Source organism: Salmo salar, unplaced genomic scaffold (assembly GCF_905237065.1).
Source record: "Salmo salar unplaced genomic scaffold, Ssal_v3.1, whole genome shotgun sequence".
Taxonomy (NCBI): Eukaryota; Metazoa; Chordata; class Actinopteri; order Salmoniformes; family Salmonidae; genus Salmo; species Salmo salar.
Window position 1 is genome coordinate 533,300 of NW_025547958.1, and position 144,179 is coordinate 677,478.

Below are 144,179 nucleotides of genomic sequence, written 5' to 3' on the forward strand. Positions count from 1 at the left end.
CTAAATGATCCATTCCAGGTTTCCCCTACAGCCCCCAGGGCCTTGAGTATCTTCTAAATGATCCATTCCAGGTTCCCCCTACAGCCCCCAGGGCCTTGAGTATCTTCTAAATGCTCCATTCCAGGTTTTCCCTACAGCCCCCAGGGCCTTGAGTATCTTCTAAATGATCCATTCCAGGTTCACAACACAACTGACTGGCTCAAACACATTAAGAAAGTAAGAAATGCCACATTAACTTTTAACAAGGCAGACCTGTTAATTGAAATGCATTCCAGGTGACTACTTCATGAAGCTAGATTAGAGAATGCCAAAAGTGTGCAAAGCTGTCATCAAGGTAAAGGGTGGCTATTTGAACAATCTCAAATATAACATGTTTCGATTTGTTTAACACTTATTTGTTTACCACATGATTCCATATGTGTTATTTCATACTTTTGATGTCTTCACTATTATTCTACAATGTAGAAAATAGTAAAAATAAAGAAAACCCCTTGAATGAGTACATTTTCTAAAACTTATGAATTGTAGTGTGTGTATATAGGTAAACAGGTAGTGTTCAACCCACCTGCCCAGAATGACGGGTCGCCACTGTTGTCATGTTTATTTCACGATTCACATTTGTGCTCCTATGTGTTTTAGGACATTTGACACAAAGTTAATGTCCATATCAGACTATCCTACCGATCCTTGATTTCAGATATGTCTACAAAATAGCCTCCAACACTCTACTCAGCAAACTGGATGTAGTCTATCACAATGCCATCCGTTTTGTTTTGTTACAATGAACCACAACTAGTTGCCAATGCTATACTTCAATCAAGTGATCTGGATACACTTATTGTGATGGTGGAGTTTGTAGTATTTATATCCACAGTGATTAATTGCACATGACAAGTGTCCAAGAACTCAGAGAATCTGGACATCATTATATCTGAAGCCGAGACGTTTTTGGGCCTCCAAAACTTAATGGCAGAAGTACTGCAAGGACTGTCCCTCCATCACATGATCCTTCTGAGCCTGTGTAGGTACCTGATTAAAACAGAAAAGATGATTTAACATTTCGTTACTGATAGTTTGTATGGATTAATTTTTAAATCCTTATTACCCAGCTGTACAGTAGGTGGCGGAATGCACATATCATTGTTGCGTTGTAGGTCAAAACATTTGTCTCCGTCTGGGCTGGAGAAGAGGGAAGATTCACGCAGGTGAAAAAGATGGCGGAAGCGGATGATGAGTTCTGAATCTAATGGTGGTAGAATCAAGGAGAAGTGGAGTCCAAAAGAAAGGAAAAAGGAGCAAAGTAGAGAAGACAGAGAAGAGAATGTTACTTTGTATCTTGTAGGAGTACGGTTTTAAATGAGGAGCAGCTGAACCAATTACCAACCTGGAGGAATCCATTTGAGGTATTCAAACTGGTGGAGAGAGTTCTGGGTAGAGTGAGGATCACTGGAGGCTGTCTCATTTAAATGTTTTGTGCTTCTGAGGAACAGAAGAAATGTGTGTTGCGTCTCACCAGTTTGATACGTTTGAAGTGTCGTGTTTCTTAGGAAAAGGGAACCTCTCAAGGGGGTAATATCTGGAGTCTAGTGGGAAGTCGATGTTGAAGAGATTAAAAATATTCCTGGAGTGATTGATGCACGTCGGATGAATCGCATGGTGAATGAGGAAAAAGTGAAGAGTTTATCAGTTCTTTTGTTTTTTGATATGGAGTCTCTCCAGTGCAGTTGGGGTATATTAACTACAGAGGCAGAGCATTTATCCCAAGACCAATGCAGTGGGATCACTGTATAGCTTTTGGTCATGTATCAAGTGTTTGCAGAAGGGAGAAGCCGAGATGTCCAAGTTGTGGAAAGGACCATATTATGTGTTATAAAAGTGATGAACATGTGACATGTTGTAATTGTGGAGGGAACCATGAAGCCACGTCTTCCTAACGCCCCACAAGGGGGAAACAGAATGAGGTGGCCAAAGCCAGGGCTGTCCAGAGCATTTCAGCAGCTGGGAAAAGGGTAGAGGGGTTGAATGGTGCATCAGAAGAGCCCATGGAGTTACATGGAATATTTGCACAAGCCGTACCACCCTCTCAGGCCCTAGAGCTGTACCACCCTCTCAGGTCCCAGAGCCGTACCACCCTCTCAGGTCCCAGAGCCGTACCACCCTCTCAGGTCCCAGAGCCATACCACCCTCTCAAGCCCTAGAGCCGGACAACCCTCTCAGGCCCTAGAGCCGTACCACCCTCTCAGGTCCTAGAGCCGGACCACCCTCTCAGGTCCTAGAGCTGTACCACCCTCTCAGGTCCTAGAGCCTGAAAAGGGAGATATGGAAAACTACAAGAAGGAAGAAGTGGGAGTTTGTTTGTTTTGGCAGTGTACTATTTTAATTAGGATGGATTAAGTTAGTTTCACTATTCCGCATGGATTTTACATTTTGGGGTTTCAAACCGTCAATTTGGTGGCATAAGCAGAACTCTGGAAGGGGAAAATGGAGTCCCTAGAGAAAGCAAGTCCAAGATGGATGTCAGGGATGGAGCAGCAGTATTAACATAAGGAGACGTGAACGTGGAAAACGGAGAAGGAAAGGAGGGAAAAGAGGGAGAAGAGGTCTAAGAGAGGGAGGGAAGAAGAGGGGGAGCTGGAGTTGTATAAAAATGGTGGGAAAAAGGGAGATGGTTTGTTAAAGAAGAATGGTAGGAAGTGTAAGCAGAGGGAGCTGAAGACAGGAGGAGAAATGGAAGTGAATGAGGGTGAAGTATCGGTGGTGGTAGGTGTAGTAAAGTTATCAGAGACCGAGGTATGCACCGAGGATCAGGAAAAAGATGAGTCTGTGACAGTAGGAGTGAAGTTTATGGAAAAAGTGGACTCTTGCCTTTTTGCTGATCCATTTGTGGTTTCACGGTGGGTGATAAAAAGAGTTGGGTCATGTGGAGTCGGTGAGGGTAACTAGAAGTGGTCTAGTGATAATTGTTTGTGTTTCTGTTGGGCAGAGGAAGAATGTGCTCAAATTAAAATGAATGGGGGCAAGAAATGTGGATTGTTTCTTTCTCAAGAAAAGGGCACCAATGAAAGGAGTGATAACTGGGGTAGCAGTAAATAGAAAAGTTGACCAGCTGAGGGGAAAGAGGCCCGGTTTATGTGATGCTCGTCGTTTGATGCGACGCAGACAGGGTGGGGAGAGGGGGGAAACAGAAGAGTCATTGTCTGTTATTTTGAGTTTTGAAGTTGAGTCTCTGCCTGACAAGGTGAAGTTAGGATATATAAGTTATCCTGTAGGAGCGTATGTTCTGAATACATTACGATGTTACAGGTGTCCAGCTGATGGGCAGGTGGCAGCAGTGTGTAGGAGGGAGGGTCCAAGGTGTGAGAAATGTGCAGAAGGGCACGAGACAAAGGAATGTGTAGCCTTGGGGAAAGTAGTGGTATGTGTTAATTGTGGGGGTGCCCATGGAGCTGGGGATCAGAAATGTCCCGTGCGAGAAAGGCAGGTTGAGGATTCCAGGGTTGTAGTAGTGCAGAAGTTGTCATATGCAGACGCAGTGAAGAACGTAGAGGAAGATGGGTTAAGGGGTGGTGAGAGTAGTGGAGATATACCAGTACAGAGGGTTAGGACAAAATGTGAAACACGTTTCAGTAAGATTGGATTTATAGCAATGGTTATGAACTGTACAGCAGGGATGGATCTGAAGTCTCAGGAAATAGAGGTTGTGGTGGCAGCTGCAGAGAGGTATTTGGGTGTGTGGGAGACTTGACAATAGAAAGAGTAACAGGGTGTGTTAAGTGGTGATGTCCCATCCTTTCAGGGTGATGGCATGAGGTAGGAAATACATTTAATTAGTGGAGTAGGGGGGTGTTAATTTTATTCTATTTAATTTTGAAATTAGTTAGTATAGTGTTAGATGGTAGGGTATTTATTCAGTACATTTTTTCTCTTTTTCAAGTAAAGTATAAGGGAGTTGTACTCCAGGCTAGTAGGTGGCGGTAAAGCAACAAATTGGATGCCAACCGCTGTTAAACCTCAGAAGAAGAAGATTGTTGGGAACGTCTTTAGACGGAAAAGGAAAGACGTCATTAGACGGAAAAAGAAAAACATCATTATACGGAAGAAGAAGGAAACTGTGTTCGAAACTAAAATCGCTAGTAACAACCAGCATCAAACGTAACATTGCTTGTCAAAATGGATATCATTTCTCGTTATGGTTTGCATTTATGCTGGCTGTGCTTCTGCTGTCTTTCTACAACATCCGAAGGTGGGTTGTTCACACCATCGCTTAGCTAGCTTCAGAAAGCTCAGCTACCGAGCTAGCTAAGTTAGCTAGTAAACACAATGTAAGCCGGCTAGCAAAGATACATCCTGAAGTGATATAACGTTGTTAGCAATACGATGTGAAGTTATATGGTGTTATTCTCAACTTGCTATCATCTTAGATCATCCAGATGCAGGTTTATGTAGCTATCGTTAACTAGTTAAAACCTCTCTAGGCTAGGCGGGACGAATTCGTCCCACCTACGTAACAGCCACTTGCAGCCTGTGGCGCGATTTTCAAAACCTTAAAAATCCTATAACTTCAATTTCTCAAACATATGACTATTTTACAGCCATTTAAAGACAAGACTCTCGTTAATCTAACCACACTGTCCGATTTCAAAAAGGCTTTACAACGAAAGCAAAACATTAGATTATGTCAGCAGAGTACCAAGCCAGAAATAATCAGACACCCAGAAGACAGCTAAATGCAGCACTCACCTTTGATGATCTTCATCAGATGACAACCCTAGGACATTATGTTATACAATACATGCATGTTTTGTTCAATCAAGTTCATATTTATATCAAAAACCAGCTTTTTACATTAGCATGTGACGTTCAGAACTAGCATACCCCCCGCAAACTTCCGGGGAATTCGCTAACATTTTACTAAATTACTCACGATAAACGTTCACAAAAAGCATAACAATTATTTTAAGAATTATAGATACAGACCTCCTCTATGCACTCGATATGTCCGATTTTAAAATAGCTTTTGGTGAAAGCACATTTTGCAATATTCTAAGTACATAGCCCAGGCATCACGGGCTCGCTATTTAGACACCCGGCAAGTTTAGCACTCACCATAATCATATTTACTATTATTAAACTTTAATTACCTTTTGTTGTCTTCGTCAGAATGCACTCCCAGGACGTCTACTTCAATAACAAATGTTGGTTTGGTCCAAAATAATCCATCGTTATATCCGAATAGCGGCGTTTTGTTCGTGCGTTCCAGACACTATCCGAAATAGTAAAGAAGTGTTGCGCGCATCGCGCAATTCGTGACAATAAAATTCTAAATATTCCATTACCGTACTTCGAAGCATGTCAACCGCTGTTTAAAATCAATTTTTACGCCATTTTTCTCGTAGAAAAGCGATAATATTCCGACAGGGAATCTCCTTTTCGGCAAACAGAGGAAAAAATCACAAAGGCAGGGGCGGTCGGGGTCACGCGCATAAGCCCAGAGTCCCTTGATCGGCCACTTGAGAAAGGCGATAATGTGTTTCAGCCTGGGGCTGGAATGACGGCATTCTGTTTTTTCCCGGGCTCTGAGAGCCTATGGAAGACGTGGGAAGTGTCACGTTAGAGCAGAGATCCTTAGTAAAAGATAGAGATGGAAAAGAAGTTCAAGAAATGGTCAGACAGGCCACTTCCTGTAAAGGAATCTCTCAGGTTTTGACCTGCCATTTGAGTTCTGTTATACTCACAGACACCATTCAAACAGTTTTAGAAAATTTAGGGTGTTTTCTATCCATATGTAATAAGTATATGCATATTCTAGTTACTGGGTAGGAGTGGTAACCAGATTAAATCGGGTATGTTTTTTATCCAGCCGTGTCAATACTGCCCCCTAGCCCTATTAACTGGGTCAGCATGTCATTACGTTAACTAGTTAACTAGTAATGTTGACATTATGGTCAACTGTGGCTCCTGAGTGGTGCAGCGGTCTAAGGCACTTCATTGCGTCACTACAGACCCTTGTTCGACTCCAGGCTGTATCACATCTGGCCGTGTTTAGGAGTCCCAGAGGGTGGGGCACAATTGGCCCAGCGTCGTCCGGGTTTTAGCCCGTGTAGGCCGTCATTGTAAATAAGAATTATGTTCTTAACTGACTGGGGTGCAAAAGGAGCAGAATAAATAAATACACTATGGGGATGAGGTAGGTAGATAGATGGGCTGTTTACAGATGGGCTATGTACAGGTGCAGTGATCTGTGAGCTGCTCTGGCAGCTGGTGCTTAAAGCTAGTGAGGGAGATGGGAATCTCCAGCTTCAGAGATTTTTGCAGTTCATTCCAGTCATTGGCAGCAGAGAACTGGAAGGAAAGGCGACCAAAGGAAGAATTGGCTTTGGGGGTGACCAGTGAGATATTCCTGCTGGAGCGCGTGCTACGAGTGGGTGCTGCTATGGTGACCAGCGAGCTGAGATAAGGAGGGGCTTTACCTAGCAAAGACTTATAGATGACCTGGAGCCAGTGGGTTTGGTGACGAGTATGAAGCGAGGGCCAGCCAACGAGAGCATATAGGTCGCAGTGGTGGGTAGTGTATGGAGCTTTGGTGACAAAACGGATGGCACTGTGATAAACGGCATCTAGTTTGTTGAGTAGGGTGTTGGAGGCTATTTTATAGATGACATCGCCGAAGTCGAGGATCGGTAGGATGGTCAGTTTTACGAGGGTATGTTTGGCAGCATGAGTGAAGGATGCTTTGTTGCGAAATAGGAAGCCGATTCTAGATTTAATTTTGGATTGGAGATTCTTAATATGAGTCTGGAAGGAGAGTTTACAGTCTAGCCAGACACCCAGGTTTTTGTAGTTATCCACGTATTCTAAGTCAGAGCTGTCCAGAGTAGTGATGCTGGATTGGCGGGCAGGTGCGGGCAATGATCGGTTGAATAGCATGCATTTTTTTTTTGCGATTTAAGGGTAGTTGGAGGCCACGGAAGGAGAGTTGTATGGCTTTGAAGCTCGTCTGGAGGTTAGTTAACACAGTGTCCAAAGAAGGGCCAGAAGTATACAGAATGGTGTCGTCTGCGTAGAGGTGGATCAGAGAATCACCAGCAGTTAACCTCTATGGGACCGGCGGGACGAATTCGTCCCACCTACGTAACAGCCACTGCCATCCTGTGGCGCGATTTTCAAAATCTTCAAAATCATATTACTTCAATTTCTCAAACATATGACTATTTTACAGCCATTTAAAGATAAGACTCTCGTTAATCTAACCACACTGTCCGATTTCAAAAAGGCTTTACAACGAAAGCAAAACATTAGATTATGTCAGCAGAGTACCAAGCCAGAAATAATCAGACACCCATTTTTCAAGCCAGCATATAATGTCACCAAAACCCAGAAGACAGCTAAATGCAGCACTCACCTTTGATGATCTTCATCAGATGACAACCCTAGGACATTATGTTATACAATACATGCATGTTTTGTTCAATCAAGTTCATATTTATATCAAAAACCAGCTTTTACATTAGCATGTGACGTTCAGAACTAGCATACCCCCCGCAAACTTACGGGGAATTCGCTAACATTTTACTAAATTACTCACGATAAACGTTCACAAAAAGCATAACAATTATTTTAAGAATTATAGATACAGACCTCCTCTATGCACTCGATATGTCCGATTTTAAAATAGCTTTTTGGTGAAAGCACATTTTGCAATATTCTCAGTAGATAGCCCAGGCATCACGGGCTCGCTATTTAGACACCCGGCAAGTTTAGCACTCACCATAATCATATTTACTATTATAAAAATGTCATTACCTTTTGTTGTCTTCGTCAGAATGCACACCCAGGACGTCTACTTCAATAACAAATGTTGGTTTGGTCCAAAATAATCCATCGTTATATCCGAATAGCGGCGTTTTGTTCGTATGCGTTCCAGACACTATCCGAAATAGTAAAGAAGTGTCGCGCTTGGCGCAATTCCTGACAATAAAATTCAAAGTATTCCATTGCCGTACGTGGAAGCATGTCAACCGCTGTTTAAAATCAATTTTTACGTCATTTTTCTCGTGAGAAAGCGCTAAAATTCCGACAGGGAATCTCCTTTTCGGCAAACAGAGGAAAAAAATCCCAAAGGCGGGGGCGGTCGGGGTCACGCGCATAAGCTAGTGTCTCTTGATGGGCCACTTGAGAAAGGCGATAATGTGTTTCAGCCTGGGGCTGGAATGACGACATTCTGTTTTTCCCGGGCTATGAGAGCCTATGGACGACGTGGGAAGTGTCACGTTAGAGCAGAGATCCTTAGTAAATGATAGAGATGGCAAAGAAGTTCCAGAAATGGTCAGACAGGCCACTTCCTGTAAAGGAATCTCTCAGGTTTTGACCTGCCATTTGAGTTCTGTTATACTCACAGACACCATTCAAACAGTTTTAGAAAATTTAGGGTGTTTTCTATCCATATGTAATAAGTATATGCATATTCTAGTTACTGAGTAGGAGTGGTAACCAGATTAAATCGGGTATGTTTTTTATCCAGCCGTGTCAATGCTGCCCCCTAGCCCTAACAGGTTAAGAGCAACATCATTGATGTATACAGAGAAGAGATTTGGCCCAAGAATTGAACCCTGTGGCACCCCCATAGAGACTGCCAGAGGTCCGGACAACAGGCCCTCCGATTTGACACACTGAACTCTATCAGAGAAGTAGTTGGTGAACCAGGCGAGGCAATCATTTGAGAAACCAAGGCTGTCGAGTCTGCAAATAACAATGTGGTGATTGACAGAGTCGAAAGCCTTGGCCAGGTCGATGAATACAGCTGCACAGATATGTCTCTTATCGATGGCGGTTATGATGTCGTTAAGGATCTTGAGCGTGGCTGAGGTGCACCTATGACCGGCTCTGAAACCAAATTGCATAGTGGAGAAGGTACGGTGTGAATCAAAATGGTCGGTAATCTGTTTGTTAACTTGGCTTTCGAAGACCTTAGAGATGCAGGGTAGGATAGATATAGGTCTGTAGCAGTTTGGGTCTTGAGTGTCTCCCCCTTTGAAGAGGGGGATGACCGCAGTAGCTTTCCAATCTTTGGGAATCTCAGACGATACGAAAGAGAGGTTGAACAGGCTAGTAATAGGGGTTGCCACAATTTCAGCAGATGATTTTAGAAAGAGAGGGTCCAGATTGTCTAGCCCGGCTGATTTGTAAGGGTCCAGATTTTGCAGCTCTTTCAGAACATAAGCTATCTGGATTTGGGTGAAGGAGAAATGGTGGGGGCTTTGGCGGCTTGCTGTGGAGGGTGCCGGGCAGTTGATCGGGGTAGGGGTAGCCAGGTGGAAAGCATGGCCAGCCGTAGAGAAATGCTTATTGAAATTCTCAATTATAGTGGATTTATCGGTTGTAACAGTGTTTCCTAGCCTCAGAGCAGTGGGCAGCTGGGAGGAGGTGCTCTTATTCTCCATGGACTTTACAGTGTCCCAGAACTTTTTTGAGTTTGTGCTACAGGATGCAAACTTCTGTTTGAAAAAGCTAGCCTTTGCTTTCCTAACTGCCTGTGTATATTGGCTCCTAACTTCCCTGAAAAGTTGCATATCGCGGGGGCTATTCGATGCTAATGCAGAACGCCACAGGATGTTTTTGTGCTGGTCAAGGGCAGACAGGTCTGGAGTGAACCAAGGGCTATATCTATTCCTGGTTCTACATTTTTTGAATGGGGCATGCTTATTTAAGATGGTGAGGAAGGCACTTTTGAAGAACAACCAGGCATCCTCTACTGTCGGGATGAGGTCAATGTCATTCCAGGATACCCCGGCCAGGTCGATTAGAAAGGCCTGCTCGCAGAAGTGTTTTAGGGAGCATTTGACAGTGATGAGGGGTGGTCGTTTGACCGCAGACCCATTATGGATGCAGGCAATGAGGCAGTGATCGCTGAGATCTTGGTTGAAAACAGCAAAGGTGTATTTGGAGGGCGAGTTAGTTAGGATGATATCTATGAGGGTGCCCGTGTTTACGGATTTGGGATTATATCTGGTAGGTTCATTGAGGGCATCAAGCTTAGATTGTAGGATGGCCGGAGTATCAAGTGTATGAGTCTGTCCTCATTGTACGTCTGGTATTTGATGTCACACCTCAAATGATGAGCTGGTGGACTGAGACCAGATGGGGGCTGTAATAGGTGGTGACATGACAGTGTGTTATCAGAGGACTGAGACCAGATGGGGGGTGTAATAGGTGGTGACATGACAGTGTGTTATCAGAGGACTGAGACCAGATGGGAGGTGAAATAGGTGGTGACATGACAGTGTGTTATCAGAGGACTGAGACCAGATGGGGGGTGTAATAGGTGGTGACATGACAGTGTGTTATCAGAGGCCTGAGACCAGATGGGAGGTGAAATAGGTGGTGACATGACAGTGTGTTATCAGAGGACTGAGACCAGATGGGGGGTGTAATAGGTGGTGACATGACAGTGTGTTATCAGAGGCCTGAGACAAGATGGTGAACTAAATGGAAGTCACAGTGTACATCCCACATAGCAGCCTATTCCCTATAAAGAGCACTACTGTTGACCAGGAGTCTGATCAGCAGCAGTTCACTATGTAGTTGACAGGGTGCGATGTGGGACACAGCCAGTGTTCTCTCATGACCTGTGCTCTCTGCTAACTAACTACACTGAACATATAAATGTGCTAACCTCTGTATCTCTAATAACAAGCTATATACAGGGGGGTACCGAGTAAATACGTGGGGGTACAGGTTAGTCGTAATTTGTACATGTAGGTAGGAATAATGCATAGATATTAAATGGCGAGTAGCAGCAGTGTAAAAACAAAGGGAGGGGGGGTTGTCAATGTAAATAGTCCGGAATCTTGGCCCCAGTGATATACTGGGCGGTACGCACTACCCTCTGTAATGGCTTACGGTCAGATGCCAAGCAGTTAACATACCAGGTGCCGATGCAACCGGTCTGGATGCTCTCGATGGTGCAGCTGTAGAACTATCTTAGGATCTGGGGACCCATGACAAATCTTTTCAGTCTCCTGAGAGGGAAAAGATGTAAATGGGGGCCTGTTCGGCCCGCCTTTCCCTGGGAGAGACACTGCCCGGTCTCTGACCTCCCTATAGGCTGTCTCATCGTTACCACTTGTGTCGTCAGCAAACTTGATGATGGTGTTGGAGTCGTGTTTGGCCACGCAGTCGTGGGTGAACAGGGACTACAGGAGGGGACTACAGGAGGGGACTAAGTACACACCCCTTGGGGGCCCAGTGTTGAGGATCAGCATGGCAGATGTGTTGTTGTCTACCCTTAGGCTACCCCCAGGTGGTATCAGGAAGTCCAGGATCCATTTGCAGAGGGAGGTGTTTAGTCCTAGGGTCCTTAGCTTAGTGATGAGCTTTGTGGGCACTATAGTGTTGAACACTGAGCTGTAGTCAATGAACAGCATTCTCACGTAGGTATTCCTTTTGTCCAGGTGTGAAACGGCAGTGTGGAGTGCAATTGAGATTGCGTCATCTGTGGATCTGTTGGGGCGGTATGCGAATTGGAGTGGGTCTAGGGTTTCCGGGATGATGGCGTTGATTGATGTGAGCCATGACCAGCCTTTCAAAGCACTTCATGGCTACTGACGTGAGTGCTACGGGGCGGTAAACATTTAGGCAGGTTGCTATTGTGGTCTGCTTGAAACATGTAGGTATTACAGACTCTGTCAGGGAGAGGTTGAAAATGTCAGTGAAGACACTTACCAGTTGGTCTGCGCATGCTTTGAGTACATGATCTGGTAATCCGTCTGGCCCCGCGGCTTTGTGAATGTTTAAATATCTTGCTCACATCAGCTACAGAGAGCATAATCACAGTCGTCCAGACAGCTGGTGCTCTCATGCATGCTTCAGTGTTGCTTGCATCAAAGCGAGCAAAAAAAGGCATTTAGCTCGTCTGGTAGGCTCGCGTCACTGGGCAGCTCGCGGCTGGGTCTCCCTTTGTAGTCTGTAATAGTTTGCAAGCCCTGCCACATCCTACGAGCGCCAAAGCCTGTGTAGTAGGATTCAATCTTAGTCCTGTATTGACGCTTTGCCTGTTTGATGGTTCGTTTGAGGGCGTAGCGGGATTTCTTATGTGCGTCCTGCTCCTTGAAATCGGCAGCTCTAGCCTTTAACTCGGTGCGGATGTAGCCTGTAATCCATGGCTTCTGGTTGGGATATGTACGTACGGTCACTATGTGGACGATGTCGTCGATGCACTTCTTGATGAAGCCGGTGACTGAGGTGGTATACTCCTCAATGCCATTGAATCAGTGTCTATACATCTGTTCTTTTGAGTTTTGATGTTGTATCTCTGACCAGTAGTATCAGGGTGTCTTTTCTTTAGATCCAGAATGGCTCTATCTGTATCTGTATCTGGACAATATATTCTCTCATGTTTTTGGTTTTAATCTTGGTCGACTGAGTTATCTGTTCTTTCGACCTTTCAATTTCTCTGAATTTTTAAGTAAGTGTGTGTGTGTGTGTGTGTGTGTATATATTACACCCTATGTGTTTTAATAAAATCAACTATAGGCATTGAGCTCGTCTGATGCTTTAACCTCTCTCGGGTATGTGGGACAAAATCGTCCCGCACTGTTCAACAGCCAGTTAGAAATCAGAGCACCAAATTTAAAACCACAAAATCTCATAATTCAAAGTTCTCAAACATAGGACTATTTTATACCATTTTATAGATACACTTCTCCTGAATCGAACCACGTTGTCCGATTTCCAAAAGTCTTTACAGCGAAAGCAAAACATTAGATTATGTTAGGAGAGTACATAGACAAAAGTAACCACACAGCCATTTTCTAATCAACTAGCATGCATCACAAATACCCAAAACACAGCTAAATGAAGCACTAACCTTTGACAATCTTCATCAGATGACACTCCTAGGACATCATGTTACACAATACATGCATTTTTTTTGTTCTATCAAGTTCATATTTGTATCCAAAAACAGCATTTTACAGTGGCGCGTGAAGTTCAGAAAATATTTAGCCTCAAACTGCCGGTGGATCAGCACTACAATTAACAAAAATACTATTCAAAAACCTTGATAAAATATTAAACTGTCATTCAAAGAATAATAGATTAACATCTACTGAAAGAATGTAACCGCATTGCCAGATTTCAAAATAACTTTACTGGGAAATCACACTTTGCAATAATCTGAGTACTGTGCTCAGAAAAATACACTAGGCGATACAGATAGCCGCCATGTTGGAGTCATCTAAAATATTAAATGGCATTAGAAATATTCACTTACCTTTGATGATCTTCATCAGAAGGCACTTCCAGGTATTCAACAAATGTTGTTTTGTTTGATAAAATCCATAATTTATGTGCAAATAGCGCCTTGTTGTTCGCGCGTTCAGTAAGCTACTCAAAATGTCGTAAGTGCGCTGAAAATGTGACTATGGAAGTTTTTTTTATTTTTTATTTACGTTCGTTCAAACATGTCAAACGTCGTAAAACATCAATCTTTAGGGCCTTTAGAACGTGAAGATTCAGTAATATTTCAACCGGACGGTTCCTGTGTCTTGAAAAACGTTTTGGAACGTGGAGCAACCTCTCACGTGAATGCGCGTCTCCTCCCCGGGGTCACCAGCTTCTCAGCCTTCTCATTCAGTCTCTGTTCATCGTAGACGCTTCAAATAACTTCCTAAAGACTGTTGACATCTAGTGGAAGCCTTAGGAAGTGCAAAATGAACCCTAACTCACCGTGTGTTCGATTGGCAATGACTTGAAAGGACTACAAGCACCAGAATTCTCACTTCCTGCTTAGATTTTTCTCAGGTTTTTGTCTGCAATATGAGTTCTGTTATACTCACAGACACCATTCAAACAGTTTTAGAAACTTTAGAGTGTTTTCTTTCCAAATCGACTTATATATATATATATATATATATATATATATATATATATATATATATATATATATTCCAGTTCCTGGGCCTGAGTAGTAAGCCGTTTAATTTGGGTACGTTTTTCATCTGGCCGTGAAAATACTGCCCCCTACCCTAAAGAGGTTAAGCTTACGATTTAATGCCTCAAGAAGCTTTAGAAGAAAAAAACCTTTACCTGAAGGCTTTACAACGAAAGCAAAACATTAGATTATGTCAGCAGAGTACCCAGCCAGAAATAATCAGACACCCATTTTTCAAGCTAGCATATAATGTCACAAAAACCCAGAAGACAGCTAAATGCAGCACTAACCTTTGATGATCTTCATCAGATGACACACCTAGGACATTATGTTATACAATACATGCATGTTTTGTTCAATCAAGTTCATATTTATATAAAAAAACAGCTTTTTACATTAGCATGTGACGTTCAGAACTAGCATACCCCCCGCAAACTTCCGGGGAATTTACTAACAATTTACTAAATTACTCACGATAAACGTTCACAAAAAGCATAACAATTATTTTAAGAATTATAGATACAGAACTCCTCTATGCACTCGATATGTCCGATTTTAAAATAGCTTTTTGGTGAAAGCACATTTTGCAATATTCTAAGTACATAGCCCAGCCATCACGGGCTAGCTATTTAGACACCCGGCAAGTTTAGCACTCACCAATATCAGGTTTACTATTATAAAAGTTAGATTACCTTTTGTTGTCTTCGTCAGAATGCACTCCCAGGACTGCTACTTCAATAACAAATGTTGGTTTGGTCCAAATAATCCATCGTTATATCCGAATAGCGGCGTTTTGTTCGTGCGTCCCAGACACTATCTGAAATGGTAAATCAGGGTCGTGCGCATGGCGCAATTCGTGACAAAAAAAAATCTAAATATTCCATTACCGTACTTCGAAGCATGTCAACCGCTGTTTAAAATCCATTTTTATGCCATTTTTCTCGTAAAAAAGCGATAATATTCCGACCGGGAATGTCCATTTAGCTAAACAGAGGAAAGTAAACAAAGCTTTCGGTCGACGCGGGCACGAGCCTGAGTCTCACAGTACTGTAACCAGCCACTACCCAAACGCGCTACTTTGTTTCAGCCAGAGCCTGCAAAGCCACGATTCAGCTTTTTACCGCCTTCTGAGAACCTATGGCAGCCGTAGGAAGTGTCACGGGACAGCTAAGATCCTCACTCTTCAATAAACAGAGACAAGAAGAACGACACCTTGTCAGACAGGCCACTTCCTGCATGAAACCTTCTCAGTTTTTTGCCTGCCAAATGAGTTCTGTTATACTCACAGACACCATTCAAACAGTTTTAGAAAATGTAGGGTGTTTTCTATCCATATGTAATAAGTATATGCATATTCTAGTTACTGGGTAGGAGTGGTAACCAGATTAAATCGGGTATGTTTTTTTATCCGGCCGTGTCAATACTGCCCCCTAGCCCTAACAGGTTAAATCAGAACTTCAATAATATTCAAGGCGGACGATTGCATTGTCTTATAAAACGTTTCGGGACGAAAGAGTCCCCACATGCATGCACGTCACAGTAGTATAGGCCATCCGCTTATGACAAACTTTCCAGGCTTCTCATTCGGTCAGTTTTTACCGGAGAAGACTCAAACCACTTTGTAAAGACTGTTGACATCTAGTGGAAGCCTTAGTGGAAGCCTTAGGAAGTGCTACATGAATCCTAACTCACTGTGTGTTTCATAGGAAAGCCTTGAAAGTGATTCCACACCAGAATTCCACTTCCTGTTAGGATTTGTCTCAGGGTTTTGACTGCCATATGAGTTCTGTTATACTTACAGACACCATTCAGAACAGTTTTAGAAACTTCAGAGTGTTTTCTATCCAAATCTAATAATACTATGCATATCCTAGCCTTTGAGTTTGTGTAGGAGGCAGTTTAATATGGGCACATATTTTTTTCACAATTCTCAATACTGCCCCCTAGCCCTAACAGGTTAATGCGTGTTAATATTACTGTTTCTTAACCTCTCGAGGGTATCTGGGACGAAATCGTCCCACCTAGTCAACAGCCAGTGGAATCGAGTGGCGCGATATTCAAATACCTTAGAAATGCTATTACTTCAATTTACTTAAATTTCTCAAACATATTACTATTTTTACACCATTTGAAAGACAAGACTCTCGTTAATCTAACCACACTGTCCGATTTCAAAAAGGCTTTACAACGAAAGCAAAACATTAGATTATGTCAGCAGAGTACCCAGCCAGAAATAATCAGACACCCATTTTTCAAGCTAGCATATAATGTCACAAAAAACAAAACCACAGCTAAATGCAGCACTAACCTTTTGATGATCTTCATCAGATGACACTCCTAGGACATTATGTTATACAATACATGCATGTTTTGTTCAATCAAGTTCATATTTATATCAAAAACCAGCTTTTTACATTAGCATGTGACGTTCAGAACTAGCAAACATACCGAAAACCTCTGGTGAATTTACTAAATTACTCACGATACGATAAACGTTCACAAAAAACATAATTATTTTAAGAATTATAGATACAGAACTCCTTTATGCAATCGCGGTGTCTGATTTTAAAATATCTTTTTGGCAAAAGCACATTTTGCAATATTCTGAGTAGATAGCTCGCCATCACGGGCTAGCTAATTTGACACCCACCAAGTTTGGCGTTCACTAAACTCAGAATTACTATAAGAAAAATTGGATTACCTTTGCTGTTCTTCGTCAGAATGCACTCCCAGAACTTCTACTTCATCCACAAATGTTGTTTTGGTTCAAAATAATCCATAGTTATGTTCTAATATCCTCTGTTTTGTTCTTGCGTTCAAGACACTATCTGAGCGGTGACGCGCGGACGCGTATCGTGACAAAAATATTCCAAATATTCCATTACCGTACTTCGAAGCATGTCAAACGCTGTTTAAAATCAATTTTTATGCGATTTTTCTCGTAAAATAGAGATAATATTCCGACCGGGAGACTTGTTTTCGTTCAAAGAAGAAAATGGACTCTTCACGTGCAAGCGTGCGCCCGTCTCATTGTTCTCAGATCGACCACTATCCAAATGCGCTACTGTTTTTCAGGCAGGGGCTGCAAAGTCATCATTCAATGTTCTGGCGCCTTCTGAGAGCCAATGGGAGCCTTAGAAAGTGTCACGTTACAGCAGAGATCCTCTGTTTTCAATAAAGAGAATAAAGAAGGCCAAGAAATGGTCAGAGAGGGCACTTCCTGTACAGAATCTTCTCAGGTTTTTGCCTGCCATATGAGTTCTGTTATACTCACAGACACCATTCAAACAGTTTTAGAAACATTAGGGTGTTTTCTATCCAAATCAAACAATTATATGCATATTCTAGTTTCTGGGCAGTAGTAATAACCAGATTAAATCGGGTACGTTTTTTATCCGGATGTGAAAATACTGCCCCCTACCCTAGAGAGGTTAATGGGTGTTAATATTACTGTTTCTTAATGGGTGTTAATATTACTGTTTCTTAATGGGTGTTAATATTACTGTTTCTTAATGGTCCACTGTGTTTTAGTTAATATGGTCCCGTGTGGCTCAGTTGGTAGAGCATGGTGTTTGCAACGCCAGGGTTGTGGGTTCGATTCCCACGGGGGACCAGTACGGGGAAAAAAATGTATGAATTGTCGCTCTGGAAAAGAGCTTCTGCTAAATGACTAAAATGTAAATGTAATTTCTGTTTCTCAATGGGTGTTAATATTACTGCTTCTTAACACCCATTAAGAAACAGTAATATTAACACCCATTAAGAAACAGTAATATTAACTAACACATAGTGGACCATTAATATTACTGATATGGCTTTTTCTTTGCAACTCTGCCTTGAGAACAAGGAATGAATTCATTCATATTCATAACAGGAATCTCACCCCTGTGTTAACTTTAATCTTTGCAGGCCCTGGATTTCAGCCAGTCCTCTCTATTGAAGGAACTGATGGTAGTGGGCTGGTCCTGAGGTGTGAGTCCGAAGGCTGGTACCCTGAACCTGAGCTGGAGTGGTTTGACAACAATGGAGCCATCCTCCCTGCTACTGGACCTACAGAGACCGAGACTGACACTGAGGGTTTCTACACTGTGAGACGAAATGTCACCATACAGCAGACTGACAACAACTGGTTCACCTGTAGAGTTCAACAGCAGAACATCACCAGAACGAAGCACATTCGCATTCCTGGTGAGGGATCTGTTTTGAAAAGATTATTGAATTTACAATTGGAAGTTTTTGAAAATGTTTTATGAAATTATTATTTTGTTTGCACCACGCTGCCAATGTTCTTTCATAGATTAGCAATCTGGAGGTCCAAACCAATCAATTGGTATGATAGTATGTAATGGGTTCTACATGGCTTCTGTGTTTCAGATGACGTCTTTCCCAAGCCGTGCCAGTCCTACTGGACAGCTGGGCTTTGTCTGGCAGTGGGAGCTGCAGTGGGAGCTGTAGTGGGAGCTGCAGTAGCCGCGCCAATGGGGTATGTGGTTGGAAATCGACGTACGAAACGTCAATGTGTGACAGGTGAGGTGATCTCTAACCGTTCAGAGATGTTCCAATGCTTTCGTCACAATATTGTGAGCATTAGTTCAATCACTCCACCTTAATTACCTCTATTCTATTACAAACAGATTTGTAAAATCACTCCTCCCCAACTCAATAGCTTTTCAGTGTTGGGACTGTCTACATTTAATTCAGGTGGGCTGTATATGTGTGTTTGCAAGGCTGAGGTCCCGGGTTCTTAATCTCTGTCTGTACTTGTAGGTGAAACCGTAGATCCTGAAAATCTATCAGGTATGTGTGCGATGTGCCCAACATATTGATAGTTCAAATATCAAAATATTTAACATATTGATGTAGAAAGCTGACTGTACATTTTAAGTTTGCGCTAACTGGCCTTTTCTTAATCACCCTCTCATTCTATTATGCAGTGCCATTGAAGGGGAACTCCTCAGGAGAGCTCAATTGAATGAGATGAGGCTCGAGGCAGGAGAGACACTGATGCCAGCAGCCCTCCTGTTTCCGTTCTACCTCGCTCCTTTTCCCTGTCGGACTTGAGATTCGAACCGGTGACCCGTCGAAGCACAGATCTGGGGAAGGGTATCATGAAAAACAAGATTCTCTGGTCTGATGAAACCAAGATTGAGCTCTTTGGCCTGAATGCCAAGCATCACGTCTGGAGGAAACCTGGCACCATCCCTACGGTGAAGCATGGTGGTGGCAGCATCAGCTGTGGGGATGATTTCAGCAACAGGGAGAATAGTCAGGATAGAGGGAAAGATGAACAGAGCAAAGTACAGAGGTCTTTGATTAAAAACCTGCTCCAGAGCGCTCAGGACCTCAGAACAACATGTCGAAGTCAATCTGAAGGCAATATTGTAGTTACTGGGTAGGATTAGTAACCAGATGAAATCGGGTACGTTTTTTTATCCAGCCGTGAAAATACTGCCCCCTAGCCCCAACAGGTTAATTAAGCATTTGAAGTTTGGTTGTTTTGTTGTTGATGCTGTAAGAACTCTGTATACTGAACAGCTGTATCAAACTGTCATGGAACACCCTCAAGGTTTAACATTTACAAAGGAACACGACAGGGTTGTCCAATCTCACCTTTTTTATTTTTGTTAGTTTCTCAAATGTTATGCTCATTAGTTTATCAATGTCAATTTGAAGGCATTACATTCCAGGCCAGAGAGATCAAGATATCCCAACTGGCGGATGACACCTCACTTTTTTTTGGAAAAATGTGTCACAAACTAGATTATCATTGGTTGTTGTGAAGCAGTTCTCCAAAATCTCAGGTTTGGTTTTAAATCTTTCCAAATGTGAGTTGTTTATTCTGTAAGGAGCTGTCAAATCCAGCAGATTGTAACATCTCTGAAAAAGATACTGTAATCTACCTCGGTGTAAACATCACCAAAAATCTTAAGGCTGTGGATGATCTTCATTTGAACCCTGTAATTGAATCTGTCAAAAAAGAAATGATCCTCATAGTTAGGGAGGGATTTAGGTCTTCAAGGAAGGGTGCTTTTATCCAAAGCTGAGGGGCTCTCGTGCATCCTTTTCATCTTTTGACATTCCCAAGTCCACTTCCTGTACCTTTAGACAGGCTATTATACAACTGCATGTGGAAAAACAAGCCACATAAGATAAAAAGCAATGAACAAAAAGCACAACAGGGTTTGTGATGGCCGTCTAAATGTCTTAGAATTCACTCTCTCTCTCTTCAAAAGTCAACTGGGCTAAAAGGCACTTAAAAAATCCTCATAGTTTCTGGAATATTGTACCTCATTTTGTTTTTCAGAAGCTCAGAGGGCTTAATTATAAAAAAATTTACTACAATGTCCCTATATTGTGGGTAAACTTCCTGTGAAATTGGCAGCTTTTCACAAGCAGGCTTTAATGTGCTGGGCTTTGCTGTATAATCACAACTTTCACCCCATAAATGTTTTATATGGAACAATGGGTCGATTATTACATAGAAACAAGATGTTATTTTACCGTAACTGGTTCTCTAAAAACATTGTCCTTGTCAGCCAATTAGTTAGTATTAGAAGGAATCTATTTATGCGGAGAGAATTTATGGAAAGATACAACTTTGAGGTTTCAAGCAAGGAATATGACGCTGTTATTAAAGATATACCTAGTGGGATAAAATCTTTACTTCAGATTAATGAATATTTTGGAATATCTCCTATTGTAAGCGATATCCAGGTGAATGGCATAGGTCTACTAGATACGAAATTCAACAATCGTTTATTAAGGGATATTTTCTACAGGAAGTCTATTCCCTCTGCAATATTTTGTTGGGCTTCATCGTTTGATGTAAACTGGCGCCGTGCTTGGCTCACTCCACACACATTTATGGTGACCAATAAAGTAAAGGAGATCTCCTTTAAGATAATCCATAGATTCTATCCGTGTAATAGCTTGATTTCTAAATACATACCTGATGGTACCAGTGAAGGCAGTTCTTGTGATCTAGAAACTGAATCTATTGAACACTTATTCTGTAATTGTTTATATAGTGAAGTGTTCTGGACTGATGTAAAACTATATCTTGGCCTCAAAATGCAGACAATTATATTATATACAACCATTGAAATTACTAAGTTTGACATGTTATTTTACTGAATGTGAGTGTAATAATCTATATTTTATTAGGAAACAAATTCTTACACAAATCAAAATTTATGAAGAAAAAGCGCCTTAATTTTTGTTAAATCTGATTTGCAAAACTATTTAGAATCGTTAAAACAAAATGTTACAAAAATATATTTGCTACTTGTCTGTATTTGAATTGATATAATGTGGATTTTAAATCATTAAAATTGTATTTTTCTCTCCCTTATTTCTCTGTGGAATCCCTCTGGCTGTTCTGTTTGTGTTTTGCATGTTACTGTTTAATACAATAAAAAAAATGTGAAAAAAATATCTGTTCACAACAGGGGGGAAGATGTGGCGCGTAGTGATGACGTCAGACCGTCTACTTAAGTAGCCAATAGAAAAAGCCTGTCTAAAAAGAAGTTGAACCATTGGTTGCAGAGGGATTTATCCTTGAAAGGTCGAGTATTGCTTTCTAAAGCTGAAGGTATCTCCAGACATACTATTGCAGCCCAGTCCCCCCTGCATGCAGCCCAGTCCCCCCTGCATGCAGCCCAGTCCCCCCTGCATGCAGCCCAGTCCCCCCTGCATGCAGCCCAGTCCCCCCTACATGCAGCCCAGTCCCCTACATCTTGACAACCAAATAGGTAAAGCAGTTGACCAGGTGCTTTTCAACTTCATCTGGAAAAATCACATTATATTAGTAAATCTGTTATGAACTAATTTGAATATTGTGGTCTACATTTTTTAGATTTTCCTACTTTGAATAATAGTTAAGATAAATTTGGCTAAACATTTCTGAAAGAATCCAACTTCAATTTGGAATTTCATACCGCATATCTTCTCCCTCAATTCTGTTACTTTGTAACATTGATAAGATTCCTGCTAAATGATCTGCTTTTCATAGACCAGTATTTGTCACGTTCGTCGTAAGGAAGATGGGACCAAGGCGCAGCGGGAATGTGTATGCTCATATTCTTTATTTAGAAGAAAACCAAAATAAAACTTAATCAAAAAACAACGACGAGAAACAGTCCTGTGAGGCACACAGCTACACATGGAACAACTACCCACAAAAACCCATGGAAAAACACCCCTACTAAATAGGACCTTCAATTAGAGGCAATGAGGAACACCTGCCTCCAATTGAAGGTCAACCCAATAAACTAAACAGAAATAGAAAAACTAGAACGAACATAGAACATTAACCAAAAAACCCCGAAACACATAAAACAAACACCCCCTGCCACGTCCTGACCAAACTACAATAACAAACAACCCCTATTACTGGTCAGGACGTGACAGTATTCTTAGCATAGTCGTTAATATATCAACATGTTTTTCCCCTCATAGGTATTTAATTTGGAACTTAAAGGACATTTGTATAGAAACAAATTCTTTATTTTTTAAGAACTAGTTCAGTAATCACATCAACTTTTTAATGCAGAAGGCAATTATGAGGATTTATCTCGTAACTACATAATTGAGTATCTCGTTACAATATCTCTGTAACACCTAGAGAGTTCTCCATAGTCTCTGATGCTGTAACATCTAAAGAGTTCTCCATATTCTATGATGCTGTAACATCTAGAGAGTTCTCCATAGTCTCTGATGCTGTAACATCTAGAGAGTTCTCCATAGTCTTTGATGCTGTAACATCTAGAGAGTTCTCCATATTCTCTGATGCTGTAACATCTAGAGAGTTCTCCATAGTCTTTGATGCTGTAACATCTAGAGAGTTCTCCATATTCTCTGATGCTGTAACATCTAGAGAGTTCTCCATATTCTATGATGCTGTAACATCTAGAGAGTTCTCCATAGTCTTTGATGCTGTAACATCTAGAGAGTTCTCCATAGTCTTTGATGCTGTAACATCTAGAGAGTTCTCCATAGTCTTTGATGCTGTAACATCTAGAGAGTTCTCCATAGTCTTTGATGCTGTAACATCTAGAGAGTTCTCCATAGTCTTTGATGCTGTAACATCTAGAGAGTTCTCCATAGTCTCTGATGCTGTAACATCTAGAGAGTTCTCCATAGTCTTTGATGCTATTCCATCTGGAACTCTCATGTTATTTAGAGGTGTAGCCAGACCTCACCTTGTTGACCTACCTTCGCTTAATCCAGTTGACTCTCCAATAGGGAAAATGTGTTTCTCCTTGCTCCCGCAGAACAACAGGGATATTGTATCTATTCCTTATGTCACAATTTACTGGAATACATTGGTCACTAATATCTGTTGGGAAAAAGTCTGGTTATTACCACACAAATACCTGCTTGTTAACCAGGTCAAAGAGATCTCTTTCAGAATGATCCGTAAGTATTACCCTGCGAATCATTACCTGAAGAAACTCAAAAAAGACATTAACATTAATTGTACTTTTGTGTTGAGCATCCAGAAACAGTTTTGCATTTATTTTGGCTTTGTCTACATGTAAAACAATTATGGAAAGAAGTTTTATAATTGTTAATATTCTTGATGACTTTTGTTTTTTATGGGAGAATGTGCTGCTCGGTTTCCTTAACCATAATAAAGATAAAGAAAAACAATTTTACCTCATAAATCTAAATGTGCTAATGGCAAAATGTCATATTCATAAATGTAAATTCACTAAGAAACCACTCTTCTGTGTTTTCTAGAAGGAATTGGATCAGTACATTAAGACCATTCAACATTATTCTAATCAGGAAGCTGTTAAAATAATCAATATGTGTGTTTCTTTTAAGGTCTTTGTATAATCTGTAATTTGTTGTACCCCCCTAGCATGTTATCATTGTCTGTTTGTATACTTCTTGTATGTATACAGATTATTCTACATTATGAAAAAAAGCCTGTCTATCATGTTCATTGATTGGGTTAAGGTGAACCGTCACTCCAAAACTAGCGGACCAATGGAGACTCATTGTCTACGCCTCCCTCTAAACCCCGCCCTTCACGGAAAAATAATGCCAAAACTCTCAATCGAAAAGACTGGTAGTGAAAGCAAAGAAACAGACATCGAAAGCAAAGATACGAGTAGCGTAACCAAAAGGTAATACATGCAGGCAAGAGCATAGGCAAAATGTATTCAATAGGATTGGTTGCTGGGAAAGTTTAACTGAAAAAATGTTTGCATTCGTTTTCAAATATATTTTAAAATTATTTGTCATAGCGTTTTGCTCTCGCAGTAAAATTATTTGCTTACAAGTTTTGGGGGTTTTCCTTTTGATGTCTTATTGTTGTTTACAGTTCTATACATTTAGCTTCAATTGTTCGGTTTTTGATTTCAACATCCATCATTTTACCCGTCCTCTAAAATATGTTTACATTCTCAACTTTATTTTTCACGTTGACGATTTATGTTATTTTGAATTCAATACATATGGCATGAAATTGGCCCCTGGTCCCTGGCCTGCCCTTTCTCACGCAGGTACATTCATTATAAGTGATTCAAGGGAATTGTGTTTCATGCCGCAGAGCGCTGGTCACTGGTGTGTTTTCAGTTGTTTGATTTACTCTCGTTGCAAAGACACTTCTGCCTCATTCGTGTGATTTGCTCAAATTAAATGATGACAAAGACTTTACTCAGTAGATCACATAGAATTCTATGGTCACTCCCAGTCAGGTCCACTTTGAGTGGTTGATATCCCATGTTTATATGTGCTGTGAGCAAAAGCCCGGGGGTGAGGTTATGTTAGATTTCACCGTGTATTGGCCATGTTGTGTGGTCTATCTGTGGTCAGAGAGCAATGTTCAAATACGTTTGATAGAGAAGTTCAAATCCTGTTTAAGTGTTCGCCACTCTGCTAGCTCAGTATTGCTCACTCACAGAGCTATGGCTAATTTAGGCTCCACATTACCTCCGTTAGGATTATGCACCTAACAGATTGGAAAATGAACCTAAAACAATATCAAGTGTCCTTTTCTTTTTTTTCTAATAGAATACAATTGTTTAAAAAAATATATATATAAAAATATATTTATATACTTTTCCCCAAAAAGTTATGAGGTCCAAAAGGCATGCATGGTGTGCATGACTATGCTAGCTAGATGTAGCCTTTAGCTCGATGCTTGGTGGCTTTTAAAGGGGAAACACTCGGATTTAGAACGACAGCCACATGGAGCTGGTCAAAGTGGCATTGTTGCATCACTGGCAGGAGAGAACAGTTTGGAACTCAAATCAAATGTATTTATATGGCCCTTCGTATTTACAGTTGATTTGTCAGTTGAGGACAAACCAATCACAGAGACAAACCGATATCTTTCCGACAGATAAGGAACTCACATAAAACGGCTGAATTTAGGAAGAGAAGCTCCGAGTCTGAGTTTATAACAGAGGATGAAATAACGTTAGTTAGGGAGCCGATAAACCGACTGAAGACGTGTTTGAGCCGATCGTTGGCCCAGATCAAAGAGTTCCATCTCGTAGCAACACAGACATGCCGCCTGAAACACCTCAGCTAGAGGGTCTGTGTAGCGGTGACACAATCTGGTGTGAGTGGGGATACCACCAGATAATGGGTAGAGTAGGAGTGTTGTAGAGAGATAATGGGTAGAGTAGGAGTGTTGTAGAGAGATAATGGGGATACTACCAGATAATGGGTAGAGTAGGAGTGTTGTAGAGAGATAATGGGTAGAGTAGGAGTGTTGTAGAGAGATAATGGGGATACTACCAGATAATGGGTAGAGTAGGAGTGTTGTAGAGAGATGGTGGGATACTACCAGGTTATGGGTAGAGTAGGAGTGTTGTAGAGAGATAATGGGGATACTAAAAGGTAATGTGTAGACTCGGAGTGTTGTAGAGAGATAATGGGGATACTACCAGATAATGGGTAGAGTAGGAGTGTTGTAGAGAGATGGTGGGATACTACCAGGTTATGGGTAGAGTAGGAGTGTTGTAGAGAGATAATGGGGATACTACCAGATAATGGGTAGAGTAGGAGTGTTGTAGAGAGATGGTGGGATACTACCAGGTTATGGGTAGAGTAGGAGTGTTGTAGAGAGATAATGGGGATACTACCAGATAATGGGTAGACTAGGAGTGTTGTAGAGAGAGATGGTGGGGATACTGCACAAAATCCCAACGATGGTGATGTATTACATCCAGTCAGAGGTTCCTGTCAGTCTGTCTGGATGGTGATGTATTACATCCAGGTCAGAGGTTCCTGTCAGTCTGTCTGGATGGTGATGTATTACATCCAGGTCAGAGGTTCCTGTCAGTCTGTCTGGATGGTGGCTGTATTACATCCAGGTCAGAGGTTCCTGTCAGTCTGTCTGGATGGTGATGTGTTACATCCAGGTCAGAGGTTCCTGTCAGTCTGTCTGGATGGTGACTAGCTGTGGCCATCTAGTGGAAAGGAATGATAACTACACTGGGCAGCTTGTTGTCAAAGGAGACTAATAATAAAAGCCATTTAGCAGACGCCTTTATCCAAAGCCACCTGGCTCCATGGTAGAGGAAACAGATCATAGAAACAGGATTATAAAAATTTGTCACGAGAATTTTCAATCCCAATGATTATAACTAACAATTATTTAATCTTTGACCATTCCCCGAGGTTTGAAAGACCCTGGGTTTAATAATAATTAGGCAAAGACTCAGCTTCTGCAAAAGGTTGGTTCTTTATTCAGAGAACGGTCTAAAAATCATATAAAACAGCCTTTTATAAATCTCCTACAAGCGCCTCTGTTCCTCCCTGAGTGGAGGAACTGTATCTCCTGTTCTTGGTCTCACAGTACCAAAACATGTCTGTTGTCAGTCCTTCTTTATCACACACAAACACAAAGTTCCCACTGTCTCCCAATATTCTAGTGTCATGTCTAAACACATTGTCTAAGCTTCTGTAACTATTAGGGTGGAATACTTTAGTCATTACTCTTAATGTCATTCAGATTCTCTTATCAGTACTTTAAATATATAAATTCCCTTATCACTCACCTTTAAACATATAAATACCCTTATCACTCACCTTTAAACATATAAATACCCTTATCACTCACCTTTAAATATATACATTCCCTTATCACTCACCTTTAAACATATAAATACCCTTATAAAAAATACAGTCAATTACAGGGTTATTAAGGTGTTTTTACATGTTCCAATGAAACAAGAAGAGCATTCACATGAAAGGCTTGTGAGTGCCAGTCTTTTCCTCATGCACCAGATCAATAGACAAACAACAGTAGCATACCTTAAAGGGGCAATCAGCAGTTGATACATCCATTTTTGCACTTGTAAATGAATATGTAACCATTGATTGTTGAAGAATATAACTTATAAATGCCTCATGATCTTTGTTCAACTGTCACACTCCATGAGAACCCCAAATATAAACTTATTTTACTACAAACATGGTCAATGGAAACAAATACTGTATAGCCTCATAAGATGGTTATAACTATAATGTTGATATCATGGATGGTCAGTCCTGTATAGCCTCATAAGATGGTTCTAACTATAATGTTGATATCATGGATGGTCAGTCCTGTATAGCCTCATAACATGGTAATAACAATAATGTTGATATCATTGATGGTCAGTCCTGTATAGCCTCATAACATGGTTATAACAGTTCAACACCATTAAAATAGAAACATTTCAATAAATGGTTTTATCAGTCTTGTTCACAGGAAACTGAGGGGAGGAGCCTCACAACAATGGCTGGAACGGAAACCATGGAAACCACATGTTTAATGTATTTGATACCATTCCACTGATTCCTCTTCAGCCATTACCACGAGCCCCTCCTCCCTAATTAAGGTGCCACCAGCCTCCTGTGGTCCTGTTGATATACCTGTGATTATCAGGTACTGGACATAAGAGGGTCTGTAACAGATTCTAACAGGAGACCTTAGTCCATCGTTCCATTCAATTCAACACTATCAATTCCTGAGGGGGATTAGAAAGACATTGTTTATGGGGAACACATATATAGAATAACCAGGAAATGGATATAAACCCATAATACAAACATGGGTAGTAAAACTTCAAAAAGTAAAGAACTAACTACTGGAAGTGGATTATAGAGTAGTGACCAACACGTTGATCAGAGGACTCTGTCTCACCAAGATACATATCACTCAGTTATATACTCAGAAACTCAGCTTTGTTAGGAGGGATAGGTCTCTATAGAAAGTTACTGTCTCTCTATAGTAACTCAGCTCTATAGTTATAGTCTCTCTATAGTAACTCAGCTCTATAGTTATAGTCTCTCTATAGTAACTCAGCTCTATAGTTATAGTCTCTCTATAGTAACTCAGCTCTATAGTTATAGTCTCTCTATAGTAACTCAGCTCTATAGTTATAGTCTCTCTATAGTAACTCAGCTCTATAGTTATAGTCTCTCTACAGTAACTCAGCTCTATAGTTATAGTCTCTCTATAGTAACTCAGCTCTATAGTTATAGTCTCTCTATAGTAACTCAGCTCTATAGTTATAGTCTCTCTATAGTAACTCAGCTCTATAGTTATAGTCTCTCTATAGTAACTCAGCTCTATAGTTATAGTCTCTCTATAGTAACTCAGCTCTATAGTTACTGTCTCTCTATAGTAACTCAGCTCTATAGTTATAGTCTCTCTATAGTAACTCAGCTCTATAGTTATAGTCTCTCTATAGTTATAGTCTCTCTATAGTTATAGTCTCCCTATAGTAACTCAGCTCTATAGTTATAGTCTCTCTATAGTAACTCAGCTCTATAGTTATAGTCTCTCTATAGTAACTCAGCTCTATAGTTATAGTCTCTCTATAGTAACTCAGCTCTATAGTTATAGTCTCTCTATAGTAACTCAGCTCTATAGTTATAGTCTCTCTATAGTAACTCAGCTCTATAGTTATAGTCTCTCTATAGTAACTCAGCTCTATAGTTATAGTCTCTCTATAGTAACTCAGCTCTATAGTTATAGTCTCTCTATAGTAACTCAGCTCTATAGTTATAGTCTCTCTATAGTAACTCAGCTCTATAGTTATAGTCTCTCTATAGTAACTCAGCTCTATAGTTATAGTCTCTCTATAGTAACTCAGCTCTATAGTTATAGTCTCTCTATAGTAACCCTATAGCACATAGTTAAATTCTGTAGTAACTCTTCCTCCCCTCTCCAGCTCATCCAGATCATCCTTCTGTGGTCCAGGACCCAGTAAAGGCTTCATCTCCATCTCCTTCTCTGGACCAGACTTCCTCCCTGAAGGTATTGTCTCTCTATAGTTAAATTCTGTAGTATCTCTTCCTCCCCTCTCCAGATCATACAGATCTTCCTTCTGTGGTCCAGCAGCCAGTAAAGGCTTCATCTCAGGAGCAGACTTCCTCCCTGGACCAGGACCAGACTTCCTCCCTGGTAAAGACTCCATCTCCATCCCTTCAATCCTCTCAGACTCTATTAAAGACAGAGAGAGAGACAGATAGAGATAATAAACTGACCAGACAGAGAGAGAGACAGATAGAGATAATAAACTGACCAGACAGAGAGAGAGAGACAGATAGAGATAATAAACTGACCAGACAGAGAGAGAGACAGATAGAGATAATAAACTGACCAGACAGAGAGAGAGACAGATAGAGATAATAAACTGACCAGACAGAGAGAGAGACAGATAGAGATAATAAACTGACCAGACAGAGAGAGAGACAGATAGAGATAATAAACTGACCAGACAGAGAGAGAGACAGATAGAGATAATAAACTGACCAGACAGAGAGAGAGACAGATAGAGATAATAAACTGACCAGACAGAGAGAGAGACAGATAGAGATAATAAACTGACCAGACAGAGAGACAGATAGAGATAATAAACTGACCAGACAGAGAGACAGATAGAGATAATAAACTGACCAGACAGAGAGAGAGACAGATAGAGATAATAAACTGACCAGACAGAGAGAGAGACAGATAGAGATAATAAACTGACCAGACAGAGAGAGAGACAGATAGAGATAATAAACTGACCAGAGAGAGAGAGAGACAGATAGAGATAATAAACTGACCAGACAGAGAGAGACAGATAGAGATAATAAACTGACCAGACAGAGAGAGAGACAGATAGAGATAATAAACTGACCAGACAGAGAGAGAGAGACAGATAGAGATAATAAACTGACCAGACAGAGAGAGAGACAGATAGAGATAATACACTGACCAGACAGAGAGAGAGAGAAGGATAGAGATAATAAACTGACCAGACAGAGAGAGAGACAGATAGAGATAATAAACTGACCAGACAGAGAGAGAGACAGATAGAGATAATAAACTGACCAGACAGAGAGAGAGACAGATAGAGATAATAAACTGACCAGACAGAGAGAGAGACAGATAGAGATAATAAACTGACCAGACAGAGAGAGAGACAGATAGAGATAATAAACTGACCAGACAGAGAGAGACAGATAGAGATAATAAACTGACCAGACAGAGAGAGAGACAGATAGAGATAATAAACTGACCAGACGAGAGAGACAGATAGAGATAATAAACTGACCAGACAGAGAGAGAGACAGATAGAGATAATAAACTGACCAGACAGAGAGAGACAGATAGAGATAATAAACTGACCAGACAGAGAGAGAGACAGATAGAGATAATAAACTGACCAGACAGAGAGAGAGACAGATAGAGATAATAAACTGACCAGACAGAGAGAGAGACAGATAGAGATAATAAACTGACCAGACAGAGAGAGAGACAGATAGAGATAATAAACTGACCAGACAGAGAGAGAGACAGATAGAGATAATAAACTGACCAGACAGAGAGAGAGACAGATAGAGATAATAAACTGACCAGACAGAGAGAGAGACAGATAGAGATAATAAACTGACCAGACAGAGAGAGAGACAGATAGAGATAATAAACTGACCAGACAGAGAGAGAGACAGATAGAGATAATAAACTGACCAGACAGAGAGAGAGACAGATAGAGATAATAAACTGACCAGACAGAGAGAGAGACAGATAGAGATAATAAACTGACCAGACAGAGAGAGAGACAGATAGAGATAATAAACTGACCAGACAGAGAGAGACAGATAGAGATAATAAACTGACCAGACAGAGAGAGAGACAGATAGAGATAATAAACTGACCAGACAGAGAGAGAGACAGATAGAGATAATAAACTGACCAGACAGAGAGAGAGACAGATAGAGATAATAAACTGACCAGACAGAGAGAGAGACAGATAGAGATAATAAACTGACCAGACAGAGAGAGAGAGACAGATAGAGATAATAAACTGACCAGACAGAGAGAGAGACAGATAGAGATAATAAACTGACCAGACAGAGAGAGACAGACTAGAGATAATAAACTGACCAGACAGAGAGAGAGACAGATAGAGATAATAAACTGACCAGACAGAGAGAGAGAGATAGAGATAATAAACTGACCAGACAGAGAGAGAGACAGATAGAGATAATAAACTGACCAGACAGAGAGAGAGACAGATAGAGATAATAAACTGACCAGACAGAGAGAGAGAGACAGATAGAGATAATAAACTGACCAGACAGAGAGAGAGACAGATAGAGATAATAAACTGACCAGACAGAGAGAGACAGATAGAGATAATAAACTGACCAGACAGAGAGAGAGACAGATAGAGATAATAAACTGACCAGACAGAGAGAGAGACAGATAGAGATAATAAACTGACCAGACAGAGAGAGAGACAGATAGAGATAATAAACTGACCAGACAGAGAGAGAGACAGATAGAGATAATAAACTGACCAGACAGAGAGAGAGACAGATAGAGATAATAAACTGACCAGACAGAGAGAGAGACAGATAGAGATAATAAACTGACCAGACAGAGAGAGAGACAGATAGAGATAATAAACTGACCAGACAGAGAGAGAGACAGATAGAGATAATAAACTGACCAGACAGAGAGAGAGACAGATAGAGATAATAAACTGACCAGACAGAGAGAGAGACAGATAGAGATAATAAACTGACCAGACAGAGAGAGAGACAGATAGAGATAATAAACTGACCAGACAGAGAGAGAGACAGATAGAGATAATAAACTGACCAGACAGAGAGAGAGACAGATAGAGATAATAAACTGACCAGACAGAGAGAGAGACAGATAGAGATAATAAACTGACCAGACAGAGAGAGAGACAGATAGAGATAATAAACTGACCAGACAGAGAGAGAGACAGATAGAGATAATAAACTGACCAGACAGAGAGAGACGTAGAGATAATAAACTGACCAGACAGAGAGAGAGACAGATAGAGATAATAAACTGACCAGACAGAGAGAGAGACAGATAGAGATAATAAACTGACCAGACAGAGAGAGAGACAGATAGAGATAATAAACTGACCAGACAGAGAGAGAGACAGATAGAGATAATAAACTGACCAGACAGAGAGAGAGACAGATAGAGATAATAAACTGACCAGACAGAGAGAGAGACAGATAGAGATAATAAACTGACCAGACAGAGAGAGAGACAGATAGAGATAATAAACTGACCAGACAGAGAGAGAGACAGATAGAGATAATAAACTGACCAGACAGAGAGAGAGACAGATAGAGATAATAAACTGACCAGACAGAGAGAGAGAGACAGAGAGAGAGACAGATAGAGATAATAAACTGACCAGACAGAGAGAGAGACAGATAGAGATAATAAACTGACCAGACAGAGAGAGAGACAGATAGAGATAATAAACTGACCAGACAGAGAGAGAGAGACAGATAGAGATAATAAACTGACCAGACAGAGAGAGAGACAGATAGAGATAATAAACTGACCAGACAGAGAGAGAGACAGATAGAGATAATAAACTGACCAGACAGAGAGAGACAGATAGAGATAATAAACTGACCAGACAGAGAGAGAGACAGATAGAGATAATAAACTGACCAGACAGAGAGAGAGACAGATAGAGATAATAAACTGACCAGACAGAGAGAGAGACAGATAGAGATAATAAACTGACCAGACAGAGAGAGAGACAGATAGAGATAATAAACTGACCAGACAGAGAGAGAGACAGATAGAGATAATAAACTGACCAGACAGAGAGAGAGACAGATAGAGATAATAAACTGACCAGACAGAGAGAGAGACAGATAGAGATAATAAACTGACCAGACAGAGAGAGAGACAGATAGAGATAATAAACTGACCAGACAGAGAGAGAGACAGATAGAGATAATAAACTGACCAGACAGAAGAGAGACAGATAGAGATAATAAACTGACCAGACAGAGAGAGAGACAGATAGAGATAATAAACTGACCAGACAGAGAGAGAGACAGATAGAGATAATAAACTGACCAGACAGAGAGAGAGACAGATAGAGATAATAAACTGACCAGACAGAGAGAGAGACAGATAGAGATAATAAACTGACCAGACAGAGAGAGAGACAGATAGAGATAATAAACTGACCAGACAGAGAGAGAGACAGATAGAGATAATAAACTGACCAGACAGAGAGAGACAGAAGAGATAATAAACTGACCAGACAGAGAGAGAGACAGATAGAGATAATAAACTGACCAGACAGAGAGAGAGACAGATAGAGATAATAAACTGACCAGACAGAGAGAGAGACAGATAGAGATAATAAACTGACCAGACAGAGAGAGAGACAGATAGAGATAATAAACTGACCAGACAGAGAGAGAGACAGATAGAGATAATAAACTGACCAGACAGAGAGAGAGACAGATAGAGATAATAAACTGACCAGACAGAGAGAGACAGATAGAGATAATAAACTGACCAGACAGAGAGAGAGACAGATAGAGATAATAAACTGACCAGACAGAGAGAGAGACAGATAGAGATAATAAACTGACCAGACAGAGAGAGAGACAGATAGAGATAATAAACTGACCAGACAGAGAGAGAGACAGATAGAGATAATAAACTGACCAGACAGAGAGAGAGACAGATAGAGATAATAAACTGACCAGACAGAGAGAGAGACAGATAGAGATAATAAACTGACCAGACAGAGAGAGAGACAGATAGAGATAATAAACTGACCAGACAGAGAGAGAGACAGATAGAGATAATAAACTGACCAGACAGAGAGAGAGACAGATAGAGATAATAAACTGACCAGACAGAGAGAGAGACAGATAGAGATAATAAACTGACCAGACAGAGAGAGAGACAGATAGAGATAATAAACTGACCAGACAGAGAGAGAGACAGATAGAGATAATAAACTGACCAGACAGAGAGAGAGACAGATAGAGATAATAAACTGACCAGACAGAGAGAGAGACAGATAGAGATAATAAACTGACCAGACAGAGAGAGAGACAGATAGAGATAATAAACTGACCAGACAGAGAGAGAGACAGATAGAGATAATAAACTGACCAGACAGAGAGAGAGACAGATAGAGATAATAAACTGACCAGACAGAGAGAGAGACAGATAGAGATAATAAACTGACCAGACAGAGAGAGAGACAGATAGAGATAATAAACTGACCAGACAGAGAGAGAGACAGATAGAGATAATAAACTGACCAGACAGAGAGAGAGACAGATAGAGATAATAAACTGACCAGACAGAGAGAGAGACAGATAGAGATAATAAACTGACCAGACAAGAGAGAGAGACAGATAGAGATAATAAACTGACCAGACAGAGAGAGAGACAGATAGAGATAATAAACTGACCAGACAGAGAGAGAGACAGATAGAGATAATAAACTGACCAGACAGAGAGAGAGACAGATAGAGATAATAAACTGACCAGACAGAGAGAGAGACAGATAGAGATAATAAACTGACCAGACAGAGAGAGAGACAGATAGAGATAATAAACTGACCAGACAGAGAGAGAGACAGATAGAGATAATAAACTGACCAGACAGAGAGAGAGACAGATAGAGATAATAAACTGACCAGACAGAGAGAGAGACAGATAGAGATAATAAACTGACCAGACAGAGAGAGAGACAGATAGAGATAATAAACTGACCAGACAGAGAGAGAGACAGATAGAGATAATAAACTGACCAGACAGAGAGAGAGACAGATAGAGATAATAAACTGACCAGACAGAGAGAGAGACAGATAGAGATAATAAACTGACCAGACAGAGAGAGAGACAGATAGAGATAATAAACTGACCAGACAGAGAGAGAGACAGATAGAGATAATAAACTGACCAGACAGAGAGAGAGACAGATAGAGATAATAAACTGACCAGACAGAGAGAGAGACAGATAGAGATAATAAACTGACCAGACAGAGAGAGAGACAGATAGAGATAATAAACTGACCAGACAGAGAGAGAGCAGATAGAGATAATAAACTGACCAGACAGAGAGAGAGACAGATAGAGATAATAAACTGACCAGACAGAGAGAGAGACAGATAGAGATAATAAACTGACCAGACAGAGAGAGAGACAGATAGAGATAATAAACTGACCAGACAGAGAGAGAGACAGATAGAGATAATAAACTGACCAGACAGAGAGAGAGACAGATAGAGATAATAAACTGACCAGACAGAGAGAGAGACAGATAGAGATAATAAACTGACCAGACAGAGAGAGAGACAGATAGAGATAATAAACTGACCAGACAGAGAGAGAGACAGATAGAGATAATAAACTGACCAGACAGAGAGAGAGACAGATAGAGATAATAAACTGACCAGACAGAGAGAGAGACAGATAGAGATAATAAACTGACCAGACAGAGAGAGAGACAGATAGAGATAATAAACTGACCAGACAGAGAGAGAGACAGATAGAGATAATAAACTGACCAGACAGAGAGAGAGACAGATAGAGATAATAAACTGACCAGACAGAGAGAGAGACAGATAGAGATAATAAACTGACCAGACGAGAGAGAGAGACAGATAGAGATAATAAACTGACCAGACAGAGAGAGAGACAGATAGAGATAATAAACTGACCAGACAGAGAGAGAGACAGATAGAGATAATAAACTGACCAGACAGAGAGAGAGACAGATAGAGATAATAAACTGACCAGACAGAGAGAGAGACAGATAGAGATAATAAACTGACCAGACAGAGAGAGAGACAGATAGAGATAATAAACTGACCAGACAGAGAGAGAGACAGATAGAGATAATAAACTGACCAGACAGAGAGAGAGACAGATAGAGATAATAAACTGACCAGACAGAGAGAGAGACAGATAGAGATAATAAACTGACCAGACAGAGAGAGAGACAGATAGAGATAATAAACTGACCAGACAGAGAGAGAGACAGATAGAGATAATAAACTGACCAGACAGAGAGAGAGACAGATAGAGATAATAAACTGACCAGACAGAGAGAGAGACAGATAGAGATAATAAACTGACCAGACAGAGAGAGAGACAGATAGAGATAATAAACTGACCAGACAGAGAGAGAGACAGATAGAGATAATAAACTGACCAGACAGAGAGAGAGACAGATAGAGATAATAAACTGACCAGACAGAGAGAGAGACAGATAGAGATAATAAACTGACCAGACAGAGAGAGAGACAGATAGAGATAATAAACTGACCAGACAGAGAGAGAGACAGATAGAGATAATAAACTGACCAGACAGAGAGAGAGACAGATAGAGATAATAAACTGACCAGACAGAGAGAGAGACAGATAGAGATAATAAACTGACCAGACAGAGAGAGAGACAGATAGAGATAATAAACTGACCAGACAGAGAGAGAGACAGATAGAGATAATAAACTGACCAGACAGAGAGAGAGACAGATAGAGATAATAAACTGACCAGACAGAGAGAGAGACAGATAGAGATAATAAACTGACCAGACAGAGAGAGAGACAGATAGAGATAATAAACTGACCAGACAGAGAGAGAGACAGATAGAGATAATAAACTGACCAGACAGAGAGAGAGACAGATAGAGATAATAAACTGACCAGACAGAGAGAGAGACAGATAGAGATAATAAACTGACCAGACAGAGAGAGAGACAGATAGAGATAATAAACTGACCAGACAGAGAGAGAGACAGATAGAGATAATAAACTGACCAGACAGAGAGAGAGACAGATAGAGATAATAAACTGACCAGACAGAGAGAGAGACAGATAGAGATAATAAACTGACCAGACAGAGAGAGAGACAGATAGAGATAATAAACTGACCAGACAGAGAGAGAGACAGATAGAGATAATAAACTGACCAGACAGAGAGAGAGACAGATAGAGATAATAAACTGACCAGACAGAGAGAGAGACAGATAGAGATAATAAACTGACCAGACAGAGAGAGAGACAGATAGAGATAATAAACTGACCAGACAGAGAGAGAGACAGATAGAGATAATAAACTGACCAGACAGAGAGAGAGACAGATAGAGATAATAAACTGACCAGACAGAGAGAGAGACAGATAGAGATAATAAACTGACCAGACAGAGAGAGAGACAGATAGAGATAATAAACTGACCAGACAGAGAGAGAGACAGATAGAGATAATAAACTGACCAGACAGAGAGAGAGACAGATAGAGATAATAAACTGACCAGACAGAGAGAGAGACAGATAGAGATAATAAACTGACCAGACAGAGAGAGAGACAGATAGAGATAATAAACTGACCAGACAGAGAGAGAGACAGATAGAGATAATAAACTGACCAGACAGAGAGAGAGACAGATAGAGATAATAAACTGACCAGACAGAGAGAGAGACAGATAGAGATAATAAACTGACCAGACAGAGAGAGAGACAGATAGAGATAATAAACTGACCAGACAAGAGAGAGACAGATAGAGATAATAAACTGACCAGACAGAGAGAGAGACAGATAGAGATAATAAACTGACCAGACAGAGAGAGAGACAGATAGAGATAATAAACTGACCAGACAAGAGAGACAGATAGAGATAATAAACTGACCAGACAGAGAGAGAGACAGATAGAGATAATAAACTGACCAGACAGAGAGAGAGACAGATAGAGATAATAAACTGACCAGACAGAGAGAGAGACAGATAGAGATAATAAACTGACCAGACAGAGAGAGAGACAGATAGAGATAATAAACTGACCAGACAGAGAGAGAGACAGATAGAGATAATAAACTGACCAGACAGAGAGAGAGACAGATAGAGATAATAAACTGACCAGACAGAGAGAGAGACAGATAGAGATAATAAACTGACCAGACAGAGAGAGACAAGAGATAATAAACTGACCAGACAGAGAGAGAGACAGATAGAGATAATAAACTGACCAGACAGAGAGAGAGACAGATAGAGATAATAAACTGACCAGACAGAGAGAGAGACAGATAGAGATAATAAACTGACCAGACAGAGAGAGAGACAGATAGAGATAATAAACTGACCAGACAGAGAGAGAGACAGATAGAGATAATAAACTGACCAGACAGAGAGAGAGACAGATAGAGATAATAAACTGACCAGACAGAGAGAGAGACAGATAGAGATAATAAACTGACCAGACAGAGAGAGACGATAGAGATAATAAACTGACCAGACAGAGAGACAGAAGAGATAATAAACTGACCAGACAGAGAGAGAGACAGATAGAGATAATAAACTGACCAGACAGAGAGAGAGACAGATAGAGATAATAAACTGACCAGACAGAGAGAGAGACAGATAGAGATAATAAACTGACCAGACAGAGAGAGAGACAGATAGAGATAATAAACTGACCAGACAGAGAGAGAGACAGATAGAGATAATAAACTGACCAGACAGAGAGAGAGACAGATAGAGATAATAAACTGACCAGACAAGAGAGACAGATAGAGATAATAAACTGACCAGACAGAGAGACTAGAGATAATAAACTGACCAGACAGGAGAGAGACAGATAGAGATAATAAACTGACCAGACAGAGAGAGAGACAGATAGAGATAATAAACTGACCAGACAGAGAGAGAGACAGATAGAGATAATAAACTGACCAGACAGAGAGAGAGACAGATAGAGATAATAAACTGACCAGACAGAGAGAGAGACAGATAGAGATAATAAACTGACCAGACAGAGAGAGAGACAGATAGAGATAATAAACTGACCAGACAGAGAGAGAGACAGATAGAGATAATAAACTGACCAGACAGAGAGAGAGACAGATAGAGATAATAAACTGACCAGACAGAGAGAGAGACAGATAGAGATAATAAACTGACCAGACAGAGAGAGAGACAGATAGAGATAATAAACTGACCAGACAGAGAGAGAGACAGATAGAGATAATAAACTGACCAGACAGAGAGAGAGACAGATAGAGATAATAAACTGACCAGACAGAGAGAGAGACAGATAGAGATAATAAACTGACCAGACAGAGAGAGAGACAGATAGAGATAATAAACTGACCAGACAGAGAGAGAGACAGATAGAGATAATAAACTGACCAGACAGAGAGAGAGACAGATAGAGATAATAAACTGACCAGACAGAGAGAGAGACAGATAGAGATAATAAACTGACCAGACAGAGAGAGAGACAGATAGAGATAATAAACTGACCAGACAGAGAGAGAGACAGATAGAGATAATAAACTGACCAGACAGAGAGAGAGAGACAGATAGAGATAATAAACTGACCAGACAGAGAGAGAGACAGATAGAGATAATAAACTGACCAGACAGAGAGAGAGACAGATAGAGATAATAAACTGACCAGACAGAGAGAGAGACAGATAGAGATAATAAACTGACCAGACAGAGAGAGAGACAGATAGAGATAATAAACTGACCAGACAGAGAGAGAGACAGATAGAGATAATAAACTGACCAGACAGAGAGAGAGAGACAGATAGAGATAATAAACTGACCAGACAGAGAGAGAGACAGATAGAGATAATAAACTGACCAGACAGAGAGAGAGACAGATAGAGATAATAAACTGACCAGACAGAGAGAGAGACAGATAGAGATAATAAACTGACCAGACAGAGAGAGAGACAGATAGAGATAATAAACTGACCAGACAGAGAGAGACAGATAGAGATAATAAACTGACCAGACAGAGAGAGAGACAGATAGAGATAATAAACTGACCAGACAGAGAGAGAGACAGATAGAGATAATAAACTGACCAGACAGAGAGAGAGACAGATAGAGATAATAAACTGACCAGACAGAGAGAGAGACAGATAGAGATAATAAACTGACCAGACAGAGAGAGAGACAGATAGAGATAATAAACTGACCAGACAGAGAGAGAGACAGATAGAGATAATAAACTGACCAGACGAGAGAGAGACAGATAGAGATAATAAACTGACCAGACAGAGAGAGAGACAGATAGAGATAATAAACTGACCAGACAGAGAGAGAGACAGATAGAGATAATAAACTGACCAGACGAGAGAGAGAGACAGATAGAGATAATAAACTGACCAGACGAGAGAGAGAGACAGATAGAGATAATAAACTGACCAGACAGAGAGAGAGACGATAGAGATAATAAACTGACCAGACAGAGAGAGAGACAGATAGAGATAATAAACTGACCAGACAGAGAGAGAGACAGATAGAGATAATAAACTGACCAGACAGAGAGAGAGACAGATAGAGATAATAAACTGACCAGACAGAGAGAGAGACAGATAGAGATAATAAACTGACCAGACAGAGAGAGAGACAGATAGAGATAATAAACTGACCAGACAGAGAGAGAGACAGATAGAGATAATAAACTGACCAGACAGAGAGAGAGACAGATAGAGATAATAAACTGACCAGACAGAGAGAGAGACAGATAGAGATAATAAACTGACCAGACGAGAGAGAGAGACAGATAGAGATAATAAACTGACCAGACAGAGAGAGAGACGAGATAGAGATAATAAACTGACCAGACAGAGAGAGAGACAGATAGAGATAATAAACTGACCAGACAGAGAGAGAGACAGATAGAGATAATAAACTGACCAGACAGAGAGAGAGACAGATAGAGATAATAAACTGACCAGACAGAGAGAGAGACAGATAGAGATAATAAACTGACCAGACAGAGAGAGAGACAGATAGAGATAATAAACTGACCAGACAGAGAGAGAGACAGATAGAGATAATAAACTGACCAGACAGAGAGAGAGACAGATAGAGATAATAAACTGACCAGACAGAGAGAGAGACAGATAGAGATAATAAACTGACCAGACAGAGAGAGAGACAGATAGAGATAATAAACTGACCAGACAGAGAGAGAGACAGATAGAGATAATAAACTGACCAGACAGAGAGAGAGACAGATAGAGATAATAAACTGACCAGACAGAGAGAGAGACAGATAGAGATAATAAACTGACCAGACAGAGAGAGAGACAGATAGAGATAATAAACTGACCAGACAGAGAGAGAGACAGATAGAGATAATAAACTGACCAGACAGAGAGAGAGACAGATAGAGATAATAAACTGACCAGACAGAGAGAGAGACAGATAGAGATAATAAACTGACCAGACAGAGAGAGAGACAGATAGAGATAATAAACTGACCAGACAGAGAGAGAGACAGATAGAGATAATAAACTGACCAGACAGAGAGAGAGACAGATAGAGATAATAAACTGACCAGACAGAGAGAGAGACAGATAGAGATAATAAACTGACCAGACAGAGAGAGAGACAGATAGAGATAATAAACTGACCAGACAGAGAGAGAGACAGATAGAGATAATAAACTGACCAGACAGAGAGAGAGAGACAGATAGAGATAATAAACTGACCAGACAGAGAGAGAGACAGATAGAGATAATAAACTGACCAGACAGAGAGAGAGAGACAGATAGAGATAATAAACTGACCAGACAGAGAGAGAGACAGATAGAGATAATAAACTGACCAGAGAGAGAGAGAGACAGATAGAGATAATAAACTGACCAGACAGAGAGAGACAGATAGAGATAATAAACTGACCAGACAGAGAGAGAGACAGATAGAGATAATAAACTGACCAGACAGAGAGAGAGACAGATAGAGATAATAAACTGACCAGACAGAGAGAGAGACGTAGAGATAATAAACTGACCAGACAGAGAGAGAGACAGATAGAGATAATAAACTGACCAGACAGAGAGAGAGACAGATAGAGATAATAAACTGACCAGACAGAGAGAGAGACAGATAGAGATAATAAACTGACCAGACAGAGAGAGACAGATAGAGATAATAAACTGACCAGACAGAGAGAGAGACAGATAGAGATAATAAACTGACCAGACAGAGAGAGAGAGACAGATAGAGATAATAAACTGACCAGACAGAGAGAGAGACAGATAGAGATAATAAACTGACCAGACAGAGAGAGAGACAGATAGAGATAATAAACTGACCAGACAGAGAGAGAGACAGAGATAATAAACTGACCAGACAGAGAGAGAGACAGATAGAGATAATAAACTGACCAGACAGAGAGAGAGACAGATAGAGATAATAAACTGACCAGACAGAGAGAGAGACAGATAGAGATAATAAACTGACCAGACAGAGAGAGAGACAGATAGAGATAATAAACTGACCAGACAGAGAGAGACAGATAGAGATAATAAACTGACCAGACAGAGAGACAGATAGAGATAATAAACTGACCAGACAGAGAGAGACAGATAGAGATAATAAACTGACCAGACAGAGAGAGAGACAGATAGAGATAATAAACTGACCAGACAGAGAGAGAGACAGATAGAGATAATAAACTGACCAGACAGAGAGAGAGACAGAGAGACAGAGATAATAAACTGACCAGACAGAGAGACAGATAGAGATAATAAACTGACCAGACAGAGAGAGAGACAGATAGAGATAATAAACTGACCAGACAGAGAGAGAGACAGATAGAGATAATAAACTGACCAGACAGAGAGAGAGACAGATAGAGATAATAAACTGACCAGACAGAGAGAGAGACAGATAGAGATAATAAACTGACCAGACAGAGAGAGAGACAGATAGAGATAATAAACTGACCAGACAGAGAGAGAGACAGATAGAGATAATAAACTGACCAGACAGAGAGAGAGACAGATAGAGATAATAAACTGACCAGACAGAGAGAGAGACAGATAGAGATAATAAACTGACCAGACAGAGAGAGAGACAGATAGAGATAATAAACTGACCAGACAGAGAGAGAGACAGATAGAGATAATAAACTGACCAGACAGAGAGAGAGACAGATAGAGATAATAAACTGACCAGACAGAGAGAGACAGATAGAGATAATAAACTGACCAGACAGAGAGAGATAGAGATAATAAACTGACCAGACAGAGAGAGAGAGACAGATAGAGATAATAAACTGACCAGACAGAGACAGATAGAGATAATAAACTGACCAGAGAGAGAGAGACAGATAGAGATAATAAACTGACCAGAGAGAGAGAGACAGATAGAGATAATAAACTGACCAGACAGAGAGAGACAGATAGAGATAATAAACTGACCAGACAGAGAGAGAGACAGATAGAGATAATAAACTGACCAGACAGAGAGAGAGACAGATAGAGATAATAAACTGACCAGACAGAGAGAGAGACAGATAGAGATAATAAACTGACCAGACAGAGAGAGAGACAGATAGAGATAATAAACTGACCAGACAGAGAGAGAGACAGATAGAGATAATAAACTGACCAGACAGAGAGAGAGACAGATAGAGATAATAAACTGACCAGACAGAGAGAGAGACAGATAGAGATAATAAACTGACCAGACAGAGAGAGAGAGACAGATAGAGATAATAAACTGACCAGACAGAGAGAGAGACAGATAGAGATAATAAACTGACCAGAGAGAGAGAGAGACAGATAGAGATAATAAACTGACCAGACAGAGAGACAGAGATAATAAACTGACCAGACAGAGAGAGAGACAGATAGAGATAATAAACTGACCAGACAGAGAGAGAGACAGATAGAGATAATAAACTGACCAGACAGAGAGAGAGACAGAGATAATAAACTGACCAGACAGAGAGAGAGACAGATAGAGATAATAAACTGACCAGACAGAGAGAGAGACAGATAGAGATAATAAACTGACCAGACAGAGAGAGAGACAGATAGAGATAATAAACTGACCAGACAGAGAGACAGATAGAGATAATAAACTGACCAGACAGAGAGAGAGACAGATAGAGATAATAAACTGACCAGACAGAGAGAGAGAGACAGATAGAGATAATAAACTGACCAGACAGAGAGAGAGAGACAGATAGAGATAATAAACTGACCAGACAGAGAGAGAGACAGATAGAGATAATAAACTGACCAGACAGAGAGAGAGACAGAGATAATAAACTGACCAGACAGAGAGAGAGACAGATAGAGATAATAAACTGACCAGACAGAGAGAGAGACAGATAGAGATAATAAACTGACCAGACAGAGAGAGAGACAGATAGAGATAATAAACTGACCAGACAGAGAGAGAGACAGATAGAGATAATAAACTGACCAGACAGAGAGAGATAGAGATAATAAACTGACCAGACAGAGACAGATAGAGATAATAAACTGACCAGACAGAGAGAGACAGATAGAGATAATAAACTGACCAGACAGAGAGAGAGACAGATAGAGATAATAAACTGACCAGACAGAGAGAGAGACAGATAGAGATAATAAACTGACCAGACAGAGAGAGAGACAGATAGAGATAATAAACTGACCAGACAGAGAGAGAGACAGATAGAGATAATAAACTGACCAGACAGAGAGAGAGAGACAGATAGAGATAATAAACTGACCAGACAGAGAGAGAGACAGATAGAGATAATAAACTGACCAGAGAGAGAGAGAGACAGATAGAGATAATAAACTGACCAGACAGAGAGAGAGAGACAGATAGAGATAATAAACTGACCAGACAGAGAGAGAGAGACAGATAGAGATAATAAACTGACCAGACAGAGAGAGAGACAGATAGAGATAATAAACTGACCAGACAGAGAGAGACAGATAGAGATAATAAACTGACCAGACAGAGAGAGAGAGACAGATAGAGATAATAAACTGACCAGACAGAGAGAGAGACAGATAGAGATAATAAACTGACCAGACAGAGAGAGAGAGACAGATAGAGATAATAAACTGACCAGACAGAGAGAGAGACAGATAGAGATAATAAACTGACCAGAGAGAGAGAGAGACAGATAGAGATAATAAACTGACCAGACAGAGAGAGACAGATAGAGATAATAAACTGACCAGACAGAGAGAGAGACAGATAGAGATAATAAACTGACCAGACAGAGAGAGATAGAGATAATAAACTGACCAGACAGAGAGAGATAGAGATAATAAACTGACCAGACAGAGAGAGAGAGACAGATAGAGATAATAAACTGACCAGACAGAGAGAGAGACAGATAGAGATAATAAACTGACCAGACAGAGAGAGAGAAAGATAGAGATAATAAACTGACCAGTAATTCTAGGAAACATTAGAATCATAAAGACTGATTACTTTGGGAAGGAGTCTGTGTTTTCTGTTGACCACCTGGAGAGGTGGAGAGGGATTGGATGGTCTCTTTAGCTTTCCCTGAGGACAAGAACAGATAGTCAGAACACACATGTTGGTGAGCAAACCTTAACAACATGACAATGCACACACAGACACACGAACACACACACACACACACACAACACACACACACACACACACACACACACACACACACACACACACACACACACACACACACACACACACACACACACACACACACACACACACACACACACACACACACACTACTTACTCAGCTCTTCTTTGAGTTCATCTGTAAAAATTAAATAAAGATAGTGAGATAGTGATAATTAAATAATCATTGAATCATGAGATGTATACACTACATGACCAAAAGTATGTGGACACCTGCTATTATCTAATGTTAGGTAGAAACACTACATGACCAAAAGTATGTGGACACCTGCTATTATCTAACATTAGGTAAATACACTACATGACCAAAAGTATGTGGACACCTGCTATTATCTAACATTAGGTAGATACACTACATGACCAAAAGTATGTGGACACCTACTCATTGAACATTTAATTCCAAAATCATGGGCATTAATATGGAGTTGGTCCCCCTTTGCTGCTATAACAGCCTCCACTATTCTGGGAAGGCTTTCCACTAGATGATGGAACATTGCTGTGGGGACTTGCTTCCATTCAGCCACAAGAGCATTAGTGAGGTCTCCCTCTTTCTCTTCTCTCGGAGGACCTGAGCCCTAGGACCATGCCTCAGGACAATCTGGCCTGATGACTCCTTGCTCTCCCCAGTCCACCTGGTTGTGCTGCTGCTCCAGTTTCAACTGTTCTGCCTGCGGCTATGGAACCCTGATCTGTTCACCGGACATGCTCCCGGTCCCAGACCTGCTGGTTTCAACTCTCTAGAGACAGCAGGAGCGGTAGAGATACTCTGAATGATCAGCTATGAAAAGCCAACTGACATTTACTCCTGAGGTGCTGACCTGTTGCACCCTCGACAACCACTGTGATTATTATTATCTGACCCTGCTGGTCATCTATGAACATTTGAACATCTTGGCCATGTTCTGTTATAATCTCCACCCGGCACAGCCAGAAGAGGACTGGCCACCCCTCAGAGCCTGGTTCCTCTCTACCCAGTACAACCAGTAGAGGACTGGTCACCCCTCAGAGCCTGGTTCCTCTGGTCTACCCAGTACAACCAGTAGAGGACTGGTCACCCCTCAGAGCCTGGTTCCTCTGGTCTACCCAGTACAGCCAGTAGAGGACTGGTCACCCCTCAGAGCCTGGTTCCTCTGGTCTACCCAGTACAGCCAGTAGAGGACTGGTCACCCCTCAGAGCCTGGTTCCTCTGGTCTACCCAGTACAGCCAGTAGAGTACTGGTCACCCCTCAGAGCCTGGTTCCTCTCTACCCACTACAGCAAGTAGAGGACTTGCCACCTCTCAGAGCCTGGTTCGTCTCTACCCAGTACAGCCAGTAGAGGACTGGTCACCTCTCAGAGCCTGGTTCCTCTCTACCCAGTACAGCCAGTAGAGGACTGGTCACCCCTCAGAGCCTGGTTCGTCTCTACCCAGTACAGCCAGTAGAGGACTGGTCACCCCTCAGAGCCTGGTTTCTCTCTAGGCTTCTTCCTAGGTTCCTGCCTTTCTAGGGAGTTTTTCCTAGCCACCGTGCTTCTACACCTGCACTGCTTGCTGTTTGGGGTTTTAGGCTGGGTTTCTGTACAGCACTTGGCGGTCCCATTCTGGGAGATTCTGTGGCCTACCACTAAACGGCTGAGACATTTTTGCTTGTAGATGTTTCCACTCCACAATAACAGCACTTATACTTGACCGGGGCAGCTCTAGCAGGGCAGAAACTTGATGAACTGACTTGTTGGAAAGGTGGCATCCTATGATGGTGCCACGTTGAAAGTCACCGAGCTCTTCAGTAAGGCCATTCTACTGACAATGTTTGTCTATGGAGATTGCATGGCTGTGTGCTTGATTTTATACACCTGTCAGCAACGGGTGGTGCTGAAATAGAATCCACTAATTTAAAGAGTTGTCCACATACTTTAGTATATATAGTGCAGTTAATCAGTGTAATATATAGTGTAGTTAACCAGTGTAATATACAGTGTAAATATAATGTGTATATATAGTGTAATATATAGTGTAATATATAGTGTAGTTAACCAGTGTAATATATGGTGTAGTTAATCAGTGTAATATATAGTGTAGTTAACCAGTGTAATATATAGTGTAATATATAGTGTAGTTAATAAGTGTAATATATAGTGTAGTTAATAAGTGTAATATATAGTGTAGTTAATCAGTGTAATATATAGTGTAGTCAATCAGTATAATATATAGTGTAGTTAATCAGTGTAGTTAACTAGTGTAATATATAGTGTAGTTAATCAGTGTAATATATAATGTAATATATAGTGTAGTTATTCAGTGTAATATATAGTGTAGTTAATCAGTATAATATATAGTGTAATATATAGTGTAATATATAGTGTAGTTAATCAGTGTAATATATAGTATAGTTAATCAGTGTAATATATAGTGTAGTTAACCAGTGTAATATATAGTGTAGTTAATCAGTGTAATATATAGTGTAGTTAATCAGTGTAATATATAGTGTGGTTAATCAGTATAATATATAGTGTAGTTAATCAGTATAATATATAGTGTAATATATAGTGTAGTTAATCAGTGTAATATATAGTGTAGTTAACCAGTGTAATATATAGTGTAGTTAATCAGTGTAATATATAGTGTAGTTAATCAGTGTAATATATAGTGTAGTTAATCAGAGTAATATATAGTGTAGTTAACCAGTGTAATATATAGTGTAGTTAATCAGTATAATATATAGTGTAGTTAATCAGTGTAATATACTGCTCCAAAAAATAAAGGGAACACTTAAACAACACAATGTAACTCCAAGTCAATCACACTGTGAAATCAAACTGTCCACTTAGGAAGCAACACTGATTGACAATACATTTCACATGCTGTTGTGCAAATGGAATAGACATCAGGTGGAAATTATAGGCAATTAGCAAGACACCCCCAATAAAGGAGTGGTTCTGCAGGTGGGGACCACAGACCACTTCTCAGTTCCTATGCTTCCTGGCTGATGTTTTGGTCACTTTTGAATGCTGGCGGTGCTTTCAATCTAGTGGTAGCATGAGACGGAGTCTACAACCCACACAAGTGGCTCAGGTAGTGCAGCTCATCCAGGATGGCACATCAATGCGAGCTGTGGCAAGAAGGTTTGCTGTGTCTGTCAGCGTAGTGTCCAGAGCATGGAGGCGCTACCAGGAGACAGGCCAGTACATCAGGAGACGTGGAGGAGGCCGTAGGAGGGCAACAACCCAGCAGGAGGACTGCTACCCCCGCCTTTGTGCAAGGAGGAGCAGGAGGAGCACTGCCAGAGCCCTGCAAAATGACCTCCAGCATGCCACAAATGTGCATGTGTCTGCTCAAACGGTCAGAAACAGACTCCATGAGGCTGGTATGAGGGCCCGACGTCCACAGGTGGGGGTTGTGCTTACAGCCCAACACCGTGCAGGACGTTTGGCATTTGCCAGAGAACACTAAGATTGGCAAATTCGCCACTGGCGCCCTGTGCTCTTCACAGATGAAAGCAGGTTCACACTGAGCACATGTGACAGACGTGACAGAGTCTGGAGACGCCGTGGAGAACGTTCTGCTGCCTGCAACATCCTCCAGCATGACCGGTTTGGCGGTGGGTCAGTCATGGTGTGGGGTGGCATTTCTTTGGGGGGCCGCACAGCCCTCCATGTGCTCGCCAGAGGTAGCCTGACTGCCATTAGGTACCAAGATGAGATCCTCAGACCCCTTGTGAGACCATATGCTGGTGCGGTTGGCCCTGGGTTCCTCCTAATGCAAGACAATGCTAGACCTCATGTGGCTGGAGTGTGTCAGCAGTTCCTGCAAGAGGAAGGCATTGATGCTATGGACTGGCCTGCCCGTTCCCCAGACCTGAATCCAATTGAGCACATCTGGGACATCATGTCTCGCTCCATCCACCAACGCCACGTTGCACCACAGACTGTCCAGGAGTTGGCGGATGCTTTAGTCCAGGTCTAGGAGGAGATCCCTCAGGAGACCATCTGCCACCTCATCAGGAGCATGCCCAGGCATTGTAGGGAGGTCATACAGGCACGTGGAGGCCACACACACTACTGAGCCTCATTTTTACTTGTTTTAAGGACATTACATCAAAGTTGGATCAGCCTGTAGTGTGGTTTTCCACTTTAATTTTGAGTGTGACTGCAAATCCAGACCTCCATGAGTTGATAAATTGGATTTCCATTGATTATTTTTGTGTGATTTTGTTGCCAGCACATTCAACTATGTAAAGAAAAAGTATTTAATAAGATTATTTCATTCATTCAGATCTAGGGTGTGTTATTTTAGTGTATCCTTTATTTTTTTGAGCAGTGTATATAGTGTAGTTAATCAGTGTAATATATAGTGTAATATCTAGTGTAGTTAACCAGTGTAGTATATAGTGTAGTTAATCAGTGTAATATATAGTGTAGTTAATCAGTGTAATATATAGTGTAGGTAATCAGTGTAATATATAGTGTAGTTAATCAGTGTAATATATAGTGTAGTTAACCAGTGTAATATATAGTGTAGTTAATCAGTGTAATATATAGTGTAGTTAACCAGTGTAATATATAGTGTAGTTAACCAGTGTAATATATAGTGTAGTTAACCAGTGTAATATATAGTGTAGTTAACCAGTGTAATATATAGTGTAGTTAACCAGTGTAATATATAGTGTAATATATAGTGTAGTTAATCAGTGTAATATATAGTGTAGTTAATCAGTGTAATATATAGTGTAGTTAACCAGTATAACATATAGTGTAATATATAGTGTAGTTAATCAGTGTAATATATAGTGTAGTTAATCAGTATAATATATAGTGTAATATATAGTGTAATATAGAGTGTAGTTAATCAGTGTAATATATAGTGTAATATATAGTGTAGTTAATATAGAGTGTAGTTAACCAGTGTAATATATAGTGTAGTTAACCAGTGTAATATATAGTGTAGTTAATCAGTGTAATATATAGTGTAGTTAACCAGTGTAATATATAGTGTAGTTAACCAGTGTAATATATAGTGTAGTTAACCAGTGTAATATATAGTGTAATATATAGTGTAGTTAATCAGTGTAATATATAGTGTAGTTAATCAGTGTAATATATAGTGTAGTTAACCAGTATAACATATAGTGTAATATATAGTGTAGTTAATCAGTGTAATATATAGTGTAGTTAATCAGTGTAATATATAGTGTAGGTAATCAGTGTAATATATAGTGTAGTTAATCAGTGTAATATATAGTGTAGTTAACCAGTGTAATATATAGTGTAGTTAACCAGTGTAATATATAGTGTAGTTAACCAGTGTAATATATAGTGTAGTTAACCAGTGTAATATATAGTGTAGTTAACCAGTGTAATATATAGTGTAGTTAACCAGTGTAATATATAGTGTAGTTAACCAGTGTAATATATAGTGTAGTTAACCAGTGTAATATATAGTGTAATATATAGTGTAGTTAATCAGTGTAATATATAGTGTAGTTAACCAGTATAACATATAGTGTAATATATAGTGTAGTTAATCAGTGTAATATATAGTGTAGTTAATCAGTATAATATATAGTGTAATATATAGTGTAATATAGAGTGTAGTTAATCAGTGTAATATATAGTGTAATATATAGTGTAGTTAATATAGAGTGTAGTTAACCAGTGTAATATATAGTGTAGTTAACCAGTGTAATATATAGTGTAGTTAATCAGTGTAATATATAGTGTAGTTAACCAGTGTAATATATAGTGTAGTTAACCAGTGTAATATATAGTGTAATATATAGTGTAGTTAATCAGTGTAATATATAGTGTAGTTAATCAGTGTAATATATAGTGTAGTTAACCAGTATAACATATAGTGTAATATATAGTGTAGTTAATCAGTATAATATATAGTGTAATATATAGTGTAATATAGAGTGTAGTTAATCAGTGTAATATATAGTGTAATATATAGTGTAATATAGAGTGTAGTTAACCAGTGTAATATATTGTGTACTTAACCAGTGTAATATATAGTGTAGTTAATCAGTGTAATATATAGTGTACTTAACCAGTGTAATATATAGTGTAGTTAATCAGTGTAATATATAGTGTAGTTAACCAGTGTAATATATAGTGTAGTTAACCAGTGTAATATATAATGTAGTTAATCAGTATAATAATAGTGTAATATATAGTGTAGTTAATCAGTGTAATATATAGTGTAATATATAGTGTAGTTAATCAGTATAATATATAGTGTAATATATAGTGTATATATTTTTTAAGGAAAGTGTCTTCACATAAATCAATGAAATACATGCAGTTGTGCAACTCACCCCTCTCTCTTGTGACGACCTCTGTAGACAGAGAAGATAAAACATGATGTACTATGGGTACTAGAACATGAAGACAGATACACACACAGAGACAGACAGATACACAGACAGACAGACACACACACAGACAGACAGACACACAGACAGATACACAGACAGACAGACACACACACAGACAGACAGACACACAGACAGACACACAGACAGACAGACACACAGACAGACAGACACACAGACAGACACACACAGACAGACACACACAGACAGACACACACACACAGACAGACACACAGACACACAGACACACAGACACACACACACAGACACACAGACACACAGACACACACACAGACAGACAGACAGACAGACAGACAGACAGACAGACAGACAGACAGACAGACAGACAGACAGACAGACACACAGACAGACACACAGATACAGACAGACAGACAGACAGACAGACAGACAGACAGACAGACAGACAGACAGACAGACAGACAGACAGACAGACAGACAGACAGACAGACAGACAGACACTACTTACTCAGCTCTCCTTGTAGTTCATCTGGTGTAAAAATTAAATAAAGATAGTGAGATGGTGATAATTAAATAATCATTGAATCATGAGATTTATACACTACATGACCAAAAGTATGTGGACACCTGCTATTATCTAACATGAGGTAGAAACACTACATGACCAAAAGTATGTGGACACCTACTCATTGAACACCTCATTCCAAAATCATGGGCATTAATATGGAGTTGGTCTCCCTTTGCTGCTATAACAGCCTCCACTATTCTGGGAAGGCTTTCCACTAGAGGATGGAACATTGCTGTGGGGACTTGCTTCCATTCTGCCACAAGAGCATTAGTGAGGTCTCCCTCTCTCTCTTTTCTCAGAGGACCTGAGCCCTAGGACCATGCCTCAGGACTATCTGGCCTGATGACTCCTTGATGTCCCCAGTCCACCTGGTTGTGCTGCTGCTCCAGTTTCAACTGTTCTGCCTGCGGCTATGGAACCCAGACCTGTTCACTGGACGTGCTACCTGTCCCAGACCTGCTGTTTTCAACTCTCTAGAGACAGCAGGAGCAGTAGAGATACTCCGAATGATCGGCTATGAAAAGCTAACTGACATTTACTCCTGAGGTGCTGACCTGTTGCACCCTCGACAACCACTGTGATTATTATTATTTGACCCTGCTGGTCAGCTATGAACATTTGAACATCTTGGCCATGTTCTGTTTAAATCTCCACCCGGCACAGCCAGAGGAGAACTGGTCACCCCTCAGAGCCTGGTTCCTGTGTCCTACCCAGTACAGCCAGAAGAGGACTGGCCACCCCTCAGAGCCTGGTTCCTCTGGTCTACCCAGTACAGCCAGTAGAGGACTGGTCACCCCTCAGAGCCTGGTTCCTCTCTACCCGGCACAGCCAGAAGAGGACTGGCCACCCCTCATTTTTTTACCCCCTTTTTTCTTCCCAATTGTTAGTAGTTACTGTCTTGTCTCATGAGAGGCGAAGGTTGAGAATCACAACCCTGCTTCTTCCTTCTTAACACAGCCAACCCGGAAGCCAGCCGCACCAATGTGTCAGAGGAAACACTGTACACCTGGTCAGGAGTCGCTAGTGCACAATGGGACAAGCTGGCCAAACCCTCCCTAACGACACTGGGCCAATTGTGCACCGATGGGCCTCCCGGTCACGGCCGGCTGCGACAGAGCCTGGACTCGAACCCAGAATCTCTGGTGGCACAGCTAGCACCACTGCACCACTGCTGGAGGTTCTGGCCTTTCTAGGCAGTTTTTCCTAGCCACCGTGCTTCTACACCTGCATTGCTTGCTGTTTGGGGTTTTAGGCTGGGTTTCTGTACAGCACTTTGTGACATCGGCTGACGTAAAAAAGGGCTTTATAAATACATTTGATTGATTGATGTTGGGTGATCTTGCCTGGCTCGCAGTCGGAGTTCCAATTCATCCCAAAGGTGTCGATGGGGTTGAGGTCAGGGCTTTGTGCAGGCCAGTCAAGTTCTTGAATATCGATCTCAACAAACCATTTCTGTATGGACCTCGCTTTGTGCAGGGGGACATTGTCATACTAAAACAGCGAAGGGCCTTCCCCAAACTGTTATCACAAAGTTGGAAGCACAGAATCGTCTAGAATATCATTGTATCCTGTATCCTGTATCCTGTAAGATTTCCCTTCACTGGAACTAAGGGGCCTGAACCATGAAAAACAGCCCCAGACCATTATTCCTCCTCCACCAAACTATACAGTTGTCACTATGCATTGGGGCAGGTCGTGTTCTCCTGGCATTTGCCAAACCCAGATTCATCTGTCAGACTGCCAGATGGTGAAGCGTGATTCATCACTCCTGAGAACGTATTTCCACTAGTCCAGAGTAAAATGGCGGCGAGCTTTACACCACTCCAGCCGACGCTTGGCATTGAGCATGGTGATCTTAGGCTTGTGTGCGGCTGCTCGGCCATGGAAACCCATTTCGTGAAGCTCCAAACAAACAGCCATTGTGCTGATGTTGCATCCAGAGGCAGTTTGGAACTCAGTAGTAAGTGTTGCAACCGAGGACAGACAATTTTTACGCGCTTCAACACTTGGCGGTCCCATTCTGTGAGATTCTGTGGCCTACCACTAAACAGCTGACACATTTTTGCTCCTAGATGTTTCCACTCAACAATAACAGCACTCACACTTGACCGGGGCAGCTCTAGCAGGGCAGAAACCTGATGAACTGACTTGTTGGAAAGGTGGCATCCTAAGACAGTGCCATGTTGAAAGTCACTAAACTCTTTAGTACGGGCCATTCTACTGACAATGTTTGTCTATGGAGATTGCATGGCTGTGTGCTTGATTTTATACAGTGGCTGAAATAGCCAAATCCACTAATTTAAAGAGCTGTCCACATACTTCTGTATATATAGTGTAGTTAATCAGTGTAATATATAGTGTAGTTAATCAGTGTATATATAGTGTAATATATAGTGTAGTTAACCAGTGTATTATAAAGTGTAGTTAATCAGTATAATATATAGTGTAGTTAATCAGTGTAATATATAGTGTAGTTAATCAGTATAATATATATTGTAGTTAATCAGTGCAATATATAGTGTAGTTAATAAGTATAATATATAGTGTTGTTAATCAGTATCATATATATTGTAGTTAATCAGTGTTATATATAGTGTAATATATAGTGTAATATATAGTGTTGTTAATCAGTGTTATATATAGAGTTGTTAATCAGTGTTATATATAGTGTAATATATAGTGTAATATATAGTGTAGTTAATCAGTATAATATATAGTGTAGTTAATCAGTGTAATATATAGTGTAGTTAATTAGTTTAATATATAGTGTAATATATAGTGTAGTTAATCAGTGTAATATATAGTGTAGTTAACCAGTGTAATATATAGTGTAGTTAATAAGTGTAATATATAGTGTAGTTAATCAGTTTAAAATATAGTGTAAAATATTGTGTAGTTAATCAGTGTAATATATAGTGTAGTTAATCAGTTTAAAATATAGTGTAAAATATTGTGTAGTTAATCAGTGTAATATATAGTGTAATATATAGTGTAGTTAATCAGTGTAATATATAGTGTAGTTAATTAGTTTAATATATAGTGTAATATATAGTGTAGTTAATAAGTGTAATATATAGTGTAGTTAATCAGTGTAATATATAGTGTATTTAATCAGTATAATATATATTGTAGTTAATCAGTGTTATATATAGTGTAATAAATAGTGTAATATATAGTGTTGTTAATCAGTATAATATATAGTGTAGTTAATCAGTGTTATATATAGTGTAATATATAGTGTTATATATAGTGTAATATATAGTGTAGTTAATCAGTGTTATATATAGTGTAATATATAGTGTAATATATAGTGTTGTTAATCAGTATAATATATAGTGTAGTTAATCAGTGTAATATATAGTGTAGTTAATAAGTATAATATATAGTGTAATTAATCAGTGTAATATATAGTGTAGTTATCAGTATAATATATAGTGTAGTTAGTGTATTAAATCAGTGTAATATATAGTGTAGTTAATCAGTGTAATAATTAGTGTAATATATAGTGGTGTTAATCAGTATAATATATAGTGTAGTTAATCAGTGTAATATATAGTGTAGTTATCAGTATAATATATAGTGTAATATATAGTGTAGTTAACCAGTGTAATATATAGTGTAGTTAACCAGTGTAATATATAGTGTAATATATAGTGTAGTTAATCAGTATAATATATAGTGTAGTTAATCAGTGTAACATATAGTGTAGTTAATCAGTGTAATATATAATGTAGTTAATCAGTGTAAAATATATTGTAGTTAATCAGTGTAATATATAATGTAGTTAATCAGTGTAATATATAGTGTATTTAATCAGTATGGTTCCTCTCTACCCAGTACAGCCAGTAAAGGACTGGTCAACCCTCAGAGCCTTGTTCCTCTCTACCCAGTACAGACAGTAGAGGACTGGTCACCCCTCAGAGCCTGGTTCCTCTCTACCCAGTACAGCCAGTAGAGGACTGGTCACCCCTCAGAGCCTGGTTCCTCTCTACCCAGTGCAGCCAGTAGAGGACTGGTCACCCCTCAGAGCCTGGTTCCTCTCTACCCAGTAGATATGTAACCAGAGGTAGAGAGGTTCTTACCCAGGTGATAGACTAGATAAGGTTTATATTCCAGTGATATGTAACCAGAGGTAGAGAGGTTCTTACCCAGGTGATAGACTAGATAAGGTTTATATTCCAGTGATATGTAACCAGAGGTAGAGAGGTTCTTACCCAGGTGATAGACTAGATAAGGTTTATATTCCAATGATATGTAACCAGAGGTAGAGAGGTTCTTACCCAGGTGATAGACTAGATAAGGTTTATATTCCAGTGATATGTAACCAGAGGTAGAGAGGTTCTTACCCAGGTGATAGACTAGATCAGGTTTATATTCCAGTGATATGTAACCAGAGGTAGAGAGGTTCTTACCCAGGTGATAGACTAGATAAGGTTTATATTCCAGTGATATGTAACCAGAGGTAGAGAGGTTCTTACCCAGGTGATAGACTAGATAAGGTTTATATTCCAGTGATATGTAACCAGAGGTAGAGAGGTTCTTACCCAGGTGATAGACTAGATAAGGTTTATATTCCAGTGATATGTAACCAGAGGTAGAGAGGTTCTTACCCAGGTGATAGACTAGATAAGGTTTATATTCCAGTGATATGTAACCAGAGGTAGAGAGGTTCTTACCCAGGTGATAGACTAGATAAGGTTTATATTCCAGTGATATGTAACCAGAGGTAGAGAGGTTCTTACCCAGGTGATAGACTAGATCAGGTTTATATTCCAGTGATATGTAACCAGAGGTAGAGAGGTTCTTACCCAGGTGATAGACTAGATCAGGTTTATATTCCAGTGATATGTAACCAGAGGTAGAGAGGTTCTTACCCAGGTGATAGACTAGATCAGGTTTATATTCCAGTGATATGTAACCAGAGGTAGAGAGGTTCTTACCCAGGTGATAGACTAGATAAGGTTTATATTCCAGTGATATGTAACCAGAGGTAGAGAGGTTCTTACTCAGGTCTTTGACAACGTCAGGTTCCAGATCCAGTAGAATCTTGTAAAATGTAGATTTCACTCTTGTTGTGTCTTCTGCTTCTTCTAGGGCCTCGTACAACAGTCTCATCTGGTCCTGGCTGGTCCCGGCAGCACTGATCCGACAGTTCATCTCATCAGGGATCAAGTCCTTCTGGTGCAGCTCAGATGCTATGGATTTCCCCCCGGAAACCTTCTGAATGAGGTGATCCTTGTGTCTGGTCACAAACCGGGCATCAACTAGACAGGTTAGATGTAGAGTTATATACTGTAGAACAAGAGGACATTACTAGACAGGTTAGATGTAGAGTTATATACTGTAGAACAAGAGGACATTACTAGACAGGTTAGATGTAGAGTTATATACTGTAGAACAAGAGGACATTACTAGTCAGGTTAGATGTAGAGTTATATACTGTAGAACAAGAGGACATTACTAGTCAGGTTAGATGTAGAGTTATATACTGTAGAACAAGAGGACATTACTAGTCAGGTTAGATGTAGAGTTATATACTGTAGAACAAGAGGACATTACTAGTCAGGTTAGATGTAGAGTTATATACTGTAGAACAAGAGGACATTACTAGTCAGGTTAGATGTAGAGTTATATACTGTAGAACAAGAGGACATTACTAGTCAGGTTAGATGTAGAGTTATATACTGTAGAACAAGAGGACATTACTAGTCAGGTTAGATGTAGAGTTATATACTGTAGAACAAGAGGACATTACTAGTCAGGTTAGATGTAGAGTTATATACTGTAGAACAAGAGGACATTACTAGTCAGGTTAGATGTAGAGTTATATACTGTAGAACAAGAGGACATTACTAGTCAGGTTAGATGTAGAGTTATATACTGTAGAACAAGAGGACATTACTAGTCAGGTTAGATGTAGAGTTATATACTGTAGAACAAGAGGACATTACTAGTCAGGTTAGATGTAGAGTTATATACTGTAGAACAAGAGGACATTACTAGTCAGGTTAGATGTAGAGTTATATACTGTAGAACAAGAGGACATTACTAGTCAGGTTAGATGTAGAGTTATATACTGTAGAACAAGAGGACATTACTAGTCAGGTTAGATGTAGAGTTATATACTGTAGAACAAGACAAAACCATGAGGTCTGTGATTAACAGTTGACCCATCAGTATTATAGTAATAAACCATGAGGTCTGTGATTAACAGTTGACCCATCAGTATTATAGTAATAAACCATGAGGTCTGTGATTAACAGTTGACCCATCAGTATTATAGTAATAAACCATGAGGTCTGTGATTAACAGTTGACCCATCAGTATTATAGTAATAAACCATGAGGTCTGTGATTAACAGTTGACCCATCAGTATTATAGTAATAAACCATGAGGTCTGTGATTAACAGTTGACCCATCAGTATTATAGTAATAAACCATGAGGTCTGTGATTAACAGTTGACCCATCAGTATTATAGTAATAAACCATGAGGTCTGTGATTAACAGTTGACCCATCAGTATTATAGTAATAAACCATGAGGTCTGTGATTAACAGTTGACCCATCAGTATTATAGTAATAAACCATGAGGTCTGTGATTAACAGTTGACCCATCAGTATTATAGTAATAAACCATGAGGTCTGTGATTAACAGTTGATCCATCAGTATTATAGTAATAAACCATGAGGTCTGTGATTAACAGTTGACCCATCAGTATTATAGTAATAAACCATGAGGTCTGTGATTAACAGTTGACCCATCAGTATTATAGTAATAAACCATGAGGTCTGTGATTAACAGTTGACCCATCAGTATTATAGTAATAATCATAATCTCTTTATGTGAAACTCTAACAAGACAACAGCCCACTTACTTTGTTCTTCCCATCCTTTACTTTGCTCCTCCTCTGTAGACAAAAGAAAACAAATGTGTAAAAGCACAATAGTAAAAAGTACAATAATAATTAATAATCATTAAAAGCCTGGATGTCTGTTCCACGCGGTAATCTAATTAGCATAATGCTAAACTAAACTCTGACTTTAGTGTCTGGGGGTCTAAAAAGGTATTTCACCCGTTTTGCTCTACAAGCTTCACACTGGTACCTATATATAGTTATATCCTGATCTAATACAGGACTGAAGGTAACCTGGTATAAATGAATAGAGTCTAATGGACAGAATATGGGTCATTCCTAGTTATATCCTGATCTAATACAGGACTGGTCTGAAGGTAACCTGGTATAAATTAATAGAGTCTAATGGACAGGATATGGATCATTCCTAGTTATATCCTGATCGAATACAGGACTGGTCTGAAGGTAACCTGGTATAAATGAATAGAGTCTAATGGACAGGATATGGGTCATTCCTAGTTATATTCTGATCTTTCTAATATAGTGCATTCAGAATGTGACTTTTTCCACATTTTTGTTATGTTACAGCCTAATTCTAAAATTGATTAAATCATTTCTTGTCAATTTACACACACTAACCCACATTGACAAGCAACAACAGGTATTTAGAGATTTTCGCAAATTTATTAAAAAAATTAAACTGAAATCTCACACACATCTCTGACTGAGGGACTCTTAATGATGAGACATCAAGGACCAGTCAGAGATCAGGTTAAACTCACCTTCAGTATGTTTAATATCTCTGACTGAGGGACTCTTAATGATGAGACATCAAGGACCAGTCAGAGATCAAGGTTAAACTCACCTTCAGTATGTTTAATATCTCTCAAAATGCATATAATTTATAACATCACAGACACAGTCAAACATACACACAGATCCTGCATCTCTACCCTTGGAAAGTACAATCAAACAGTCACAATATGCAAACATACAAATAGATATATATTATATGACTGGACACATGCAAAATGTAACAGCAGGTGGGTAAAAAACAATTCTAAAATGTTAGTGTAACATATGGTAAGAGCATCCGTTTCATTTGGGACGGTCTGTTTTTGAAATAAGGAACAATTCTCATCTCCATTGTGAGCCGTATTTACAGTTATCCAATCACCTCAGCCCAAATCTGACTGAATAAGTGTTCATTGTCAGATGTATGGGGACAAATGACCTGTATCCAAGTGAATTGCTGGATAATTCTCACTGCATAACCATCACCATGAAAAAGAAGAATCCCACGGTTTGTTCAAGTCTTAATGTGAACAATGGGTCTGGTCACCTCTCTTGGCTGCTGTCATCTTTGATGTAGAGATTCTCAGAACATTTGACAGTTGGTAGTTTGTTAAATTTGACCTGTGGCGGGATATGTTGTAATTCATGACCGAGAACGTTTGTTCACACACATAATGTGGACCCGAATAAAACAAGAATCCTTTGGGCGTGCTTTTTAAATGTTTGGAAACGTTATTTCATTCAGTGAGCCATAGAACTGGCCTATTGTTGCTGTGTTGTACTCCTCCTTCAAAGCACTATCACCTTGGAAGTCGATTAGCTGGTGGTGCTTCCTCCCTGTGGAAAGACAGGGGCGCGATACAAGCTACTACTCAGTCTCAATCTCACTGTGGAAAGACAGGGGCGCGATACAAGCTACTACTCAGTCTCAATCTCACTGTGGAAAGACAGGGGCGCGATACAAGCTACTACTCAGTCTCAATCTCACTGTGGAAAGACAGGGGCGCGATACAAGCTACTACTCAGTCTCAATCTCACTGTGGAAAGACAGGGGCGCGATACAAGCTACTACTCAGTCTCAATCTCACTGTGGAAAGACAGGGGCGCGATACAAGCTACTACTCAGTCTCAATCTCACTGTGGAAAGACAGGGGCGCGATACAAGCTACTACTCAGTCTCAATCTCACTGTGGAAAGACAGGGGCACGATACAAGCTACTACTCAGTCTCAATCTCACTGTGGAAAGACAGGGGCGCGATACAAGCTACTACTCAGTCTCAATCTCACTGTGGAAAGACAGGGGCGCGATACAAGCTACTACTCAGTCTCAATCTCACTGTGGAAAGACAGGGGCGCGATACAAGCTACTACTCAGTCTCAATCTCACTGTGGAAAGACAGGGGCGCGATACAAGCTACTACTCAGTCTCAATCTCACTGTGGAAAGACAGGGGCACGATACAAGCTACTACTCAGTCTCAATCTCACTGTGGAAAGACAGGGGCACGATACAAGCTACTACTCAGTCTCAATCTCACTGTGGAAAGACAGGGGCGCGATACAAGCTACTACTCAGTCTCAATCTCACTGTGGAAAGACAGGGGCGCGATACAAGCTACTACTCAGTCTCAATCTCACTGTGGAAAGACAGGGGCGCGATACAAGCTACTACTCAGTCTCAATCTCACTGTGGAAAGACAGGGGCGCGATACAAGCTACTACTCAGTCTCAATCTCACTGTGGAAAGACAGGGGCGCGATACAAGCTACTACTCAGTCTCAATCTCACTGTGGAAAGACAGGGGCGCGATACAAGCTACTACTCAGTCTCAATCTCACTGTGGAAAGACAGGGGCGCGATACAAGCTACTACTCAGTCTCAATCTCACTGTGGAAAGACAGGGGCGCGATACAAGCTACTACTCAGTCTCAATCTCACTGTGGAAAGACAGGGGCACGATACAAGCTACTACTCAGTCTCAATCTCACTGTGGAAAGACAGGGGCGCGATACAAGCTACTACTCAGTCTCAATCTCACTGTGGAAAGACAGGGGCGCGATACAAGCTACTACTCAGTCTCAATCTCACTGTGGAAAGACAGGGGCGCGATACAAGCTACTACTCAGTCTCAATCTCACTGTGGAAAGACAGGGGCGCGATACAAGCTACTACTCAGTCTCAATCTCACTGTGGAAAGACAGGGGCGCGATACAAGCTACTACTCAGTCTCAATCTCACTGTGGAAAGACAGGGGCGCGATACAAGCTACTACTCAGTCTCAATCTCACTGTGGAAAGACAGGGGCGCGATACAAGCTACTACTCAGTCTCAATCTCACTGTGGAAAGACAGGGGCGCGATACAAGCTACTACTCAGTCTCAATCTCACTGTGGAAAGACAGGGGCGCGATACAAGCTACTACTCAGTCTCAATCTCACTGTGGAAAGACAGGGGCGCGATACAAGCTACTACTCAGTCTCAATCTCACTGTGGAAAGACAGGGGCGCGATACAAGCTACTACTCAGTCTCAATCTCACTGTGGAAAGACAGGGGCGCGATACAAGCTACTACTCAGTCTCAATCTCACTGTGGAAAGACAGGGGCGCGATACAAGCTACTACTCAGTCTCAATCTCACTGTGGAAAGACAGGGCGCGATACAAGCTACTACTCAGTCTCAATCTCACTGTGGAAAGACAGGGGCACGATACAAGCTACTACTCAGTCTCAATCTCACTGTGGAAAGACAGGGGCACGATACAAGCTACTACTCAGTCTCAATCTCACTGTGGAAAGACAGGGGCGCGATACAAGCTACTACTCAGTCTCAATCTCACTGTGGAAAGACAGGGGCGCGATACAAGCTACTACTCAGTCTCAATCTCACTGTGGAAAGACAGGGGCGCGATACAAGCTACTACTCAGTCTCAATCTCACTGTGGAAAGACAGGGGCGCGATACAAGCTACTACTCAGTCTCAATCTCACTGTGGAAAGACAGGGCGCGATACAAGCTACTACTCAGTCTCAATCTCACTGTGGAAAGACAGGGGCGCGATACAAGCTACTACTCAGTCTCAATCTCACTGTGGAAAGACAGGGGCGCGATACAAGCTACTACTCAGTCTCAATCTCACTGTGGAAAGACAGGGGCGCGATACAAGCTACTACTCAGTCTCAATCTCACTGTGGAAAGACAGGGGCGCGATACAAGCTACTACTCAGTCTCAATCTCACTGTGGAAAGACAGGGGCACGATACAAGCTACTACTCAGTCTCAATCTCACTGTGGAAAGACAGGGGCACGATACAAGCTACTACTCAGTCTCAATCTCACTGTGGAAAGACAGGGGCGCGATACAAGCTACTACTCAGTCTCAATCTCACTGTGGAAAGACAGGGGCACGATACAAGCTACTACTCAGTCTCAATCTCACTGTGGAAAGACAGGGGCGCGATACAAGCTACTACTCAGTCTCAATCTCACTGTGGAAAGACAGGGGCGCGATACAAGCTACTACTCAGTCTCAATCTCACTGTGGAAAGACAGGGGCGCGATACAAGCTACTACTCAGTCTCAATCTCACTGTGGAAAGACAGGGGCACGATACAAGCTACTACTCAGTCTCAATCTCACTGTGGAAAGACAGGGGCGCGATACAAGCTACTACTTGAAGTCTGAGAAGTAGCAGGATAACTCAGCATGCAGGTCGATCAAACTGCTCACTGCAATGTGGGCGTGTTCAGTGCAGCCAGTGTTGGAAAATGAAAATAAGCAAGAGACCGGCTGCTCACTTGTCTAGAGAACAACATAAGTTTGGCCTTGAATGAACGTTGGAATACAGTTGATGCACAAAAACACAATTTCCCTGCCGTTTCACATTCAGATCGTTCAGATTTCGCCAGTCTGTGTCTTTCAACTCGGAGAAGTCGTCAGCTTTTCCAACCGTATCAAGGAACATAATCTCCCTTCTAATTTCCCAGGCTGAGCCAGGGCACATTTGAATGGTACAACAAGTCCTGGTGCTCTGCTTCCGTGTCATTGAACAGCTGAATGAACTGACGATGGTTAACTATAAAGTTTTACAACCACTTTCCAGCTTTAACACACTTTTACACAGGGCTTCCTGATGGATAACACAGTGTAGAAATATCAATTCCTCAGAGTCAGGGCGTTCTCCTTGTACTTTGTCTTTTTAATGTTATTTCCGGTTAGATTTGGTGATCCATCTGTTGTGATGTTTGCTCAACGGTAGATTCATTTTTCCAAGCAGACAGACACCCTGTTTGCTTGAAAAATGACGATTGAGATTATATTCCTTAAAAACACTTTTGCCTTATGTCCAATATTAGTACATATTCTTCTTTAAACACAGAGTTTAAGAGTTTCTTACATTTTAAGTTTTTTTTAAAGTTTCAGAGTCCACTGTTCACATTTTCGCAGCACTAATTTTTCACGTCAAAAGTCATTCAGCAATGAAGTGGCTATGATGACTGAGCGCATTCTGAATCTGACTGAAATATAAAATATAATAAATAATAATCATAAATAAAATATTTAAATATAAAATAATGGCTCGCGGGCTGGATTGAATGACATTTAACTTTGCCCCCCTATGCCTACCTGCTGCTGCTGCTCTGACTGTTTCTCTGTTTCTAAATAAATTACATTTAACAGAAATTATTAATTAATTATTTTTCTAAAACTTGTAGGATTTTATTACATTTTAAAAACTTTTCCAGGCCTGGAAAATACCATAAAAAAATTCCAGAACCGTGAAGATAAAGCTGAGAGTGAATACAGTAAACAAATATAGTAGTAATATAGTATAGTAATATAGTATAGTATAGTAGTATAGTAATATAGTATAGTATAGCATAGTAGTATAGTAATATAGTATAGTATAGTACTATGGTATAGTATAGTAATATAGTATAGTAATATAGTATGGTAATATAGTAATATAGTATAGTAGTATAGTTGTCACATCCTAACCAGTAAAAGGGGTTGTTTGTTATTGTAGTTTGGTCAGGGCGTGGCAGGGGGTGTTTGTTAAGTGGTTTTCATTTTTTTGGGTTAATGTTCTATGTTAGTGTATTTCTATGTTCGTTCTAGTTAGTCTATTTCTATACTTAGTTTATTGGTTTGACCTTCAATTGGAGGCAGCTGTTTCTCGTTGCTTCTAATTGAAGGTCCTATTTATTAGGGGGTGTTTTGTCTGTGGGATTTGTGGGTAGTTGTTCCATGTGTAGCTGTGTGCCTCACAAGACTGTTTTGTCGTCGTTGTTTTTTGTTTAAGTGTTTTGGTTTCATTTCTTTAATAAATAAGAAAATGAGCATACACATTCCCGCTGCATTTTGGTCCACTCCTTACGACGGACGTGACAATAGTGGTATAGTAATGTAGCATAGTAATGTAGCATAGTAGTATAGTAATATATACTGCTCAAAAAAATAAAGGGAACACTAAAATAACACATCCTAGATCTGAATGAATGAAATAATCTTATTAAATACTTTTATCTTTAGATAGTTGAATGTGCTGACAACAAAATCACACAAAAATAATCAATGGAAATCCAATTTATCAACCCATGGAGGTCTGGATTTGGAGTCACACTCAAAATTAAAGTGGAAAACCACACTACAGGCTGATCCAACTTTGATGTAATGTCCTTAAAACAAGTAAAAATGAGGCTCAGTAGTGTGTGTGGCCTCCACGTGCCTGTATGACCTCCCTACAATGCCTGGTCATGCTCCTGATGAGGTGGCGGATGGTCTCCTGAGGATCTCCTCCCAGACCTGGACTAAAGCATCCGCCAACTCCTGGACAGTCTGTGGTGCAACGTGGCATTGGTGGATGGAGCGAGACATGATGTCCCAGATGTGCTCAATTCGATTCAGGTCTGGGGAACGGGCGGGCCAGTCCATAGCATCAATGCCTTCCTCTTGCAGGAACTGCTGACACACTCCAGCCACATGAGGTCTAGCATTGTCTTGCATTAGAAGGAACCCAGGGCCAACCGCACCAGCATATGGTCTCACAAGGGGTCTGAGGATCTCATCTCGGTACCTAATGGCAGCTACCTCTGGCGAGAACATGATCTCGCCAGAGCTGTGCGGCCCCCCAAAGAAATGCCACCCCACACCATGACTGACCCACCGCCAAACCGGTCATGCTGGAGGATGTTGCAGGCAGCAGAACGTTCTCCCGGCGTCTCCAGACTGTCACGTCTGTCACATGTGCTCAGTGTGAACCTGCTTTCATCTGTGAAGAACACAGGGCGTCAGTGGCGAATTTGCCAATCTTGGTGTTCTCTGGCAAATGCCAAACGTTCTGCACGGTGTTGGGCTGTAAGCACAACCCCCACCTGTGGACGTCGGGCCCTCATACCACCCTCATGGAGTCTGTTTCTGACCGTTTGAGCAGACACATGCACATTTGTGGCCTGCTGGAGGTCATTTTGCAGGGCTCTGGCAGTGCTCCTCCTGCTCCTCCTTGCACAAAGGCGGGGGTAGCAGTCCTCCTGCTGGGTTGTTGCCCTCCTACGGCCTCCTCCACGTCTCCTGATGTACTGGCCTGTCTCCTGGTAGCGCCTCCATGCTCTGAACACTACGCTGACATACACAGCAAACCTTCTTGCCACAGCTCGCATTGATGTGCCATCCTGGATGAGCTGCACTACCTGAGCCACTTGTGTGGGTTGTAGACTCCGTCTCATGCTACCACTAGAGTGAAAGCACCACCAGCATTCAAAAGTGACCAAAACATCAGCCAGGAAGCATAGAAACTGAGAAGTGGTCTGTGGTCCCCACCTGCAGAACCACTCCTTTATTGGGGGTGTCTTGCTAATTGCCTATAATTTCCACCTGTTGTCTATTCCATTTGCACAACAGCATGTGAAATTTATTGTCAATCAGTGTTGCTTCCTAACTGGACAGTTTGATTTCACAGAAGTGTGATTGACTTGGAGTTACATTGTGTTGTTTAAGTGTTCCCTTTATTTTTTTAAGCAGTATAGTATAGTAATATAGTAAAGTAGTATATACCTTCAGTATGTTTTCTCCACATGTAGACACCAAAGACACCAGCTGAAGCTGCAAGAAGTCCAACAGCTGCTAGTAGTAGACCAACAATCAACCCTAATTGTAATTTAGGAAACACATCATCTGAAACAGAGAAGCCATGTCAAACCATTACAACACCACAACATATATACTGTACAGGAAGTAAAGCAGAATTTATAAATACAGTACAACTGAACAGACCAATAAGGTCATCCCTTAGGAAACACCTAATCTGAAACAGAGAAGCCATGTCAAACTGGTCACCCGTCAGAGCCTGGTTCCTCTGGTCTACCCAGTACAGCCAGTAGAGGACTGGTCACCCCTCAGAGCCTGGTTCCTCTCTACCCAGTACAGCCAGTAGAGGACTGGTCATCCCTCAGAGCCTGGTTCCTCTGGTCTACCCAGTAAAGCCAGTAGAGGACCAGTCACCCCTCAGAGCCTGGTTCCTCTGGTCTACCCAGTACAGCCAGTAGAGGACTGGTCACCCCTCAGAGCCTGGTTTATCTCTACCCAGTACAGCCAGTAGAGGACTCTTAATGATGAGACATCAAGTACCAGTCAGACATCAAGGTTAAACTCACCTTCATTATGTTTGCTCAACATGTAGACACCAACTAAAGCTGCAATAACTCCAACAGCTGCTGCTATTAGTAGACCAACAATCAACCCTACTTGTGATTTAGGAAACACGTCATCTGAAACAGAGAAGCCATGTCAAACCATTACAACAACACTGCATATATACTGTACAGGAAGTAAAGCATCATTTATAAATACAGTACTACTGAAAACAGACCAATAAGGTCATCCCTTAGGAAACACGTCATCTGAAACAGAGAAGTCATGTCAAACCATTACAACAACACTACATATATACTGTACAGGAAGGAAAGCATCCTCTGGTCTACCCAGTACAGCCAGTAGAGGACTGGTCACCCCTTAGAGCCTGGTTCCTCTCTACCCAGTACAGCCAGTAGAGGACTGGTCACCCCTCAGAGCCTGGTTCCTATAGTCTACCAGGTACAGCCAGTAGAGGACTGGTCACCCCTCAGAGCCTGGTTATTCTGGTATACCCAGTACAGCCAGTAGAGGACTGGTCACCCCTCAGAGCCTGGTTCCTCTGGTCTACCAGGTACAGCCAGTAGAGGACTGGTCACCCCTCAGAGCCTGGTTATTCTGGTCTACCCAGTACAGCCAGTAGAGGACTGGTCACCCCTCAGAGCCTGGTTCCTCTGGTCTACCAGGTACAGCCAGTAGAGGACTGGTCACCCCTCAGAGCCTGGTTCCTCTGGTCTACCAGGTACAGCCAGTAGAGGACTTGACACCCCTCAGAGCCTGGTTCCTCTGGTCTACCCAGTACAGTCAGTAGAGGACTGGTCACCCCTCAGAGCCTGGTTCCTCTGGTCTACCCAGTACAGCCAGTAGAGGACTCTTAATGATGAGACATCAAGGACCATTCAGACATCAAGGTTAAACTCACCTTCGGTATGTTTAATATCTCTGACTGAGTGTAACGCCCTGGCCATAGAGAGGGTTTTTTTGTTCTTTATTTTGGTTAGGCCAGGGTGTTACATTGGGTGGGCGTTCTATGTTCCTTTTTCTATGTTTTTGTATTTCTTTGTTTTGGGCCGTGTGTGGCTCCCAATCAGGCACAGCTGAAGCTCGTTGTTGCTGATTGGGAGTTACACATAAGGAGCATGTTTTTCCTTTCGGTTTTGTGGGTAATTGTTTCTGTCATTGTGTTTCACCTGACAGGACTGTTTGGCTGTCAGTTTATTGTTTTGTAGTTGTATAGTGTTCCGTTTGAATTAAATATGATGAACACTAACTCTGCTGCATTTTGGTTCACTCTCTCTTCAGACAGCCGTTACACTGAGGGACTCTTAATGATGAGACATCAAGGACCAGTCAGAGATCAAGGTTAAACTCACCTTCAGTATATTTTATCCACATGTAGAAACTAATAGCTGAAGCTGCAAGAAATGCAACATCTGCTGCTATTAGACCAACAATCAACCCTACGTGTGATTTAGGAAACACGTCATCTGAAACAGAGAAGCCATGTCAAACCATTACAACACCTACATATATACTGTACAGGAAGTAAAGCATCATTTATAAATACAGTACTACTGAAAACAGACCAATCAGGTCATCCCTTAGGAAACCGTCCTCCACTAACTAGTCTAACTAACTAGTCTAACTAACAAGAGGTCTCAGGTATTTGGGTTAACCAATGAAGACCTCACCTGGGACATGAATCTCTGTCTCCTTCAGGTGGTTGATCTCCTTCTGGTGAACTCTACAGGTGAACCTGTTGGTGTCAGTCTGGTCCACGGTGACATGTCGTCTCACAGAGTAGAGGCACTCTGAGTCCCTGTGTCTCTCTGGAGGTCCATCAGCAGGGAGGATGGTTCCAGAACTGTCCAGCCACTCCATCTCAGGTTCAGGAAACCAGCCTCCAGACTCACACTTCAGGACCACCCCCCAGTCTTTAGTTCCATCAATAGATATCACTGGCTGAGATACAGCACCTACACAGATACCAGATAAAACAGATCACTGGCTGAGATACAGCACCTACACAGATACAAGATAAACCAGATCACTGGCTGAGATACAGCACCTACACAGATACAAGATAAAACAAATCACTGGCTGAGATACAGCACCTACACAGATACAAGATAAAACAGATCACTGGCTGAGAAAGTATTTTCCCCCTTTCTAATTTTCTCTACTTTTGCATATTTTTGATACTGAATGTTATCAGATTTTCAACCAAAACCTGATATTAGATCAGAGGAACCTGATATTAGATCAGAGGGAACCTGATATTAGATCAGAGGGAACCTGATATTAGATCAGAGGAACCTGATATTAGATCAGAGGGAACCTGATATTAGATCAGAGGAACCTGATATTAGATCAGAGGAACCTGATATTAGATCAGAGGAACCTGATATTAGATCAGAGGGAACCTGATATTAGATCAGAGGAACCTGATATTAGATCAGAGGAACCTGATATTAGATCAGAGGGAACCTGATATTAGATCAGAGGAACCTGATATTAGATCAGAGGAACCTGATATTAGATCAGAGGAACCTGATATTAGATCAGAGGAACCTGATATTAGATCAGGGGAACCTGATATTAGATAAAGGGAACCTGATATTAGATCAGAGGGAACCTGATATTAGATCAGAGGAACCTGATATTAGATCAGGGGAACCTGATATTAGATAAAGGGAACCTGATATTAGATCAGAGGAACCTGATATTAGATCAGAGGAACCTGATATTAGATCAGAGGAACCTGATATTAGATCAAGGGAACCTGATATTAGATCAGAGGAACCTGATATTAGATCAGAGGGAACCTGATATTAGATCAGAGGAACCTGATATTAGATCAGGGGAACCTGATATTAGATCAGAGGAACCTGATATTAGATCAGAGGGAACCTGATATTAGATAAAGGGAACCTGATATTAGATCAGAGGGAACCTGATATTAGATAAAGGGAACCTGATATTAGATCAGAGGGAACCTGATATTAGATCAGAGGAACCTGATATTAGATCAGAGGAACCTGATATTAGATCAGAGGAACCTGATATTAGATCAGAGGAACCTGATATTAGATCAGAGGAAACCTGATATTAGATCAGAGGAATCTGATATTAGATCAGAGGAACCTGATATTAGATCAGAGGAACCTGATATTAGATCAAGGGAACCTGATATTAGATCAGAGGAACCTGATATTAGATCAGAGGGAACCTGATATTAGATCAGAGGAACCTGATATTAGATCAGAGGAACCTGATATTAGATAAAGGGAACCTGATATTAGATCAGAGGGACCTGAGTTTACAACAAACAAAAAAACTATACTTATCTTATTTAATTAAAACAGTTATTCAACACCCAATTCCCCTGTGTGAAAAAGTAATTTCCACCTTACACTCAATAACTGGTTTTGCCACCTTTACCTGCAATGAGCAAATGCTTCCTGTAGTTGTTGATCAGTCTCTCACATCGCTGTGGAGGAGTTTTGGCCCACTATTGCATGCAGAACTACTAACTCAGCGACATTTGTGGGTTTCCAAGCATGAACTGTTCGTTTCAAGTCCTGCCTCTACATCTCAATTGGGATTAGGTCTGGACTTTGACTAGGCCATTCAATTCCAGCAGCATGGTAGAGTGTCTAGTGTTGGTTACCAATCTAACAGCAGCATGGTAGAGTGTCTAGTGTTGGTTACCAATCTAACAGCAGCATGGTAGAGTGTCTAGTGTTGGTTACCAATCTAACAGCAGCATGGTAGAGTGTCTAGTGTTGGTTACCAATCTAACAGCAGCATGGTAGAGTGTCTAGTGTTGGTTACCAATCTAACAGCAGCATGGTAGAGTGTCTAGTGTTGGTTACCAATCTAACAGCAGCATGGTAGAGTGTCTAGTGTTGGTTACCAATCTAACAGCAGCATGGTAGAGTGTCTAGTGTTGGTTACCAATCTAACAGCAGCATGGTAGAGTGTCTAGTGTTGGTTACCAATCTAACAGCAGCATGGTAGAGTGGCAGTTATACAGTTATACAGTGGTGTTAAAATCCCAACCCTCCCCTGATACATCCCTCTGAGTCCACCCCTCTCTTTATCCATGTCTTGTTTAGTCTGATGTCTCTGAGTCCACCCCTCTCTTTATTCATGTCTTGTTTAGTCTGATGTCTCTGAGTCCACCTCTCTCTTTATCCATGTAAAACCCAGTTGGGATGAAATGGAAAGCGAGCCAGGCCTAATCGACCCAACATCAGTGCCTGACCTCGTGGTTGGATTGGAAGCAAGTCCCCACAACAATGTTCCATCATCTAGTGGAAAGCCTTCCCAGAAGAGTGGAGGCTGTTATAGCAGCAAAGGGGACCAACTCCATATTAATGACCCTGATTTTGGAATGAGATTTTCAATGAGCAGGTGTCCACATACTTTTGGTCATGTAGTGTTTCTACCTAATGTTAGATAATAGCAGGTGTCCACATACTTTTGGTCATGTAGTGTATAAATCTCATGATTCAATGATTATTATTATGAGTAAGTAGTGTGTCTGTGTGTGTGTCTGTGTCTGTGTGTGCATTGTCATGTTTTTAAGGTTTGCTCAATATCTGAGGCAGGGTTGATGAGCAGGTAGTGATGATGCTGGTTTTGATAAGTGACTATCTGAGGCAGGGTTGATGAGCAGGTAGTGATGATGCTGGTTTTGATAAGTGACTATCTGAGGCAGGGTTGATGAGCAGGTAGTGATGATGCTGGTTTTGATAAGTGACTATCTGAGGCAGGGTTGATGAGCAGGTAGTGATGATGCTGGTTTTGATAAGTGAATATCTGAGGCAGGGTTGATGAGCAGGTAGTGGTGATGCTGGTTTTGATAAGTGACTATCTGAGGCAGGGTTGATGAGCAGGTAGTGATGATGCTGGTTTTGATAAGTGACTATCTGAGGCAGGGTTGCTTTCTTGATCTTGACCATTAGTTAGATTTTCTCTGCATTTAGGACCAATTTGATCTGAAAGAGGTGATGATGACAACAAACACTTCCTGCTATTTGAGAAATGCCTAGTCAACAACATTCAACACTTCCTGCTATTTGAGACATACCTAATCAACAACATTAAACACTTCCTGCTATTTGAGAAATACCTAGTCAACATTAAACACTTCCTGCTATTTGAGACATACCTAGTCAACAACATTAAACAATTCCTGCTATTTGAGAAATACCTAGTCAAAAACATTAAACACTTCCTGGTCTAGTGTGGGATCAGGGTTATAGATGATGTCCCATCTTCATATAGATGGACATTTGCATCAGAAATGTTTTCACACAAGTTATTACAATAACGGCCCAAGAACAGAACCCTGCAGCACTCCAGTATTAACAGAAAGATGGTCAGAAGTCATGAACAGAACCCTGCAGCACTCCAGTATTAACAGAAAGATGGTCAGAAGTCATGAACAGAACCCTGCAGCACTCCAGTATTAACAGAAAGATGGTCAGAAGTCATGAACAGAACCCTGCAGCACTCCAGTATTAACAGAAAGATGGTCAGAAGTCATGAACAGAACCCTGCAGCACTCCTGTATTAACAGAAAGATGGTCAGAAGTCATGCCATCAACCTGAATATTGTGATCTAACACTGAGATAATCATTAAACCAGCAACAGCTTTACTTGAAAGACATCAATAATTCACTGTGTCAAAAGCCTTGGACAAATCAATTAACAAAGCAGCACAACGCTGTTGACTATACAATACATTCTCTATAGCATGTATCCCTATCAGTACATAGTAACTACTGTGAGTCAATAGTAGGTAGTAGGAATATTAGGACACTACAACAGGTAGTAGGAATATTGGGACACAGGCAGTGTGACAGTGTGGGAGGTTTGGATGTGTGAGGAGTGTGTTGTAAAGGCTGTGTGCTGAGCAGCTGAATACATGAACTATAACAGAGGAAGGAATGATGAGGGAGGAAGACATGTTGATATTTTCGCAGCCAATCATTTAGCCAGATTTACCAATACAACCTCTGATCACATCTCCAGTATTCATGACTCACCAACAAAGAGTTGAACGGTGGTGTTCTTCACCTGGCTGGTCAGTGTTGGAATGAAGCACCTGTAGCTTCCAGCATCAGAGAGAGTAACTCTGGTCAGCTTTAAGGAGACGTTGCCGTTCTTCAGTTCTTCATTAAACACTGATGTCCTATTCCTGTAGGATGGAGACTGGTCCACATTGGAGTCTCGACCATCACTGTAACGATGGACGACTTCTGATTTCAGGTTCAATCTTGTCCACCTCACTACCATGTTCTCAGCATTGACATTGGGTTTCAGGGAACATGGTAGAATGATGTCATCACCAGCTAAGGCAACGACTGGGTCAGCCGGTCCAACAACCTGAACCTCAGACGACCCTGGAGAAAAACAGATGACACACAGTTAAAGATACCTGGTAACTTCCTGTTGTTTGATGGATTCTGGCCCACATGACCCCACTCATTCCTATGTGAAGCCTCAATAGTGCATTGAAGCCAAATTAACTCGGTTAAAATGGCGTCTCATGTGGGAGCTTTATGTAGACAGTTTGAGATACTCCCACTGTAGCTCAGTTGGTAGAGCATGGCGCTTGCAATGCCAGGGTTGTGGGTTGGATTCCCATGGGGGGCCAGTATGTAAAAATGTAATAAAAATGTATGCACTCTACTGTAAATCGCTCTGGATAAGAGTGTCTGCTAAATGACTAAAATGTAAATGTTATACTCCAGGAAGTGACGTTACAGGCTAGCTCAGTGCTGCCCCCTCTCATTAAGTAAGTCAAGTTGGAGGCCACCTGGGGTACTGCAGGCTGCCATTAGAAACTATACACTGAGTTAACAAAGCATTATGAACACCTGCTCTTTCCATGACAGACTGACCAGGTGAATCCAGGTTCTCATTTAAGTTCTCATTTACAACTGCGACCTGGCCAAGATAAAGCAAAGCAGTGCGACAAAAACAACACAGAGTTACACATTGAATAAACAAGCGTACAGTCAATAACACAATCGGAAAAAAGAAAGTCTATATACAGTGTGTGCAAACGGCGTGAGGAGGTAAGGCAATAAATAGGCCAAAGAAATGAAATTAAATTTGTCCCGCTCCCATACAGTCCTCAATGCGCTACACTTCAATTCACAGCAAGTCAAACAGTGATGCATTGTCCCACACACCCCTCATCCCAGACAGTACATTGTCCCACACACCCTCACCCCAGACAGTACATTGTCCCACACCCCTCACCACAGACAGTACATTGCCCCCCACCCCCACACACACAAGCCAGCCAGTGTTAACAAACTATAATCTTCCTGTATTCTGTTTCAATCTAAATGCATTCTGCCTAGTGGAGCTGTTGAGTTTGGACTATTCAGACTATTTAAATCTCATTAGAAATTATGTGGTGTTTTGATGTAATGTTATACTAAGATATTATATTTGATAATGTTATGCTAAGCTATTATATTTGATAATGTTATGCTAAGCTATTATATTTGATAATGTTATGCTAAGCTATTATATTTGATAATGTTATGCTAAGCTATTATATTTGATAATGCTATGCTAAGCTATTATATTTGATAATGCTATGCTAAGCTATTATATTTGATAATGTTATGCTAAGCTATTATATTTGATAAAGTTATACTAAGCTATTATATTTAATAATGTTATGCTAAGTTATTATATTTCATAATTTTATGCTAAGCTATTGTATTTGATGTTATATTAAGCTATTATATTTGATAATGTTATACTAAGCTATTATATTTGATAATGTTAAGCTAAGCTATTATATTTGATAATGTTATGCTAAGCTATTATATTTGTTAATGTTATGCTAAGCTATTATATTTGATAATGTTATACTAAGCTATTATATTTGATAATGTTGTACTAAGCTATTATATTTGATAATGTTAAGCTAAGCTATTATATTTGATAATGTTATGCTAAGCTATTATATTTGATAATGTTGTACTAAGCTATTATATTTGATAATGTTAAGCTAAGCTATTATATTTGATAATGTTATGCTAAGCTAATATATTTGTTAATGTTATGCTAAGCTATTATATTTGATAATGTTATGCTAAGCTAATATATTTGATAATGTTGTCCTAAGCTATTAAATTTGATAATGTTGTACTAAGCTATTATATTTGATAATGTTATGCTAAGCTATTATATTTGATAATGTTGTACTAAGCTATTATATTTGATAATGTTATGCTAAGCTATTATATTTGATAATGTTGTACTAAGCTATTATATTTGATAATGTTATGCTAAGCTATTATATTTGATAAAGTTATACTAAGCTATTATATTTAATAATGTTATGCTAAGTTATTATATTTCATAATTTTATGCTAAGCTATTGTATTTGATGTTATATTAAGCTATTATATTTGATAATGTTATACTAAGCTATTATATTTGATAATGTTAAGCTAAGCTATTATATTTGATAATGTTATGCTAAGCTATTATATTTGTTAATGTTATGCTAAGCTATTATATTTGATAATGTTATACTAAGCTATTATATTTGATAATGTTGCACTAAGCTATTATATTTGATAATGTTAAGCTAAGCTATTATATTTGATAATGTTATGCTAAGCTATTATATTTGATAATGTTGTACTAAGCTATTATATTTGATAATGTTAAGCTAAGCTATTATATTTGATAATGTTATGCTAAGCTAATATATTTGTTAATGTTATGCTAAGCTATTATATTTGATAATGTTATGCTAAGCTATTATATTTGATAATGTTGTCCTAAGCTATTAAATTTGATAATGTTGTACTAAGCTATTATATTTGATAATGTTATGCTAAGCTATTATATTTGATAATGTTGTACTAAGCTATTATATTTGATACTGTTATGCTAAGCTATTATGTTTGATAATGCTATGCTAAGCTATTAAATTTGATAATGCTATGCTAAGCTATTATATTTGATAATGTTATGCTAAGCTATTATATATGATAAAGTTATGCTAAGCTATTATATTTGATAATGTTATACTAAGCTATTATATTTGATAATGTTGTACTAAGCTATTATATTTGATAATGTTATGCTAAGCTATTATATTTGATAGTGTTATGCATTTGAGACCCGTCATTCAGAGCAGTTTGTTAACAATAAATAAAACGGTCTCTTTTTATCTCCAAAATGCGTTTAAAAAAAATACAAAGAGTAGGGGTTGGTAATATTCTCTAGTTGCGCTGTGAAAAATGTAATTATATATAGATTTTTATATACATTTTCAAAAATAAATAAAAACCTGTTTTCGCTTTGTCATTATGGGGTATTGTGTACAGATTGATGAGAATATGTTTATTTTTTAAATACATTTTCGAATAAGGCTGTAACGTAACAAAATGTGGAACAAGTCAAGGGGTCTGAAAACACTGGATCATTAACTACAGAAATTAATGTAGCAACTGCAGATTGCCACTTTAATGGACAGCAGGTTCTTTATCAATAGTCAACTGCATCCATTACCAAGGTGCTGTGGTACAACACTTCATAATACACCTGTTGTATCAGCTGGAACAACACTTCATAATACACCTGTTGTATCAGCTGGAACAACACTTCATAATACACCTGTTGTATCAGCTGGAACAACACTTCATAATACACCTGTTGTATCAGCTGGAACAACACTTCATAATACACCTGTTGTATCAGCTGGAACAACACTTCATAATACACCTGTTGTATCAGCTGGAACAACACTTCATATAACACCTGTTGTATCAGCTGGAACAACAGTTCATAATACACCTGCTACTCTCTGTTATTATCTATGCACAGTCACTTTAAAAACTCTAACTCCATGTACATACTACCTCAATTACTTCGACTAACTGGTGCCCCCGCACATTGACGCTCTACCGGTACCCCTTGTATATAGTCTCCACATTGACTCTGTACTGGTACCCCCTGTAGATAGTCTCCACATTGACTCTGTACTGGTACACCCTGTAGATAGTCTCCACATTGACTCTGTAACGGTACCCCTTGTATATAGCCTCCACGTTGACTTTGTACTGGTACCCCCTGTATATAGTCTCCACATTGACTCTTTACTGGTACCAACCTGTATATAGCCTCCACATTGACTCTTTACTGGTACCAACCTGTATATAGCCTCCACATTCACTCTGTACCGGTACCCCCTGAATATAGTCTCCACATTGACTCTGTACCGGTACCCCCTGTATATTACCTATTTGTGAGATGATGGGATGCTATGTAATAATGATAAAGTGAGAAGTGGTGCCGGGAGAACAAACTATCCCTCAACGTGATCAAGACAAAGGAGATGATTGTGGACTACAGGAAAAGAGGACCGAGCATGGCCCCATTCTCATCGAAGAGGCTGTAGTGGAGCAGGTTGAGAGCTTCAAGTTCCTTGGTGTCCACATCACTAACAAACTAACATGGTCCAAGCACACCAATACAGTCGTGAAGAAGGGCACGACAAAACCTATTCCCCCTCAGGTGACTGAAAAGATTTGGCATGGGTTCTCAATCCTCAAAAGATTCTACAGCTGCACCACCGAGAGCATCCTGACTGGTTGCATCACTGTCTGGTACGGCAACTGCTCGGCCTCTGACCTCAAGGCTCTACAGAGGGTAGTGCGTACGGCCCAGTACATTACTGGGGCCAAGCTTCCTGCCATCCAGGACCTCTGTACCAGGCGGTTTCAGAGGAAGGCCCTAAAATTGTCAAAGACTCCAGCCACCCCAGTCATAGAGTGTTCTCTCTGCTACCGCACGGCAAGCGGTACCGGAATGCCAAGTGTAGGTCCAAGAGGCTTCTAAACAGCTTCTACCCCCAAGACATAAGACCCCTGAACTTCTAATCAAATGGCTACCGAGACTATTTGCATTGCCCCCCCACCCCTCTTCTACGCTGCTGCTACTCTCTGTTATTATCTATGCACAGCCACTTTAATAACTCTACCTACATGTACATACTACCTCAATTACCTCGACTAACTGGTGCCCCCGCACATTGACTCTGTACCGGTACCCCCTGTCATGACGTTGCCCTCTTTGGACACAGCGAGCACCATCTCTCTCTGTCTCCTACACCCAGGCTGCTGTGGTCAGAGAGGTCATAAATTCCTGGAGGAGATTATATCCTCATGGCCACAGTATAGAGAGAGTGAGTTTTCATAGAGAGAACAAAGGAATTTCTTCCAGAACTGGAGGTCCGAACAATATTTATGTTCTGGAGAATGTATAAAAGATCGGTGAAGAATCGCAAGTACATCTCTTAAAAGAAGTAGGGGAAATCCAAACGCGGATCACGTTAAGATATCCAGCCAATCGCAATTGACTGGATATCGATGTCTCATTCGATTTAACTAACAAGTGAAATTGCCAGATTTACCTTTTCAAGTGGATCTTTTAAATAATTTACATTTAAGTCATTTAGCAGACGCTCTTATCCAGAGCGACTTACAAATTGGTGCATTCACCTTATGATATCCAGTGGAACAACCACTTTACAATAGTGCATCTAAATCTTTTAGGGGGGGGGGGGGTTAGGAGGATTACTTTATCCTATCCTAGGTATTCCTTAAAGAGGTGGGGTTTCAGGTGTCTCCGGAAGGTGGTGATTGACTCCGCTGTCCTGGCGTCGTGAGGGAGCTTGTTCCACCATTGGGGTGCCAGAGAAGCGAACAGTTTTGACTGGGCTGAGCGGGAACTGTGCTTCCTCAGAGGTAGGGAGGCGAGCAGGCCAGAGGTGGATGAACGCAGTGCCCTTGTTTGGGTGTAGGGCCTGATCAGAGCCTGAAGGTACGGAGGTGCCGTTCCCCTTCACAGCTCCGTAGGCAAGCACCATGGTCTTGTAGCGGATGCGAGCTTCAACTGGAAGCCAGTGGAGAGAGCGGAGGAGCGGGGTGGCGTGAGAGAACTTGGGAAGGTTGAACACCAGACGGGCTGCGGCGTTCTGGATGAGTTGTAGGGGTTTAATGGCACAGGCAGGGAGCCCAGCCAACAGCGAGTTGCAGTAATCCAGACGGGAGATGACAAGTGCCTGGATTAGGACCTGCGCCGCTTCCTGTGTGAGGCAGGGTCGTACTCTGCGAATGTTGTAGAGCATGAACCTACAGGATTGGGTCACCGCCTTGATGTTAGTGGAGAACGACAGGGTGTTGTCCAGGGTCACGCCAAGGTTCTTGGCACTCTGGGAGGAGGACACAATGGAGTTGTCAACCGTGATGGCGAGATCATGGAAAGGGCAGTCCTTCCCGGGAGGAAGAGCAGCTCTGTCTTGCCGAGGTTCAGCTTGAGGTGGTGATCCGTCATCCACACTGATATGTCTGCCAGACATGCAGAGATGTGATTCGCCACCTGGTTATCAGAAGGGGGAAAGGAGAAGATGAATTGTGTGTCGTCTGCATAGCAATGATAGGAGAGGCCATGTGAGGATATGACAGAGCCAAGTGACTTGGTGTATAGCGAGAATAGGAGAGGGCCTAGAACAGAGCCCTGGGGGACACCAGTGGTGAGAGCACGTGGTGCGGAGACAGATTCTCGCCACGCCACCTGGTAGGAGCGCCCTGTCAGGTAGGACGCAATCCAACTGTGGGCCGCGCCGGAGATGCCCAACTCGGAGAGGGTGGAGAGGAGGATCTGATGGTTCACAGTATCAAAGGCAGCCGATAGGTCTAGAAGGATGAGAGCAGAGGAGAGAGAGTTAGCTTTAGCAGTGCGGAGCGCCTCCGTGACACAGAGAAGAGCAGTCTCAGTTGAATGCCCAGTCTTGAAACCTGACTGATTTTAATCAAGAAGGTCATTCTGAGAGAGATAGCAAGAGAGCTGGCCAAGGACGGCACGTTCAAGAGTTTTGGAGAGAAAAGAAAGAAGGGATACTGGTCTGTAGTTGTTGACATCGGAGGGATCGAGTGTAGGTTTTTTCAGAAGGGGTGCAACTCTCGCTCTCTTAAAGACGGAAGGGACGTAGCCAGTGGTCAAGGATGAGTTGATGAGCGAGTTGAGGTAAGGGAGAAGGTCTCCGGATATGGTCTGGAGAAGAGAGGAGGGGATAGGGTCAAGCGGGCAGGTTGTTGGGCGGCCGGCCGTCACAAGACGCGAGATTTCATCTGGAGAGAGAGGGGAGAAAGAGGTCAAAGCACAGGGTAGGGCAGTATGAGCAGGACCTGCGGTGTCGTTTGACTTAGTAAACGAGGATCGGATGTCGTCGACCTTCTTTTCAAAGTGGTTTACGAAGTCATCCGCCGAGAGGGAGGGGGGGGGGAGGGGGAGGAGGATTCAGGAGGGAGGAGAAGGTGGCAAAGAGCTTCCTAGGGTTAGAGGCAGATGCTTGGAGTTTAGAGTGGTAGAAAGTGGCTTTAGCAGCAGAGACAGAAGAGGAAAATGTAGAGAGGAGGGAGTGAAAGGATGCCAGGTCCGCATGGAGGCGAGTTTTCCTCCATTTCCGCTCGGCTGCCTGGAGCCCTGTTCTGTGAGCTCGCAATGAGTCATCGAGCCACGGAGCAGGAGGGGAGGACCGAGCCGGCCTGGAGTATAGGGGACATAGAGAGTCAAAGGATGCAGAGAGGGAGGAGAGGAGGGTTGAGGAGGCAGAATCAGGAGATAGGTTGGAGAAGGTTTGAGCACAGGGAAGAGATGATAGGATGGAAGAGGAGAGAGTAGCAGGGGAGAGAGAGCGAAGGTTGGGACGGCGCAATACCATCCGAGTAGGGGCAGAGTGAGAAGTGTTGGATGAGAGCGAGAGGGAAAAGGATACAAGGTAGTGGTCGGAGACTTGGAGGGGAGTTGCAATGAGATTAGTGGAAGAACAGCATCTAGTAAAGATGAGGTCAAGCGTATTGCCTGCCTTGTGAGTAGGGGGGGAGGTGAGAGGGTGAGGTCAAAAGAGGAGAGGAGTGGAAAGAAGGAGGCAGAGAGGAATGAGTCAAAGGTAGACGTGGGGAGGTTAATGTCACCCAGAACTGTGAGAGGTTAGCCATCCTCAGGAAAGGAACTTATCAAGGCGTCAAGCTCATTGATGAACTCTCCAAGGGAACCTGGAGGGCGATAAATGATAAGGATGTTAAGCTTGAAAGGGCTAGTAACTGTGACAGCATGGAATTCAAAGGAGGCGATAGACAGATGGGTCAGGGGAGAAAGAGAGAATGTCCACTTGGGAGAGATGAGGATCCCAGTGCCACCACCCCGCTGGCCAGAAGCTCTCGGGGTGTGCGAGAACACGTGGGCAGACGAGGAGAGAGCAGTAGGAGTAGCAGTGTTATCTGTGGTAATCCATGTTTCCGTCAGCGCCAGGAAGTCGAGGGACTGGAGGGTAGCATAGGCTGAGATGAACTCTGCCTTGTTGGCCGCAGACCGGCAGTTCCAGAGGCTGCCGGAGACCTGGAACTCCACGTGGGTCGTGCGTGCTGGGACCACCAGGTTAGAGTGGCAGCGGCCACGCGGTGTGAAGCGTTTGTATGGCCTGTGCAGAGGGGAGAGAACAGGGATAGACAGACACATAGTTGACAGGCTACAGAAGAGGCTACGCTAATGCAAAGGAGATTGGAATGACAAGTGGACTACACGTCTCGAATGTTCAGAAAGTTAAGCTTACGTTGCAAAAATCTTATTGACTAAAATGATTAAAATGATACAGTACTGTTGGCTGGTGAAGTAGGCTAGCTAGCAGTGGCTGCGTTGTTGACTTTGTTTGAAAGTGTCGCTGGCTAGGTAACCTCGATAGTTTCAGTGCTACACCTTATCATAATACAAAGGCAACTATGTAGCTAGCTAACATAACACTAATCAAGACGTTCCTTTATAATGTATTTCGTTTCTACAATGCTGCTCGTCGGTAGTAGTTAGCTAGGTTTGGAAATGGCGTCGCGGGGGACGAAAATAGCTGGCCAGCTAACCTCGATAATTACTCTAAACTACACAATTATCAAACTATGACAAAGACAACTTATTGACTAAAATGACTAAAATGATACAGTACTGCTGGCTGGTAAAGTAGGATAGCTAGCAGTGGCTGCGTTGTTGACTTTGTTTGAAAGTGTAGCTGGCTAGGTAACCTCGATAGTTTCAGTGCTACACCTTAATATCCAAATACAATGAGACAAGATGAACTCTTTCCACATTAATTTAGATGAAGCAAAGCTCTCAGGTTAATTTAAAGTTTAATTCCCAGATAGCCTATACAGGTTTGATTTATCATAAATAGATTAATCAGTAAAATCTGCTTTTGCACAATCAATCAGTCCCACCTCCAGCGGGAATCCCACATTCCTCATCTCCTTGTTACTATATCTACTGTTTGTTATGCATTTCTGTGAATTGGTTAGTAATAAATGATTTTAAGACAATTGATGTATGGATGACTCATAGTGAAGGCTGAGTTCGTGCAGATAACCAACAATTTACGACGTTTGGAATGAGACTAACGTAAATAATAATTCATTAATTCGAAGACTAATTGATCAGATATTAAAATATCTGAAAGTTATAATTTTCCTAATATAAACTTTGTAATCTGAATATTTTCCTTGGTGCCCTGACTTCCTAGTTAATTACAGTTACATGATTAATTAGTTTAATCGCGTAATAATAATTACAGAGTGTCACGGTTTTCGTTGTGTTGAGGAAAGGAGGACCAAAATGCAGCGGGATTGTGGACACTCATGTTTATTACTGATAAAACATGTAAGGTATCCACTTGAAACGAAACAAAACAATAAACAATGCTCTCAACGGTAACAGTGTGGCAGGCTCAAACGAATGGTGCACACAACAATCTCCCACAAAACACAAATACAAACACACCCTCATATATGGGATTCTCAATCAAAGGCAAATAGACAACACCTGCCTTCAATTGAGAGTCCCAACCCCAATGAACCCAAACATAGAAACAGACACACTAGACTAAACATAGAATACATGAAAATCAAACAGTGCCCAAAAACCCCAAATCAACTGCCTTAACACAAACACAACACCCCTAACCACTTAAAACAAATACACTCTGCCACGTCCTGACCAAACTACAATACCAATTAACCCTTATACTGGCCAGGACATGACACAGAGAGTTATTTGATAAATAAGTCTTCAGTTTTAATGATGCCAAAGACACGACACAGTGCAGCCAGTAGAGGACTGGTCACCCCTCAGAGCCTGGTTCCTCTCTTCCCAGTACAGCCAGTAGAGGACTGGTCACCCCTCAGAGCCTGGTTCCTCTCTTCCCAGTACAGCCAGTAGAGGACTGGTCACCCCTCAGAGCCTGGTTCCTCTCTACCCAGTACAGCCAGTGGAGGTTTAATATCTCTGACTGAGGGACTCTTAATGATGAGACATCAAGGACCAGTCAGAGATCAAGGTTAAACTCACCTTTAATATGTTTTATCAACATGTAGACAAAAGCTGCAAGAACATCATTTATAAATACTACTGACAACAGACCAATAAGGTCATCCCCTAAGAAACCGTCCTCCACAAACAAGTCTAACTAACAAGGTGTCTCAGGTATTTGGGTTAACCAATGAAGACCTCACCTGGGACATGAATCTCTGTCTCCTTCATGTGGTTGATCTCCTGCTGTTGAACTCTACAGGTGAACCTGTTGGTGTCAGTCTGGTTCACGGTGACATGTCGTCTCACAGTGTAGAGGCCCTCTGAGTCCCTGTGTCTCTCTGGAGGTCCATCAGCAGGGAGGATGGTTCCAGAACTGTCCAGCCACTCCATCTCAGGTTCAGGAAACCAGCCTCCAGACTCACACCTCAGGACCACCCCCAGTCTTTGGTTCCATCAATAGATATCACTGGCTGGGATACAGCACCTACAGATACAAGATAAAACAGATCACTGGCTGAGATACAGCACCTACACAGATACAAGATAAAACAGATCACTGGCTGATACACATCACCAAAAAAACGAACATGGTCCAAACATACCAAGACAGTCATGAAGAGGGCAAGACAAAACCTATAACCCCTCAGGAAACTAAAAAGATTTGCCATGGGTCCTCAGATCCTGAAAAGGTTTTACAGCTGCACCATCAAGAGCATCCTGACTGGTTGCATCACTGCCTGGTATGGCAACTGCTCGGCATCTGACCGCAAGGCACTACAGAGGGTAGTGCGTACGACCAAGTACGTTACTGGGGCCAAGCTTCCTGCCATCCAGGACCTCTTTACCAGGTGGTGTCAGAGGAAGGCACTAAAAATGGTCAAAGACCCCAGCCACCCCAGTCATAGACTGTTCTCTCTGCTACCACACGGTAAGCTGTACCAGAGCACCAAGGTCCAAGAGGCTTCTAATCAGCTTCTACCCCCCCAAGCCATAAGACTCCTAAACATTTAATCAAATGGCTACCCAGAATATTTGCATTGTGTGCCCCCCACCCCCCCTCTTTTACACCGCTGCTACTCTCTGTTATTATCTATGCACAGTCACTACCTCAATTACCTCGACTAACTGGTGCCCCCGCACATTGACTCGGTATCGGTACCCCCTGTATATACTGTCCACATTGACTCTGTACCGGTACCCCCTGTATATAGCTTCCACATTGACTCTGTACCGGTACCCCCTGTATATAGTCTCCACATTGACTCGGTATCGGTACCCCCCTGTAGGGCTGGGCAATAAGGCCAAAATCACATATCCCAATAACAATACATATCACGATACAGCACATGTTATGTAAATTCAATGAATAAATAGTTTATATAAAACAAAACCTATTTCTTATTACATTTGGAATTATACTCCTTTGTGCAAATTTTCAATTAACATATTTGAAGTAACAAAAAATGTAATATTAATGTATAAAATCTAAAAAGGTAAATAGAAAACGCTTCAACTATAGTTGCAAACAAAATAAATATAGGCCTAAAAAAACTAATATAAATACATAGACAGAACCCTGCAGCACTCCAGTATTAACAGAAAGATGGTCAGAAGTCATGAACAGAACCCTGCAGCACTCCAGTATTAACAGAAAGATGGTCAGAAGTCATGAACAGAACCCTGCAGCACTCCAGTATTAACAGAAAGATGGTCAGAAGTCATGAACAGAACCCTGCAGCACTCCAGTATTAACAGAAAGATGGTCAGAAGTCATGAACAGAACCCTGCAGCACTCCAGTATTAACAGAAAGACGGTCAGAAGTCATGAACAGAACCCTGCAGCACTCCAGTATTAACAGAAAGATGGTCAGAAGTCATGAACAGAACCCTGCAGCACTCCAGTATTAACAGAAAGATGGTCAGAAGTCATGAACAGAACCCTGCAGCACTCCAGTATTAACAGAAAGATGGTCAGAAGTCATGAACAGAACCCTGCAGCACTCCAGTATTAACAGAAAGATGGTCAGAAGTCATGAACAGAACCCTGCAGCACTCCAGTATTAACAGAAAGATGGTCAGAAGTCATGAACAGAACCCTGCAGCACTCCAGTATTAACAGAAAGATGGTCAGAAGTCATGAACAGAACCCTGCAGCACTCCAGTATTAACAGAAAGATGGTCAGAAGTCATGAACAGAACCCTGCAGCACTCCAGTATTAACAGAAAGATGGTCAGAAGTCATGCCATCAACCTGAATACATTGTGATGTAACACTGAGATAATCATTAAACCAGCAACAGCTTTACTTGAATGACATCAATAATTCAATGTGTCAAATGCCACTACAGTAGGTAGTAGGAATATTGGGACACAAGCCAGTGTGACAGTGTGGGAGGTTAGGATGTGTGAGGAGTGTGTTGTAAAGGCTGTGTGCTGAGCAGCTGAATACATGATCTATAACAGAGGAAGGACTGATGAGGAAGGAAGACCAGCTGAATACATGATCTATAACAGAGGAAGGACTGATGAGGAAGGAAGACCAGCTGAATACATGATCTATAACAGAGGAAGGACTGATGAGAGAGGAAGACCAGCTGAATACATGATCTATAACAGAGGAAGGAAGACCAGCTGAATACATGATCTATAACAGAGGAAGGAAGACCAGCTGAATACATGACCTATAGCAGAGGAAGGAAGACCAGCTGAATACATGATCTATAACAGAGGAAGGAATGATGAGGGAGGAAGACATGTTGATATTTTAGAGGTGAATCCAGGTTCTCATTTACAACTGCGACCTGGCCAAGATAAAGCAAAGCAGTGCAACAAAAACAACACAGAGTTACACATTGAATAAACAAGCGTACAGTCAATAACACAATCGGAAAAAAGAAAGTCTATATACAGTGTGTGCAAATGGCGTGAGGAGGTAAGGCAATAAATAGGCCAAAGAAATGAAATTAATTTTGTCCCGCTCCCATACAGCCCTCAATGCGCTACACTTCAATTCACAGCAAGTCAAACATTGATGCATTGTCCCACACACCCCTCATCCCAGACAGTACATTGTCCCACACACCCCTCATCCCAGACAGTACATTGCCCCAGACCCCTCATCCCTGACAGTATAATGTCCCACACCCCTCACCACAGACAGTACATTGCCCCCCACCCCCACACACACAAGCCAGCCAGTGTTAACAAACTATAATCTTCCTGTATTCTGTTTCAATCTAAGTGCATTCTGCCTAGTGGAGCTGTTGAGTTTGGACTATTCAGACTATTTAAATCTCATTAGAAATTATGTGGTGTTTTGATGTAATGTTATGCTAAGCTATTATATTTGATAATGTTATGCTAAGCTATTATATTTGATAATGTTATGCTAAGCTATTATATTTGATAATGTTATGCTAAGCTATTATATTTGATAATGTTATGCTAAGCTATTATATTTGATAATGTTATGCTAAGCTATTATATTTGATAATGTTATGCTAAGCTATTATATTTGATAATGTTATGCTAAGCTATTATATTTGATAATGCTATGCTAAGCTATTATATTTGATAATGCTATGCTAAGGTATTATATTTGATAATGCTATGCTAAGCTATTATATTTGATAACGTTATGCTAAGCTATTATATTTGATAATGTTATGCTAAGCTATTATATTTGATAATGTTATGCTAAGCTATTATATTTGATAATGTTATGCTAAGCTATTATATTTGATAATGCTATGCTAAGCTATTATATTTGATAATGTTATGCTAAGCTATTATATTTGATAATGTTGTACGAAGCTATTATATTTGTTAATGTTATGCTAAGCTATTATATTTGATAATGTTATGCATTTGAGACCCGTCATTCAGAGCAGTTTGTTAACAATAAATAAAACGGTCTCTTTTATCTCCAAAATGCGTTTAAAAAATTACAAAGATTAGGGGTTGGTAATATTCTCTAGTTGCGCCGTGAAAAAGGTAATTATATATATATTTTTATATACATTTGCAAAAATAAATAAAAACCTGTTTTCGCTTTGTCATTATGGGGTATTGTGTACAGATTGATGAGAATATGTTTATTTTTTAAATACATTTTCAAATAAGGCTGTAACGTAACAAAATGTGGAACAAGTCAAGGGGTCTGAAAACACTGGATCATTAACTACAGAAATTAATGTAGCAACTGCAGATTGCCACTTTAATGGACAGCAGGTTCTTTATCAATAGTCAACTGCATCCATTACCAAGGTGCTGTGGTACAACACTTCATAATACACCTGTTGTATCAGCTGGAACAACACTTCATAATACACCTGTTGTATCAGCTGGAACAACACTTCATATAACACCTGTTGTATCAGCTGGAACAACACTTCATAATACACCTGTTGTATCAGCTGGAACAACACTTCATATAACACCTGTTGTATCAGCTGGAACAACACTTCATATAACACCTGTTGTATCAGCTGGTACACCACTTCATATAACACCTGTTGTATCAGCTGGAACAACACTTCATAATACACCTGTTGTATCAGCTGGAACAACACTTCATATAACACCTGTTGTATCAGCTGGAACAACACTTCATAATACACCTGTTGTATCAGCTGGAACAACACTTCATAATACACCTGTTGTATCAGCTGGAACAACACTTCATAATACACCTGTTGTATCAGCTGGAACAACACTTCATAATACACCTGTTGTATCAGCTGGAACAACACTTCATATAACACCTGTTGTATCAGCTGGAACAACACTTCATATAACACCTGTTGTATCAGCTGGAACAACACTTCATAATACACCTGTTGTATCAGCTGGAACAACACTTCATAATACACCTGTTGTATCAGCTGGAACAACACTTCATAATACACCTGTTGTATCAGCTGGAACAACACTTCATAATACACCTGTTGTATCAGCTGGAACAACACTTCATATAACACCTGTTGTATCAGCTGGAACAACACTTCATATAACACCTGTTGTATCAGCTGGAACAACACTTCATAATACACCTGCTACTCTCTGTTATTATCTATGCACAGTCACTTTACTAACTCTACCTACATGTACATACTACCTCAATTACCTCGACTATCTGGTGCCCCGCACATTGACTCTGTACCGGTACCCCCTGTATATAGCTTCCACATTGATTCTGTACCGGTACCCCCTGTATATAGCCTCCACATAGACTCTGTACCTGTACCCCCTGTATATAGCCTCCACATTGACTCTGTACCCCCTGTATATAGCCTCCACATTGATTCTGTACCCCCTGTATATAGCCTCCACATTGATTCTGTACCCACTGTATATAGCCTCCACGTTGACACTGTACCGGTACCCCCTGTATATAGCCTCCACATTGACTCTGTACCGGTACCCCCTGTATATAGCCTATTCGTGAGATGATGGGATGCTATGTAATAATGATTTTAATGTGAGAGAATTGTATTTCTGTTTAAAGTTTCACTAAGTCATTGGCACGCCCCCAGGGGCACAGACAGGACCTGGCGTCATGAGAAAGCCCTTTTTGATGTTCCGAATGAAACCCCCACCTGGGTTTTCCCACTTCAGCCTACCTCGATAACGCGAGGGCCAAGGATTGAGACCAGACCAGCCTACCTCGATAACGAGAGGGCCAAGGTTTGAGACCAGACCAGCCTACCTCGATAACGAGAGGGCCAAGGTTTGAGATTAGACCGAGCTTACCTCGATAACGAGAGGGCCAAGGTTGGAGACCAGACCAGCTTACCTCGATAACGAGAGGGCCAAGGTTTGAGACCAGACCAGCTTACCTCGATAACAAGAGGGCCAAGGTTGGAGACCAGACCAGCTTACCTCGATAACGAGAGGGCCAAGGTTTGAGACCAGACCAGCTTACCTCGATAACGAGAGGGCCAATGTTTGAGACCAGACCAGCTTACCTCGATAACGAGAGGGCCAAAGTTGCAGACCAGACCAGCCTACCTCGATAACGAGAGGGCCAAGGTTGGAGACCAGACCAGCTTACCTCGATAACGAGAGGGCCAAGGTTGGAGACCAGACCAGCTTACTTCGATAACGAGAGGGCCAAGGTTTGAGACCAGACCAGCTTACCTTGATAACGAGAGGGCCAAGGATGGAGACCATACCAGCTTACCTCGATAATGAGAGGGCCATGGTTGCAGACCAGACCAGCTTACCTCGATAACGAGAGGGCCAAGGTTTGAGACCAGACCAGCTTACCTCAATTACGAGATGGCTAAAGGTTGCAGACCAGACCAGCTTACCTCGATAACGAGAGGGCCAAGGTTTGAGACCAGACCAACTTACCTCAATTACGAGACGGCTAAAGGTTGCAGACCAGCCTACCTCGATAACGAGAGGGCCAAGGTTGCAGACCAGACCAGCTTACCTCGATAACGAGAGGGCCAAGGTTGGAGACCAGACCAGCTTACCTCGATAACGAGAGGGCCAAGGTTTGAGACCAGACCGAGCTTACCTCAATTACGAGATGGCTAAAGGTTGCATACCAGCTTACCAAGAGAGGGCAAAGGTTTGAGTAGAGACCATGAACCTGAGTATAAGCTAAGGTTTGAGTAGATGGCTGAATCTTTTAACCATATCACGTGGTTAAACTCTTAGATTATCGATACCGACAGAATAAGAACAAGTCTTTGATATTAAATACTAGTCTGCAGCTAAAAGTTTTAATGATGCCAAAGACACGACACATTACAGCCAGTAGAGGACTGGTCACGCCTCAGAGCCTGGTTCCTCTGGTCTACCCAGTACAGCCAGTAGAGGACTGGTCACCCCTCAGAGCCTGGTTCCTCTCTACCCAGTACAGCCAGTAGAGGACTGGCCACCCCTCAGAGCCTGGTTCCTCTCTACCCAGTACAGCCAGTAGAGGACTGGTCACCCCTCAGAGCCTGGTTCCTCTCTACCCAGTACAGCCAGTAGAGGACTGGCCAGCCCTCAGAGCCTGGTTACTCTGGTCTACCCAGTACAGCCAGTAGAGGACTGGTCACCCCTCAGAGCCTGGTTCCTCTGGTCTACCCAGTACAGCCAGGAGAGGACTGGTCACCCCTCAGAGCCTGGTTCCTCTCTACCCAGTACAGCCAGTAGAGGACTGGTCACCCCTCAGAGCCTGGTTCCTCTCTACCCAGTACAGCCAGTAGAGGACTGGCCAGCCCTCAGAGCCTGGTTTCTCTGGTCTACCCAGTACAGCCAGTAGAGGACTGGTCACCCCTCATAGCCTGGTTCCTCTCTACCCAGTACAGCCAGTAGAGGACTGGTCACCCCTCAGAGCCTGGTTCCTCTCTACCCAGTACAGCCAGTAGAGGACTGGCCACCCCTCAGAGCCTGGTTCCTCTGGTCTACCCAGTACAGCCAGTAGAGGACTGGTCACCCCTCAGAGCCTGGTTCCTCTCCACCCAGTGCAGCCAGTAGAGGACTGGTCACCCCTCAGAGCCTGGTTCCTCTCTACCCAGTACAGCCAGTAGAGGACTGGTCACCCCTCAGAGCCTGGTTCCTCTGGTTTACTCAGCACAGCTAGTAGAGGACTGGTCACCCCTCAGAGCCTGGTTCCTCTTGTCTACCCAGTACAGCCAGTAGAGGACTGGTCACCCCTCAGAGCCTGGTTCCTCTGGTCTACCCAGTACAGCCAGTAGAGGACTGGTCACCCCTCAGAGCCTGGTTACTCTCTACCCAGTACAGCCAGTAGAGGACTGGTCACCCCTCAGAGCCTGGATCCTCTGGTCTAACCAGTGCAGCCAGTAGAGGACTGGTCACCCCTCAGAGCCTGGTTCCACTCTACCCAGTACAGCCAGTAGAGGACTGGTCACACCTCAGAGCCTGGTTCCTCTCTACCCAGTGCAGCCAGTAGAGGACTGGTCACCCCTCAGAGCCTGGTTCCTCTGGTTTACCCAGTACAGCCAGTAGATGACTGGTCACCCCTCAGAGCCTGGTTCCTCTGGTCTACCCAGTACAGCCAGTAGAGGACTGGTCACCCCTCAGAGCCTGGTTCCTCTCTTCCCAGTACAGCCAGTAGAGGACTGGTCACCCCTCAGAGCCTGGATCCTCTGGTCTAACCAGTACAGCCAGTAGAGGGCTGGTCACCCCTCAGAATCTGATTCCTCTCTACCCAGTACAGCCAGTAGAGGACTGGTCACCCCTCAGAGCCTGGTTCCACTCTACCCAGTACAGCCAGTAGAGGACTGGTCACCCCTCAGAGCCTTGTTCCTCTCTACCCAGTGCAGCCAGTAGAGGACTGGTCACCCCTCAGAGCCTGGTTCCTCTGGTTTACCCAGTATAGCCAGTAGAGGACTGGTCACCCCTCAGAGCCTGGTTCCTCTGGTCTACCCAGTACACCCAGTAGAGGACTGGTCACCCCTCAGAGCCTGGATCCTCTGGTCTAACCGGAACAGCCAGTAGAGGACTGGTCACCCCTCAGAGCCTGGTTCCTCTCTACCCAGTACAGCCAGTAGAGGACTGGTCACCCCTCAGAGCCTGGTTCCTCTGGTTTACCCAGTACAGCCAGTAGAGGACTGGTCACCCCTCAGAGCCTGTTTCCTCTCCACCCAGTACAGCCAGTAGAGGACTGGTCACCCCTCAGAGCCTGGTTCCTCTCTACCCAGTACAGCCAGTAGAGGACTGGTCACCCCTCAGAGCCTGGTTCCTCTCTACCCAGTGCAGCCAGTAGAGGACTGGTCACCCCTCAGAGCCTGGTTCCTCTCTACCCAGTACAGCCAGAAGAGGACTGGTCACCCCTCAGAGCCTGGTTTCTCTGGTTTACCCAGTACAGCCAGTAGAGGACTGGTCACCCCCAGAGCCTGGTTCCTCTGGTCTAGCCAGTACAGTCTGTAGAGGACTGTTCACCACTCAGAGCCTGGTTCCTCTGGTCTACCCAGTACAGCCAGTAGAGGACTGGTCACCCCTCAGAGCCTGGTTCCTCTGGTCTACCCAGTACAGCCAGTAGAGGACTGGTCACCCCTCAGAGCATGGTTCCTCTCTACCCAGTACAGCCAGTAGAGGACTGGTCACCCCTCAGAGCCTGGTTCCTCTCTACCCAGTACAGCCAGTAGAGGACTGGTCACCCCTCAGAGCCTGGTTCCTCTCTTCCCAGTACAGCCAGTAGAGGACTGGTCACCCCTCAGAGCCTGGATCCTCTGGTCTAACCAGTACAGCCAGTAGAGTGCTGGTCACCCCTCAGAGCCTGATTCCTCTCTACCCAGTACAGCCAGTAGAGGACTGGTCACCTCTCAGAGCCTGGTTCCACTCTACCCAGTACAGCCAGTAGAGGACTGGTCACCCCTCAGAGCCTTGTTCCTCTCTACCCAGTGCAGCCAGTAGAGGACTGGTCACCCCTCAGAACCTGGTTCCTCTGGTTTACCCAGTATAGCCAGTAGAGGACTGGTCACCCCTCAGAGCCTGGTTCCTCTCTACCCAGTACAGCCAGTAGAGGACTGGTCACATCTCAGAGCCTGGTTCCTCTCTACCCAGTGCAGCCAGTAGAGGACTGGTCACCCCTCAGAGCCTGGTTCCTCTGGTCTACCCAGTACACCCAGTAGAGGACTGGTCACCCCTCAGAGCCTGGATCCTCTGGTCTAACCGGAACAGCCAGTAGAGGACTGGTCACCCCTCAGAGCCTGGTTCCTCTCTACCCAGTACAGCCAGTAGAGGACTGGTCACCCCTCAGAGCCTGGTTCCTCTGGTTTACCCAGTACAGCCAGTAGAGGACTGGTCACCCCTCAGAGCCTGTTTCCTCTCCACCCAGTACAGCCAGTAGAGGACTGGTCACCCCTCAGAGCCTGGTTCCTCTCTACCCAGTACAGCCAGTAGAGGACTGGTCACCCCTCAGAGCCTGGTTCCTCTCTACCCAGTGCAGCCAGTAGAGGACTGGTCACCCCTCAGAGCCTGGTTCCTCTCTACCCAGTACAGCCAGAAGAGGACTGGTCACCCCTCAGAGCCTGGTTTCTCTGGTTTACCCAGTACAGCCAGTAGAGGACTGGTCACCCCCAGAGCCTGGTTCCTCTGGTCTAGCCAGTACAGTCTGTAGAGGACTGTTCACCACTCAGAGCCTGGTTCCTCTGGTCTACCCAGTACAGCCAGTAGAGGACTGGTCACCCCTCAGAGCCTGGTTCCTCTGGTCTACCCAGTACAGCCAGTAGAGGACTGGTCACCCCTCAGAGCCTGGTTCCTCTCTACCCAGTACAGCCAGTAGAGGACTGGTCACCCCTCAGAGCCTGGTTCCTCTCTACCCAGTACAGCCAGTAGAGGACTGGTCACCCCTCAGAGCCTGGTTCCTCTCTACCCAGTACAGCCAGTACAACCACACTACTTACCAAAGCTGTCTTCATCATATATACCAGCTGTGGATGATAAGAAAAAAACAGTCATTTAGAAGACATGTTGTCTGTGCTCAATAATGTTTGTACCATGTTTTGTGTTGCTACCATGTTGTTGTTATTTTGTATTGCTACCATGCTGTGTTAGCATGTGTTGCTACCATGCTATGTTGTTGTCGTAGGTATCTCTGTATGTAGTGTTGTGTTGTCTCTCTTGTCGTGATGTGTGTTTTGTCCTATATTTTTAAATTTATATTTATTTTAAACACAAGGCCTGCCGGACGACACATTTCACAGTATAACATGATGCTCTGGTCTGGTGTAAACTCGCAACTTTTAAAGGTGAAACACTGTTGAAGTGTAATACATCATTCACAGAATGTAGTTTGATACTCCTGGTATTGGATATGGCTGAAAAAAAAACTTGCTTAATAGCGATTTTCATAAATTAACTTTATTACAAACATATATGCACAATCGTTTGTCTCTACATTAACTAACATATTCTTCTCAATTGTAAATATTTTTCTTGACTCGTTATGACGTTATAACTACTTAAATTAGCTTCCTCTGTAATGTTTTGTCTGCTATCTTTGCTGAAGAAAATCACCAGGAACGGGTGGCTCGCGTCAAAATGTGTCATTTGAACCACTGGATATGATTGGGCATATAAAAACCTTGGGACCAAAATGCATAATGAGTGCTCTAACTCCCCCTTGTGGTGGTCTGGAGCAATGAAGCGGTGATGCTGGGTACCTCTAACTCCCCCTTGTGGTGGTCTGGAGCAATGAAGCTGTGATGCTGGGTACCTCTAACTCCCCCTTGTGGTGGTCTGGAGCAATGACATGGTGATGCTGGGTACCTCTAAGTCCCGTGGTGTAAACTCGCAACTTTTATAGGAGGAACCACTGCATATAACCTTCCTTTATTCTGACTAGATCAGATGGTATTATACTATATAACCTTCCTGTTTTCTGACTAGATCGGATGGTGGTAAACTATATAACCTTCCTGTATTCTGACTAGATCAGATGGTGGTAAACTATATAACCTTCCTGTATTCTGACTAGATCAGATGGTGGTAAACTATATAACCTTCCTGTATTCAGAGCAGTTTTCAGAGCAGTTTGTTAACAATAAATAAAGCTTGGAGAGCTCTTTGGTCTTGGCCATGGTGGAGAGTTTGGAATCTGATTGATTGATTGCCTCTGTGGACAGGTATCTTTTATACAGGTAACAAACTGAGATGAGGAGCACTCCCATTAAGAGTGTGCTCCTAATCTCAGCTCGTTACCTGTATAAAAGACACCTGGGAGCCAGAAATCTTTCTGATTGAGAGTGGGTCAAATACTTATTTCCCTCATTTTATAACATTTTTGACATGCGTTTTTCAGGATTTTTGTTGTTGTTATTCTGTCTCTCACTGTTCAAATAAACCTGAAAATGAAAATGATAGACTGATCATTTCTTTGTCAGTGGGCAAACGTACAAAATCAGCAGGGTATCAAATACTTTTTTCCCTCACTGTAGGCCATGGTGGCGAAGTAATTACAATATAGCAATTAAACACTGGAATGGTAGATGTGCAGATGATGATGTGCAAGTAGAGATAATGGGGTTCAAAGGAGCCAGATAAATAAATAAATACAGATGGGGATGTGGTAGTTCGATGGGCTGTTTACAGATGGGCTATGTACAGGTGCAGTGATCTGTGAATGCTGGTGCTTATAGTTAGTGAGTGAGGTAAGAGTCTCCAGCTTCAGAGATCTTTGCAGTTCGTTCCAGTCATTGGCAGCAGAGAAATAGAAGGAAAGGCGGCCAAAGGAGGAATTGGCTTTTGGTGTGACCAGAGAGATAAACCTGCTGGAGCACGTGCTATGAGTGGGTGCTGCTATGGTGACCAGTGAGCTGAGATAAGGCGGTGCTTTACCTATCAGAGACTTGTAGATGACCTGGAGCCAGTGGGTTTGGCGACGAGTATGAAGCGAGGCCAGCCAACAAGAGCGTACAGGTCGCAGTGGTGGGTAGTATATCGGGCTTTGGTGACAAAACGGATGGCACTGTGATAGACTGCATCCAATTTGTTGAGTAGGGTGTTGGAGGCTATTTTATAAATTACATCGCCAAAGTCGAGGATCGGTAGGATGGTCAGTTTTACGAGGGTATGTTTGGCAGCATGAGTGAAGGTTGCTTTGTTGCGAAATAGGAAGCTGATTCTAGATTTAATTTTGAATTGGAGATGCTTAATGTGAGTCTGGAAGTTTAGTCTAACCAGACACCTAGGTATTTGTAGTTGTCAACATATTCTAAGTCAGAACCGTCCAGAGTAGTGATGCTGGACGGGCGGGCAGGTGCGAGCAGTGGTCGGTTGAAGAGCATGCATTTAGTTTTACTTGCATTTAAGAGCAGTTGGAGGCCACGGAAGGAGAAATGTATGGCATCGAAGCTCATCTGGAGGTTAGTTAACAGTGTCCAAAGAAGGGCCAGAAGTATACAGAATGGTGTTGTCTGTGTAGAGGTGGATCAGAGGATCACCAGCAGCAAGAGCGACATCATTGATGTAAACACAGAAAAGAGTCGGCCCTAGAATTGAACCCTGTGGCACCCCCTTAGAGACTACCAGAGGTCCGGACAACAGGCCCTCCGATTTGACATACTGAACTCTATCAGAGAAGTAGTTGGTGAACCAGGCGAGGCAGTCATTTGAGAAACCAAGGCTGTTGAGTCTGCTGATAAGAATGTGGTGATTGACAGAGTCGAAAGCCTTGGCCAGGTCAATGAATACGGCTGCACATTAATGTCTCTTATCGATGGCGGTTATGATGTCGTGTAGGACCTTGAGCGTGGCTGAGGTGCACCCATGACCAGCTCTGAAACCAGATTGCATAGCAGAGAAGGTGCGGTGGGATTCTAATGACCGCGGCAGCTTTCAATCTATGGGAATCTCAGACGATACGAAAGAGAGGTTGAACAGGCTAGTAATAGGGGTTGCAACAATTTCGGCAGATAATTTTAGAAAAGACGGGTCCAGATTGTCTAGATTGTCTGTGTTACGATCGTTGTTGGAAGGATGGTAGGACCAAGGAACACCGAAAAAAACTAAAACAAACGAAACGTAGCGTTTAGTAGGGCTAAACAGCACAGTACCAAAAACAAGATCCCACAAACAGGTGGGAAAAGGCTGCCTAAATATGATCCCCAATCAGAGACAATGATAGACAGCTGCCTCTGATTGGGAACCATACCAGGCCAACATAGAAATACAAAAACTAGAGTACCCACCCTAGTCACACCATGACCTAACCAAAATAGAGAATAAAAAGGCTCTAAGGTCAGGGCGTGTCATGTCGTTTGTCGGAATGAGACCAAAGCGTGTGTATCGTTCCACATTTTATTTTAACTGTGAAACTATACAAGAAATACAAATAAACTACTAAACAAAACAGCAAACCGTGATGAAGAGGTGCAACATACACTAACTCAAAATAATCTCCCACAAACCCAGGTGGGAAAAACAACTACTTAAATATGATCCCCAACATTAACCAGAACCACACAACATAGAAAATTTAAACTAGACAAAACCTCCTTATTGAAATTCTCAATTATAGTGGATTTATAGGTGGTAACAGTGTTTCCTAGCCTCAGTTCAGTGGGCAGCTGGGAGGAGATGCTCCTATTCTCCATGGACTTTACAGTCCCAGAACTTTTTTGAGTTTGTGCTACAGGATGCAAATTTCTGATTGAAAAAGCTAGCCTTAGCTTAACTTTTAAAGAATAGCCAGGCATCATCTACTGATGGGATGAGGTCAATGTCAAACCAGGATACCCCGGCCAGGTCGATTAGAAATGCCTGCTCGCAGACGTGTTTTAGGGAGCGTTTGACAGTGATGAGGGGTGGTCGTTTGACCGCAGACCCATTACGGATGCAGGCAATGAGGCAGTGATCGCTGAGATCTTGATTGAAAACAGCAGAGGTGTATTTGGAGGGCGAGTTAGTTAAGATGATTTCTATGAAATCATCAACATCTTGATCACATCTTTACTAATGCTGCAGAAATTAGCTTTAAAACAGTTTCCAGATCACAGGATGTAGTGATCACAACATAGTAGCCATATATAGGAAAACCAAAGTTCCAAAGGCTGGGCATAATATAGTGTTTAAGAGGTCATACAATAAGTATTAGTAGTGATTCATATGTTGACAATGTAAATAATATTTGCTGGACTGTGGTGTGTAATGAGGAGCAACCAGACGCTGCACTTGACATATTTATGAAATTACTTACTCCAGTTACTAATAAGCATGCACCCATTAACCTGTTATGGCTAGGGGGCAGTATTTTCACGGCTGGATAAAAAACGTACCCGATTTAATCTGGTTACTACTCCTGCCCAGTAACTAGAATATGCATATAATTATTGACTTTGGATAGAAAACACTCCAAAGTTTCTAAAACTGTTTGAATGGTGTCTGTGAGTATAACAGAACTCAAATGGCAGGTCAAAACCTGAGAGATTCCTTTACAGGAAGTGGCCTGTCTGACCATTTCTTGAACTTCTTTGCCATCTCTATCTTTTACAAAGGATCTCTGCTCTAACGTGACACTTCCTACGTCTTCCATGGGCGCTCAGAGCCCGGGAAAAACCTGAATGTCGTCATCCCAGCCCCAGGCTGAAACACATTATCGCCTTTCTCAAGTGGCCGATCAAGGGACTGTGGGCTTAGGCGCATGCCCGCCCCCCGTCTTTGTGATTTTTCCTCTGTTTGCCGAAAAGGAGATTTCCGGTCGGAATATTATCGCTTTTTTACGAGATAAATTGCATAAAAATGGATTTTAAACAGCGGTTGACATGCTTCGAAGTACGGTAATGGAATATTTAGATTTTTTTTTTGTCACGAATTGCGCCATGCGCATGACCCTGATTTACCATTTCGGATAGTGTCTGGGACGCACGAACAAAACGCCGCTATTCGGATATAACGATGGATTATTTTGGACCAAACCAACATTTGTTATTGAAGTAGCAGTCCTGGGAGTGCATTCTGATGAAGACAACAAAAGGTAATCAAACTTTTATAATAGTAAATCTGATTTTGGTGAGTGCTAAACTTGCCGGGTGTCTAAATAGCTAGCCTGTGATGGCTGGGCTATGTACTTAGAATATTGCAAAATGTGCTTTCACCAAAAAGCTATTTTAAAATCGGACATATCGAGTGCATAGAGGAGTTCTGTATCTATAATTCTTAAAATAATTGTTATGCTTTTTGTGAACGTTTATCGTGAATAATTTAGTAAATTGTTAGCAAATTCCCCGGAAGTTTGCGGGGGTATGCTAGTTCTGAACGTCACATGCTAATGTAAAAAGCTGTTTTTTGATATAAATATGAACTTGATTGAACAAAACATGCATGTATTGTATAACATAATGTCCTAGGTGTGTCATCTGATGAAGATCATCAAAGGTTAGTGCTGCATTTAGCTGTCTTCTGGGTTTTTGTGACATTATATGCTAGCTTGAAAAATGGGTGTCTGATTATTTCTGGCTTGGTACTCTGCTGACATAATCTAGTGTTTTGCTTTCGCTGTAAAGCCTTTTTGAAATCGGACAGTGTGGTTAGATAAAGGAGAGTCTTGTCTTTAAAATGCTGTGAAATAGTCATATGTTTGAAAAATTGAAGTTTTTGTATTTTTGAGGAATTTGTAATTCGCGCCACGCCTATCATTGGATATTGGAGCAGGTGTTCCGCTAGCGGATCGTCTAGATGTAAGAGGTTAAACTAACTGCACTGTCCAATTTAAAGTAGCTATTACAGCGACAGCATGCCATGTGATTGTTTGAGGACGGCGCCACACATCAAAATATTTTTCCACCGGCACAGGTTTCATAAATTCACAAATAGCGATTAAATATTCATTTACTTTTTGAAATTCTTCCTCTGGTTTGTCATCCAAAGGGTCCCAGCTATAACATGTAGTGTCATTATGTTAGATAAAATCCTTCTTTATATCCCAAAAAGTCTGTTTAGTTGGTGCCATCAATTTGAGTAATCCACTCGTTCAACAGGCAGAGAAAGGAATCCAAAAATCTACCCCTAAACTTTGTTTCAACAAGTCAAAATACATTTCTATTTACTCCTCAGATACCCTAAAATGTAATCAAACTATAATATTTCTTACGGAAAGAAGTATGTTCAATAGGAAACTTTAGCAGGTGCGTTCTGTCTTCATGGCGCGCGCACACCAGAATTTCCAAGACTGTGTCCCTGTACTAAAACTGATATTTGTTCTTTGTTTCTGAAGTTACAAGCCTGAAACCTGGAACACAGACTGCTGACACCCTTTGGAAGCAATAGGAATTGCATCCAGGGAGCTAATATTCAGAATGACCTCATACTTCCCAATCTAAGAGGATGGTCTCTCAAAATGAAACAATTCCGGTTGGTTTTTCATTGTATTTTCTCCTACCATATCTATTGTGTTATATTCTCCTACATTATTTTAACATTTCTACAAACTTCAAAGTGTTTTCAATGGTACCAATTATATTCATATCCTGGCTTCAGGGCCTCAGCAACAGGCAGTTTACTTTGGGCACGTCATTCAGGCAGAAATTGAGAAAAAAGGGTCCCAGCCCTAAGAAATTCATTGGCAAGATAAGCAAACTTAGTTATGACATGCCAGCAACAAATGCTGACACTACACATGCAATTATCTGACCAAATTATGAAAGAACAAGAATTGTACTTTTGAATTCTGTAAAGTCAGTGTGAAATGATTGTTGTCTATCAACAATGACAAGCCACCGGGGTCTGGATGGAAAATTACTGCGGATAATAGTGGACAATATTGCCAATCCTATTTGCCATGTCTTCAATTTAAGCCTACTAGAAAGTGTGTGCCCTCAGGCCTGGCGGTAAGCTAAAGTCATTCCGCTACCCAAGAATAGTAAAGCCCCCTTTACTGGCTCAAATAGCTGACCAATAAGCCTGATACCAACCCTTAGTAAACTTCTGGAAAAAATGGTGATTGACCAAATACAATGCTATTTCACAAATTGACAGCGGACTATCAGCACGCTAATAAGGAAGGAATCACTCAACAAGTACAGCGCTTACAAAAAAGACTGATGAGGGAAATGACTGATGATTGGCTGAGAGAGCGAAATAAAGAGAAATGTTACTATTATAGAACAGGTGATGAATATAGATAAATGTTACTATTATAGAACAGGTGATGAATATAGATAAATGTTACTATTATAGAACAGGTGATGAATATAGAGAAATGTTACTATTATAGAACAGGTGATGAATATAGAGAAATGTTACTATTATAGAACAGGTGATGAATATAGAGAAATGTTACTATTATAGAACAGGTGATGAATATAGATAAATGTTACTATTATAGAACAGGTGATGAATATAGATAAATGTTACTATTATAGAACAGGTGATGAATATAGATAAATGTTACTATTATAGAACAGGTGATGAATATAGAGAAATGTTACTATTATAGAACAGGTGATGAATATAGAGAAAAGTTACTATTATAGAACAGGTGATGAATATAGATAAATGTTACTATTATAGAACAGGTGATGAATATAGAGAAAAGTTACTATTATAGAACAGGTGATGAATATAGATAAATGTTACTATTATAGAACAGGTGATGAATATAGATAAATGATACTATTATAGAACAGGTGATGAATATAGAGAAATGTTACTATTATAGAACAGGTGATGAATATAGATAAATGTTACTATTATAGAACAGGTGATGAATATAGAGAAAAGTTACTATTATAGAACAGGTGATGAATATAGATAAATGATACTATTATAGAACAGGTGATGAATATAGATAAATGTTATTATTATAGAACAGGTGATGAATATAGATAAATGTTACTATTATAGAACAGGTGATGAATATAGAGAAATGTTACTTTTATAGAACAGGTGATGAATATAGATAAATGTACTCACCTCCACCTTGTCCGAGGCTACAGTATACCAGTGTACTCAACAACACTGAAACACACAGAGAGAACGATCACTATGGTACATGATGTAAACACTGAAACACACAGAGAGAACTATCACTATGGTACATGATGTAAACACTGAAACACACAGAGAGAACTATCACTATGGTACATGATGTAAACACTGAAACACACAGAGAGAACTATCACTATGGTACATGATGTAAACACTGAAACACACAGAGAGAACTGTCACTATGGTACATGATGTAAACACTGAAACACACAGAGAGAACTATCACTATGGTACATGATGTAAACACTGAAACACACAGAGAGAACTATCACTATGGTACATGATGTAAACACTGAAACACACAGAGAGAACTATCACTATGGTACATGATGTAAACACTGAGCTGAATCACAGATATTAATTTGTATATTTATGCATTTCTGTGCCAATATAATTAAGATAATGCATTCAGTTGAAGAGAGATCTGTTTTTAATTGGGCTGCGTCTCAATACACCACATCTCCTATGTCGGACTTCCTCATCTACGAGTCTCAAGGGATTCATCTGAAGTCAGTACCGCAACTTCTATCTGTACCGACTGAACCGTTTGGGCTACAAACTAATATGACCCCACTATGGAAAGAGGAGACTCTCAGATACAAACTAATATGACCCCACTATGGAAAGAGGAGACTCTCAGATACAAACTAATATGACCCCACTATGGAAAGGGGAGACTCAGCTACAAACTAATATGACCCCACTATGGAAAGAGGAGACTCTCAGATACAAACTAATATGACCCCACTATGGAAAGAGGAGACTCTCAGATACAAACTAATATGACCCCACTATGGAAAGAGGAGACTCTCAGATACAAACTAATATGACCCCACTATGGAAAGGGGAGACTCTCAGATACAAACTAATATGACCCCACTATGGAAAGAGGAGACTCTCAGATACAAACTAATATGACCCCACTATGGAAAGAGGAGACTCTCAGATACAAACTAATATGACCCCACTATGGAAAGGGGAGACTCTCAGCTACAAACTAATATGACCCCACTATGGAAAGAGGAGACTCTACGACCCACAAGTCTCATGGGACTCGTCTGAGGGTAACCCATGGTAACCCATATAAATAAAGTGAAAATACAAATATATTTCCTTATCTTTCTTATATCTCGTAGATATAGGACAGACTCTCCAAAACCTTATTCCTTATGAAAACATTTTTGACTGTATTTTTTTTGCCATTTCTGAATGTGTTATTCAATGCACAGGTGTAGTAGTAGTAGTACAGGCCAAATTAAATATTTTATCAAATCATATTTAATTAAAAAAATATATACAGACAGGGGTCCTGAAATTCAAAATGATCCATGCTAGACCATCTAAAACAATTCTACATGTTAGCTTACTAGAACCACACTTTTTACAGGATATATTAAACCATACAGATATTAAACTATATAGATACTAAACGATATAGATATTTAACCATATAGATATTAAACTGTATATTAAACTATACAGATATTAAACTATATAGATATTAAACTATGTAGATTTTAACCTATGTAGATTTTAAACTATATAGATATTAACATATATCTAGACATTAAACCATTTAGATAATATTCAACTCACAGAGTAGAGGACAGGTGCGTTCCATCTCAACGTGTCGATCACTAACTGTATCTAAACTCTAGTGACTTGTAGCCTGTCCATCCCCCACCCACCTCTCCTCTCTACCCATCTATACTTCCTCTTGAGAAGGACTGAGAGGTGTGAAAGATGTGTGTGTGAGAGAGAGAGAGAGAGAGAGACAGAACAGAGACAGAGAGAGAGAGAGAGAGAGAGAAACGTAATGTCTTTATTATTTTGGAACTTCTGTGAGTGTAATGTTTACTGTTCATTTTTATTGTTTATTTCACTTTTGTATATTATCTACCTCACTTGCTTTGGCAATGTTAACATATGTTTCCCATGCCAATAAAGCCCATTGAATTGATAGATAGATACAGAGAGACAGGGGAGAGAGAGGAAAGAGAGAGTGAGGGAGGTAGATACATACAGAAGGAGAGAGAGAGATATAGAGGGAGATACATACAGAGAGAGAGACAGAGACAAAGAGCGCGACAGAGAGAGAGAGAGAGAGAGAGAGAGAGAGAGATGGAGACAGAGAGACACAGCTGCATGTGAGCTCACACATTTTTCAGCATGTTTTTACAAAAAGATAGATTTAGAGTTAGATAAACCTGGATTTTTCCACAAGGACATATACAGGATGCTACCCTCCACAACATAACCTTCACTCCAAATCAAAACTCCAAACCTACAACCTGATTTTGGACAAAACTACCTGGAAGGATTCAAAGATTCTTATTTCCAAGATTTACAGCAAATGGTCTGGCAAACAAACAACAGAAACCTGAAGCACCATCCAACCAGGAACTGAATGAGTCATGTTCAGTCTGTAGTCCAACCTGGAACTGAGTGAGTAATGTTTAGTCTGAAGCTACTATTATTAAAGCCAAGAAGAAAATACATTACAATAATATATTTTACTTTATAAGGACTGAATGCTAAGTTAAGGCTACCAAGCTTGCCACAGTGGTTCTTCCTGTAAAAGTTGTGTCGAACTGCAGCCAAAATAGTCATATGTTTGAGAAATTGAAGTTATAGCACTGTGGCAAGCTTGGTAGCCTTAACTGAGTGAGTAATGTTCAGTCTGTAGTCCAACCTGGAACTGAATGAGTCATGTTCAGTCTGTAGTCCAACCTGGAACTGAGTGAGTCATGATTAGTCTGAAGTCCAACATGAAACTGAGTGAGTCATGTTTAGTCTGTAGTCCAACCTGGAACTGAGTGAGTCATGTTTAGTCTGTAGTCCAACCTGGAACTGAGTGAGTCATGTTCAGTCTGTAGTCCAACCTGGAACTGAGTGAGTCATGTTCAGTCTGTAGTCCAACCTGGAACTGAGTGAGTCATGTTCAGTCTGTAGTCCAATCTGGAACTGAGTGAGTCATGTTCAGTCTGTAGTCCAACCAGGAACTGAGTGAGTCATGTTCAGTCTGTAGTCCAACCAGGAACTGAGTGAGTCATGTTCAGTCTGTAGTCCAACCAGGAACTGAATGAGTCATGTTCAGTCTGTAGTCCAACCTGGAACTGAATGAGTCATGTTTAGTCTGTAGTCCAACCTGGAACTGAATGAGTCATGTTCAGTCTGTAGTCCAACCTGGAACTGAATGAGTCATGTTTAGTCTGTAGTCCAACCTGGAACTGAGTGAGTCATGTTTAGTCTGTAGTCCAACCTGGAACTGAGTGAGTCATGTTTAGTCTGTAGTCCAACCTGGAACTGAGTGAGTCATGTTCAGTCTGTAGTCCAACCTGGAACTGAGTGAGTCATGTTTAGTCTGTAGTCCAACCTGGAACTGAGTGAGTTATGTTCAGTCTGTAGTCCAATCTGAAACTGAGTGAGTCATGTTCAGTCTGAAGTCCAACCTGGAACTGAGTGAGTCATGTTTAGTCTGTAGTCCAACCTGGAACTGAGTGAGTTATGTTCAGTCTGTAGTCCAACCTGGAACTGAGTGAGTCATGTTCAGTCTGTAGTCCAACCTGGAACTGAGTGAGTCATGTTCAGTCTGTAGTCCAACCTGGAACTGAGTGAGTCATGTTCAGTCTGTAGTCCAACCTGGAACTGAGTGAGTCATGTTTAGTCTGTAGTCCAACCTGGAACTGAGTGAGTCATGTTCAGTCTGTAGTCCAACCTGGAACTGAGTGAGTCATGTTCAGTCTGTAGTCCAACCTGGAACTGAGTGAGTCATGTTTAGTCTGAAGTCCAATCTGAAACTGAGTGAGTCATGTTCAGTCTGTAGTCCAACCTGGAACTGAGTGAGTCATGTTTAGTCTGAAGTCCAACCTTGAACTGAGTGAGTCATGTTCAGTCTGAAGTCCAACCTGCAACTGAGTGAGTCATGTTCAGTCTGTAGTCCAACCTGGAACTGAGTGAGTCATGTTCAGTCTGTAGTCCAACCTGGAACTGAATGAGTCATGTTCAGTCTGTAGTCCAACCTGGAACTGAGTGAGTCATGTTCAGTCTGTAGTCCAACCTGGAACTGAGTGAGTCATGTTCAGTCTGTAGTCCAACCTGGAACTGAGTGAGTCATGTTCAGTCTGTAGTCCAATCTGGAACTGAGTGAGTCATGTTCAGTCTGAAGTCCAACCTGGAACTGAGTGAGTCATGTTTAGTCTGAAGTCCAATCTGAAACTGAGTGAGTCATGTTCAGTCTGTAGTCCAACCTGGAACTGAGTGAGTCATGTTTAGTCTGAAGTCCAACCTGGAACTGAGTGAGTCATGTTCAGTCTGTAGTCCAACCTGGAACTGAGTGAGTCATGTTCAGTCTGTAGTCCAACCTGGAACTGAGTGAGTCATGTTCAGTCTGTAGTCCAATCTGGAACTGAGTGAGTCATGTTCAGTCTGTAGTCCAACCAGGAACTGAGTGAGTCATGTTCAGTCTGTAGTCCAACCAGGAACTGAGTGAGTCATGTTCAGTCTGTAGTCCAACCAGGAACTGAATGAGTCATGTTCAGTCTGTAGTCCAACCTGGAACTGAATGAGTCATGTTTAGTCTGTAGTCCAACCTGGAACTGAATGAGTCATGTTCAGTCTGTAGTCCAACCTGGAACTGAATGAGTCATGTTTAGTCTGTAGTCCAACCTGGAACTGAGTGAGTCATGTTCAGTCTGTAGTCCAACCTGGAACTGAGTGAGTCATGTTCAGTCTGTAGTCCAACCTGGAACTGAGTGAGTCATGTTTAGTCTGTAGTCCAACCTGGAACTGAGTGAGTCATGTTTAGTCTGTAGTCCAACCTGGAACTGAGTGAGTCATGTTTAGTCTGTAGTCCAACCTGGAACTGAGTGAGTCATGTTCAGTCTGTAGTCCAACCTGGAACTGAGTGAGTCATGTTTAGTCTGTAGTCCAACCTGGAACTGAGTGAGTTATGTTCAGTCTGTAGTCCAACCTGGAACTGAGTGAGTCATGTTCAGTCTGTAGTCCAACCTGGAACTGAGTGAGTCATGTTCAGTCTGTAGTCCAACCTGGAACTGAGTGAGTCATGTTCAGTCTGAAGTCCAACCTGGAACTGAGTGAGTCATGATTAGTCTGTAGTCCAACCTGGAACTGAGTGAGTCATGTTTAGTCTGTAGTCCAACCTGGAACTGAGTGAGTCATGTTCAGTCTGTAGTCCAACCTGGAACTGAGTGAGTCATGTTCAGTCTGTAGTCCAACCTGGAACTAAGTGAGTCATGTTTAGTCTGTAGTCCAACCTGGAACTGAGTGAGTCATGTTCAGTCTGTAGTCCAACCTGGAACTGAGTGAGTCATGTTCAGTCTGTAGTCCAATCTGGAACTGAGTGAGTCATGTTCAGTCTGAAGTCCAACCTGGAACTGAGTGAGTCATGTTCAGTCTGTAGTCCAACCTGGAACTGAGTGAGTCATGTTCAGTCTGTAGTCCAACCTGGAACTGAATGAGTCATGTTTAGTCTGTAGTCCAACCTGGAACTGAGTGAGTCATGTTTAGTCTGTAGTCCAACCTGGAACTGAGTGAGTCATGTTCAGTCTGTAGTCCAATCTGGAACTGAGTGAGTTATGTTCAGTCTGTAGTCCAATCTGGAACTGAGTGAGTCATGTTCAGTCTGTAGTCCAACCTGGAACTGAGGATGTGGCCCGTTGTCCAGCCCTTTGTCCACTGATCTCCAATCTCCTTAAGAGGAGATTGGCCGATAACTTCTAAGAGCTGAAGAATCTTTTTCTTCAGAAGGGGAACCACCATAGCAGTTTTTAGTGCAGTGGGGAAAGTTCCCGTGAACAGGGAGTGATTAACAATAGCTTGCACTTCTTCAGATATGCATTTAAAAACTGTTTTGAAGAAGGTGGTGGGGATAGGATGGAGAAGGCAGGTGGAAGGTCAAGTTGTGATATTCATTTCTTGAGTCTGTGTCAACCAGGGAAAATAAATCCAGAGTGTCTTTGTGTGGTAGGCTAGTACACATATCATCAAACTTCTCATCAGGTCTTGACTGATACCCAGTCTAATGTTGAATCTAATACCTGAAATATGCTGTAAACTCATCACATTTAGATGAAGGAAAGTCCACACAGGTTTGCGGAGGTGGGATTTATCAGGCCATCAATGGTGGAGAAGAGCACTCTCTAATTATTCTGATTAATATCGATCAAGTTAGTAAAATGAGCCCATCTGGCATTTCTAATGGCCTTGTTATATATGATGCTCTCTCAGAATATCATAATGGACCTGCAACTTTGACTTCATTCAATTCCGCTCCGTCTTTCTGCAGTTTCTCTTTAATTTATTCGTTTCCTCAGTCATCCAAGGGGCTCACCGTTTGGATGTGTCCTTTTTCAACTTTACTGAACCTATGGCATCAATGGTTGCCCTTCATTTACTATTAAAGTTATCAACTAAATCACCACAAGAGGAAGGCAGAATAGGTGGTGGAGTATTGTTCATTAACTCAATAAAATCTGTAGCAACTTCAGAGGTAAGATATCATTTCTTAAAAATGCGTTCAGTATTACCCTGTGCTATGGACCAGAAGGTAGTAAACATCCCCAGTGGTGATCAGATAAAGCAACATCAACAATAGAGGATATGTCAATAGAAAGCCCCTTGGTAATAACCAGGTCCAGAGTATGGCTGTGGTTATGGGTTGGCCCAGTAGAAAGCCCCTTGGTAATAACCAGGTCCAGAGTATGGCTGTGGTTATCGGTGGGCCCAGTAGAAAGCCCCTTGGTAATAACCAGGTCCAGAGTATGGCTGTGGTTATGGGTGGGCCCAGTAGAAAGCCCCTTGGTAATAACCAGGTCCAGAGTATGGCTGTGGTTATGGGTTGGCCCAGTAGAAAGCCCCTTGGTAATAACCAGGTCCAGAGTATGGCTGTGGTTATCGGTGGGCCCAGTAGAAAGCCCCTTGGTAATAACCAGGTCCAGAGTATGGCTGTGGTTATGGGTGGGCCCAGTAGAAAGCCCCTTGGTAATAACCAGGACCAGAGTATGGCTGTGGTTATGGGTGGGCCCAGTAGAAAACCCCTTGGTAATAACCAGGTCCAGAGTATGGCTGTGGTTATGGGTGGGCCCAGTAGAAAGCCCCTTGGTAATAACCAGGTCCAGAGTATGGCTGTGGTTATGAGTGGGCCCAGTAGAAAGCCCCTTGGTAATAACCAGGTCCAGAGTATGGCTGTGGTTATGGGTGGGCCCAGTAGAAAGCCCCTTGGTAATAACCAGGTCCAGAGTATGGCTGTGGTTATGGGTGGGCCCAGTAGAAAACCCCTTGGTAATAACCAGGTCCAGAGTATGGCTGTGGTTATGGGTGGGCCCAGTAGAAAGCCCCTTGGTAATAACCAGGTCCAGAGCATGGCTGTGGTTATGGGTGGGCCCAGTAGAAAACCCCTTGGTAATAACCAGGTCCAGAGTATGGCTGTGGTTATGGGTGGGCCCAGTAGAAAGCCCCTTGGTAATAACCAGGTCCAGAGTATGGCTGTGGTTATGGGTGGGCCCAGAAGAAAGCCCCTTGGTAATAACCAGGTCCAGAGTATGGTTGTGGTTATGGGTGGGCCCAGTAGAAAGCCCCTTGGTAATAACCAGGTCCAGAGTATGGCTGTGGTTCTGGTTGGGCCCAGCAACATGTTGGATAATGTCCATAAATCTAAAATGATTCAGAATTTCAATGGCCTTGGAGTCATTCTCAGTCTCTTTGTCAACATGAATAGCTGACATTTAAACAGTATAACATGATGCTCTGGTCTGGTGGCTGATATTTAAACAGTATAACATGATGCTCTGGTCTGGTGGCTGACATTTAAACAGTATAACATGATGCTCTGGTCTGGTGGCTGACATTTAAACAGTATAACATGATGCTCTGGTCTGGTGGCTGACATTTAAACAGTATAACATGATGCTCTGGTCTGGTGGCTGACATTTAAACAGTATAACATGATGCTCTGGTCTGGTGGCTGACATTTAAACAGTATAACATGATGCTCTGGTCTGGTGGCTGACATTTAAACAGTATAACATGATGCTCTGGTCTGGTGGCTGACATTTAAACAGTATAACATGATGCTCTGGTCTGGTGGCTGACATTTAAACAGTATAACATGATGCTCAAAATACCCAAAGTCACCAAGCCAAATGTCCTTACAACTGAAAGCATTAGTAAAAATAGAGGCTGTCTCCACCCCGCACATACACACACACACACACACACACACACACACACACACACACACACACACACACACACACACACACACACACACACACACACACACACACACACACACACACACAGACACACACACACACACACACACACACACACACAGAACTAAACAGACCCAGACATGCAGACATGTAGACAGCAACACAGACGAACAAAAGATCCTCTCTTCAGCAGCGGTGATGTCAGTCCATCTCTTTACTTCTCCTTTCTCTTCTCTTCTCTCTCCATCCTTCCCTTTTCGTGACCAACACACTTATCTTTAGACTCTGCAGCCTTGACCTCCATCAACAGCATCGGCAACAGAGAGGTGTGAAGTTTCCACAACAGAGTTAGAGTCAGTATATCATGTACTTATCTTTAGACTCTGCAGCCTTGACCTCCATCAACAGCATCAGCAACAGAGAGATGTGAAGTTTCCACAACAGAGTTAGAGTCAGTATATCATGTACTTCTCTTTAGACGCTGCAGCCTTGACCTCCATCAACAGAGTTAGAGTCAGTATATCATGAGAACAAACAGACACCACTGACTGGAACCAGCTGACAGTATCAGTTGTAAAGGTTTCATTACTACTAACAGAAGGAAAGTTGTAGTGTTATGTCCATGATGAATGATGTAAAGGCTTCATTACTACTAACAGAAGGAAAGTTGTAGTGTTATGTCCATGATGAATGATGTAAAGGCTTCATTACTACTAACAGAAGGAAAGTTGTAGTGTCCATGATGAATGATGTAAAGGCTTCATTACTACTAACAGAAGGAACGTTGTACTGTTATGTCCATGATGAATGATGTAAAGGCTTCATTACTACTAACAGAAGGAAAGTTGTATTGTTATGTCCATGATGAATGATGTAAAGGCTTCATTACTACTAACAGAAGGAAAGTTGTAGTGTCCATGAATGTTCCTGAGTGGCCTAGTTACAGTTTTGACTGAAATCGGCTTGAAAATCTATGACAAAACTTGACAATGGCTGACTAGCAATGATCAACAACCAACTTGACAGACATTGAAGATTTTTTTAAAGACCAATATATAAATATTGTACCATCCAGGTTTGCAAAGCTCTTAGAGACTTATCCAGAAATACTTACAGCTCTTAGAGACAGAAATACTCACAGCTCTTAGAGACTTACCCAGAAATACTTACAGCTCTTAGAGACTTACCCAGAAATACTTACAGCTCTCAGAGACTTACCCAGAAATACTCACAGCTCTTAGAGACTTAACCAGAAATACTCACAGCTCTTAGAGACAGAAATTCTTACAGCTCTTAGAGACTTACCCAGAAATACTTACAGCTCTTAGAGACTTACCCAGAAATACTTACAGCTCTCAGAGACTTACCCAGAAATACTCACAGCTCTTAGAGACAGAAATTCTTACAGCTCTTAGAGACTTACCCAGAAATACTTACAGCTCTTAGAGACAGAAATACTTACAGCTCTTAGAGACAGAAATACTTACAGCTCTTAGAGACAGAAATACTTACAGCTCTTAGAGACAGAAATACTTACAGCTCTTAGAGACAGAAATACTTACAGCTCTTAGAGACAGAAATACTCACAGCTCTTAGAGACTTACCCAGAAATACTTACAGCTCTCAGAGACTTACCCAGAAATACTCACAGCTCTTAGAGACTTAACCAGAAATACTCACAGCTCTTAGAGAAGCAGAAATACTTACAGCTCTTAGAGACTTACCCAGAAATACTTACAGCTCTTAGAGACTTACCCAGAAATACTCACAGCTCTTAGAGAAACAGAAATACTTACAGCTCTTAGAGACTTACCCAGAAATACTTACAGCTCTTAGAGACAGAAATACTTACAGATCTTAGAGCCTTACCCAGAAATACTTACAGCTCTTAGAGACAGAAATTCTTACAGCTCTTAGAGACTTACCCAGAAATACTTACAGCTCTTAGAGACAGAAATACTTACAGCTCTTAGAGACAGAAATACTCACAGCTCTTAGAGCCTTACCCAGAAATACTTACAGCTCTTAGAGACAGAAATACTTACAGCTCTTAGAGACAGAAATACTTACAGCTCTTAGAGCCAGAAATACTTACAGCTCTTAGAGCCAGAAATACTTACAGCTGTAATCACTATTCGCTGCCAAATGTGATTCTAACATCAAATTTTATTTGTCACATGCGCCGAATTCAACAGGTGGAGACCTTACCATGAAATGCTTACTTACAAGCCCTTAACCAACAATGCAGTTTAAAAAAGACGAATAAGAATAAGAAATAAAAATAAGCAGTAAAATAACAATAGCGAGACTATATACAGGGGGTACAGAGTTAATGTACTGAATCAGGGGTGTGAATTCAATATTTATGTATTTCATTTTCAAGAAATTTACATTTCTAAAAACATGTTTTCACTATGTCATTGTGGGGTATTGTGATGTCATTATGGGTTATTGTGATGTCATTGTGAGGTATTGTGATGTCATTGAGGGGTATTGTGATGTCATTGTGGGGTATTGTGATGTCATTGTGGGGTATTGTGATGTCATTGTGGGGTATTGTGTGTAGGTGGGTGAGAAATAACATCTACTTAATGCATTCTGAATTCAGGCTGGAACACAACAAAATGTGGAATAAGTCAAGGGGTAAAAACTTTCTGAAAGGCACTGTATTTAATTACAAATAAAAATGTATGTTTTAAGTGAGAAGTAGGCATTGGTCTTTAGCCAAAAAAGAAAGAAAATTCACATGAGCATCACAATGCCTTCTACACCCATGCTCTACCAAGGTTTTCCAGCACACAGATTTCACCTACTACGGTAGCTATGTTGGTCTATTGTAATTCAAACAATGTGTTGGCAGGTTGCTTAGGATTCAAACCTTCTCTGTTGGTGCTAATACCCACCAGACATTTCTAAACCCAGAGGCACAATATCGCCAGACTTCGGGGAATGCTTATGAAACAGACCAATGAGACCAGGCCGGGGTTTGGGGTTAGAGACGTCACAAAGAGAAGTGAAACATTCTTCCTTAGTTGTTCATTTTCTAGAAATGTAACCTCTCTAGGGTATGTGGGACGAAATCGTCCCACCTACTCAACAGCCAGTGGAATCCCGTGGCGCGATTTTCAAATACCTTAGAAATGCTATTACTTCAATTTATCAAACATATGACTATTTTACACCATTTTAAAGACAAGACTCTCGTTAATCTAACCACACTGTCCGATTTCAAAAAGGCTTTACAACGAAAGCAAAACATTAGATTATGTCAGCAGAGTACCCAGCCAGAAATAATCAGACACCCATTTTTCAAGCTAGCATATAATGTCACAAAAAACCAGAAGACAGCTAAATGCAGCACTAACCTTTGATGATCTTCATCAGATGACACACCTAGGACATTATGTTATACAATACATGCATGTTTTGTTCAATCAAGTTCATATTTAAATCAAAAACCAGCTTTTTACATTAGCATGTGACGTTCAGAACTAGCATACCCCGCAAACTTCCGGGAATTTACTAACAATTTACTAAATTACTCACGATAAACATTCACAAAAAGCATAACAATTATTTTAAGAATTATAGATACAGAACTCCTCTATGCACTCAATATGTCCGATTTTAAAATAGCTTTTTGGTGAAAGCACATTTTGCAATATTCTAAGTACATAGCCCAGCCATCACGGGCTAGCTATTTAGACACCCAGCAAGTTTAGCCTTCACCAAAATCAGATTTACTGTAACAAAAATGTTATTACCTTTGGTGTTCTTCGTCAGAATGCACTCCCAGGACTGCTACTTCAATAACAAATGTTGGTTTGGTCCAAAATAATCCATTGTTATATCCAAATAGCGGCGTTTTGTTCATGCGTTCCAGACACTATCCGAAATGGTAAATCATGTTTACGAGCATGGCGCAATTCGTGACAAAAAAATTCTAAATATTCCATTACCGTACTTCGAAGCATGTCAACCGCTGTTTAAAATCCATTTTTATGCCATTTTTCTCGTAAAAAAAGCGATAATATTCCGACCGGGAATCTGCGTTTCGGTAAATAGAGGAAAAAAAAAGAAAGACGGGGGCAGCCAGGGCACGCGCCTAAGCCCACCGTCCCCTGATCGGCCACTTGAAAAAGGCGATAATGTGTTTCAGCCTGGGGCTGGAATGACGACATTCAGCTTTTTCCCGGGCTCTGAGAGCCTATGGGAGCCGTGGGAAGTGTCACGTTACCGCAGAGATCCTTTGTTTTGGAAAGAGATGTCAAAGAAAGCCAATAAATGGTCAGACAGGCCACTTCCTGTAAAGGAATCTCTCAGGTTTTTGCCTGCCATATGAGTTCTGTTATACTCACAGACACCATTCAAACAGTTTTAGAAACTTTAGGGTGTTTTCTATCCATATATAATAAGTATATGCATATTCTAGTTACTGGGTAGGAGTAGTAACCAGATTAAATTGGGTACGTTTTTTATCCGGCGGTGTAAATACTGCCCCCTAGTCCTAAGAGGTTAACCTCTATGTGACCGGCGGGACGAATTCGTCCCACCTACGTAACATCCACTGCCAGCCTGTGGCGCGATTTTCAAAATCTTCAAAATCCTATTACTTCAATTTCTCAAACATATGACTATTTTACAGCCATTTAAAGATAAGACTCTCGTTAATCTAACCACACTGTCCGATTTCAAAAAGGCTTTACAACGAAAGCAAAACATTAGATTATGTCAGCAGAGTACCAAGCCAGAAATAATCAGACACCCATTTTTCAAGCCAGCATATAATGTCACCAAAACCCAGAAGACAGCTAAATGCAGCACTCACCTTTGATGATCTTCATCAGATGACAACCCTAGGACATTATGTTATACAATACATGCATGTTTTGTTCAATCAAGTTCATATTTATATCAAAAACCAGCTTTTTACATTAGCATGTGACGTTCAGAACTAGCATACCCCCGCAAACTTACGGGGAATTCGCTAACATTTTACTAAATTACTCACGATAAACGTTCACAAAAAGCATAACAATTATTTTAAGAATTATAGATACAGACCTCCTCTATGCACTCGATATGTCCGATTTTAAAATAGCTTTTTGGTGAAAGCACATTTTGCAATATTCTAAGTATATAGCCCAGGCATCACGGGCTCGCTATTTAGACACCCGGCAAGTTTAGCACTCACCATAATCATATTTACTATTATAAAAATGTCATTACCTTTTGTTGTCTTCGTCAGAATGCACACCCAGGACGTCTACTTCAATAACAAATGTTGGTTTGGTCCAAAATAATCCATCGTTATATCCGAATAGCGGCGTTTTGTTCGTGCGTTCCAGACACTATCCGAAATAGTAAAGAAGTGTCGGCGCTTGGCGCAATTCCTGACAATAAAATTCAAAGTATTCAATTGCCGTACGTCGAAGCATGTCAACCGCTGTTTAAAATCAATTTTTACGTCATTTTTCTCGTAGAAAGCGGTAAAATTCCGACAGGGAATCTCCTTTTCGGCAAACAGAGGAAAAAAATCCCAAAGGCGGGGGCGGTCGGGGTCACGCGCATAAGCTAGTGTCTCTTGATGGGCCACTTGAGAAAGGCGATAATGTGTTTCAGCCTGGGGCTGGAATGACGACATTCTCTTTTTCCCGGGCTATGAGAGCCTATGGAAGACGTGGGAAGTGTCACGTTAGAGCAGAGATCCTTAGTAAATGATAGAGATGGCAAAGAAGTTCCAGAAATGGTCAGACAGGCCACTTCCTGTAAAGGAATCTCTCAGGTTTTGACCTGCCATTTGAGTTCTGTTATACTCACAGACACCATTCAAACAGTTTTAGAAAATTTAGGGTGTTTTCTATCCATATGTAATAAGTATATGCATATTCTAGTTACTGAGTAGGAGTGGTAACCAGATTAAATCGGGTATGTTTTTTATCCAGCCGTGTCAATGCTGCCCCCTAGCCCTAACAGGTTAAACTACTCAGTCTGCACCCCAGAATGTATAAGATTCTGGTTAAATGACACAGACGGAGGCCCAGCCTACAATAGTCAACCAAGTTTATTCACGAGAGCTCTGAATATCATACAATGTACACAGCCTTTTATACCTAACATTTGGTCATGCCATATGTCATACCCCTTACAAATGCCCCCTCCTCTTCTTTAATTTCTTACATCTAGACGTTCCGCTAGCAGAACACTGCTCCAATATCCAATGATAGGGCATGGCGCGAAATACAAACTCCTCGAAAATCCGAAAACTTCAATTTTTCAAACATATGACTATTTTACACCATTTTAACTTCTATAGGGTGTACCAAGCGTCCCACCCTGGTACACCCTATCAACAGCAGGTGAAATATCAAGAGCGCCAAATTTGAAAACAATTAAATGTCATAATTCAAATTTCTCAAACATACAACTATCTTACACCCTCTGAAAGATAAACATCTCCTTAATCTAACCACGTTGTCCGATTTCAAAAAGGCTTTACGGCGAAAGCATAAAGTTAGATTATGTTAGGACAGTACATTGAAAATAGCTGTGTGTAATGTTTTGTCAATGCAAAGACAGGTGTCACCAAAAGCAGAAAACCAGCTAAAATTATGCACTAACCTTTGAAAATCTTCATCAGATGACACTCCTAGGACATTATGTTAGACAATACATGCATTTTTTGTTCTATCAAGTTCATATTTATATCCAAAACAGCATTTTACAATGGCGTTGATGTTGAGGAAATATTTTCCCTCCAATACCGCCAATCAATCAGCACAACAAATTAAATAATTACTATTCGTAACCATTGGTAAAATATTATATTGTCATTCAAAGAATTATAGATTAACATCTCATGAACGCAACTACATTGCCAGATTTAAAAATAACTTTACTGGGAAATCACACTTTGCAATAAACGAGGTCCTGTCCTCAGAAAAATAGGCTTGGCGATACAGACTAGGCGCCATCTTGGAGCCATCTAAAATCAAAAATACTACGTAAATATTCCCTTACCTTTGATTATCTTCATCAGAAGGCACTTCCAGGAATCCCAGGTCCATAACAAATGTAGTTTGTTCGAAAAAGCTAATAATTTATGTCCAAAAAGCTCCGTGTTGTTAGCGCGTCCTGTAGGCTACTCAAAAACATGAACGTCGCCCGCCGGACTTGTCTTCATCAAAGAGGGAAAACAAATTTTTTACGTTCGTTCAAACATGTCAAACGCTGTATAGCATAAACCATTAGGGCCTTTTTCAATCAGAACTTCAATAATATTCAAGGTGGACGATTGCATTCTCTTTTAAAAGGTATTGGAACGAGAGTACCCAAACATGCACTCACGCGCCAGAGTAGTATTGGCCATCCGCTTATGACCAACGTTCCAAGTCTCTTGTTCGGTCAGTTTTCACAGTAGAAGACTCAAACCACTTTGTAAAGACTGGTGACATCTAGTGGATGGCGTAGGAAGTGCTCAATGATTAATAAGTCCCAGTGTGTTTCAATGGCATAGGCTTAAAAGTAATTCAACACATCAGATATCCACATCCTGTCAGAATTTGTCTCAGGGTTTTGACTGCCATATGAGTTCTGTTATACTTACAGACACCATTCAAACAGTTTAAGAAAATTCAGAATGTTTTCTATCCAAATGTGTTAATAATATGCATATCCTAGCATCTGAGTTGTTGTAGGAGGCAGTTAAAAATGGGCACATATTTTTTTCAAAATTCTCAATACTGCCCCCTATCCCCAACAGGTTAAAGACAAGACTCTCCTTTATCTAACCACACTGTCCGATTTCAAAAAGGCTTTACAACGAAAGCAAAACATTAGATTATGTCAGGAGAGTACCCAGCCAGAAATAATCAGACACCCATTTTTCAAGCTAGCATATAATGTAAAAAAAAAAAAAAACACAGCTAAATGCAGCGCTAACCTTTGATGATCTTCATCAGATGACACTCCTAGGACATTATGTTATACAATACATGCATGTTTTGTTCAATCAAGTTCATATTTATATCAAAACCCAGCTTTTTACATTAGCATGTGACGTTCAGAACTAACATTCCCACCGAACACTTCCGGTGAATTTACTAAATTACTCACGATAAACGTTCACAAAAAACATTACAATTATTTTAAGAATTATAGATACAGAACTCCTTTATGCAATCGCGGTGTCCGAGTTTAAAATAGCTTTTCGGTGAAAGCACATTTTGCAATATTCTGAGTAGATAGCCCAGCCATCACAGGCTAGCTATTTTGACACTCACCAAGTTTGGTACTCACCAAACTCAGATTTACTATAAGAAAAATTGGATTACGTTTGCTGTTCTTCGTCAGAATGCACTCCCAGGACTTCTACTTCAACACCCAAATGTTGGTTTGGTTCCAAATAATCCATAGTTATATCCAAATAGCGGCGTTTTGTTCGTGCGTTCAAGACACTATCCGAAGGGTAACGAAGGGTGCGCGTATCGTGACAAAAAATGTCACAATATTCCATTACCGTACTTCGAAGCATGTCAAACGATGTTTTAAAACAATTTTTATGCGATTTTTCTCGTAAAATAGCGATAATATTCCGACCGGGAGTCGTTGTTTTCGTTCAAAGACTGAACATGTAAAATGGACTCTTCACGTGCACACGTGCGCCCGTCTCATTGTTCTCAGATCGACCACTATCCAAATGCGCTACTGTTTTTCAGCCATGGACTGCAAAGTCATCATTCAACGTTCTGGCGCCTTCTGAGAGCCTATGGGAGCCTTAGAAAGTGTCACGTTACAGCAGCGATCCTCTGTTTTCAATAAAGAGGCTAAAGAAGGCCAAGAAATGGTCAGAGAGGGCACTTCCTGTTTGGAATCTTCTCAGGTTTTGTCCTGCCATATGAGTTCTTTTATACTCACAGACACCATTCAAACAGTTTTAGAAACTTTAGGGTGTTTTCTATCCAAATCAAACAATTATATGCATATTGTAGTTTCTGGGCAGGAGTAATAAACAGATTAATTCGGGTACGTTTTTTATCTGGCCGTGAAAATACTGCCCCCTATCCATAAAAGGTTAACACGGTCAATGCTAATTTACAAGTCTTCTCCATCACATACATTGCTTATCATATCCTGCCCCATGTTACATACAGTGCCTTGCGAAAGTATTCGGCCCCCTTGAACTTTTCGACCTTTTGCCACATTTTAGGCTTCAAACATAAAGATATAAAACTGTAATTTTTGGTGAAGAATCAACAACAAGTGGGACACAATCATGAAGTGGAACGAAATTTATTGGATATTTCAAACTTCTTTAACAAATAAAAAACTGAAAAATTGGGCGTGCAAAATTATTCAGCCCCCTTAAGTTAATACTTTGTAGCGCCACCTTTTGCTGCGATTACAGCTGTAAGTCGCTTGGGGTATGTCTCTATCAGTTTTGCACATCGAGAGACTGAAATTTTTGCCCATTCCTCCTTGCAAAACAGCTCGAGCTCAGTGAGGTTGGATGGAGAGCGTTTGTGAACAGCAGTTTTCAGTTCTTTCCACAGATTCTCGATTGGATTCAGGTCTGGACTTTGACTTGGCCATTCTAACACCTGGATATGTTTATTTGTGAACCATTCCATTGTATATTTTGCTTTATGTTTTGGATCATTGTCTTGTTGGAAGACAAATCTCCGTCCCAGTCTCAGGTCTTTTGCAGACTCCATCAGGTTTTCTTCCAGAATGGTCTTGTATTTGGCTCCATCCATCTTCCCATCAATTTTAACCATCTTCCCTGCCCCTGCTGAAGAAAAAGCAGGCCCAAACCATGATGCTGCCACCACCATGTTTGACAGTGGGGATGGTGTGTTCAGGGTGATGAGCTGTGTTGCTTTTACGCCAAACATAACGTTTTGCATTGTTGCCAAAAAGTTCGATTTTGGTTTCATCTGACCAGAGCACCTTCTTCCACATGTTTGGTGTGTCTCCCAGGTGGCTAGTGGCAAACTTTAAACGACACTTTTTATGGATATCTTTAAGAAATGGCTTTCTTCTTGCCACTCTTCCATAAAGGCCAGATTTGTGCAGTATACGACTGATTGTTGTCCTATGGACAGAGTCTACCACCTCAGTGGTAGATCTCTGCAGTTCATCCAGAGTGATCATGGGCCTCTTGGCTGCATCTCTGATCAGTCTTCTCCTTGTATGAGCTGAAAGTTTAGAGGGATGGCCGGGTCTTCGTAGATTTGCAGTGGTCTGATACTCCTTCCATTTCAATATTATCGCTTGCACAGTGCTCCTTGGGATGTTTAAAGCTTGGGAAATCTTTTTGTATCCAAATCCGGCTTTAAACTTCTCCACAACAGTATCTCGGACCTGCCTGGTGTGTTCCTTGTTCTTCATGATGCTCTCTGCCCTTTAAACGGACCTCTGAGACTATCACAGAGCAGGTGCATTTATACGGAGACTTGATTACACACAGGTGGATTCTATTTATCATCATTAGTCATTTAGGTCAACATTGGATCATTCAGAGATCCTCACTGAACTTCTGGAGAGAGTTTGCTGCACTGAAAGTAAAGGGGCTGAATAATTTTGCACGGCCAATTTTTACGTTTTTTATTTGTTAAAAAAGTTTGAAATATCCAATAAATTTCGTTCCACTTCATAATTGTGTCCCACTTGTTGTTGATTCTTCACAAAAAAATTACAGTTTTATATCTTTATGTTTGAAGCCTGAAATGTGGCAAAAGGTCTAAAAGTTCAAGGGGGCCGAATACTTTCGCAAGGCACTGTAATCTACTGCAAGCCTAAAGGTTTCTCCCCTCCCTGGGTGGGGAGACCTTCTTCCTGTTATCAGTTTCACAGTGATCACAAGTTGTCTGCTGTCTGTTAACAGTTCCCCATTTTCCTTGAATGTCTTGCTTACATTGCTAAATCCTTAAGCTTAAACTTTTCCTATACACACACACACACACACACACATTAGTACCTCCATCTTACAATCACTCGGTTATACATTTTCAGGGTGAAATCATTTAGTCAAACCTGTAATCATATAATTTTCATTATAAGAATGTGGTGATCGATGGTATCAAAAGCAGCGCTAAGGTCTAGGAGCACAAGGACAGATGCAGAGCCTCTGTCTAATGCCATTGAAAGGTAATTTACCACCTTCACAATTGCAGTCTCAGTGCTATGATGGGGTCTAAAACCAGACGGAAGCATTTCGTATACATTGTTTGTCTTCAGGAAGGCAGTGAGTTGCTGCGCAACAGCTTTTTTCCAAATTTTTGGAGAGGAATGGAATACCTGGGATAGGATAGGATAAAGTAATCCTTCTAACCCCCCCCCCCCCTTAAAATATTTAGATGCACTATTGTAAAGTGGTTGTTCCACTGGATATTATAAGGTGAATGCACCAATTTGTAAGTCGCTCTGGATAAGAGCGTCTGCTAAATGACTTAAATGTAAATGTAAATTCGATATAGGCCGATAGTTTTTTATATTTTCTGGGTCAAGGTTTGGCTTTTTCAAGAGAGGCTTTATTACTGCCACTTTTAGTTAGTTTGGTACGCATCCGGTGGATAGAGAGCGGTTTATTATGTTCAACATAGGAGGGCCAAGCACAGGAAGCAGCTCTTTCAGTAGTTTAGTTGGAATAGTGTCCAGTATGCAGCTTGAAGGTTTAGAGGCCATGATTATTTTCATCATTGTGTCAAGAGATATAGTACCAAAACACTTGAGTGTCTCCCTTGATCCTAGGTCCTGGCAGAGTTATGCAGACTCAGGACAACTGAGCTTTGGAGGAATACGCTGTCACGCCCTGACCTGAGAGAGGATGTTTTTCTCTGTTTGGTTAGGTCAGGGTGTGATGTGGGGTGGGCATTCTATGTGTTATATTTCTATGTTGTCTTTTTCTTTGACTGGCCTAGTATGGTTTCCAATCAGAGGCAGCTGTCTATCGTTGTCTCTGATTGGGAACCATACTTAGGCAGCCCTTTTCTGCCTCGGAACTGTTTCGTTGTCTGTTTATTTTGTTTTGAAATAAAGAAGAAAGATGAGCACTATATCCGCTGCGTCTGTCCCTTACCTTCCCTTGCTTATGACAACCTCACTAGTCCTCTACTGGCTGTACTGGGTAGACCAGAGGAACCAGGCTCTGAGGGGTGACCAGTCCTCTACTGGCTGTACTGGGTAGACCAGAGGAACCAGGCTCTGAGGGGTCACCAGTCCTCTACTGGCTGTACTGGGTAGAGAGGAACCAGGCTCTGAGGGGTGACCAGTCCTCTACTGGCTGTACTGGGTAGACCAGAGGAACCAGGCTCTGAGGGGTGACCAAACCTCTACTGGCTGTACTGGGTAGAGAGGAACCAGGCTCTGAGGGGTGACCAGTCCTCTACTGGCTGTACTGGGTAGACCAGAGGAACCAGGCTCTGAGGGGTGACCAGACCTCTACTGGCTGTACTGGGTAGAGAGGAACCAGGCTCTGAGGGGTGACCAGTCCTCTACTGGCTGTACTGGGTAGAGAGGAACCAGGCTCTGAGGGGTGACCAGTCCTCTACTGGCTGTACTGGGTAGACCAGAGGAACCAGGCTCTGAGGGGTGACCAGACCTCTACTGGCTGTACTGGGTAGAGAGGAACCAGGCTCTGAGGGGTGAACAGTCCTCTACTGGCTGTACTGGGTAGAGAGGAACCAGGCTCTGAGGGGTGACCAGTCCTCTACTGTCTGTACTGGGTAGACCAGAGGAACCAGGCTCTGAGGGGTGACCAGTCCTCTACTGGCTGTACTGGGTAGAGAGGAACCAGGCTATGAGGGGTGGCCAGTCCTCTTCTGGCTGTGCCGGGTGGAGATTATAACAGAACATGGCCAAGATGTTCAAATGTTCATAGATGACCAGCATGGTCAAATAATAATAATCACAGTGGTTGTCGAGGGTGCAACAGGTCAGCACCTCAGGAGTAAATGTCAGTTGGCTTTTCATAGCCGATGATTCAGAGTATCTCTACCGCTCCTGCTGTCTCTAGAGAGTTGAAAACAGCAGGTCTGGGACAGGTAGCACATCCGGTGAACAGGTCAGGGATCCATAACCGCAGGCAGAACAGTTGAAACTGGAGCAGCAGCACAACCAGGTGGACTGTTGACAGCAAGGAGTCATCAGGCCAGGTAGTCCTGAGGCATGGTCCTAGGGCTCAGGTCCTCTGAGAGAAGAGAGAGAGGGAGACCTCACTAATGCTCTTGTGGCTGAATGGAAGCAAGTCCCCACAGCAATGTTCCATCATCTAGTGGAAAGCCTTCCCAGAATAGTGGAGGCTGTTATAGCAGCAAAGGGGACCAACTCCATATTAATGTCCATGATTTTGGAATGTTCAATGAGCAGGTGTCCACATACTTTTGGTCATGTAGTGTTTCTACCTAACATTAGATAATAGCAGGTGTCCACATACTTTTGGTCATGTAGTGTTTCTACCTAACATTAGATAATAGCAGGTGTCCACATACTTTTGGTCATGTAGTGTTTCTACCTAATGTTAGATAATAGCAGGTGTCCACATACTTTTGGTCATGTAGTGTTTCTACCTAATGTTAGATAATAGCAGGTGTCCACATACTTTTGGTCATGTAGTGTTTCTACCTAATGTTAGATAATAGCAGGTGTCCACATACTTTTGGTCATGTAGTGTTTCTACCTAATGTTAGATAATAGCAGGTGTCCACATACTTTTGGTCATGTAGTGTATAAATCTCATGATTCAATGATTATTTAATTCTCACTATCTTTATTTAATTTTTACAGATGAACTCAAAGAAGAGCTGAGTAAGTAGTGTGTGTGTGTGTGTGTGTGTGTGTGTGTGTGTGTGTGTGTGTGTGTGTGTGTGTGTGTGTGTGTGTGTGTGTGTGTGTGTGTGTGTGTGTGTGTGTGTGTGTGTGTGTCTGTGTCTGCATTGTCATGTTTTTAAGGTTTTCTCACCAACATGTGGGTTCTGACTATCTGTTCTTGTCCTCAGGGAAAGCTAAAGAGATTATCCAATCCCTCTCCACCTCTCCAGGTGGTCAACAGAAAACACAGACTCCTTCCCAAAGTAATCAGTCTTTATGATTCTAATGTTTCCTAGAATTACTGGTCAGTTTATTATCTCTATCTGTCTCTCTCTCTGTCTGGTCAGTTTATTATCTCTATCTGTCTCTCTCTCTGTCTGGTCAGTTTATTATCTCTATCTGTCTCTGTCTCTCTGTCTGGTCAGTTTATTATCTCTATCTGTCTCTCTCTCTGTCTGGTTAGTTTATTATCTCTATCTGTCTCTCTCTCTCTGTCTGGTCAGTTTATTATCTCTATCTGTCTCTCTCTCTGTCTGGTCAGTTTATTATCTCTGTCTCTCTCTCTGTCTGGTCAGTTTATTATCTATATCTGTCTCTCTCTCTGTCTGGTCAGTTTATTATCTCTATCTGTCTCTCTCTCTCTGTCTGGTCAGTTTATTATCTCTATCTGTCTCTCTCTGTCTGGTCAGTTTATTATCTCTATCTGTCTCTCTCTCTGTCTGGTCAGTTTATTATCTCTATCTCTCTCTGTCTGGTCAGTTTATTATCTCTATCTGTCTCTCTCTCTGTCTGGTCAGTTTATTATCTCTATCTGTCTCTCTCTCTGTCTGGTCAGTTTATTATCTCTATCTGTCTCTCTCTCTGTCTGGTCAGTTTATTATCTCTATCTGTCTCTCTCTCTGTCTGGTCAGTTTATTATCTCTATCTGTCTCTCTCTCTGTCTGGTCAGTTTATTATCTCTATCTGTCTCTCTCTCTGTCTGGTCAGTTTATTATCTCTATCTGTCTCTCTCTCTGTCTGGTCAGTTTATTATCTCTATCTGTCTCTCTCTCTGTCTGGTCAGTTTATTATCTCTATCTGTCTCTCTCTGTCTGGTCAGTTTATTATCTCTATCTGTCTCTCTCTCTGTCTGGTCAGTTTATTATCTCTATCTGTCTCTCTCTCTGTCTGGTCAGTTTATTATCTCTATCTGTCTCTCTCTCTGTCTGGTCAGTTTATTATCTCTATCTGTCTCTCTCTCTGTCTGGTCAGTTTATTATCTCTATCTGTCTCTCTCTCTGTCTGGTCAGTTTATTATCTCTATCTGTCTCTCTCTCTGTCTGGTCAGTTTATTATCTCTATCTGTCTCTCTCTCTGTCTGGTCAGTTTATTATCTCTCTCTCTCTGTCTGGTCAGTTTATTATCTCTATCTGTCTCTCTCTCTCTGTCTGGTCAGTTTATTATCTCTATCTGTCTCTCTCTCTGTCTGGTCAGTTTATTCTGATGTTGTTCCTTCATCCTCTCTGTCTTTAATAGAGTCTGAGGGGATTGAAGGGATGGAGATGGAGTCTATACCAGGGAGGAAGTCTGGTCCTGGTCCAGGGAGGAAGTCTGCTCCTGGTCCAGGGAGGAAGTCTGCTCCTGAGATGAAGCCTTTACTGGCTGCTGGACCACAGAAGGATGATCTGGATGATCTGGAGAGGGGAGGAAGAGTTACTACAGAATTTAACTATGTGCTATAGGGTTACTATAGAGAGATTATAACTATAGAGCTGAGTTACTATAGAGAGACTATGACTATAGAGCTGAGTTACTATAGAGAGACTATAACTATAGAGAGACTATAACTATAGAGCTGAGTTACTATAGAGAGACTATAACTATAGAGCTGAGTTACTATAGAGAGACTATAACTATAGAGCTGAGTTACTATAGAGAGACTATAACTATAGAGCTGAGTTACTATAGAGAGACTATAACTATAGAGAGACTATAACTATAGAGCTGAGTTACTATAGAGAGACTATAACTATAGAGCTGAGTTACTATAGAGAGACTATAACTATAGAGCTGAGTTACTATAGAGAGACTATAACTATAGAGCTGAGTTACTATAGAGAGACTATAACTATAGAGCTGAGTTACTATAGAGAGACAGTAACTATAGAGCTGAGTTACTATAGAGAGACAGTAACTATAGAGCTGAGTTACTATAGAGAGACTATAACTATAGAGCTGAGTTACTATAGAGAGACTATAACTATAGAGCTGAGTTACTATAGAGAGACAGTAACTATAGAGCTGAGTTACTATAGAGAGACTATAACTATAGAGCTGAGTTACTATAGAGAGACTATAACTATAGAGCTGAGTTACTATAGAGAGACTATAACTATAGAGCTGAGTTACTATAGAGAGACTATAACTATAGAGCTGAGTTACTATAGAGAGACAGTAACTTTCTATAGAGACCTATCCCTCTTAACAAAGCTGAGTTTCTGAGTATATAACTGAGTGATATGAATCTTGGTGAGACAGAGTCCTCTGATCAACGTGTTGGTCACTACTCTATAATCCACTTCCAGTAGTTAGTTCTTTACTTTTTGAAGTTTTACTACCCATGTTTGTATTATGGGTTTATATCCATTTCCTGGTTATTCTATATATGTGTTCCCCATAAACAATGTCTTTCTAATCCCCCTCAGGTATTGATAGTGTTGAATTGAATGGAACGATGGACTAAGGTCTCCTGTTAGAATCTGTTACAGACCCTCTTATGTCCAGTACCTGATAATCACAGGTATATCAACAGGACCACAGGAGGCTGGTGGTACCTTAATTAGGGAGTAGGGGCTCGTGGTAATGGCTGAAGAGGAATCAGTGGAATGGTATCAAATACATCAAACATGTGGTTTCCATGGTTTCCATGTTTGATGCCGTTCCATTGGCTCCGTTCCAGACGTTATAATGAGGCTCCTCCCCTCAGCAGCCTCCTGTGAACAAGACTGATAAAACCATTTGTTGAAATGTTTATATTTCTGTTTTAGCTTCAACCTGTCAGCTTCTATTGTAGCTTCAACCTGTCAGCTTCTATTGTAGCTTCAACCTGTCAGCTTCTATTGTAGCTTCAACCTGTCAGCTTCTATTGTAGCTTCAACCTGTCAGCTTCTATTGTAGCTTCAACCTGTCAGCTTCTATTGTAGCTTCAACCTGTCAGCTTCTATTGTAGCTTCAACCTGTCAGCTTCTATTGTAGCTTCAACCTGTCAGCTTCTATTGTAGCTTCAACCTGTCAGCTTCTATTGTAGCTTCAACCTGTCAGCTTCTATTGTAGCTTCAACCTGTCAGCTTCTATTGTGGCTTCAACCTGTCAGCTTCTATTGTAGCTTCGACCTGTCAGCTTCTATTGTAGCTTCAACCTGTCAGCTTCTATTGTAGCTTCAACCTGTCAGCTTCTATTGTGGCTTCAACCTGTCAGCTTCTATTGTAGCTTCAACCTGTCAGCTTCTATTGTAGCTTCAACCTGTCAGCTTCTATTGTAGCTTCAACCTGTCAGCTTCTATTGTAGCTTCAACCTGTCAGCTTCTATTGTAGCTTCAACCTGTCAGCTTCTATTGTAGCTTCAACCTGTCAGCTTCTATTGTAGCTTCAACCTGTCAGCTTCTATTGTAGCTTCAACCTGTCAGCTTCTATTGTAGCTTCAACCTGTCAGCTTCTATTGTGGCTTCAACCTGTCAGCTTCTATTGTGGCTTCAACCTGTCAGCTTCTATTGTGGCTTCAACCTGTCAGCTTCTATTGTAGCTTCATGTCAATGTGCCAGTTTTTTATTTGACTTTGTGAAGTGTTTATTTTTGCTCTACTTTTTTAATATTCGCCTTGAGAATATACAGAGGGGTCAGAAATTATTGACATCCTTGCTAAAGATTAGCAATAATGACTATATTAAGTAAATCAAATACTGACCTATTGCTCAACATAAATTATAGTATATTATTATAAACTAATTATATTATTTTAAACTAATACAATTGCTGAGACAAATATATATATTTTTTAAGTTAGGGGTCAAAATGATTGACAGCCCAAAATCTCCAGGAGTTTGATGATGTCATTACTATGACTATAGAACCAAATACTGACCTCCTGACTACTTTAATTACTAGAATCTATAGGGGGTCAATAATTTAGACCTTTAGAATCTATAGGGGGTCAATAATTTAGACCTTTAGAATCTATAGGGGGTCAATAATTTATACCTTTAGAATCTATAGGGGGGTCAATAATTTAGACCTTTAGAATCTATAGGGGGTCAATAATTTAGACCTTTAGAATCTATAGGGGGTCAATAATTTAGACCTTTAGAATCTATAGGGGGTCAATAATTTATACCTTTAGAATCTATAGGGGGGTCAATAATTTAGACCTTTAGAATCTATAGGGGGTCAATAATTTAGACCTTTAGAATCTATAGGGGGGTCAATAATTTATACCTTTAGAATCTATAGGGGGGTCAATAATTTAGACCTTTAGAATCTATAGGGGGGTCAATAATTTATACCTTTAGAATCTATAGGGGGTCAATAATTTATACCTTTAGAATCTATAGGGGGGTCAATAATTTAGACCTTTAGAATCTATAGGGGGTCAATAATTTATACCTTTAGAATCTATAGGGGGTCAATAATTTAGACCTTTAGAATCTATAGGGGGTCAATAATTTATACCTTTAGAATCTATAGGGGGTCAATAATTTAGACCTTTAGAATCTATAGGGGGGTCAATAATTTAGACCTTTAGAATCTATAGGGGGGTCAATAATTTAGACCTTTAGAATCTATAGGGGGGTCAATAAATTAGACCTTTAGAATCTATAGGGGGTCAATAATTTAGACCTTTAGGATCTATAGGGGGGTCAATAATTTAGACCTTTAGAATCTATAGGGGGGTCAATAATTTATACCTTTAGAATCTATAGGGGGGTCAATAATTTAGAAAATAAATATTACTTGTTAAACAAAATATTTTAAATCAGATCAACCGTATTAACATAAAATAATATAATTGACACATGTTGTTGAGCAGATGATAGAGCTCAGTATTTAAATTATTTATTTATACAGTCATTATTATCTTTATCAGGGGTGTCAATAATTCCAGACCCACTGTATTTTATATATTGATGTATTTTATTCAGTCATTATTATCTTTATCAAGGGTGTCAATAATTCCAGACCCACTGTATGTTATATATTGATCATGTATATGCAGTTGAATGGTATTTTCCATGTATTGATGATTTCTTGTTTTAATAAACTAGGACATCATTGTGTGAGAACGTGACTCCAGTGTAATATTTTAACATTATTGAATGTCAGTAGGTAGTGGTACCTTACTGTTTCCTTGGTGACCTGTGGTAGAGACAGGTATGGAGACAGGTCATCAGTCTGTTATATAGAGCTATGGAGACAGGTCATCAGTCTGTTATATAGAGCTATGGAGACAGGTCATCAGTCTGTTATATAGAGCTATGGAGACAGGTCATCAGTCTGTTATATAGAGCTATGGAGACAGGTCATCAGTCTGTTATATAGAGCTATGGAGACAGGTCATCAGTCTGTTATATAGAGCTATGGAGACAGGTCATCAGTCTGTTATATAGAGCTATGGAGACAGGTCATCAGTCTGTTATATAGAGCTATGGAGACAGGTCATCAGTCTGTTATATAGAGCTATGGAGACAGGTCATCAGCCTGTTATATAGAGCTATGGAGACAGGTCATCAGTCTGTTATATAGAGCTATGGAGACAGGTCATCAGTCTGTTATATAGAGCTATGGAGACAGGTCATCAGTCTGTTATATAGAGCTATGGAGACAGGTCATCAGTCTGTTATATAGAGCTATGGAGACAGGTCATCAGTCTGTTATATAGAGCTATGGAGACAGGTCATCAGTCTGTTATATAGAGCTATGGAGACAGGTCATCAGTCTGTTATATAGAGCTATGGAGACAGGTCATCAGCCTGTTATATAGAGCTATGGAGACAGGTCATCAGTCTGTTATATAGAGCTATGGAGACAGGTCATCAGCCTGTTATATAGAGCTATGGAGACAGGTCATCAGCCTGTTATATGGAGCTATGGAGACAGGTCATCAGTCTGTTATATAGAGCTATGGAGACAGGTCATCAGTCTGTTATATAGAGCTATGGAGACAGGTCATCAGCCTGTTATATAGAGCTATGGAGACAGGTCATCAGTCTGTTATATAGAGCTATGGAGACAGGTCATCAGCCTGTTATAAAGAGCTATGGAGACAGGTCATCAGTCTGTTATATAGAGCTATGGAGACAGGTCATCAGTCTGTTATATAGAGCTATGGAGACAGGTCATCAGTCTGTTATATAGAGCTATGGAGACAGGTCATCAGTCTGTTATATAGAGCTATGGAGACAGGTCATCAGTCTGTTATATAGAGCTATGGAGACAGGTCATCAGTCTGTTATATAGAGCTATGGAGACAGGTCATCAGTCTGTTATATAGAGCTATGGAGACAGGTCATCAGCCTGTTATATAGAGCTATGGAGACAGGTCATCAGTCTGTTATATAGAGCTATGGAGACAGGTCATCAGGAGACAGGTCATCAGTCTGTTATATAGAGCTATGGAGACAGGTCATCAGTCTGTTATATAGAGCTATGGAGACAGGTCATCAGGAGACAGGTCATCAGTCTGTTATATAGAGCTATGGAGACAGGTCATCAGTCTGTTATATAGAGCTATGGAGACAGGTCATCAGTCTGTTATATAGAGCTATGGAGACAGGTCATCAGTCTGTTATATAGAGCTATGGAGACAGGTCATCAGTCTGTTATATAGAGCTATGGAGACAGGTCATCAGTCTGTTATATAGAGCTATGGAGACAGGTCATCAGTCTGAGACCTATAAGCAGCAGGTAATGACATGCAGTTAAAGATATTACACAAGGACTATAAGCAGCAAGGAAATGTATGGATAGGTCAACCTTAGGTTCAGTGGATTGATGATGATTGGAACCCAGTTTCTCTGTGTTATTAGGTAGTTGCTGTAGCTAGCTACCACCTCAGATAGTCAATTACTGTAATAGTTACTGTAGCTAGCTTCCACCTCAGATAGTCAATTACTGTAATAGTTACTGTAACTAGCTTCCACCTCAGATAGTCAGGTACTGTAATAGTTACTGTAACTAGCTTCCACCTCAGATAGTCAGGTACTGTAATAGTTACTGTAGCTAGCTTCCACCAGAGTCTTCATTAACCTGTTGAGGATAGGGGGCAGAATTTGCACGGCCGGATAAAAAACGTACCCGATTTAATCTGGTTATTACTACTGCCCAGAAACTAGAATATGCATATAATTATTGGCTTTGGATAGAAAACACCCTAAAGTTTCTAAAACTGTTTGAATGGTGTCTGTGAGTATAACAGAACTCATATGGCAGGCAAAAACCTGAGAAGATTCCTTACAGGAAGTGCCCTCTCTGACCATTCCTTGGGCTTCTTGACTCTTTTTATTGAAAACTTAGGATCTTTGCTGTAACGTGACACTTCCTACGGCTCCCATAGGCTCTCAGAACTGGGAAAAAAGCTGAATGACATCTTTGCAGCCCCTGGCTGAAAAACATTAGCGCCATTGGTAAGTGGTCTATCAGAGGACAATAAGCTGAGGCGCATGCACGAGGCGACCCCATGTTTTTATTTTCTCTCTCTTTGTACTAAAACACGGTTTCCCGGTCGGAATATTATCGCTTTTTTACGAGAAAAATGGCATAAAAATTGATTTTAAACAGCGGTTGACATGCTTCGAAGTACGCTAATGGAATATTTAGAATTTTTTGGTCACGAAATGCGTCGGGCGCATCACCCTTCTTTACCCTTTCGGATAGTGTCTTGAACGCACAAACAAAACGCCGCTATTTGGATATAACAATGGATTATTTGGGACCAAACCAACATTTGTTATTGAAGTAGAAGTCCTGGGAGTGGATTCTGATGAAGAACAGCAAAGGTAATAACATTTTTCTTATAGTAAATCTGACTTTGGTGAGGGCTAAACTTGGTGGGTGTCTAAATAGCTAGCCCTGTGATGCCGGGCTATCGACTCAGAATATTGCTAAATCTGCTTTCACCGAAAAGCTATTTTAAAATCGGACATAGCGAGTGCATAGAGGAGTTCTGTATCTATAATTCTTAAAATAATTGTTATGTTTTTTGTAAACGTTTATCGTGAGTAATTTAGTAAATTCACCGGAAGTTTGCGGGGGGTATGCTAGTTCTGAACGTCACATGCTAATGTAAAAAGCTGGTTTTTGTTATAAATATGAACTTGATTGAACAAAACATACATGTATTGTATAACATAATGTCCTAGGATTGTCATCTGATGAAGATCATCAAAGGTTAGTGCTGCATTTAGCTGTGGTTTGGGTTTATGTGACATTATATGCTAGCTTGAAAAATGGGTGTCTGATTATTTCTGGCTGGGTACTCTGCTGACATAATCTAATGTTTTGCTTTCGTTGTAAAGCCTTTTTGAAATCGGACAGTGTGGTTAGATTAACGAGAGTCTTGCAATATTCTGAGTAGATTGTCCGGCCATCATGGCTAGCTATTTTGACACCCACCAAGTTTGGCACTCACCAAACTCAGATTTACTATAAGAAAAATTGGATTACCTTTGCTGTTCTTCGTCAGAATGCACTCCAAGGACTTCTACTTCAACACCCAATGTTGTTTTGGTTCCAAATAATCCATAGATATATCCAAATAGCGGATTTTTGTTCTTGCGTTCAAGACGCTATCCGAAGGTTGACGCCCCCGGCGCATATCGTGACAAAAAATTTAAAATATTCCATTACCGTACTTCAAAGCATGTCAAACGCTGTTTAGAATCAATTTTTATGCGGTTTTTTCTCGTAAAATAGCGATAATATTCCGACCAGGAGACTGAAAGAAGAAAATGTCACGTTACAGCAGAGATCCTCTGTTTTCGATAAAGAGGCTATAGAAGGCCAAGGAATGGTCAGAGGCCACTTCCTGCATGGAATCTTCTCAGGTTTTTGCCTGCCATATGAGTTCTGTTATACTCACAGACACCATTCAAACAGTTTTAGAAACTTTAGGGTGTTTTCTATCCAGAGAAAATAATTATATGCATATTCTAGTTTCTGGGCAGGAGTAATAACCAGATTAAATCGGGTACATTTTTTATCTGGCCGTAAAAATACTGCCCCCTATTCTAAACAGGTTAACAAACAGTCTTCTCATGTGTTCTGCTTGTATATCTTCAACTTCTATGTCTAGCTGTTCTAGTCTCCCTAACACTGGCATTATATTTGTTCTACCTGATTAGCTAAAATCGGGTACGTTTTTTATCCGGCCGTGTCAATACTGCCCCCTATCCCTAACAGGTTAAAGAAGAATGGTAGGAAGTGTAAGCAGAGGGAGCTGAAGACAGGAGGGGAAATGGAAGTGAATGAGGGTGAAGTATCGGAGGTGGTAGGTGTAGTAAAGTTATCAGAGACCGAGGTATGCACCGAGGATCAGGAAAAAGATGAGTCTGTGACAGTAGGAGTGAAGTTTATGGAAAAAGTGGACTCTTGCCTTTTGGCTGATCCATTTGTGGTTTCACGGTGGGTGATAAAAAGAGTTGTGTCATGTGGAGTCGGTGAGGGTAACTAGAAGTGGTCTAGTGATAATTGTTTGTGTTTCTGTTGGGCAGAGGAAGAATGTGCTCAAAGTAAAATGAATGGAGGCAAGAAATGTGAATTGTTTCTTTCTCAAGAAAAGGGCACCAATGAAAGGAGTGATAACTGGGGTAGCAGTAAATAGAAAAGTTGACCAGCTGAGGGGAAAGAGGCCCGGTGTATGTGATGCTCGTCGTTTGATGCGACGCAGACAGGGTGGGGAGAGTGAGGAAACAGAAGAGTCATTGTCTGTTATTTTGAGTTTTGAAGTTGAGTCTTTGCCTGACAAAGTGAAGTCAGGATATATAAGTTATCCTGTATGAGCGTATGTTCTGAATACATTACGATGTTACAGGTGTCCAGCTGATGGGCAGGTGGCAGCAGTGTGTAGGAGGGAGGGTCCAAGGTGTGAGAAATGTGCAGAAGGGCATGAGACAAAGGAATGTGTAGCATCGGGGAAAGTACTGGTATGTGTTAGTTGTAGGGGTGCCCATGGAGCTGGGGATCAGAAATGTCCCGTGCGAGAGAGGCAGGTTGAGGATTCCAGGGTTATAGTAGCGCAGAAGTTGTCATATGCTGAGGCAGTGAAGAAAGTAGAGGAAGATGGGTCAAGGGGGAGGAGTGGTGAGAGTAGTAGAGATATACCAGTACAGAGGGTTAGGGCAAAATGTGAAATAACTTTCAGTAAGATTGGATTTTTAGCATTTATAGCAATGGCTATCAACTATACAGCAGGGATGGATCTGAAGTCTGAGGAAATAGAGGTTGTGGTGGCAGCTGCAGAGAGGGATTTGGGTGTGTGGGAGACTTGACAATAGAAAGAGTAACAGGGTGTGTTAAGTGGTGATGTCCCATCCTTTCAGGTTGATGGCATGAGGTAGGAATAAATACATTTAATTAGTGGAGTAGGGGGTGTTCATTTTATTTTATATAATTTGGAAATTAGTGAGTATAGTGTTAGATGGTAGGGTATTTATTCAGTACATCTTTTTCAAGTAAAGTATAAGGGAGTTGTACTCCAGGCTTGTAGGTGGCGGTAATGCAACAAATTGGATGCCAACCGCCGTTAAACCGCAGAAGAAGAAGCACATTGTTTGGAACGTCATTAGACGGAAAAGGAAGAACGTCATTATACGGAAGAGGAAGGAAAGTGTGTTTGAAACTAAAATCGCTAGTAACAACCAGCATCAAATGTAACATTGCTTGTCAAATGGATATAATTTCTCGTTATGGTTTGTAGTTATGCTGGCTGTGCTTCTGCTGTCTTTCTACAACATCCGAAGGTGGGTTGTTCACACCATCGCTTAGCTAGCTTCAGAAAGCTCAGCTACCTAGCTAGCTAAATTAGCTAGTAAACAAAATGTAAGCGGGCTAGCAAAGATACATCCTGAAGTGATATAACGTTGTTAGCAATACGATGTGAAGTTATATGGTGTTATTCTCAACTTACTATCATCTTAGATCATCCAGATGCAGGTTTATGTAGCTAACGTTAACTAGTTAACTGGGTCAGCATGTCATTACGTTAACTAGTAATGTTGACATTATGGTCAACTGTGGCTCCCGAGTGGTGCAGCGGTCTAAGGCACTGCATTTCAGTGCGTCACTACAGACCCTGGTTCGATTCCAGGCTGTATCACATCTGGCCGTGTTTAGGAGTCCCATAGGGCGGCGAACAATTGGCCCAGCGTCGTCCGGGTTTTAGCCCGTCATTGTAAATAAGAATTTGTTATTAACCTACTTGTCTAGTTAAATAAAGGTTACAAAAAATGACCATTTCCGGTGACACAGTAGCCAGCTAGCTCTGCAGACCCTGTTCTACTTCAGTAGCCAGCTAGCTCTGCAGACCCTGTTCTACTTCAGTAGCCAGCTAGCTCTGCAGACCCTGTTCTACTACAGTAGCCAGCTAGCTCTGCAGACCCTGTTCTACTTCAGTAGCCAGCTAGCTCTGCAGACCCTGTTCTACTTCAGTAGCCAGCTAGCTCTGCAGACCCTGTTCTACTTCAGTAGCCAGCTAGCTCTGCAGACCCTGTTCTACTTCAGTAGCCAGCTAGCTCTGCAGACCCTGTTCTACTTCAGTAGCCAGCTAGTTCTGCAGTCCCTGTTCTACTTCAGTAGCCAGCTAGCTCTGCAGACCCTGTTCTACTTCAGTAGCCAGCTAGCTCTGCAGACCCTGGTCTACTTCAGTAGCCAGCTAGCTCTGCACACCCTGTTCTACTTCAGTAGCCAGCTAGCTCTACAGACCCTGTTCTACTTCAGTAGCCAGCTAGCTCTGCAGACCCTGTTCTACTTCAGTAGCCAGCTAGCTCTGCAGACCCTGTTCTACTTCAGTAGCCAGCTAGCTCTACAGACCCTGTTCTACTTCAGTAGCCAGCTAGCTCTGCAGACCCTGTTCTACTTCAGTAGCCAGCTAGCTCTGCAGACCCTGTTCTACTTCAGTAGCCAGCTAGCTCTGCAGACCCTGTTCTACTTCAGTAGCCAGCTAGCTCTGCAGACCCTGTTCTACTTCTACTTCAGAAGTGAAATACAATGTATCAAGTGTATGAGTGTGTCCTCATTGCACGTCTGTTATTTGATGTCGCACCTCAAATGATGAGCTGGTGGACTGAGACCAGATGGGGGGTGAAATAGGTGGTGACATGACAGTGTGTTATCAGAGGACTGAGACCAGATGGGGGGTGTAATAGGTGGTGACATGACAGTGTGTTATCAGAGGACTGAGACCAGATGGGGGGGTGAAATAGGTGGTGACATGACAGTGTGTTATCAGAGGACTGAGACCAGATGGGGGTGTAATAGGTGGTGACATGACAGTGTGTTATCAGAGGACTGAGACCAGATGGGGGGTGTAATAGGTGGTGACATGACAGTGTGTTATCAGAGGACTGAGACCAGATGGGGGGTGTAATAGGTGGTGACATGACAGTGTGTTATCAGAGGACTGAGACCAGATGGGGGGTGTAATAGGTGGTGACATGACAGTGTGTTATCAGAGGACTGAGACCAGATGGGAGGTGAAATAGGTGGTGACATGACAGTGTGTTATCAGAGGACTGAGACCAGATGGGGGGGTGTAATAGGTGGTGACATGACAGTGTGTTATCAGAGGACTGAGACCAGATGGGGGGGTGTAATAGGTGGTGACATGACAGTGTGTTATCAGAGGACTGAGACCAGATGGGGGGGGTGTAATAGGTGGTGACATGACAGTGTGTTATCAGAGGACTGAGACCAGATGGGGGGGTGTAATAGGTGGTGACATGACAGTGTGTTATCAGAGGACTGAGACCAGATGGGGGGTGTAATAGGTGGTGACATGACAGTGTGTTATCAGAGGACTGAGACCAGATGGGGGGGTGTAATAGGTGGTGACATGACAGTGTGTTATCAGAGGACTGAGACCAGATGGGGGGGGGGTGAAATAGGTGGTGACATGACAGTGTGTTATCAGAGGACTGAGACCAGATGGGGGGGGGGGGGGTGAAATAGGTGGTGACATGACAGTGTGTTATCAGAGGACTGAGACCAGATCGGGGGTGAAATAGGGGGTGACATGAGGGGGGGTATAATTTGTGGAACGTTCCAAAAGGAATAGCCAGGTTGCCAACAAACAACGCAAACAAAGTTGTAGAATGAGATACCGGGTAGGGAGTGAACAATGTAATAACGTTTTTCAACCACCACGTTTATTCTGAAAAATGTCTCTCTTCGTTCTGGTAGCCTCCACCATTCCTCGTTCGTTGGTTTAGTTATTATTTCCGGGGTTCCTGCATTCGCCAGGTGAACTCTGTTGCGCCTCAATTAGGGAATCGCTATGGTTGAAATGTAACTAATCACTGCCAGCCCCAGTATTTTATTAGCTAGGTGGCTTGGACACAATTGTTACCGATGATACTGTATACACCAGCCTACTCGTACTACAGAAACATACATTGTATTTTACCAAGTTCTCTCTGTGTTAATCCTGTTTTCCAAATATATCAGCTAACTTGTGTCGATGTTGTTTAGTTCAACTTGCCTAGTTAAATAAAGATTAAATAAATTAGAACATATAAAATATATGCTTTGACCTATTCCAGGTAACCAAAAGATGCTTGATTCACTACAGCTGCTTTTGAGGAACTTTCCAGTCGTATTTGCTTTACATTCCGACTTTACATTCCGACTTTTGAACGTGTGTTTATTGGACATATATATTAGTGTCTAATAAAACAGAGCAACGTATGTAAAGCATCCCATCTGTTTTAAGGTTATAGTTTGTGTGATGTAGTTCCTCTTGATGTCCACTAGGTGTCAGCACAGTTTCAATAATGTCACACCAGGTTACTACATGTTTTCATGTTGTGAATACTACATGTGTAGACCTTACAGTGAAATGCTGACTTACAAGCCCTTAACCAACAATTTCGTTTTAAGAAAAATATTGTGTTAAGTAAAAAATAAGAAATAAAAGTAACAAATAATTAAAGAGCAGCAGTAAAATCAAAATAGCGAGGCTCTATACATGGGGTACCGGTTAGTCGAGGTAATTGAGGTGTTCCTTTCAAGTCCAGTGGTGTAAATTACTTAACAAAAATGTATTTAAACTACTCCACTACATTCCGTTTATATATCTGGTTATTTTGTATCTGTACTTTTACTCTTTCTGTTTCTTTACAACTTTACATTTTACTTCACTACATTTCTAAATAAAATAATGTATTTTTTACTCCATACAGTTTCCCTGGCACACAAACGTACTTGTTTTATTTCGAATGCTAAGCCGGACAGGAAAATGGTCCAATTCACACACTGATCAAGAGAACATCCCTGGTCGTCCCTACTGCCTCTGATCTGGAGGACTCACTAAACAGAGAACATCCCTGGTCATCCCTACTGCCTCTGATCTGGAGGACTCACTAAACAGAGAACATCCCTGGTCATCCCTACTGCCTCTGATCTGGAGGACTCACTAAACAGAGAACATCCCTGGTCCTCCCTACTGCCTCTGATCTGGAGGACTCACTAAACAGAGAACATCCCTGGTCATCCCTACTGCCTCTGATCTGGAGGACTCACTAAACACATGCTTCATTTGTAAATGATGTCTGATTGTTGGAGTGTTCCCCTGGTTATTTCTTAAATAAAATAACAAGAGAATCGTGCTGTCTGGTTTGCTTAATTTATACTTTTACCACTGATACTTAAGTATATTTTAGCAATGACGTTTACTTAGTATTTTACTGGGTGACTTTCACTTTTACTTGAGTCATTTTCTATTAACATCATCTTATTATTGTACCTTTTTCCCTTCATTTGCCTACTACTGTCTATAAGCTGTCATAACATGTGGGTTTTTTCATGTGGACCAGGTATCAGAACGCCTTTGAAGGATCTACAAAGCCCCCAGGTAAAAGTTGGCTTTTGCAGACAAGGATTGTATTGTTACTCCACGACATAATATGTTATCACAACTCTATTAAAAGGACATTCTACACAAGGTGTCACTTCATTCCTTCTATTTGATGGGAACTCCTGGTTAGGAATGGGGAACGAGTGCTATCTCTCTGGGGAATAAAACATGTTTATACCTATGCAGTACCTTTAGCATTAATAATAATAAACCTCTACTTTAGTAAAGTTAATAATTATGACAGGTGTGTTGTAATAAAAATGAGTGGTGTCCACTGACTAAATGCAGTCTTTCTGGAAAACCCAGATATTCACAAAGTGTTTGATGAATGACACGTTGCCTCTTCATGCAAAATAGATTTGACCTTTAAAATTCAATTAAGCTGCTTTATTTTCAGGGTTTAGTGAAGGTGGGTCATTTTTTACCCTTGGGACAATGGGAGTAAACAGACTGTTAAGACTACACAAGGGTTAAGTCAAGTATTTACAAGGTGTCTAGTCATTTCTGGTCGTTAATGTCTAATTGACCACACATTAGTGCAAGTTGAAGTGTTGTCAGTGCTGCACAGGTGTCTGTAGTCTAGGTGCTCGTTATAAGTGCTTGAAATCATAGATTGCCGTGTTCCAGAGCATCAACACTGTGATCGAAGGGTCAATTGTGACTGAATTACTGAGCTACAAATAATATTAAGTAGTTCTTTATAAGTCAAGGTTACTCTAAATCACTCTCGACTCGCCTTAAAAGTCATCTGCAATGTGGAACGTGCCTCCAACAATTCATTGACACAGTTGTGACTGGTAAGGTTTATTTGTTATAGCATCACATTTTACACTAAACATGCCAAAATTCATATAAAGATCATTTTAACATACACATGCCATTGTCATGTCTCATTGTTCCTCCTCCAGACTCCTTCATAGCCGTCGGCCAGCTCTTTCACATCCACCATCTAATTGAAGTGAAAGGACAGAAATGTTGAAAGTGTGTTTTCTGCAGCACCAGTAAGGACCGTTCTCCTATGATGTAGTCGACCCTATCAGAAAACATTTACTCACTTTTTGCTTTTATACAAAAACATGCCATTTCTCCATTTTGGTGAAAAGTGGGCCATTAGCTAAACCACAACCTTCCTGTCCAAAGACCTTCATGAACTAATGAAACTATATCTGACAGTTTGGGGAGGAATTCATTCTAACGGGTGAAAATGAACCAGGTCTTTTCTGTGTATGTGCCGGTCTTTAAGCATAAATGTAAATATATAAAATATACTAATAATGCATATAGTCTCTGGTTATCGGTGATACTTCCCATTCTGCACAATTGTGACCTTTGACCCCTTGCACGTGGTCTTAAATGTCCACATTCTGGATGACATCCTGCCAGACTTTGTTGGTATTTCACTGTTTGATCTAGCATGTGACTGTTTTCCCCCATCACTTGTCCCATGTTGGCTGGCCCACTATGCAGTTAAATGGAAAGGTTTCTCCCCAGCACTTGTCCCATGTTAGCTGGCCCACTATGCAGTTAAATGGAAAGGTTTTTCCCCAGCACTTGTCTCATGTTGGCTGGCCCACTATGCAGTTAAATGGAAAGGTTTTCCCCCATCACTTGTCCCATGTTGGCTGGCCTACTATGCAGTTAAATGGAAAGGTTTCTCCCCAGCACTTGTCCCATGTTGGCTGGCCCACTATGCAGTTAAATGGAAAGGTTTCTCCCCAGCACTTGTCCCATGTTGGCTGGCCCACTATGCAGTTAAATGGAAAGGTTTCTCCCCAGCACTTGTCCCATGTTGGCTTGCCCACTATGCAGTTAAATGGAAAGGTTTTTCCCCAGCACTTGTCCCATGTTGGCTGGCCCACTATGCAGTTAAATGGAAAGGTTTCTCCCCAGCACTTGTCCCATGTTGGCTTGCCCACTATGCAGTTAAATGGAAAGGTTTTTCCCCAGCACTTGTCCCATGTTGGCTGGCCTACTATGCAGTTAAATGGAAAGGTTTTTCCCCAGCACTTGTCCCATGTTGGCTGGCCCACTATGCAGTTAAATGGAAAGGTTTTTCCCCAGCACTTGTCCCATGTTGGCTGGCCTACTATGCAGTTAAATGGAAAGGTTTTTCCCCAGCACTTGTCCCATGTTAGCTGGCCCACTATGCAGTTAAATGGAAAGGTTTTCCCCCAGCACTTGTCCCATGTTGGCTGGCCCACTATGCAGTTAAATGGAAAGGTTCTACAGATGTAGACGTGACATGTGAATTGGGATGAGGGGAAATGACAATCAATGACAACTGAAATAGCAAACATTATCTGTATATCGCTATATTTGTTCTTGTAGATGTACTTTGAATATGTTTAATATGTGGGGGAAGCATTTCATTTGTAGTCTTTCTTAATTTGTCGTTTTCAGTGGCCTGTGAATATTTGTACATAATTTGGTTGGATGTCTGTGTAACTAATAACTAATTATCATGATTTCAATTCAGTTTAATGACATCACTCACTTCTCCTGAAGGGCGCACATAATACCATTCACTATTCACCATAAATGTAAAAGCATTAGATTGGCATATGCATTAGTATATATGTTATATATTAGTATATATATATATGCATTAGTATATATGTTATATATTAGTATATATATATATGCATTAGTATATATGTTATATAGTATATATGTTATATATTAGTATACCAATTCTCTCAACCAGCTTCATGAGGTAATCACTTGGAAAATATATTTTGATTTGTTTAACACTTTTTTTGGTTACAACTATACAGTATGTGTTATTTCATAGTTTTCATGTCTTTACTATTATTCTGTAGAAAATAGCATAAATGAAGGAAACCCCTTCCCCTCACACATGGTTTAGATGGTAAATATTTATGTTCCCTTAGAGGTTCATCACGTCAGCTAAAGGGAAGATGTTCCATCATCTATGTTTATTTACATTAGTGCAAATGGTCCACTGATATTGGTGTAATTTCTCACCCCTTTTGGCTGGAAGTGAATTTCCCCTCAGGGGGACACATTTGTTATTATGAAGGTAATTTGTGTAGAATGTACTTTTCCCACTCATTCACCCCATCTCTTTACATTGCTGATTTATATGCAGTGGCCCAGACCTCAAACCCAATGAAAGTCATGGGTGGAAATGAGGCTGAACGCTACGCACACACACACACACACACACACACACACACACACACACACACACACACACACACACACCCGCGTAAACACACCAGCACACACACACACCAGCGCACACATCTACAGGAAGAGAGAGGGAAAGAGTGTCTGTGTGTTTACACGTGCACTTGTTTTATGTCTGTGCCTTTTCATGTGTGTACACGTGTTAGACTTCCTGTTTGTCCTCGTTCAATGCTGTTGTTTCCCCTTCTAGCAGATACTGTGTGAACTAATTTAAATACTATTGGTATATAAATTAGAGTAGTGTTTAACCAAAATGTGATACAGCACTGTGTGTAATTACAAACTGTATGGAGAAACAGTCATGTAGAAAACGCTACAGAAACAAACAACTATTTAATAATTGGGATGCACTGCCACCTGGTGGTTTCAAAGAGAACACTAGTGTTTCCCCCAGACATCCCTGTCTGATGCTAGAGGTGATACTATCCTACGTTATATTATCTCTACCAGCTCATTAAATATCTCTGTAAATTGCAGTTGACCAACAAGGCTGTAATTAAGTATATACTAGTTTAATGGCTCTCAATAATATAGTCATCCTCAACCACAGGTACACTCTCATACATGCATAGAACAGCTCAAGCAAACGTATAAACACATACCGTATGTAAAATCATGCTGCATACACACATACAAAATGGGAGTCCTGCAGTAGACAGTTAGCCGATACAGATGGGGGCTGGAACGAGCTGCAACAAACACTCAAAACAGGACAGTTTGATCTCCGTCTCTTCATTCAAAGACTCAATCATAGACACTCTTACTGACAGTTGTGGCTGCTTTGCGTGATGTATTGTTGTCTCTACCTTCTTGACCTTTTTGCTGTTGTCTTACATATAGTAAATAACATTTAAAAGACAACACTGACAGGACTCTACACACTGACGGGACTCTACACACTGGCAGGACTCTACACACTGACAGGACTCTACACACTGACGGGACTCTACACACTGACAGGACTCTACACTCTGACAGGACTCTACACACTGACGGGACTCTACACACTGACAGGACTCTACACACTGACACTGGCGATAATGGGGAAGATGGGCGGCACCTGGAGGGGGGTGGAGACAATCACAAAGACAGGTGAAACAGATCAGTGTGTGACAGCGAGAGGAAGAGGAGGAAGTCTTGGCGCCCGTCGTTCTATA

The 144,179-nt window shown here is 41.4% G+C and overlaps 1 protein-coding gene and 3 long non-coding RNA genes across 4 annotated transcripts in view; 2 read left to right on the plus strand and 2 right to left on the minus strand.

Annotated features, from left to right (window-relative positions):
* Positions 1-28,922: 28,922 nt before the first annotated feature.
* LOC123732527 (uncharacterized) lies at positions 28,923-84,660 on the minus strand. The gene is made up of 11 exons (XM_045711746.1): positions 84,427-84,660; positions 73,876-74,232; positions 69,510-69,794; positions 67,842-67,955; positions 67,243-67,362; positions 59,419-59,451; positions 57,550-57,807; positions 51,940-51,960; positions 45,744-45,764; positions 45,449-45,523; positions 28,923-29,384 (listed from the first exon to the last, which is right to left on the minus strand). Exons 1-11 carry the CDS (start codon positions 84,614-84,616, stop codon positions 29,065-29,067), a joined length of 1,794 nt encoding a protein of 597 aa, XP_045567702.1. The 5' UTR covers positions 84,617-84,660; the 3' UTR covers positions 28,923-29,064.
* Positions 84,661-124,561: 39,901 nt separating this feature from the next.
* On the plus strand, positions 124,562-126,567 carry LOC123732522 (uncharacterized). Its single transcript, XR_006763192.1, has 3 exons — positions 124,562-124,713; positions 124,905-124,979; positions 126,232-126,567. It is a non-coding gene; the product is annotated as an uncharacterized lncRNA (long non-coding RNA).
* Positions 126,568-128,157: 1,590 nt separating this feature from the next.
* Positions 128,158-128,525, minus strand: LOC123732526 (uncharacterized). The gene is made up of 2 exons (XR_006763195.1): positions 128,478-128,525; positions 128,158-128,425 (listed from the first exon to the last, which is right to left on the minus strand). It is a non-coding gene; the product is annotated as an uncharacterized lncRNA (long non-coding RNA).
* Positions 128,526-140,066: 11,541 nt separating this feature from the next.
* The window catches only part of LOC123732528 (uncharacterized), a 15,497-nt gene continuing 11,384 nt past the window's right edge, over positions 140,067-144,179 (plus strand). Inside the window, exons 1-2 of the long non-coding RNA XR_006763196.1 lie at positions 140,067-140,609; positions 140,721-140,813. This is a non-coding gene — a long non-coding RNA (uncharacterized lncRNA). The remainder of the gene's footprint in view (positions 140,610-140,720; positions 140,814-144,179) is intronic.

Excerpts from the sequence above, each read along its gene's own strand:
- LOC123732527 (XM_045711746.1), bottom strand. The coding sequence starts at position 84,616 with ATGGAGTGGCTGGACAGTTCTGGAACCATCCTCCCTGCTGATGGACCT. Across the intron at positions 69,795-73,875 it reads CACCGTTCAACTCTTTGTTG|GTGCTGTATCTCAGCCAGTG; the intron begins GTGAGTCATGAA and ends GTATCTGTGTAG. Across the intron at positions 67,363-67,841 it reads GTTGAGCAAACATAATGAAG|ATGATGTGTTTCCTAAATTA; the intron begins GTGAGTTTAACC and ends TCTCTGTTTCAG.